General features: G+C 46.0%; 5 protein-coding genes, 2 long non-coding RNA genes, 1 other non-coding gene and 1 pseudogene across 21 annotated transcripts in view; 3 read left to right on the top strand and 6 right to left on the bottom strand.

The window, feature by feature from the left end:
- LOC136506012 (uncharacterized) overlaps positions 1-48 on the bottom strand; it is a 1,882-nt gene extending 1,834 nt beyond the window's left edge. For all 12 annotated transcript variants that reach the window (XR_010771375.1, XR_010771374.1, XR_010771384.1 and 9 more), the window contains exon 1: positions 1-48. This exon is cut by the window's left edge. This is a non-coding gene — a long non-coding RNA (uncharacterized lncRNA).
- A 52,459-nt stretch (positions 49-52,507) lies between these two features.
- Positions 52,508-54,044, bottom strand: LOC136505903 (uncharacterized). The gene is made up of 2 exons (XR_010771346.1): positions 52,960-54,044; positions 52,508-52,875 (listed from the first exon to the last, which is right to left on the bottom strand). It is a non-coding gene; the product is annotated as an uncharacterized lncRNA (long non-coding RNA).
- A 365-nt stretch (positions 54,045-54,409) lies between these two features.
- LOC136503543 (uncharacterized mitochondrial protein AtMg00810-like) lies at positions 54,410-54,751 on the bottom strand. The gene has a single exon (XM_066498586.1). It carries the CDS (start codon positions 54,749-54,751, stop codon positions 54,410-54,412), a length of 342 nt encoding a protein of 113 aa, XP_066354683.1.
- A 21,411-nt stretch (positions 54,752-76,162) lies between these two features.
- LOC136502527 (uncharacterized) lies at positions 76,163-90,625 on the bottom strand (annotated as a pseudogene).
- Positions 90,626-93,336: 2,711 nt separating this feature from the next.
- On the bottom strand, positions 93,337-98,379 carry LOC136502698 (pentatricopeptide repeat-containing protein GUN1, chloroplastic-like). 2 transcript variants are annotated; one of them, XM_066497938.1, is made up of 4 exons: positions 95,944-98,376; positions 95,285-95,498; positions 94,852-95,036; positions 93,337-94,582 (listed from the first exon to the last, which is right to left on the bottom strand). In XM_066497938.1, exons 1-4 carry the CDS (start codon positions 97,908-97,910, stop codon positions 94,321-94,323), a joined length of 2,628 nt encoding a protein of 875 aa, XP_066354035.1. In that variant the 5' UTR covers positions 97,911-98,376; the 3' UTR covers positions 93,337-94,320. The 2 variants fall into 2 exon arrangements, with proteins under 2 accessions (XP_066354035.1, XP_066354036.1); XM_066497939.1 differs by lacking the exon at positions 94,852-95,036 and having other exon boundaries at positions 94,384-94,582; positions 95,944-98,379.
- Positions 98,380-115,564: 17,185 nt separating this feature from the next.
- Positions 115,565-120,376, top strand: LOC136504370 (solute carrier family 40 member 2, chloroplastic-like). Of its 2 annotated transcripts, XM_066499283.1 has the most exons (14): positions 115,565-116,014; positions 116,634-116,841; positions 116,922-116,985; positions 117,237-117,361; positions 117,438-117,527; positions 117,635-117,814; positions 118,029-118,103; positions 118,275-118,376; positions 118,466-118,574; positions 118,648-118,794; positions 118,877-118,983; positions 119,059-119,172; positions 119,266-119,570; positions 119,788-120,376. In XM_066499283.1, exons 1-14 carry the CDS (start codon positions 115,866-115,868, stop codon positions 119,789-119,791), a joined length of 1,779 nt encoding a protein of 592 aa, XP_066355380.1. In that variant the 5' UTR covers positions 115,565-115,865; the 3' UTR covers positions 119,792-120,376. The 2 variants fall into 2 exon arrangements, with proteins under 2 accessions (XP_066355380.1, XP_066355381.1); XM_066499284.1 differs by lacking the exon at positions 117,438-117,527.
- Positions 120,377-123,197: 2,821 nt separating this feature from the next.
- Positions 123,198-124,244, top strand: LOC136506056 (putative invertase inhibitor). Its single transcript, XM_066501178.1, has one exon. The coding sequence runs from the start codon at positions 123,249-123,251 to the stop codon at positions 123,912-123,914; it is 666 nt and encodes a 221-aa protein (XP_066357275.1). The 5' UTR covers positions 123,198-123,248; the 3' UTR covers positions 123,915-124,244.
- Positions 124,245-125,754: 1,510 nt separating this feature from the next.
- LOC136504633 (uncharacterized) lies at positions 125,755-128,562 on the top strand. Its single transcript, XM_066499587.1, has 7 exons — positions 125,755-125,884; positions 126,014-126,525; positions 126,805-127,378; positions 127,483-127,583; positions 127,679-127,759; positions 127,856-127,983; positions 128,083-128,562. Exons 2-7 carry the CDS (start codon positions 126,025-126,027, stop codon positions 128,207-128,209), a joined length of 1,512 nt encoding a protein of 503 aa, XP_066355684.1. The 5' UTR covers positions 125,755-125,884; positions 126,014-126,024; the 3' UTR covers positions 128,210-128,562.
- Positions 128,563-128,776: 214 nt separating this feature from the next.
- On the bottom strand, positions 128,777-128,848 carry TRNAP-AGG (transfer RNA proline (anticodon AGG)). Its single transcript has one exon. It is a non-coding gene; the product is annotated as a tRNA-Pro (tRNA).
- Between the last annotated feature and the right edge of the window lie 15,331 nt (positions 128,849-144,179).

The raw sequence follows: 144,179 nt of genomic DNA, 5'->3' as shown, positions 1-144,179 counted from the left end.
TCTACGAGAAAAACTGACGACCAGGAAAACTCGTGGGAAGGGTGGAGTCGTGGGGGAGGCTAACGGGGTAGGCACACGAGTTAAAAAGACCATTACTGGACAGTCGGCCCATTAGCTACGGGATTACGGTTGCTCCTTCCGTTGCAATGGATGCGTTGGCAAATGGGGGTCGGTGTTGTAGTGATTCCTCGTACTAGTACTAGTTATTAGCTTATAAGGAATGAAGTGATGATGCATCAACATAGTCCCTCGAGCCTTCGACGGCACAAGGGTACCGGCCCCCTCATGCCGTGGCCCCCTCATCATCACGCCGCCATCCATGCCTCGTTGGAATCCTTCCACTCTCGTGGGAGTGATCCGCCCAGCGACGGGGAGGCTCACTCGGAGGGCGACGTTGCACTTCAATGCTACAGCCATGGCTGCACAAAGACAGATCTGGATCAAGAAGTTGTCGATGATGCTTTGTGCGAAAGCGCCGTGCCCTGGGGCTATTTATAGCCTAGGGTGAAGGACTGCAAACAGCGCCGACCCTCCGATCGGCAATCAAAAGTGCAGCGGATGGGAGCCCAGGGGCCGACTCGACGCCTCTTAATCCCCAGGCCGCACGCCGAGCGGTTGCATGAAGGCAGGCACGTGGGTTTAGATGGGGCATTGATAACCAGTCACACCCCGTCCCATCCGCTCATGTCACTTCCTGATGGGATGTGCCGCCCACTACGTGCGCACACCTCAGCGCAAGATTTGAGGTGACCCACCTCCCCTTATGTCCACCCGGCTTCATCGACAGCCCAGATCCGCACGCTCGAAGCATCACATCCCTTCCTCCATCATTCGCACCACGCAGCGTAGCGGTTTGCCCCTCACGGGGCATGGAACGGTGCAGGCGCCACACACCTTAACTCCACCAACTGGCACGGCGGCCGAAGCGCCATCAACTACCTACACAAGGTGTCAAAGGGAGGGGCGCGTGGAGAAATCGCCCCACCAACTGGCAAGGAGGCCCTATGATGGCCTCGGGGGCTGCGCTAGCCCCTTTGCTGGCGATCACGGGGCCCGACCAACGGGCACCTACTGATGCTCCTCTGACGCGTCCAAGGGTCGGAGCAGAGGGCACTGAGCAGTGGGCCCAACGAGGGCTCCCCAACAAGCTCGGTGCCCAAGCGAGCCCAACCGTCGCTGTGTGTGGCCCGAGCCAAGGAGGCCTGCTACTAGGCCATCCGAAGGGCATGGGACGCTGAGCAATCGATCGACACGGGGCCTGGGCCCAAACACCCCCAATTGCTCGACCCATGGTAGGACGAGGTAAGCAGGGCACACCACGCGGGCTCTGAGCCGGCATCCCCTGACGGGCTCACAGGGCCCTCGCTCAAACTCCCCTCGCGCAGCACTCTAATCTATCGACACTCGGCCCCAAAGCCAAGCACCCCAACAAAGAGCTTGAGTGCACCAAGAAGAGCATCCGACCCTCTTTAGTAGAGGCTACCGTTGTGACAATCGGCCCAGTCATAGAAGATCGTGGTCAGCCCCTCGTTGCCATCACAGACTCGACCCAAAAGGCCATGAAGGGCTCAGGGGCACCTAACGAAAGTCAAACATAGGGATATGTTAAGTCCCCAGGAGAGAGACTCCCGACCGGTAGACCCCCCGACCGATCCCTCTAGGATCGCTCACGGGCTATACCCATCGGGTACGCTTGCACATGCACGTACCCTCCGGTACGAGTTTGGCAGAGCCCGAGTACACCCATGGCCTCTGCTCAGGGCTCAGGAAGCTCGCCAAGGCCCCAGGCTCCTAACAGACGGCAACCCGAGCCTTACCCTAGCTCAATCCTAGCCCGAGCTAGCGCTTGGGCTAGCGATCGATGTCCCGAGCGTCAGCCAACCCACCGAGCATCTAGCGCCCTAGCAGGCTTGGGGGCTCCATGGCACCGGCCTGATCAACGGGCGCGAGGCGCTATCGACCACTCCCTCGACAAGGTCACCCAGATGGCGTGACACAACAGGACAAACCGTCTCACCGGCTCTAGGGGTGCTGGGGTCTCGGGACCGCTCGTCAACCCCTGAGCCAGAGCGCCTTCACCACCAAGGAAGCCTCAAGAAGGTTCACTCGATGGAGGCCGAACCGCAGTACATAGCCCCTAGCAGTCAAGCGTCAGGGCCTCAACGATGTTAGGTGGCGCCCGCGGCTCCCCTGACTCCACAACAACACCAAGGTCCATCCACGCCATAGTTGCACCCTCCTAGACTTCGGTACATGAAGATCATAGACCGTAGCCCCCAAACCGCCTTGTACCCACTTTCCTCAGGATATAAGGGGAAGGTCGGCACCCGTAGGAGCAATGTTTTCCTAAACGTTAAACGGTAAACAGTCGGTCACCTACCGTTTAGCCATTATTCGGGCAAAACATCCCATTAAATGGGCTAAACGGCCAATTAAACGGGGTAAACGGGTGATTAAATGGAAACGGCGCACCACTGTGTAGCGTTTACACGGTGTGTAAATGGGCTAAACGACCGTTTAGGCGAACAGTGCGTAGGAGGGGGGCTGAGCGATCCGAGTTCAGTTAAACACCGAGCAACCAAGAGGAAACAACAGAGTGTTCCTCCCCTGGCAACACAAGAGAGAGGAGCGATTCCCTTACTCGCTGGGGAAGAAACTGAAGGGACCGTGACGCGCTAAGAGGGGGGGTGAGTTAGGCAACTTAAAAATTCTAACTCTAAACTATGGCATCTTTTTCTAACCCTAGCAAAACCTATGCAATAGATAAACTATCTAGATGTGCAACTATGGTTTTGCTAGTGTGTTGGTAAAGTAATCAATGTAAATGTGGAAGCTAAAGAGCAAGGTAGAGATATGCAAACTCCCGTCGATGACTCCGGTATTTTTACCGAGGTATCGAGAAGTGCGCAAGCTTCCCCCTAGTCCTCGTTGGAGCCCCTCGCAAGAAATCCCTCGCAAGGGCCAAGCTCCCAGTCGGGTAACTCCGTGGATAGCCTCGGGTCTTCCCCACGCGCAAGTGGGTCTCCGACGTACCTTCCGGCAAGCCTCTCCCGGATGCTCCCCGCCGTCTTCACTATCAAGCTTCCGGCCAAAACGCCGTGGGCCTTGTTCCCTCCGGTACACGGTGGCGGCCACACCATAAACGCGGTTGGTGTGATCTCGCAAGACTTCAAGCCCCTCCGATGTACAACAATGGTGCTCGCAAGCACCGAGTGGTAAGAGGTATGCAAACCTCACTAAACACTAGGCCTAAACCTAGAGCAAGCGCATAAGTGGTGGTCTAATCAACCTAAGCACTTCGCAAAGCACCTACGCTAATCACCTGATGAATCACTAAGCACTATGCAAGTGGAGATCACTAAAATGGTGTATCAACACCCTTGCTATGTTTCCTCAGCTCCACTCCCCCCAAATGGCTGGTTGGGGGTTGTATTTATAAGCCCCACTGAGAAAGTAGCCGTTGGGGTTGAATTCCCACGAAACTGCTACTGACCGGACACTGAATCATCCTGACCGGACGCGTCCGGTCGTCCCGACCGTTGAGCCGGCAATATACCGATCGGACGCTGATCAGCGTCCGGTCGCCTACCACTGGAGGCGTCCGGTCGTAGATTTGCCGCTCTAGAACCTTACTGTACTCGATCGGACGCTGTTGTCCTGTGTGCGGTCGGTTGCCACCAGCGTCCAGTCCAGTGTCTGGTCGCCTATCTGCCGAGTCCTCTACCCAGCGTCCGGTCGCTTGTCCAGCGTCTGGTCACCTCAGTGAGCTCATTTCTTCACGATCTTGTGTACGGCTTGGTTCCAATCTTCGTGCTTGGACTTTGCTTGATATCTTGGGTCTTCTATTGTGCTTCTAAGGTCTTTCTTAAGGTGTTGATCATCGGATCACCACGTCGCCTTCGTCCAAGTCACGTCTTGCACCCTATTGAACTACAAAATAAACACTTGCAAATTCATTAGTCCAATTTGGTTGTGTTGGTCATCAAACACCAAAATCCAAAGTAAATGGGCCAAGTGTCCATTTTCCTTACAATCTCCCCTTTTTTGGCGATTGATGACAACACGACCAAGGCAAGCAAATGATAAGAATTTGGAGATTAAAAACTACCTACTTGCTAGGATGCAATGCAAAGGGCAAGGTTATATGATACTAATTGACAGATACCAATTAAAACTTTACTTAAAAACTTGTCTTGCCCTTGCAAATGTCCCCATGTGATATTATGGATTAAAGCCTAGCTTTCTAAAAAAAATTCTCCCATAATTTAGACTAATCCATAATTCACTTTCCTCCCTTTCTCGGACCATTACTACTTGTAACTAAATGCTTGTCTTTGGTCCTTCAAATTCTCCCCCTTTGGCATCAAACACCCAAAAAGGAATACATTAGTAGCACAAGTGAGGGTCAAACTTTGTGAACCAAATGAAGGATTTGATTAGCATGGAATAGGTCACAAAACTTGACTATCACATTATATAGACTAAGCTCCCCCTAAATTTATGCATACATATGATAAAAAGCAAAGCATATGCATAATTAGCAATTTATTGCATAAGAGAGGTTAATCTATATAATGCATGGAGAAAGCAAATAAATATCAAAGTGAGATCAACATGGTGATATCGGTTTAGAAATACCACATGTGAAAATCAATTTGATTTCTACCAATTGAAGTATAATGCTTTCCTCCGGGGACTCTATTTTTCTTGCAATGAGACTACTACACACAAGATAAGCTTGAAAAGGTGTTAGTCTCAAATCATCCAACTTGTAGATTAAGTTCCCCCTAAATTTGTGCACACAAGTGTTGAATACTTGTAAAATTTGTGCACATTGATTTAAGTATCAAAATACCACTAGAAAGATGATATTTGGGAGAGATTATCTACAATTTGGACTTTGGCACATATTAAATAAATAATTGTAAAACAAGCTATGTGCCGTGCTCCTAAACAATTTTAAACCATATATGTTTGCTCCAAGGGTTGATAATGAAACCGAGCAAGCCTACCATATGTTATACCTATTGAATGCATGACAAAAGATTTAAGCATGTAAATGCAAACATAGGCATGAAAGATAACTAGATGCTTTAAGAGTATATCAATTGAAAAATAATACCAATTGAAATAAATACTAATTGAAAGTAATGACATCTCGTTACCTAACATGGGAAGGGGAATTTGGGTCCATAGTATTCACTAACCTACTTGACAATGACTTTGTCCATCATGACGCACCTCATGAAATGCACCCAAACTTTGCCAAGTCTCCAAATTCCCCGAAGTCCGACGGACTTCTCACTTCCCTTTTGGGATCCAAACCTTCTTGGTGCTCTTCATGTTTGAAATGATTTCCTTTGGCACCCAAAAGCGTTTGACCCCATAGTTGGCTTGCTTGTTCTCCTTGATGGCCACCACCTTGTGTCCTGCGACCAATAGGGCATAGCTCGGTTACACTTTTTCCCTGTCTGTGTCGATTAAGGACCGGTCATTGCATATGACTCTAGGCAAGTCACAGACTATTGTCCTAAGCACATACTTGGGTATGGGCGCAGGGAAGGCTTGCTGCTCTCTTGTCATGGATCCGGCTCTTTTTGGACTGACTGATGGGAAGAGGAGGTGATGGAGGTCCTTGCACCGCACTGAGTCTAGGACTCAGAGGCGGGGGCTTGGAGTCCAAGTTTGGACAGGGACCTGGACACCCGGGACAGGAGAGTGGTGGGTTAGTCCTGCTTGTGCCTGGGGTACAAGCGGGGCGTGTGTCTTCGGGGCACCCAGCTGGGCACATTGATTCGCGAATCGCCGGGTTATCTGGTATGGCTTGTTTGTGGTTTAGCACCGTAGTAAGAACTGGAAGTGGAAAAGGAGAAGGAACAGTATCGATTGCTCAACTCTTGCTTGAAAGTAGCACAGGTGCTTATATAGATTGACTAGATGAAAACTTAATGCGGCTGATGATAATAATGTATCAATAAGGACTCACTATTAGTATTGCTTTTGCTAAAAGAGAACCAGCAACCATAAAGCCTATCATATTCCTTGGAGTCGGGAAAGTATTCCCACTGGTCAGATAAGTCTTGCGAGTAAATTGTGTACTCAGGGTTTATTTACCCCTGTTGCAGGTGATGCTTGAGGAGTTCCTTGTGTGGAGGATCCATCTGGTGGGCTCAGATGGAATCCTCGTTATCTTATCGCTAGATGTTATCTTTTAATATTCCGCCGTTTATCATTCCGCACTCTGTATTTGGTATTGTAATAATGTACCTTTTTAAGAAACTCTAATGTATGAGATGGACTTGTGTTGTAACTCGTTCTCATTATTGGATCCTTAGGAAAAATGTGGATCTTTCGGGTTCTCCCTCGGGCTGTGCCCGACGGACACCGCTCGTTGTAGTTGCTTTCGGGGTGCTTAGTGTCTGGTGGAAGACAAGCGCCTCTGTAAGTACGCTATTTCGGGCGGTTCTGCCATAGTTGGTACTGGAGCCAATAATGGTCATGAGTTCGTCACTCTTTTACAAAACTAAAAGTTTGACCAACAAAAGTTTTGCGAAAAGTAGGATGCGATTAAGTTAAGTTATATAAAGTATAAGCCCTAGCTATATGGTATATCTAGGATAGTGGCACTGGTTTTATCTAATCGGTTTTTTGCAGGTACACTGACTTACGTTGCGTAAGAAATTGCTTAGTATACGGAAAGTGAGTGTGCGATGTGCCGAAAACTTTACGAATGCCGCTATATTTTGGCTTGAGTGAACGTATAGGTCGAAGCATGCATCATATAATAGCATCTTACTTGAACTAGGAATCCCCCTTCACGTATAATGAAAGTAGTAGATTGGTGGGACTAACTAAATGAATGCTTTACTAAATGTGATGTCATCTCTTTAAACCCTAGATTCTGATCGGGAGGGTGTCCTAATGGATGGTTCGTCTCTCTTACAGATGAATCTGAGGTCCGGATGCGGGAACACCAGTTCGGGAGCGGCCAACAAGGGCCATGGTGACAGTGCTCGGGATGTTCCACCTTTGGTTCCTCATCCTTTCCCGCCGCCACCACCGCCTCCGCCGATGTCCCCCGCAGAGATCATGGTGGAGTTGTTGGCTGCTCGTCGGGAGTTAGCCGCTACTCGTCAGGAGACAGCTCGTGCCATGGAGATTATGGCACAGGCCGTCGTGGGTCTTGCCCGTGGAGGCCCCGGGGGCAACGGTGGGAATGGGGGTGGTGCTCGCCGTCTTGAGGGACAGTCCTCTTACCAGGACTTCCTCAAGACCCACCCGCCCACATTCACGCCGTCGGACGATCCTTTGGAGGCGGAGCACTGGCTTCGCACGCTGGAGCAGAAGTTTTGGCTGCTCGGAGTGGCCAACGAGCAGAAGGTGCACTTTGCGTCCCAGCAGCTTTTGGGGTCCGCAGGTGCCTGGTGGGAGACTTTCCAGGCCGCGAAGCTGCTGGATCATCCAGCAACGTGGTAGGAGTTCTCCACCGCCTTCCGCGAGTTCTTCATACCTGCTGGTGTTATCCACCAAAAGGTGACCGAGTTCATGGAGCTGTGCCAGGGGAGCAGGATGGTAATGGAGTATGTGACCCAGTTTAACCACTTGGCTCAGTATGCTGGTAGTCAGGTGGATACGGATGACAAGAAGAGGGACCGTTTCTGTCGTGGTCTCACTCCCGCCCTTCAGGAGAAACTGTACCTGGGGAACTATCAGACCTTTAGGGCTCTGATGAATGCCGCCATTGCTCTTGAGGGTTTTCAGCGGGCATCTCAGGCGGATTGGAAGCGGAAGCGGGTGGCAGCTGGATCCTCCAGCCACCCTCATACTCAAAAGGTGCAAGTTGTTAGGCAGGGGCCCTATCAACCATCTGGCGGGCCTCCGTTTTGGTCACCCCAGCAGACGTCGCAGACTTCTGCTACTCAGTACAAGGCACCTCCACAGCAGGTGCAGCCCTAGCAGACTCAGGGACAGCAGGTCCCACCTCATTAGGGATTCGGGAACAAGCCTGGTGCTTGTTTCAAGTGTGGCAAGGATGGCCACTATGCCAGGGAGTGTCCTCAGCAGCAGGCAACTCAGTATTCTCAGTCGTCTGCAAATTCTAGGCTTATTAAGAGGACTATCATCAAGAGGAAGGTGCCCAGCAGATCTGGTTAGGTGCACTTCACAGATGCTCAGCAGGTTGTGCAGTAGGAGATAGTTATGGCTAGTATGTTTACCATCGAATCCCATCCAGCTTTGGTGTTGTTTGATTCTGGTGCATCGTATTCCTTTATGAGCATAGGGTTTGTAGAGCGGCACAACTTATCACTATTGGCTATACCGTATGCCTATAAGATCCATACTGCGGGTTCTTAGATGTTCATCAATACCTGCACGGATACAGTAAGTTTGGTATTAGCCACCCACACTTACCGTCTACAGTTCATGATAATGCCTGGGCAAGGCATTGATGCTATTCTTGGAATGAACTGGTTGTGGGTGTATGGGGTAGTATTGGATATGAAGAGAAGAAGTGTAGAGTTATGGCTTCCTTCTTCTGAGGATAGGATGTCTCTCATCATACCCTCAGAACCAGTCTTACCTGTTGCTGCCCATGCTGAAGCCGTTCCTAATCTTACCTCCATTCCAGTAGTATGTGAGCTCCCAGATGTTTTCCCTGAAGATCTTCCTGGATTGCCACCAGACTGTGAGGTAGAATTCTCCATTGAGCTTGAGCCTGGTACTGCTCCTATTTCTAGATGTCCGTACCGCATGGCTCTGAGAGAACTAGCAGAAATGAAGAAGCAACTGGAAGAGTTGATGGACAAAGGTTTTATCTGCCCAAGTTCTTCACCATGGGGTTGCCCAGCTATTTTCGTGAAGAAGAAGGATGGTACTCTGCGGATGTGTGTGGATTACCACCTCCTCAATGCGGTAACAGTTAAGAACAAGTATCCTTTGCCCCACATAGATACTTTGTTTGATCAGTTAGCTGGTGCCATGGTGTTCTCGAAGAAAGATCTCCGATCGGGCTACCATCAGATCAAGATCAGGCCACAGGATATACCAAGGACAGCTTTCTCTACTAGGTATGGGTTGTATGAGTACCTAGTGATGTCTTTCGGTCTCACCAATGCCCTGGCCTTCTTCATGTACCTGATGAACTCAGTTTTCATGCCGGAGTTGGATAAGTTTGTGGTAGTTTTCATTGATGACATCTTGATCTATTCCAAGAATGATGAAGAGCATGCCCGTCACCTCTGGTTAGTACTGACTCGACTAAGGGAGCACCAGCTGTATGCTAAATTCAGCAAGTGCGAGTTTTGGTTAGATTGAGTGTAGTTTTGGGGGCATGTGTTGACACCTAAGGGCATTTCTGTAGATCCCAGCAAGGTGCAAGATGTATTAGATTGGAAGTCTCCCAGGTCTATGCACCAGATCCGTCAGTTCCTTGGGCTAGCTAGATACTATCAGTGTTTCATCCTGGACTTCTCCAAGATAGCCTATCCTATGACTAAGCTGCTCCAGAAAGAAGCTAAGTTTGATTGGAGTCTAGCTTGTGAAGAAGCTTTTTAGTCCCTGAAGACTTTTTTGACCACTGCTTCTGTGTTGGCCCAACCAGATATTGAAAGGCCCTTTGATGTTTACTGTGATGCCTCGAAGACGGGATTGGGATGTGTGCTTATGCAGGATGGGCATGTGATAGCTTATGCTTCGTGCTAACTGAAGAAGCACGAGGTGAACTACCCCACTCATGATTTAGAGCTAGCTGATGTAGTTCACTCTCTAAAGATTTGGAGGCATTATTTGTTGGGCAACAAAGTGCATATCTTCACTGACCACAAGAGCCTTAAGTATATTTTCACTCAGTCTAAGTTGAACATGAGGCAAAGGAGATGGTTAGAGTTGATCAAGGATTATGATTTGGAAGTCCACTATCATCCAGGAAAAGCCAATGTGGTGGTCGATGCTTTGAGTCGTAAGTCGCATCAGGTTGAGGAAATACCCTTGTCACTCCACCACACAGAGGTGCTAGCTCAGATTGCATTGACCTCAGAGTTGCTGGAGCAAATTATTCGGGAACAAAAGGAAGACCCTGAAGAGATTCCGCACATCAGGAAGTTGCTGGCTGAAGGGTGTGGACCTCATTTTAGCATTGATGAGTAGGGGGTCATGAGATACAAGGATAGACTGGTGGTTCCATCCAATGAAGAGCTGAAAAGAATGATTTTGCAAGAAGCCCATCATTCCAAGCTGTCTATCCACCCTGGTAGCAACAAGATGTACCATGATCTACGCCAATGGTACTAGTGGTCCTACATGAAGCAAGATATCACCCAGTTCGTTGCGGAGTGTGACATTTGCGGTAGAGTCAAGGCAGATTATATGCGTACTCCTGGATATCTGCAGGCTTTGCCCATTCCTGTTTGGAAATGGGAGGATATTTCCCTGGATTTCATTGTGGGTTTACCCCGCACCTCCACGGGCTTTGATTCTATTTGGGTCATTATGGACCGTCTCACCAAGTCTGCCCACTTCCTTCCGGTGGATACTAGGTACACTGCCAAGAAGTATGCGGAGTTATACTTTGATCGGATTGTGACCCTACATGGAGTTCCTCTCACCATCATCTTTGATAGAGGGTCAGTTTTTGTCTCTCATTTTTGGGAGAAACTCCAGGAATGTTTGGGTACTCGGCTTCTCAGAAGCTCGGCATACCACCCACAAACTGATGGTCAAACTGAAAGGGTGAACCAGGTGCTCGAGGATATGCTGCGGGCTTGCACCATCTCTTTTCCTGAGAAGTGGGATCATTGTTTGAAGCTGGCAGAATTTTCATATAATAACAGCTACCAAGAGAGTATCCGCATGGCACCATTTGAAGCTTTATATGGGCAAAAGTGTAGGACGCCACTAAACTGGGTTGAAGTAGGAGACCATGGGTACTTCAGACCAGATTTCATAAAGGAGGCTCGAGAGAAAGTAAATATAATTCGTGAGCACTTGAAGGCAGCTCAGAGTCGGCAGAAGGCTTACGCAGACAAGCAGAGAAGGCCTTTGGAATTTGGAGCTGGGGATTATGTGTATCTCAAGGTATCTCCTATGAGAGGGGTACATCGGTTTGGTGTCCATGGCAAGTTAGCCCCTCGGTATGTGGGTCCATACAAGGTGTTGCAGCAGTGTGGTCCCGTTGCTTATCGTCTCCAACTCCCTGAAATTCTCTCGGCAGTTCACAATGTATTTCACGTCTCGCAATTGAAAAGATGCCTACGAGTTCCTGAAGAATCTGTGGAAATAGAAGGACTTCCGCTCCAACCTGATCTGTCTTATGTGGAGCATCCTATAAAAATCTTGGATGTGAAGGAGAGAGTGACTAGGAACAGAGTGATAAAATTTTACAAGGTGCAATTGCAAAATCATTCAGAAGACGAAGCAACCTGAGAGCAAGAGAGCTACATATTAAAGAATTACCCCCATCTTCTCTCTCGGTCAGATAGTTAGTTATTGCGCCAAATGTACTCCCTACCTCTTTCTCACACTAGGCACATGAAATCTCGGGTCGAGATTTTGTTTAGGGGGTAGATTTGTAACACCCCGGTGTTACAATGTAATGTTTTGCTTAAACATTTTGTAAGCATCTGAATTATGTGCATAGGTGTATGACATAATGTATAACTCAATGTTCGGCACTTGAAACATTCATATGAAACATGAGTCAGTGGTTATGTTTCGTATAATACTGTGTAATCGCATTGTTCTGGAAACTAAAAGGGCTAAAGAATGTTTGGCTAATGATGATAACATAGGTGTAGTCGGACAAGGATAGCTGGCTAGTACCTTGAGTAGGCTGGGTTTGGAGTCCGACGCGGAATCGTTCGTTTCAACGTCGTTCGCGTAAGTTTTGGAAGTGGCCGACGATGCTACTTTTGGTGAGCTCTGTGGAACGATCGGCTTAAGCAGTAGGACGATATCTTGGCTCCGTTAGATAGCTTAATGTACCCTAGTGTGCATCGAATAGCTAGTTCGGCTTTTGGAGCGTCGTGTACAAGTTTTCTGCTTGCTTTAAAAAGCGTGTGTCACTGGAAATGACACTAGGCGCGGTCATCGTTGGCCCGGCACGCTGCTGGCATTGCCAGCGCTCTGCCGTGCCGGCCGCGTTCGCGCGCGCACCACGTCCACCGTCCCGCCGGCCACGCGCGCGGCTCTGGCATCGCGCGCCAAGGTCGCCTGCCACCGCGCTGTCCGCGACCCCAACCACTGCCGACCTCGGCCACGCTGCTGCCGCCGACCAAACTGCCGCGCCATGCCTTGCTCTACACTGTCTTGGCTGGGAGAGCGCCAGGTCATTCACTACATGTTGCCAGTGGCTAGGCCAGCTCTGCTCCGTTGACTCCTTGGCTATGTGCTCGAAGGACATCCGCCTGCCCCGCCATACCCTCCGCGTCGCATCGCTCTGTGTCGGTTGTCTGGCGCTGCCTGCAGCGATGGTGCCATACCGCGCCCGTCGCTTTGCTGCTGTGGCCGTGCAGGCAGCCGTCTGGGGGTACGTCCTGCCTATCCCGTTGTCCGTAGTGGTGATGTTGGCCTGAGCGTTGACGCCGCAGACAAGCCAAGCCATGACCTCCCCTGGCTCCGCTGTCTCCTTGGTCGCCAAGGCGATTCTCCTCAATTCGCCTTAACCATAGCAGTAGAGTCCAATTCGTCTTAGGCTCGGCTTCGTTAGGCATCTGGCTACGTTCTGTCCCCACCTTGCTATGTATGCCGTTGCACAGGGCCGTAATTTCATAATCCCGCGCCACCGGGTCCATAAGACCGTGCTGGCACTCTTCGACGGCAAGCCAGCCACGCAGTGCCTCTCGTAACGATTCAGTACACCAATAGCCTCGCTGTACCCTCCTGAGCACCCCGCGCACCATAGCCATAGCTTCGTAGCAGGCCAACCACCACCGCGGCGGTCGTGCCACCGTCGGGCACCACCGCACCGCCGTGAGAGCACGTGGCCAGCTCTGCTCAGACCACCTCTGACCGAACCGTCAACGCGAAGGCATCCGTGGGCACTCCCTGGTGCTCGCTGGCTCACGTGCTGGCTTTGCCTCCGTTGTTGCTTACGGGAACGCGCCCGCCTTTGCAGGTCAAGGGCCACCACCGGGGAGGGAGTTCGTGACTGCGCCTCTGCACGCCGTGTCGCCTCCAGTAGCTTCTACTTGTCGTCAAGGTACATCTAGGCTGTTGGCCGTCTGGGCCGTGCCTCCGCATGGGCCGCGCGGTGGCCTGCTGTCACGCGCGGGCGGAATGGCGTACTGGGCCGAGCCGCGCGTTGTGGGCTGACGAAGGAGAATTCGGTTTTCCTTATTTCCTGGGAATAGAAATGCTTATTTATTTTCTGTTATGAATCCAACTTCGATAAATCGTAGTAAATTGCATGGTTGTCCAAAAATAGTGAAACTAAGTTTGTTAGGTTCGCAAAAATGACATCTACCTGTTAGTATAGTTAGTTCACAATTAACTGTTATGATTATAGGCTCATAAATTCTAATTAGAAGACTTAGTATTATGTAGATTAATGTTTGTAGGAATTCTTGTGGCAAATCGGTAATAGTTTTAGTTTTAGAAATTTTATAGTATGTTCACTAGGGTATTATGTACTTGCTGTAAAATTGGTAGCCATAGAGCGAGTTGCTTAATAGCGTAGTTATTATCCTTGCTTTACTGTATGTATAGTAAATTGGCATTAGGAGTAGGAATATCCGTAGTCGCCGTAAGAATGTATGTCACGTTCAAACTTGTTAGTGGTGCTGGTACGTAGCTTAGACTTTAGTTGGTAGATCTCACTTAGTAGTTTAATAGATGTACTTTTGCATTTAGAGAGGCTGTTGCCATAGTGTTAATCATTGCATCATCATTTCATGTAGATCACGAACAGGTAGACTTCGTACCCTTCTGCGAGCCGGAGTACGACGAGGTGATCGAGGAGTACGAGGAGGAGCTCTTCGCACAGGAGGGAGCCTAGGAGCCTGTTGGTACTGACCTTGCTGACCCGGCACCTGCCCAAGGCAAGCCCCGGTGCATAACCCATATTTTTAAATGATCACTGAATATATTATATGATATGCATTTACGTTACAGGCATTTTATGGAAACTACAAGCATAAATATATCCACCATGAGTCCTACTAGTACAGGTCGAATAGCTGCTATGCTCAGGATGTCGATAGCGTGAGTAACCTGCCGTTACTCGCAAATAGGTGATTAAACTATGATATCATGATGAGATAATGGAAAGGAAAATGGTGACCGGGTAGGGATGTGGATTTGGTACTGGTGGGTGTGAGGGGTTGTGTCCTGCGGCCAATAGGGCATAGCTCGGTTACACTTTTTCTCTGTCTGTGTCGATTAAGGACCGGTCGTTGCATATGACTGTAGGCAAGTCACAGATTATTGTCTCGAGCACATACTTGGGTATGGGCGCAGTGAAGGCTTGCTGCTCTCTTGTCACAGATCCGGCTCTTTCCGGACCGACTGATGGGAAAAGGAGGTGGTGGAGGTCCTTGCACCGCACTAAGTCCGGGACTCAGAGGCGGGGGCTTGGAGTCCAAGTTTGGACGGGGACCTGGACACCCGGAACAGGAGAGTGGTGGGTTAGTCCTGCTTGTGCCTGGGGTACAAGCGGGGCGTGTGTCTTCGGGGCACCCAGCTGGGCACATTGATTCACGAATCGCCGGGTTATCCGGTATGGCTTGTTTGCGGTTTAGCACCGTAGTAAGAACTGGAAGAGAAAAAGGAGAAGGAACAGTATCGATTGCTCAACTCTTGCTTGAAAGTGGCACAGGTGCTTATATAGATTGACTACATGAAAACTTAATACGGCTGATGATAATAATGTATCAATAAGGACTTACTATTAGTATTGCTTTTGCTAAAAGAGAACCAGCAACCATAAAACCTAGCATATTCCTTGGAGTCGGGAAAGTATTCCCACTGGTCGGATAAGTCTTGCGAGTATATTGTGTACTCAGGGTTTATTTACCCCTGTTGTAGGTGATGCTTGAGGAGTTCCTTGTGTGGAGGATCCATCTGGTGGGCTCAGACGGAATCCTCGTTATCTTATCCCTAGATGTTATCTTTTAATATTCCGTTGTTTATCATTCCGCACTCTGTATTTGGTATTGTAATAATGTACCTTTTTAAGAAACTCTAATGTATGAGATGGACTTGTGTTGTAACTCGTTCTCATTATTGGATCCTTGGGAAAAATATGGATCTTTCGGGTTCTCCCTCGGGGTGTGCTCGACGGACACCGCTCGCTGTAGTTGCTTTCGGGGTGCTTAGTGTCTGGTGGAAGACAAGCGCCTCCGTAAGTACGCTATTTCGGACGGTTCTGCCACAGAGAGTAAGTTTACACATCTAGAAATTAGGACTTGCCAACTGAGTTACTTGATTCCACTCATAATGTCAATATTTTGAACCGTACACTACTGGAGGATCGAATTTTCCTATCGGAAGAAAACCGCCAGGTAAATAGCAAATACCAACAGAAAAAATAGAGAATTAATTTCTCTGTTGGCACATATAATTAGAGAAGTAAACTGGCAAATCTAGCCACAAACATATTTTAACATTATTACATATAATATATGCAAGATTATTTTAATATATGCAATACCACATTTTCATTGTTTTTTGGTCTTGCCAGATTATTCTAATATATGCAATACAACATTTTCACAGTTTTACTTATTTTTTTGTATTTTTTTGTCTTGCTAGATTATTCTAATATATGCAACACCACATTTTAATCCGCAGTGTCCGGTTTTGGCAAGTAAAACTTGGTTTTGTAACGGAACAATCAACACATTAGCATGCTGCATCCTCGCGGTCTAATGTGTTCCAGCGTCAGCATACTTTTCGACCACTTTGCTAGGGAAACCATGGCCGGTGCTCTGCTCTCGGCCGACCTCACGCTTACTTTTCTTCTTTTCGATAATACAAAAGTTACAAACCTTGCAAAAAGTAGTGCCGCAGAACAGGGCGCATATATAGCTCAGGCGCTCAGCAAAGAAAGGCAACAAGCCAAGAACCAATTCCAATGTTTCGTTTTGTGTCCGACAGAGTTAGGTAAAAAATCCTGACGGCAAGTTGACGACCGATTCTGTGAATGAAGCAAAAAAAAAAAAAGAGCCGATTTTACTAGTACATCGATTAAACTCACGCATGATCACAATCGATCACATTGTATACACCCACTGTTGTTAGAACAAACAATCTAACAGTACACATCATCATACCCTTGCCAGAAGAAAACTCAAGCCCGGATTGGATGTTATTGTTAACCATGCATTTGCATTGCCACGAATCAGAACCAAAAGGCGCCAGCAATCCGGAGCTCAGTCACTACTCCACTCTCACTACCCTGCCCTTTGCTGTCAGCACCCAGAAATTACAGTCACAATGGCCCTGGGGAGGAAAGGAACTAAAAAAAAGAAGAAGGTACCTCGTCTGTACAACAAACTGCTTATTTCGATGCTGGCACACCGCTCGCTTGCTCGCACGCTCCTCGATGCTGTTCTTTGCGTTCCGCTGCTGGATGGCGTAACGTCTCTGCAGCTCTCGGAGCCTCTCCAGAAGCTCTTGGAAAGACGGCCGTTGCTGCGGGTCGCTGCCCACAGCAAGGGAAATCATTAACAGGAATAGTTTTGTACTGAGGTTCATTAGTCAAAAAAGCTATCCTTTCCTACGTTGGTCCCTCGGCTGCCCTGCACAGGCAAGCAGTAAATTTATCAGCACACTCACTCACTATATATAGAGGCAGAAGAAGATATTAAGAATAGCTCACATACACAGCACAAGCCCAGCGTCGACCGAAAACTCTGCTTCTGGATGTGGCAAACTGAACTGCTCTTTTGCGTTGCCTTAGGTGTGATACATATTTAAGTGCTAGTACCTCTATCAGGTACATAATTGTTGGTGAGTGCACCAACTACCTACTTTTAAGATACACCAACTACCCCTAGTACTAGCAGTACAAAGCTTAGATCAGCCCACTACCCAGATATGACTGATGTAATAGCTACCAACTAATGTACTAGAGGTGCCCTATTGCTATACTGCTACAGCAGTAGAGACTGGACAGCCGAACTGACCAAATGACAACTCTACTGCCGCAAGAGAGAGATCAGCAGCAGATTATGTCTTACAATTCTTCCCCTAATACTGCTGCTAACCCGATGCCTTGACCTCATCCATGACAATCATCTTCCTCAGTTCCAAGAACTGCAGGCGCCCGAGTGACTCGATGAGGATGTCAGCGAGCTGTCTGCCGGTCTCGACGAACTCGATGACGATCTGCCCTCCATCGATGCAGTCCCGGAGGAAGTGGAACTGATGTCAATGTGCTTGCTTCGGTCGTGGAGGACAGGGTTCTTGGCGAGGGCGAGGGCGGGCTGGTTGTCCACCATTAGAGCTGGCGGGTGAGCTTCCTTGCCGCTCAACTCGCCCAGCAGCCGGCGCAGCCAGACAGCCTGGCACGCCACCGTGTCTGCTACAACGTACTCCATCTCGCACGTCGACAGCGCCACGATCTTTTGGTTCAGTGACCGCCAAGCAATGGGGCCGCTCCAAGGAAGACGAGCACGCCAGAGGTGCTCCATCGCCCGTCGATGTCGCCCGCCATGTCTGCGTCGCTAAAAACAGTGAGCTTCAGCTCACCTTCCTTTGCATTGGGGGTGCCTCACTGAAGACCGTGGGCCGCAGCCCACCCTTGCCGCCACTCTTGAGGAAGATGATCGCTTGATCGAGCGTCCCCTTGACATAGCGCATCAGCCTCTTCACCGCCGTCCAATAATCCTCGCTGGGTCCTCCATGAAACGACTGACATACCCGACCGCGGACATGATGTCCGGCCGAGTATGCATGAGGTAGCGCAACCCATCGACAATGCTCCAGTAGCGCATCGCGTCCACCTTCACCGCCATGCTATGCTTGGACAGCTTCAGCCGCTCCTCCATTGGAGTTGCACACGGCTTACACTTCGCCATGCCTCTGCGCTCCAACAGCTTCTCCGCATAGACGCACTGGCCCAGGGAGATGTGCTCCTTCCCCTGCCTCACCTCAGTGCCGAGGTAGTAGAAGAGCGCGCCGAGATCGCTCATTTTGAAACGAGCAGCCATCTCGCGCTTGAAGTCATCGATGTCCTCCGCCCGCGCTCCAGTGACGATCAAGTCATCCACATACACGCCGACGACAAGCTCCTTCTTCCCCCGTCGCCACGTGTACAGCGCATGCTCTATGGCGTAGCAAGTGAACCCAAGCTCGCACAAGCTAGCGTCGAGCTTGACGTTCCACGCCCGAGGGGCCTGCCGCAGCCCGTAGAGCGCCTTACACAACTTGAGCACCTTATGCTCAGCGCCCTTGACGGCGAAGCCCGGAGCTTGCTTGACGAAGACCGTCTCCGCGAGCTCGCCGTTGAGGAACGCAGACTTGACGTCAAGGTGGTGGACGCGCCAATCCTTCGGTGCTGCCATGGCCAACAGCAAGCGAATGGACTCCATTTGTGCACCGGAGCAAAGACTTCCTCAAAGTCGATGCCCTCACGCTACACAAAGCCGCAGGCGACGAGCCGAGCCTTGTACTTGACAATGGCACTGCACTCGTCCCGCTTCACCTTGTAGACCCACTTCAACCCGATCGGCCTGTAGCCCGCAGGTGGATCCACCAGGTCCCATGTCCCATTGTCCTCGATGGCCTTCATCTCTTCCAACATCGCCCGACGCCAATTGTCGTCATGTTCAGCCACTACAAACGTAAACGGCTCCTCTGCACTAACAAGGAGCAGCTCTGGGTCGTCGAAAAAATGATTGGCCAACCTAGGAGCTCCCCCTTCGCCAATGCTGTTGTCCACCCGCCTGAATCGTACCTCCTCGCCGCCGTGGAAAGCGTCCATGTACTCGTCGATGTCGGTGGGTGGAGAGGTGAACTCGATCGGTGCTCCATGGTCTCCCAATTCTACCGGAGTGACCAGCAGTGCTGCTAGACCGCTCGGCACCACTGCTGGAGTGGTTGGCATCGCTGCTAGACCACTCGGCACCACTGCTAGAGTGGTCAGATCCACTGCTGGAGCAGTCGGCACCACTCCTGGAGTGGACGGCTCCACTACTGGAGCGCTCGGCACTGCTGCTGAAGTGCTCGGCAACCCCTCTGGAGTGGTCGGCATTGCTGCTGGACCGCTCGGCACCACTCCTGGGGTGGTCGGTACCTCTTCTCCAGCATCTCCACCACCGTGGATGACTAAGTGTTTGACGACGAAGGTGTTGCTCAAGCTGCCAGCTTCCCCCGTGCCCAGACCCTCCTAGTCCCAAGCCGCCATCTCATCGAACACCACATCCCTAGAGATCACCACCTTACCTCTCTTGGGATCATAGAGCCGATACGCCTTCGTTCCCTCCTCGTAGCCTAGGAGCACCAACGGCGTGCTCCTGTCTTTCAGCTTGCCGAAGTGAGGCTTGGTGTTCTTCACATGGCCGACGCAGCCAAATGTCCTAAGGAAGGACACATTCGACTTGCGTCCATGCCAAGCCTCGAAAGGCGTCTTGCCCTTCAGGGCTTTGGTGGGCGTGCGGTTGAGGATGAACACCACCGTGGTCACCGCCTCTCCCCAAAACTTTGCCGGCATGCTTTTGGCCTTCATCATGGATCGAGCCATGCCAATCACCGTCTGGTTCCGCCGCTCCACCACGCCATTCTGCTGTGACGAGTACGGCGTGATGTGGTGTGGTGTCGCACCACACCCTGATCCGCGTAGTACGCAACATTTCCACCGAAGTAAATTCGTCGTCGCGATCAGTCCGCAGCATGCACAGCTTCTTACCGCTCTCTGCCTCCGCACGCGCCTTGAACTTCTTGAACACTTCCGCTACCTTGGTCTTGTAGGTCAGAAGCTGCAGCCACATGAACCGACTGTAGTCATCCACCAGCAAGATGAAGTACTTGCGCCCGCCATGCGTCGCCATCGTGATTGGCCCGCAGAGGTCACCATGGACCGGCTCGAGGTCCTCTACCGCATGGTACTTCGCCATCTTCAGGAACGGCAGCCTTCTTTGCTTCCCGACTCGGTAGCTTTCACACAGCTCGCCTGCGTGCTCGATATGAGACAGCCCAGTCACCATCTTCTCTAGTCGACCAAGAGCGTCGAACCTGAGATGGCCATACCAGGCATGCCACAGCCACGGCTCCTCCATGTGTCGTGCAGCCAAGCAGATGGGCTGCTCCACCTTCAACTCGAGCAGGTACAGCTAGTTTCAGGACCTCTTCACCTTGGCAAGAAGCCACTGCTCCCGGTCTCTGATCCTGAGGACGCCGTCCTTGATCAGTACCTCGCTGTCGCGCTCATCCAGCTAGGCAATGCTGATGATGCTTGAATGCAACTACGGGATGTAATATACATCCGTGAGCACGCGGTGCTCACCGTTCTGGCACCTAAAGACGATGGTGTGTAGGATCTCTGGTACACCTAGAGGGGAAGGTGAATAGGCTTGTAAAAAAATTCAACTTAAACCAAAATCAAATTCACCCGTGGCACTGTCGCTCTGTGAGCGTGGCACTGCCACACCTGCAAGAGAGATTAGTTCATAGTTCAAAATATACCCAACGAAATTTAGATAGGGTAAATTTCTTAGCTTCCTGCAGGGTGGTAGATCATAGATTGACAGCTGAAGGTGGTGGGAACACCACACACAAGTAGATCGGCCTCAATTCTCGAAATCACCTCAATAACAACAAGAACACAAGTGAAGCAACACAAGCATAAGATGACACAAAGATTTATCCCGTGGTTCAGCTCGCCACCAAGGCTTGCCTATGTCCATGTTGTTGAGGTATACCGCTAAGGCTTAGGGATTTACAACCCTACCTCGTTCTCAAGTCAAAAGAGCAAACTCTTGAGATAAGGGGTGATTTTTACTTGTTAGCAATCCAAATTAAATCAAGTACTTGGGTTCACTAGCTCATGAACAAATTCATATACTAACCACTAGATCAACTAATTATCCAAGCAATAGTGGTAGGCTATGAATTTAAACATTTCATTTGTTATGCATGATCCTATGAAGCATGTACTATATGCACTAACCGTATACTAGTAAGGGATGAAATGATTATGCACATTACAATGATACCTTTGCTATGTTGAAGTAGAGGATAGTCACATAGATTCCAATTCATTACTCTAATAGCAATGTGAAGTCCAATTATAAGCTTGGTGAAGACCAATTGATACCATTTTGAATTCCATTCTTCACCCATATGAAATGAATACCACTTATGATCAAGTGCGCTTTCTAGTTGTGGTTAACTTGCTTTATCTATTGAACAATGCTTGCATGAGAGAATTATTTGGAGTATCACTTAAAATATCATGACTAGCTCTCTTTTGGGTGTTGCTTGCTTTTCTTGATCAACCCTTTTGATTTCTTCAACTAAGCATCTTAAATATTCCTCGGATCACCACTTCCATGTTAGTCTTCTAAGTACCACATTTGGTTTACCTACACATAGGCGGCAAGCCCCTACACTAGGGAGAAGTGACCTCTCTCCAAGAACCATTCTTGACACTCACTTGAAATATCTTGATTGATTGATCCAAGTAATGGACTTAATCTTGATGAGTAACCTTGATTCCTTATTTAAGTCCGCTTCTTTCTACTTGTTTAAGTTCTTTTCTTTCTACCAAATGATCTCCAATCATCACTTGAACTTAAACTTTATCTTCATCTTAAGTTTGATGTTGATCTTCCAATTTGAGTACCAAATGTGTGCAAAGTACACTCCACAATCAAATGGTATTGCACTCTTTACTTGTCATGCTTCCAGATCATCTCAAAACCAAACTTAGGTGCCTCAATTACTTATGAACATGTTTCTAATTTGAGGACCTTTCAATCAAAGGGACTATAGATCAATCCAATATTTATCACTTTTCTGGCAGATTATGTACTCTTCAAAGAAAAATGCATATGTCCCAAAGTACAAATCCAAATGCCACGAAATTTAGTGGAGATGTGCTTAACTAAGTTATCTAGCAGTTGTAAAAATTTGACCTTCATTTGACATCTAGATTGCTACCAGATTTCAATTCTTCCATCACTGCTACATGCTGAAAACTGCTGCACTATAGCTGATTAGATTCACTCCAAAACCGAAGCATCTCTTATCCATATTTTATAAAATTTGTACAGCATCTTATACCATAAGTCTAGAGCATATACACTAATTTTTATGCCAATCTAATAAGTTTTGATCACTGAAACATGGCTAAGATCATAGCTAGTTCAATTTTTCAATATAGGATAGATTTCAATAACTTGAGCTAAACTTCATCAAATATGACTCAAACTTGAAATCAACTTGTTTGAATACTTTTACAAGATATAAATCCATTCAATCCACTTACTAAATGTCATCTTATGAATTTATCCAACACAAATCAATCCAAACTTGACTACTAATCAATTCATCTATTCAATCATACTATAGCAAGCAACATTGCATATTTATCCAATTCAATCAACTTATATGCACCCAAATGAAATGATCAACAAGAGATATACCTTGGTTAACTCATGATCATCCAACTAGCAAGCTTCAACTCAATTATTTGTAAGCCATCAAATATATTCAATGAATCACCAACAACTTGAATTATAGCACTTGTATAATGTAGCTTATTTTGGACTTCACTCAATTATCATGGCATTAAGTTTGGATGTGCACTAGGCTTCATAACTTGACTTAACATATGATGATCAATTGAATCAAGCCTCCAAGGCCGATGGTACCTACAAACAATCATCCACATTTTTATGGTACCCAAACAATTTTAGGTCCTCTTAAGTTAGGAGCAACATACTTAGGCAATGCCTTAGTATGAGTAGCGGGATGTTTTGCAATAGCAACCATAGAGGTACCATTACCATCCTTTCTAAGCATAGAATCATCATCAATTGAAATAGGCTTAGAAGTGTAACCTAGGGGACATAAATGTGCCATGTGTCCCCTTTCCCGGCATAAGTAGCACTTTCTCTTTACTTGGGCCTTTTCTTCCTTGCTCATGTTGTGCTTCTCATTGCCTTGCTTCTCCTTGTTTGCTTGAGCCTTCTTCTCAAACTTGGTAGGACACTTAGAAGTAAAGTGTCCCATATTTCCACACTTGAAGCACTTGATGTGAGCATAATTTTTCTTCTCATCTTCATTCTTGCTCATCATCTTGGCATCTTGAGTTTGCATTGAATGCCTTGCCTTTCCACCCCTTCTTGTTTTCTTCTTCTTTATCATCAAATCACCACCATCTTCATGGTTGATCTTGATTTGCTCTTGAGGTGTCTTATCTTGCTCAACTTGTGGCTTTGGTTGAGGCTCTTCTAGTTGCTTCACCAATTGCTTGGTTGGGCACATTGAGGTAAGGTGACCCCAAGTGCGGCACTTGAAGCACTTCACATGCTTGAGCCTCTCTTCTTCTTTTATCTTCTTGAGCTTCTCAATGTTAGGGCAACCATTTGCAAGGTGTCCTGCTTCATGGCACTGGTAGCACATGGTATGAGAGAGCTTTCTTTGTTGTAACTTCTTCATCTTTCTTTCTCTCTTTATTTTGTCCTTTGTCATCTTCTTCTTGAAGCTAAGGCCACACTTGTCACCATAGTTTCTTTGAGTCTTCAACATGTGCTCAAAGGTGACTTTTGAGTTGTAGCACCTCTCTAACTTGTTACTCAATTTCTTCACTTTATTTTTGAGCTCATTATTCTCCTTCAAAAGGTTAGTCTCACAAGACATAGAAGTAGGACAAGCATCTATTTGTGAAGAACATGGCATTTCTAATAAATCATCACAAGAGGTGGATACATGCTTCTTGCCTACATCACAGGGGTTAGCAACAATATGTGATTGATCAATTGACCCATGTGATGAGCTCTCACTAGTTTTAGTTTTTCCATTAGAAATCTCCATAGTGAGAAAAGTGTGGTCTTGTACCAAGTTATCATGAGCAACACTAAGTTCCTCATGAGCCAATTTTAGCTCCTCATGTGAACAAGTAGTAACATAAAGTAGATGCTTTTGTTGTTCACATGTGTTCTTTAGAAAAGTGTTTTCATTTTTCAATTTCTCGGTTTTAGCTTTCTCATTTTCTAAAGACATGGTCATGCTAGCAAGTCTACTCACAAGCTCATCATATGAATCAACATGATCAACCACACTATCATTTGATACCTCAGAGTCACCTTGTGACATAAAGCAATGTGGTGATGGGCTTGTAGTGGCATCACAATCATCATGAAAGCATGAGCCATCATCATCACCATCAAGTGTGCATGAAGTAGTATCATTATGTGCATCACTTGAGGCATCATCATCAATCTTGTCAAGTGATCTTGTGGTAGAAAGATCATCATCATCACTTGACCATGAGGTGGAGCAATCTTCCACAATCACCAAATTGTGGTCATGCTCGACACACTCATGTGCCTCCTTCTTGGGCTCATCATCATCATCATCATTGGAGACACTCCCATATATTAAGTTGAGGTACAACCAAATATCATGGGCGGTCTTCATATACATAATCTCCCCAAATATGTAATCTTCCATGGATTGATAGAAAATGTTAGTAGCTTGGCAATCGAGATGTAGGAATTTCTTTTGCGCTTTAGTTGCATTCTTTTCATCCAATGCATGAGAAAAGCCCACATCTATGATCCACCACATTTGGGGGAAATGAACTTAAAATTGCATGTCATCCAATTTTTCCACCGTGCAAAGTGTGTGCCAATAAAAGTGTATGGACACTCAACATCTAGCCCATAAGTCACCATCCTCTCGGGTCGGTGAAGACCACAAATGAGAGACCTTGCTCCGATACCACTTGTAAGGTCGAGATGGCGGACTAGAGGGGGGGTGAATAGTCCTTTCTAAAATTAATCGCGTCGGCTAACCAAAACTAGTGCGGAATTAGAACAATCGGTCTAGCCAAGACTACACCCCTCTATCTATATTCACTAGCACCTTGCAAAGATCCTAATTAAGCAACTAAGGTGCCGGGCTAACTAGAGCTCACCTCACCAATTCTAGAAGCAAGGTCACACAAACCTATGCCACTAGTACTTCAAGCAATGAGAGAGCTCCTACACATGCTAGTGAGCAAAAGCACAAAGCCACCTAAGCTCACTAGCAATTCTCAATAACAAGGCAACCAATGCTAAATTAGAGAGCGTAATTACTTAGCTACACAAACTAAGCAATGTTACTAACAAGGTTACACAAACCAAATTAACCACGCAAGGGAACTACTTCTATGCTACACAAGCAAGAAGGTAACTAGTTAGGTACACAAGCTAACTAATTACAAGAGCAACTACACAAGAACAATGTATATGAAATGTAAATACAAGCTTGTGAAACGAGGATGCAAACCAATGGGAAGAACAAAGTTGACACGGTGATTTTTCTCCCGAGGTTCATGTGCTTGCCAACACGCTAGTCCCCGTTGTGTCGACCGCTCACTTGGTGGTTCAGCGGCTAATTGGCATCACCCGCCAAGCCCACACATCGGGCACCGTAAGAACCTACCCCAAAAGTGAGGGTAGCTCAATGACATGCTTTACTAGAGTTGCTCTTTGCGGTTCCCGTGGGGCAAGCACAATGCCCCTCAGAAAGCTCTTCTCTGGAGCACCGCACAAGCTTCTTGCGGGCTTCGACGGAGACCACCACCAAGTCATCTAGGAGGTGGCAACCTCCAAGAGTAACAAGCACCACCGGCTTGCAACTCGATAACCTAGTGCCACTCGATGCAATCTCACGATACAATCGCACTAGAATCGCTCTCTCACACAATCGAATCATAACTATCAAGTATATGTGAGATGGAGGGCTCCCAAGCACTCTCAAGCATGGACACAAAAGTCCCCCGAGGTGCTCCACCCCAGCCATGGCCGAGACCACCTTCTATTTATAGCCCCACGGGATAAACTAGCTGTTACCCCTTCACTAGGCAAAACTCAGGATGACTGGACGCTCTGGTAGTATCGACCGGACGCACCCTGCCAGTGTCCGGTCAACGGATAGCTGCCACATCATCCATCGCTTTAAATACTGAGCACCCAATCTCAATGGTTAAGTTGCGACCGGACACAGCACAGTGTATGACTGGACAGAGGACCCCAACGTCCGGTCACTTCTAGTAAGGTTCCACTCGTGACCGGACGCATCCAGTCACCACCGACCGGACTCACCCATCGTTCAATCACTTAATGTCTCCTCTGTGCGCCGCCACACCAAGGCGACTGGATGCACCCAGCCAGCGTCCGATCACTTTCAACGCCAGCGTCCGGTCGAAGACAGACGCCTGCGCGTTCTCTGCTGCTACTGACCGGACGCAGGACCCCAACGTCCGGTCACTGCATGACCAGTGTTCGATGCACTCTATGAAACCCTATCTTTTATGTATAGGGCGCCGGTGGCACCATCGGACTGTCCGCACTCTATGGGCAGACAATCCGCTGGTGAAGTTTTGAACCCTTCTCGCCTCCGTTTCATCACCGAGTTGATCCACATCAACTCCAACTCCATCTCCTTTGTAAATGTGCCAACACAACCAAGTGTACACCACCATGTGTATGCGTGTTAGCATTTTCACAATCATTTTCCAAAGAATTAGCCACTAAACTTGCCACACCACTCAATCCTAGCGACGATGCAAAGTTAGATCACTCGAGTGGCACTAGATGACCGATATGCAAACAAGCTTGCCCCTCTTGATAGTACGGCCATCTAGCCTAAACCCGGCCATCAACTTCTCTACACACCTATGACCGGTGAAATGAAATACCCTAGGTTATACCTTTGTCTTGCGCATTCCATTCCATCTCCTCCAATGTCAATGCAACACATGCACCAACACGATCAACAATGATATGATCCACTTCATATCATCACATGATCATATTGGTTCATCGATCTTGACTTCACTTGCTTTTCACCGTTGCTTTCGTCAATCGGTGCCAAGTCTTGCTCAAACTTCACCACCACGCGGTCCTTCGCTCCAAAGCCTCCAACTTGCCCTTCACGCTTGCAAATGGTCCATCAAGCCAAGTCATGTCTTGATCTTCTCCACCTTGATCACATGACTCAATGTCATGTCTCATTTGCAATGAGCTCCTTCATCATCACATGTGTGAGCGTTGCAACATCTCCAAGCCATTTTCACCTTCATGGCACATGTTGCTCACACACATGTATCTGTGGACTAATCACCTGTGTATCTCACATAAACACAATTAGTCTACCTAGGTTGTCACTCAATTACCAAAACCACACAAGGACCTTTCACAAGCTCGGTGCCCAAGCGCGCCCAACCGTCGCTGTGTGTGGCCCGAGCCAAGGAGGCCTGCTACTAGGCCATCCGAAGGGCATGGGATGCCGAGCAATCGATCAACATGGGGCCTGGGCCCAGACACCCCAATTGCTCGACCCATGGTAGGACGAGGTAAGCAGGGCACGCCGCGCGAGCTCTGAGCCAGCACCCTCTGACGGGCTCGTAGGGCCCTCACTCAAACTCCCCTCACGCAGCACTCTAATCTACCGACACTCAGCCCTGAAGCCAAGCACCCCAACCAAGAGCTCGAGTGCCCCAAGAAGAGCATCCGGCCCTCTTTAGTAGAGGCTACCACCGCGACAATCGGCCCAGTCACAGAAGATCGTGCTTAGCCCCTCGTCGCTATCACGGACTTGACACGAAAGGCCACGAAGGGCTCAGGGGCTCCTGACAAAAGTCAAACATAGGGATATGTTAAGTCCCTGGGAGAGAGACTCCCGACCGGTAGACTCCCCGACCGATCCCTCTAGGATCGCTCATGGGCTATACCCATCGGGTACGCTTGCACGTGCATGTACCCTTTGGTACGAGTTAGGTAGAGCCCGGGCACGCCCATGGCCTCTGCTTAGGGCTCAGGAAGCTCGCCAAGGCCCCAGGCTCCCGACCGACGGCAACCTAAGCCTTACCCTAGCTCAATCCCAGCCCAAGCTAGCCCATGGGCTAGCGATCGACGTCCCGAGCGTCAGCCAAGCCACCGAGCATCCAGCGCCCTAGCAGGCTTGGGGGCTCCACGGCACCGTCCTGATCAACGGGCACGAGGCGCTATCGACCACTCCCTCGACAAGGTCACATAGATGGCGTGACACAACAGGACAAACCACCTCACCGCCTCTAGGGGTGCTGGGGTCCCAGGACCGTTCGTCAACCCCTAAGCCAGAGCGCCTTCACCACCAAGGAAACCTCGAGAAGGTTCACTCGATGGAGGCCGAACCGCGGTACATAACCCCTGGCAGTCAAGCATCAGGGCCCCAACGATGTCAGGTGGCGCCCGTGGCTCCCCTAACTACACAACAACACCAAGGTCCATCCATGCCGCAGTTGGACCCTCCTAGACTTCGGTGCACGAAGATCATAGACCGTAGCCCCCAAACTGCCTTGTACCCACCTTCCTCAGGATATAAGGGGAAGGTCGGCACCCGTAGGAGGGGGGCTGAGCGATCCGAGTTCAGTCGAACACCGAGCAACCGAGAGGAAACAACAGAGTGTTCCTCCCCTGGCAACACAGCAAGAGAGAGGAGAGATTCCCTTACTCGCTGTGGGAAGAAACCTCATCACCGACGAGCCAGAGGATAGCACCAAGCGATCCCCTACCAAATCTCTTTCTCCTTCATTGTAACCCCCCCGATTTGGGTGCTCTTGAATACGAAGAACTACTAATGCTGGACGTAGGGCCTCGATAGCCCGAACTAGGATACATCGATGTGTCTTCTCTCGTGTTCTTGAGTCCACCGGAGACCCACACTTCTGACATCTGTCAAACAATGAGGCTTGCCACGGTGACGAACCCGCGACACCCGACGAATCATATGGTGGTGTCTGTGTCTGTAGACTTTTTCCAACAGCTAGCATGGACTTCACAAACCCTATATATGTTCTTTCCGTAGCTCATTTGGAGCTGCTCTTTCACCCTAGACATCCAACATATATTGAGATGGTTTGTGAAATGTGAGAGCGCCATCCAAGCCTATATTGCTTCTTGTGAGAGTGTACCTTGAGTGCATCTGGTGTTCTTGGCTTGGCTTTCATTTAGGTGTTGGGTGAAGACTTGTTACTCTTGCTGTTTGTTGGCACCTAGCTTAGATAGCCCAACGGAAGACTAGATGACCTTCTCTATTGATTTTCTTGTGGGGGAGGTTCCTATTGGTGTTCACTATTTGAAGCCTGCCATTCCAGAGTGGAAAATGAGAATTCACCACCGAAGACTTGAGACTTCATGATTCAAGAGAGCAAAAACGAGTCTCCGTTTCTCTTCAGTGCTCCAACGTGAATTGGGAGAGCTATGGCAACTACTCGATACCATAGGGGAAAATTAAATATGGTTGTCTGTTTGTCTCTTTACTTCTTGCATTACTTTCTTGTCTTAGCGTAGTTCAATGGTGTGGCAACTAGGATTGCATGCTAGAGTGTGCTTAATCATAGGTTTACTTTCCGTATCTAAGGACCATTTCTCTTAGTGTGAATCTTGTTGATGATATGTTTAGTATGATGGTCGTAAGGACTTATTAGAGTGGTATTTTTAGTCTTGTGTGTCACTGTGTAAGTGGATGAAGTAGTTTTTGTATAGACTAAGATTATCGCGGTTTAATTTTTTACAGTCCAAGTAAGATGGCAAATCAAAATTGGAACTAGCTCAATTCGCAGAATCACAAGCCTTTGCACAATTCGCCTTTGCTCTAGATAAAACAAGTCAGAATCAATTAGCAAGGGGTCGACGATTACGGGAATTGCTTAAACAATCCCAATCAAACCCTCTCCCAGTCGGTACTCACGGTTGTTAATAATTTCTATAAAAAAGAAACTAGTTGAAGGTAAAAGGTTTGATTTTGAATAAATTAAAGCAGAAATGACAAACATAAACCCTGGTACATTCAGGGCCGCTGCTGGCTTTTATTCATTCATTCATGTATCCGTATCCATATCCATTCCTAAGTTGAACACGTACGTACGTCGTGCTGTAACACGCAACAGCTGCCAAGCAGCAGCCAAACGACGACGACGGCAGCAGCATGCATGGCCCCCCGGGCGTATATATAGGGGATAACAAGTTTGGTGTGTGATGCATCAAGGTCTCATGCGGCAGCAGCCGTCTGTGCAGCAGGTCGGGTCTTGTTCACACTCTCTTCTGTCAGCGCAGCACATGCAGTAGACCTGGTCGGCCGCGGTGAGTACTGTCGTAAATAAACAAACAAAATCAGCTAGCGTCGAAAACAAAAGAAAATGCATGGTGAAAAACACCCGACTACTTACTGATTTCCAATGTAGTAGATTCTTTCGTATATATGCATGCTATAAAAGATCAATGAATTACCGTTGGGGTGGAGGGCGGCCATGAAGAAGAGCATGGCCACGGCCCAGATGAAGAGCACAAGGATCGCCCTCCTCGTCTTGCTGGCACTGCCAGCCATGTCGGAGGTCGATCGAGCTACGAGAGACCGTTTGTGTGCTTGCTTTGCTGCTGGGATTCCCTGGTATCACTCTCGCTTGCATTTACATGTTTTTATAGGCAAGCAGCACGCAGCCGAGCATCATCAGTTTCGTACGTGCGGTGAAACTACAGGTCAAAACGGGCATATATATTTTTCCTCATCAGCTTGTTTCCACGACTCAACCGATGCCAGCCAGACGTCGTTACTGATGGGACAAATAAATCCCGATGGCGGCAGATAAAAACTTTCCTTGCTAGATCCCCCCAGGTATATATGGCAGACGAGACGGTAGTAAATGGATTTCACATTGGTTCGATCGCCCTGAGCTTCGACGTCATGTCGACTATATAGTCCGTGCGTGTCTTGACTGATCATATTTTGCTATCAACAGGTACATATTATAGCTATAAAAGGAGAAAATGTTTGGCACGGTGGAGCGGTGATCTCAGCCATGATGTTCGACATTTGCTATTTTGCTATCAAACAGGTACATAGCTATAAAAGGAGAAAATGTTTGGCACGATGGAGCGGTGATCTCAGCCATGATGGTCGACATTTGCTATACCAGAGCGAACTATTATAGGACATTAGAATTCACTAGCAAAAATGTCTGTGCGTTGTAACGGAACACATGGTTTAGCGTATGATTCTCATGCCAATAGTAAAAAACTATCTATTTTTTATTGAATTTATTGATAGGCTTAATCCAACCTTAAATAAATCAAATAAATTGTATGGCCCACCGTCCTTGGCTTGCGTATTTGTTCGGTGGAGACACACGGAGAAGAGGGACGAGTGGGTGGAGATAGCAGCCACAGTTTATACCAACTAAAATTCTATTTTATGTGGTTTTTTTATCTATATGCCATTTGGTGATTTTTATGTAACCCAACTGAACAAAAACTAATATGGAGCATCACCCTCGACTCTAAGAAGCCTGAAGAGAAGGCAATAGCCATTGGCATATTTAAAAGGCAGAAAATAAATTTTATCCAAGTACATGTCCTTCAAAGACATATCACTGGATAGCCACTGGAACTATAAATCGAAAGAGAAAGAGAGTAAGTTTACACATCTAGAAATTAGGACTTGCCAACTGAGTTACTTGATTCCACTCATAATGTCAATATTTTGAACCGTACAGTACTGGAGGCTCAAATTTTCCTATCGGTAGAAAACCGCCTGGTAAATAGCAAATACCAACAGAAAAATTAGAGAATTAATTTCTCTGTCGGTACATATAATTAGAGAAGTAAACCGGCAAATCTAGCCGCAAACATATTTTAACATTATTACATATAATATATGCAAGATTATTTTAATATATGCAATACCACATTTTCATTGTTTTTTTGGTCTTGCCAGATTATTCTAATATATGCAATACAACATTTTCACAGTTTTACTTTTCTTTTTTTGTATTTTTTTTGTCTTGCTAGATTATTCTAATATATGAAATACCACATTTTAATCTGCAGTGTCCGGTTTTGGCAAGTAAAACTTGGTTTTGTAACGGAACAATCAACACATTAGCATGCTGCATCCTCACGGTCTAATGTGCTCCAGCGTCAGCATACTTTTCGACCACTTTGCTAGGGAAGCCATGGCCGGTGCTTTGCTCTCGGCCTCACGCTTACTTTTCTTCTTTTCGATAATACAAAAGTTACAAACCTTGCAAAAAGTAGTGCTGCAGAACAGGGCGCATATATAGCTCAGGCGCTCAGCAAAGAAAGGCAACAAGCCAAGAACCAATTCCAATGTTTCGTTTTGTGTCCGACAGAGTTAGTTAAAAAATCCTGACGGCAAGTTGACGACCGATTCTGTGAATGAAGCAAAAATAAGAGAGCCGATTTTACTAGTACATCGATTAAACTCACGCATGAAGAAGGTACCTCGTCTGTACAACAAACTTCTTGCAGCCTTAGCTGTTCCGGCGAAGCAAAACCACACAGTACAGGAGGTTCAGGCCCTTCTCGGGCATCTGGCACACCGCTCGCTTGCTCGCACGCTCGCAAAATGCTTCAAAGCAAGCCCACCGTGCTCTGGGAGTTGCACTGCATTCTTCACTCCTCGATGCTGTTCTTTGCGTTCCGCTGCTGGATGGCGTAACGTCTCTGCAGCTCTCGGAGCCTCTCCAGAAGCTCTTGGAAAGACGGCCGTTGCTGCGGGTCGCTGCTCACAGCAAGGGAAATCATTAACAGGAATAGTTTTGTACTGAGGTTCATTAGTCTGAAAATCTATCCTTTCCTATATGTCCCTCGGCTGCTCTGCACAGGTAAGCAGTAAGCTTAACAGCACATTCACTCACTATGTATAGAGGTAGAAAAGGATATTGAGAACAGCTCACACACAGCAGAAGTCCAGCGTCGACCGAAAACTCGGTTTCTGGATGTGGCAAACTGAACTGCTCTTTTGCATTGCCTTAGGTGTGATATATATACAAGTGCTAGAACCTCTACCAGGTACATAATTGTTGGTGAGTGCACCAACTACTTACTTTTAAGGTACACCAACTACTCGTAGTACTAGCAGTGCAAAGCTTAGATCAGCCCACTATCAAGACATGACTGACGTAATAGCTACCAACTAATGTACTAGAGGTGCCCTATTGCCATACTGCTACAACAGTAGAGACTGGACAGCCGAGCTGACCAAGTGACAACTCTACTGCCGCAGGAAAGAGATGAGCAGCAGATTATGTCTTATAATTCTTTCCCAAATCCTGCTGCTAGCCCGATGCCTTGACCTCATCCATGCCAATCATCTTTCTCAGCTCCCAGAACTGCAAGCGCCCGAGTGACTCGGTGAGGATGTCAGCAAGCTGTCTGCCGGTCTCAACGAACTCGATGACGATCTGCCCTCCATCGATGTAGTCCCGGAGGAAGTGGAACTTGATGTCAATGTGCTTGCTCCAGTCGTGGAGGACAGGGTTCTTGGCGAGGGCGAGGGCGGGCTGGTTGTCCACCATTAGAGCTGGCGGGTGAGCTTCCTTGATGCTCAACTCGCCCAGCAGCCGGCGCAGCTAGATAGCCTGGCACGCCGCCATGTCTGCTGCGACGTACTCCGCCTCGCACGTCGACAGCACCACGATCTTTTGCTTCAGCGACTGCCAAGCAATGGGGCCGCTCCAAGGAAGACGAGCACGCCGGAGGTGCTCCGTCACCCGTCGATGTCGCCCGTCATGTCTGCATCGCTGAAAACAGTGAGCTTTAGCTCACCTTCCTTTGCCTTGGGGGTGCCTCACTGAAGACCGTGAGTCGCAGCCCACCCTTGCCGCCACTCTTGGGAAAGATGATCGCTTGATCGAGCGTCCCCTTGACATAGCGCAGCGGCCTCTTCACCGTCGTCCAGTGATCCTCGCTGGGTCCTCCATGAAACGACTGACATACCCGACCGCGAACGTAATGTCCGGCCGAGTATGCGTGAGGTAGCGCAACCCATCGACAATGCTCCGGTAGCGCGTCGCGTCCACCTTCGCCGCCATGCTATGCTTGGACAGCTTCAGCCGCTCCTCCATTGGAGTTGCACACGACTTACACTCCGCCATGCCTCTGCGCTCCAGCAGCTTCTCCGCATGGGCGCGCTAGCCCAGGGAGATGTGCTCCTTCCCCTGCCTCACCTCAATGCCGAGATAGTAGGAGAGCGCGCCGAGATTGCTCATTTTGAAACGAGCAGCCATCTCGCGCTTGAAGCCGTCGATGTCCTCCGCTCGCGCTCCAGTGATGATCAAGTCGTCCACATACATGCCGACGACAAGCTCCTTCTTCCCCCGTCGCCGCGTGTATAGCACGTGCTCTATGGCGCAACGAGTGAACCCAAGCTCGCCCAAGGTGGCGTCGAGCTTCACGTTCCACGCCCGAGGGGCCTGCCGCAGCCCGTAGAGCGCCTTGCGCAACTTGAGCACCTTATGCTCAGCGCCCTTGACGGCGAAGCCCGGAGCTTGCTTGACGAAGACCGTCTCCGCGAGCTCACCATTGAGGAACGCAGACTTGACGTCGAGGTGGTGGACACGCCAATCCTTCGGTGCTGCCATGGCCAACAGCAAGCGAACGGACTCCATTCGCGCCACTATAACACAACATACCTTTGCCGACACTTTTTATAGTGGACAAAGGGTACCTTTCCCGACAGATAACCTCTCGTGAAAGGTTTTGCCGACAGTTTAGAAATAATCGCGCTATAAGCCGTGGGCGAAAGTTTTGCCGACAGTTAAAGGAATCGCCGACACTTTTTGTGTTGCCAAATGGTGGACCTACGCCGACAGTTGAAACCTTTGCCGATAGTTAACCCTTTGCCGACAGTTAAGACCTACGCCGATAGTTTGAACCTTTCCCGACAGTTTGTGTGTTGGCGAAACCATTTTCAAGGTATTTTGTGAATCATGCCCTGTCCAACAACTAAACTATCGGCAAAACTATACTGCAGATATAGATATAATTACAATTTGAATAATTTGACAAATCCACTATTATTTATATAGAAGGAAAATCTCAATTCTTAGGAGCTAGATAGAGTTGATTCATTTTCGGAAAACAGTGTTCTCATCAGGTCTGCAAAACATGACATAGACGTTCTGAACTTGAGACGACTAACAAAAAAAGCCAGAGTAATATTTAATAGGCCACACATTTTCGCGGAGGACCATCCATGAGAATGCTCTAAGCTGCAGCGCCCTTGCCCTTCTTGCGTTGAAGCTTCTTCATGTAGAACTCAAGCTCTTTACCCTCAAGGATGTACCTGTTATACAAAAAAGAAAAGTGTATTGTAAGGAGCTGCCAGCAATATAAGATATAAGTGAAAATAAGGGGACAACTTCCATTCTACTTGAAGCCTAGAAGGATAAATTTGTGACAGCTTCCAACATATCTAAAATGTCTAGACTCACAGTGATTGTAACATAAAGAGTATAAATAGTGAGACGCTGTGTTGCAAGAAATAGTGAGACGTTGTGTTGCAAGAAATAATACCTCAGCAGATTCCTTCTTTGCAGCAGGAGCCTTTTTCTTCCTACAGATGTCAACTCCATAGTGAGGTACCACTACTTGAATGGGGCAGCATCAACTTGCACAATGGCACTCTTCACAAGGGTTTGAGTCCTCACAAGCTCATTGTTTGATGCATTGTAGACCACGAATCCAGGCAAAGAGCCCTCCACTTCACATTACCTCCACGAACACGAACCCTCCTCACTGTCTTGTTGCTTGACAACTTGGTGTTGGCCGGCTGGCGTCCAAGCTCATACCTTCAAGAGAAGAGTTCAACTACATTATAGCTGTATCCTACCAGAACAAACTAAGAATCATTTTCGTTAATCATTGTTAAGCCAACAATATTTGGAATCAACAGTTCATGCTGATTACTAAATAATTACAACAAAATATTATGTAATGATTCTTTTCTAGCACATACTGATAAAAAGGAAACTATTTATCTTAGCAAATAAAGTGCACATAGCATGATTCAGAGTTGTTGGCTTGTTGCACTCATATTCCAGCACTAATGAAAATTAACTAGCTAACAAATTTTGGTAGTGAGGCTTATAAAATTGGGAAGGTATAATACTAGAATAGGTGCACTACCTTCTCCCATTTGCTAATACCCTGAGTCCCTCACCAATATTCTCCCATTTTCAGAGAAGGAATTGGTATAGGACCAAACAAAAAGCACATGGCCCAAAACATGTGGAAAACTACAAATTATCACCCTAGAAGCACAACATCGCCATCCCTAAATTCTAAAATTGATATGTTCTTACTTAGCTGTTCCATTGAGCCATTGAGGCTTGTAGAAACGGGAACCAATGCAATGTCAAGAGGAAAGAAGCACATAGGGCCCCTTGGAGTGCGTATTCTATCAGCACCACAGCATTGATGCGAGATGACGAATCATATGGGTTGATATAGTCATACTCCAAATCTGACAGACAGATAAGCTGGTATAAAAGTAGAAAGGCAAAATCAGTTGAATAAATCAACGAGTGGATCAACTAACAAGAGCGGACAGTCATTTAATTGATATGACATCTCGACATTTTATAAAATGAAAACTGGAAAAGTTCCTTTGAACTCAATATTGCTTGCAGTGACCGATATAAGCAATGGCTGTTGTCAGCTGAGATATAAGCCATGACCCTATGTCATTGTACAAGCTGCTACAACCCAATAGCCTATACATTTCCACCATGTACCACACTTCAAATTTATACATTGTACTAGATGTGCCTTCATCCTTCATCTTCGACTTATAATTACTTTATTATTTACCTATTCCCATCTTGCCATTTCTATTTTTTCTCCAAGAATTTCAGATTTTCCATTTAGATGCTTGTAATCATGAATTCTTCAAATAACAGAAAACTTGCATGTTAGGAAGAGGAAAAGCCGCCGAGCAGGTGCACCAACTATCTTGCCTCTAACCTGCTATACACTATCCATTCTAAAACTCCATACATTATGCCCATGTAATTTTACTAATTTTGAGTTTTGACATGCATCTCAGAACTAAGAAGTTTCACAAGGTAAAATGATTCGATGACCAAAAGAATGGAATAGGTTTGCTATATAGTGATTCACATATTACTCATCAGTCATCAGGACTGCACAAGTTAAAACAGTTGCCAAGTAAGCACCATCTGGTGAAAAGGAAATGCCATTGATTGCACCTGGACAGATGTGCCACCTTGCAATTGGATTACCCTGCAGTGTAATTTTAAACCGCAGAATGAATCATAGCAGTCGCAACATTAGGACTTAATGATGTTAAAGAATTTCCAATTAAGGGCATGTTTGTGCAAGACAACCAAACATAACCTAACTCTCATAGGTATTTTGCAAATTTTGTCATAATGACAGCAAGTATGACCTGCTGGAATGGTTTCAGTACTATTTGGTAGTTGGTATTAACTGATATCATAGAAGTAAAGACCACTGATAGAAAGGTCAGGCCAAGGATACATAAGTTTATGCTTTAATGTCAACTACTAAGAGGCAAGAATGCAGCCAACACCAGCACACACTTGTAATTGCGTCAGGTACTTATGATAGATATTTTGGTACATGTCAGCTACGAAGAAAGGACAATAGAGTGTTGCAGGAAGTCCAGGCACTTGTCTTCATAATAAATTTCCAGAAAAAATATTTTACTAATACCCTGAAGTAAATTATGGAACATACACAGCTATCTCAATGCAATTTTTAGTAAAAGAGATATCATGTGGCTTGAGATACCTTACTCTACTTTGCATGTGAAATCAGCACCTGGCTTTGATCCTTCACAGTTGGAAATGTCCAATTAGTATTTCCATCCTTGGACTGAACGTAAAAAAGGAAATTTCTTAGCAAAGTAAACTTAACAAAGTTTGATTACTTCATACAAAGTTCCATGAGCATTAAGGGCTCACTTTGTCATACACGTACAAATTCCCATCAGCATGACTAACAACAAAGATTCCTTCACGCTATGGCTGCCTACTGCGTGAGACTGACACAGCCACTGCATCATCCTCAAGGTGCGACATGGGTGGACGAGTCACTCCACCGCTGGCCCCTCTCCACTCCACTGCCTCGCCACCGCCGGCACCACCAGAACACCGGATCCGCTAGCCCAGGCCCTGGAGCAGCCTAGGCCGGCCTCGTCGACGCCGCCATGCGAGGAGGAAAGGGGACAACAGAGGGAAAGAAGTGGAAGAGAAGCCCGCCGCTGTCACCACCACCTTGTGTCTGCCCAGGCCTCTGGCTGGCGCCGTCGCAGTCATGGCCAGGCGGCCTCGTCGAGCCCCACGTGGCTCGGGCGAGGCGACGCCCGCTGGCCAGCGTCATCCTGTGCCGCCACTCCACCAGACGAGAGGAGGGTCCCACCGCCGCCATCCTGGGTGGCCTGCTCCGCTGGCGGCACAGCGGGAAAGGGGAGGGAAGGGGAGGGGGCATGGCGGCTAGGGTTGGTGGCATGCCATTGGCAGTGGCGTGGGTTGACGGGCATGGGGGCGGCGGACGATTGGGGGCAATGAGCGTGGGGACTCTTTTTTTTGTGTGTATAGGCCGTGTCGGTCTGTGCCTGTGCGGGAACGACATTCACCCTGGTAGTCCTTCACCGACACTGGTACCGTGGTTTCGTTTAGGCAACACCAACACTTAAATAGTCTAGAAATTTTTGCCGGCGGTTTTTCAGCCACCAGAAAAACGCCGACAGATAACGTGTGGTCCTATAACCTTATTGCCGACACATAATTTGATGTTAAAAAGTTACACATTTTCCAACACATAATATGTAGTTGAAACCCACCTTTTGCCAACACATAACTATAGGCAAATGTGTGTAATGGTGTAGTGGCCACTGGAGCAAAGACTTCCTCAAAGTCGATGCCCTCACGCTACACAAAGCCGCAGGCGACGAGCCGAGCCTTGTACTTGACAATGGCGCCGCGCTTGTCCCGCTTCACCTTGTAGACCCACTTCAACCCGATTGGCCTACAGCCCACAGGTGGATCCACCAGGTCCCATGTCCCATTATCCTCGATGGCCTTCATCTCTTCCAACATCGCCCGACGCTAATTGTCGTCACGTTCAGCCACTAGAAATGTCAACGGCTCCTCTACACTAACAAGGAGCAGCTCTGGGTCATCAAAAAATGACTGGCCAACCCAGGAGCTCCCCCTTCGCCGACGCTGTTGTCCACTCGCCTGAATCGGACCTCCTCGCCGCCGTGGAAAGCGTCCACGTACTCGTCGATGTCGGTGGGTGGAGAGCTAAACTCGATCGGTGCTCCATGGCGTCCCTATTCTACCGGAGTGGTCAGCAGTGCTGCTGGATCGCTCGGCACCACTGCCGGAGTGGTCGGCATCGCTGCTGGACCACTCGGCACCACTACTAGAATGGTCAGATCCACTCCTGGAGTGGTCGGCTCCATTGCTGGAGCACTCGGCACTGCTGCTGAAGTGCTCGACAACCCCTCTAGAGTGGTCGGCATTGCTGCTGGACCGCTCGGCACCACTCATAGGGTGGTCGGCACCTCTTCTCCAGCATCTCCACCACCGTGGATGACTAAGTGTTCGACGACGAAGGTGTTGCTCAAGCTGCCAGCTTCCCCTGTGCCCGAACCCTCCTACTCCCAAGCTGCCATCTCATCGAACACCACATCCCTAGAGATCACCACCTTACCTCTCTTAGGATCATAGAGCCGATACGCCTTCGTGCCCTCCTCGTAGCCTAGGAGCACCATCGGCGTGCTCCTGTCTTTTAGCTTGCCGAAGTGAGGCTTGGTGTTCTTCACATGGCCGACGCGGCCAAATGTCCTGAGGAAGGACACATTCGACTTGCGTCCATGCCAGGCCTCGAAAGGCATCTTGCCCTTCAGGGCTTTGGTGGGCGCGCGATTAACGATGAACACCGCCGTGGTCACCGCCTCTCCCCAAAACTTTGTCAGCATGCTTTTGGCCTTCATAATGGATCGAGCCATGCCGATCACCGTCTAGTTCCACCGCTCCACCACACCATTCTGCTGTGGCGAGTACGGCGCGATGTGGTGTGGTGTCGCACCACACCCTGATCCGCGCAGTATGCAGCGTTTCCACCGAAGTAAAATTGTCATCGCGATTAGTCCGCAGCAAGCGCAGCTTCTTGCCGCTCTCCACCTCCGCGCGCGCCTTGAACTTCTTGACTGCTTCTGCTACCTCGGTCTTGCAGGTTAGAAGCTACAGCCACATGAACCGACTGCAGTCATCCACCAGCAAGACGCCCACCGTGCGTCGCCATTGTGATCAGCCCGCAGAGGTCACCATGGACCAGCTCGAGGGCCTCTACCGCGTGGTACTTCGCCATCTTCGGGAATGGCAGCCTTCTTTGCTTCCCGACTCAGCAGCTGTCACACAGCTAGCCTACATGCTCGATATGAGACAGCCCAGTCACCATCTTCTCTAGCCGACCAAGAGCGTCGACCCTGACATGGCCATACCGAGCATGCCACAGCCACGGCTCCTCCATGTGCCATGTAGCCAAGCAGATGGGCTGCTCCACCTTCAACTCGAGCAGGTACAGCCAGTTCTGGGACCTCTTCACCTTGGCAAGAAGCCACTGCTCCCGGTCCCTGATCCTAAGGATGCTGTCCTTGATCAGTACCTTGATGTCGCGCTCATCTAGCTAGCCAATGCTGATGATGCTTGAACACAGGTGCGGGACGTAATATACATCCGTCAGCATGCGATGCTCACCATTCTGGCACCTAAAGATGATGGTGTGTAGGATCTCTGGTATGCCTAGAGGGGAAGGTGAATAGGCCTATAAAAAATTCAACTTAAACCGAAATTAAATTCACCCACGGCACTGCTGCTCTGTGAGCGCGGCACTGTCACACCTGCAGGAGAGATTAGTTCACAGTTCAAAATCTACCCAATGAAATTTAGATATGGTAAATTTCTTAGCTTCCTGTAGGGTGGTAGATCATAGATTAATAGCTGAAGGTGGTGGGAACACCACACACAAGTAGATCGGCCTCAATCCTTGAAATCACCTCAATAACAACAAGAACACAAGTGAAGCAACACAAACATAAGATGACACAAGGATTTATCCCATGGTTCAGCTCGCCACCAAGGCTTTCCTATATCCACGTTGTTGAGGTATACCGCTAAGGCTTAGGGATTTACAACCCTACCTCGTTCTCAAGTCCAGAGAGCGAACTCTTGAGATAAGGGGTGATTTCACTTGTTAGCAATCCAAATTAAATCAAGTACTTGGGTTCACTAGCTCATGAATAAATTCATATACTAACCACTAGATCAACTAATCATTCAAGCAATAGTGGTAGGCTATGAATTTAAACATTTCATTTGTTATGCATGATCCTATGAAGCATGTACTATATGCACTAACCGCATACTAGTAAGGGATAAAATGATTATGCACATTACAATGATACCTTTGCTATGTTGGCGTAGAGGATAGTCACATAGATTCCAATTCATTACTCCAGTAGCAATGTGAAGTCCAATTATAAGCTTGGTGAAGACCAATAGATACCATTTTAAATTCTATTCTTCACCCATATGAAATGAATACCACTTATGATCAAGTGCACTCTCTTGTTGTGGTTAGCTTGCTTTATCTTTTGAACAATGCTTGCATGAGAGAATTATTTGGAGTATCACTTGAATTATCATGACTAGCTCTCTTTTGGGTGTTGCTTGCTTTTCTTGATCAACCATTTTGATTTCTTCAACTAAGCATCTTAAATATTCCTCGGATCACCACTTCCATGTTAGCCTTCTAAGTACCACATTTGGTTTACCTACACATAGGCAGCAAGCCCCTACACTAGGGAGAAGTGACCTCTCTCCAAGAACCATTCTTGACACTCACTTGAAATATCTTGATTGATTGATCTAAGTGATGGACTTAATCTTGATGAGTAACATTGATTCCTTCTTTAAGTCTGCTTCTTTCTGCTTGTTTAAGTTCTTTTCTTTCTACCAAATGATCTCCAATCATCACTTGAACTTAAACTTCATCTTCATCTTAAGTTTGATCTTGATCTTCCAATTTGAGTACTGAATGTGTGCAAAGTACACTCCACAATCAAATGGTATTGTACTCTTTGCTTGTCATGCTTCTAGATCATCTCAAAACCAAACTTAGACGCCTCAATTACTTATGAACATGTTTCAAATTTGAGGACCTTTCAATCAAAGAGACTCTAGATCAATCCAATATTTATCACTTTTCTGACAGATTCTGTACTCTTCAAAGAAAAATGCATATGTCCCAAAGTACAATTCCAAATGCCACAAAATTTAGTGGAGATGTGCTTAACTAAGTTATCTAGCAGTTGTAAAAATTTGAGCTTCATTTGACTTCTAGATTGCTACCAGATTTCAATTCTTCCATCACTGCTACATGCTAAAAACTGCTGCACTATGGCTGACAAGATTCACTCCGAAACCGAAGCATCTCTTATCCATCTTTTATGAAATTTGTACAGCATCTTATACCATAAGTCTAGAGCATGTACACTAATTTTTATGCCAAACCAATAAGTTTTGATCACTGAAACATGGCTAAGATCATAGCAAGCTCAATTTTTCAATATAGGATAGATTTCAATTACTTGAGCTAAACTTCATCAAATATGACTCAAACTTGAAACCAACTTGTTTGAATACTTTCACAAGATATAAATCCATTCAATCCACTTACTAAATGTCATCTTATGAATTTATCCAACACAAATCAATCCAAACTTGACTACTAATCAATTCATCCATTCAATCATCTTATAGCAAGCAACATTGCATATTTATCCAATTCAATCAACTCATATGCACCCAAATAGAATGATCAACAAGAGATATACCTTGTTTAACTCATGATCATCCAACTAGCAAGCTTCAACTCAATTATTTGCAAGCCATCAAATATATTCAATGAATCACCAACAACTTGAATTATAGCACTTGTATAATGTAGCATATTTTGGACTTCAATCAATTATCATGGCATTGGGTTTGGATATGCACTAGGCTTCATAACTTGACTCAACATATGATGATCAATATGAAATCAATTGAATCAAGCCTCCAAGGCTGATGGTACCTACAAACAATCATCCACTTTTTTATGGAACCCAAATAATTTTGGGTCCTCTCAAATTAGGAGCAACATACTTAGGCAATGCCTTAGTATGAGTAGCGGGATGTTTTGCAATAGCAACCATAGAGGTACCATAACCATCCTTCCTAAGCATAGAATCATCATCAATTGAAATAGGCTGAGGAGTGTAACCTATGGGACATGAATGTGCCATGTGTTCCCTTTCCCGGCATAAGTAGCACTTTCTCTTTACTTGAGCCTTTTTCTTCCTTGCTCATGTTGTGCTTCTTATTGCCTTGCTTCTCCTTGTTTGCTTTAGCCTTCTTCTCAAGCTTGGTAGGACACTTAGAAGCAAAGTGTCCCGTATTTCCACACTAGAAGCACTTGATGTGAGCATAATTTTTCTTCTCATCTTTATTCTTTCTCATCATCTTGGCATCTTGAGTTTGCATTGAATGCCTTGCCTTTCCACCCCTTCTTGTTTTCTTCTTCTTTATCATCAAATCACCACCATCTTCATGGTTGATCTTGATTTGCTCTTGGGGTGTCTTCTCTTGCTCAACTTGTGGCTTTGGTTGAGGCTCTTCTAGTTGCTTCACCAATTGCTTGGTTGGGCACATTGAGGTAAGGTGACCCCAAGTGCGGCACTTGAAGCACTTCACATGCTTGAGCCTCTCTTCTTCTTTTATCTTCTTGAGCTTCTCAATGTTAGGGCAATCATTTGCAAGGTGTCCTGCTTCATGGCACCAGTAGCACATGGTATGAGAGAGCTTTCTTTGTTGTAGCTTCTTCATCTTTCTTTCTCTCTTTATTTCATCATTTGTCATCTTCTTCTTGAAGCCAAGGCCACACTTATCACCATAGTTTCTTTGAGTCTTCAACATGTGCTCAAAGGTGACTTTTGAGTTGTAGCACCTCTCTAACTTGTTACTCAATTTCTTCACTTTATTTTTGAGCTCATTGTTCTCGTTCAAAAGGTTAGTCTCACAAGACATAGAAGTAGGACAAGCATCTATTTGTGAAGAACATGGCATTTCTAATAAATCATCACAAGAGGTGGATACATGCTTCTTGCCTACATCACAATGGTTAGCATTAATATGTGATTGATCAATTGACCCATGTGATGAGCTCTTGCTAGTTTTAGTTTTTCCATTAGAAATCTCCATAGTGAGAAAAGCATGGTCTTGTACCAAGTTATCATGAGCAACACTAAGTTCCTCATGAGCCAATTTTAGCTCCTCATGTGAACAAGTAGTAACATAAAGTAGATGCTTTTGTTGTTCACATGTGTTCTTTAGAAAAGAGTTTCATTTTTCAACTTCTCGGTTTTAGCTTTCTCATTTTCTAAAGACATGGTCATGCTAGCAAGTCTCCTCACAAGCTCATCATATGAATCAATATGATCAACCACACTATCATTTGATACCTTAGAGTCACCTTGTGACATAAAGCAATGTGGTGATGGGCTTGTAGTGGCATTACAATCATCATGAAAGCATGAGCCATCATCATCACCATCAAGTGTGCATGAAGTAGTATCATTATGTGCATCACTTGAGGCATCATCATCAATCTTGTCATGTGATCTTGTGGTAGAAAGATCATCATCATCACTTGACCATGAGGTGGAGCAATCTTCCACAATCACCAAATTGTGGTCATGCTTGACACACTCATGTGCCTCCTTCTTGGGCTCATCATCATCATCATCATCATTGGAGACACTCCCATATATTAAGTTGAGGTACAACCAAATATCATGGGCGGTCTTCATATACATAATCTCCCCAAATATGTTATCTTTCATAGATTGATAGAAAATGTTAGTAGCTTGGCAATCGAGATGTAGGAATTTCTTTTGCGCTTTAGTTGCATTCTTTTCATCCAACGCATGAGAAAAGCCCACATCTACGATCCACCACATTTGGGGGGAAATAAACTTAAAATTGCATGTCATCCAATTTTTCCACCGTGCAAAGTGTATGCCATCAAAAGTGTATGGACACTCAACATCTAGCCCATAAGTCGCCTTCCTCTCGGGTCGGTGAAGACCACAAATGAGAGACCTTGCTCCGATACCACTTGTAAGGTCGAGACGGCGGACTAAAGGGGGGTGAATAGTCCTTTCTAAAATTAATCGCGTCGGCTAACCGAAACTAGTGCGGAATTAGAACATTCGGTCTAGCCAAGACTACACCCATCTATCTATATTCACTAGCACCTTGCAAAGATCCTAATTAAGCAACTAAGGTGCCGGGCTAACTAGAGCTCACCTTACCAATTCTAAAAGCAAGGTCACACAAACCTATGCCACTAGTACTTCAAGCAATGAGAGAGCTCCTACACATGCTAGTAAGCAAAAGCACAAAGCCACCTAAGCTCACTAGCAATGCTCAATAACAAGGCAACCAATGTCAAATTAAAGAGTGCAATTACTTAGCAACACAAACTAAGCAATCTTACTAACAAGGTTACACAAACCAAATTAACCACGCAAGGGAGCTACTTCTATGCTACATAAGCAAGAAGGTAACTAGTAAGCCATACAAGCTAACTAATTACAAGAGCAACTACACAAGCACAACGTATATGAAATGTAAATACAAGCTTGTGAAACGAGGATGCAAACCAACGGGAAGAACAAAGTTGACATGGTGATTTTTCTCCCGAGGTTCATGTGCTTGCCAACACGCTAGTCCCCGTTGTATCGACAGCTCAATTGGTGGTTCAGCGGCTAATTGGCATCACCCGCCAAGCCCGAACGTCGGGCAACGTAAGAACCTACCCCAAAAGTGAGGGTGGCTCGATGACACACTTTACTAGAGTTGCTCTTCGTGGCTCCCGCAGGGCGAGCACAATGCCCCTCACAAAGCTCTTCTCTGAAGCACCGCATAAGCTTCTTGCGGGCTTCGACGGAGACCACCACCAAGCCATCTAGGAGGTGGCAACCTCCAAGAGTAATAAGCACCACCGGCTTGCAACTCGATGACCTAGTGCCACTCGATGCAATCTCACGATGCAATCGCACTAGAATCGCTCTCTCACACAATCGAATGATCACTATCAAGTATATGTGAGATGGAGGGCTCCCAAGCACTCTCAAGCATGGACACAAAAGTCCCCCGAGGTGCTCCACCCCAGCCATGGCCGAGACCACCTTCTATTTATAGCCCCACAGGCTAAACTAGCTGTTACTCCTTCACTGGGCAAAACTCAGGACGACCGGACGCTCCGGTCGTATCGATCGGACGCACCCTGCCAGCGTCTGGTCAACGGATAGCTGCCACATCATCCATCGCTTTAAATACTGAGCGCCCAATCTCAATGGTTAAGTTGCGACTGGACGTAGCACAGTGTATGACCGGACGCAGGACCCTAGCGTCCGATCACTTCTAGTAAGGTTCCACTCGTGACCGGACGCATCTAGTCACCACCGACTGGACTCGCCCAGCGTCCGATCACTTAATGCCTCCTCTGTGCGCTGCCACACCTGTGCGACCGGACACACCTAGCCAGCGTCCGGTCACTTTCAACGCCAGTGTCCGGTCAAAGATCGACACCTGCGCGTTCTCTGCTGCTACTAACCAGACGCAGGACCCCAGCGTCCAGTCACTACGTGACCAGCGTTTGGTGCACTCTGTGAAACCCTATCTTTTATGTACAGGGCGCCGGTGGCACCGACGGGCAGACAATCCGCCGGTGAAGTTTTGAACCCTTCTCGCCTCCATTTCATCGCAGAGTTGATCCACATCAACTCCAACTCCATCTCCTTTGTAAATGTGCCAACACCACCATGTGTACACCACCATGTGTATGCGTGTTAGCATTTTCACAATCATTTTCCAAAGAATTAGCCACTCAACTTGCCACACCACTCAATCCTAGCGACGATGCAAAGTTAGATCACTCGAGTGGCACTAGATGACCGATATGCGAACAAGTTTACCCCTCTTGATAGTACGGCCATCTAGCCTAAACCCGGCCATCAACTTCTCTACACACCTATGACCGGTGAAATAAAATGCCCTAGGTTACACCTTTGCCTTGCGCATTCCATTCCATCTCCTCCAATGTCGATGCAACACATGCACCAACACGATCAACAATGATATGATCCACTTCATATCATCGTGTGATCATATTGGTTCATCGATCTTGACTTCACTTGCTTTTCATCGTTGCTTTCATCAATCGGTGCCAAGTCTTGCTCAAACTTCACCGCCACGTGGTCCTTCGCTCCAATGCCTCCAACTTGCCCTTCACGCTTGCAAACAGTCCATCAAGCCAAGTCATGTCTTGATCTTCTCCACCTTGATCACATGACTCAATGTCATGTCTCATTTGCAATGAGCTCCTTCATCATCACATGTGTGAGCATTGCAACATCTCCAAGCCATTTTCACCTTCATGGCATATGTTGCTCACACACATGTACCTGTGGACTAATCACCTATGAATCTCACATAAACACAATTAGTCCACCTAGGTAGTCACTCAATTACCAAAACCACACAAGGACCTTTCACAAGCTCGGTGCCCAAGCGCGCCCAACCGTCGTTGTGTGTGGCCCGAGCCAAGGAGGCCTACTACTAGGCCATCCGAAGGGCATGGGATGCCGAGCAATCGATCAACACGGGGCCTAGGCCCAGACACCCCCAATTGCTCGACCCATGGTAGGATGAGGTAAGCAGGGCACGTCGCGCGAGCTCTGAGCCAGCCCCCCTGACGGGCTCGTAGGGCCCTCACTCAAACTCCCCTCATGTAGCACTCTGGTCTATCGACACTCAACCCCGAAGCCAAGCACCCCAACCAAGAGCTCGAGTGCGCCAAGAAGAGCATCCGACCCTCTTTAGTAGAGGCTACCGCCGCGATAATCGGCCCAGTCACAGAAGATCATGCTCAGCCCCTTGTCGCCATCACAGACTTCACCCAAAAGGTCACGAAGGGCTCAGGGGCTCCTAACAAAAGTCAAACATAGGGATATGTTAAGTCCCTAGGAGAGAGACTCCCGACTAGTAGATCCCCCGACCGATCCCTCTAGGATCGCTCACGGGCTATACCCATCGGGTATGCTTGCACGTGCACATACCCTTCGGTACGAGTTCGGTAGAGCCCGGGCACGCCCATGGCCTCTGCTCAGGGCTCAGGAAGCTCGCCAAGGCCCTAGGCTCCCGACCGACGGCAACCCGAGGCTTACCCTAGCTCAATCCCAGCCCGAGCTAACGCTTGGGCTAGCGATCGACGTCTCGAGCGTCAGCCAACCACCGAGCATCCAGCGCCCTAGCAGGCTTGGGGGCTCCACGTCACCGGCCTAATCAACGGGTGTGAGGCGCTATCAACCACTCCCTCGACAAGGTCACACAGATGGCGTGACACAACAGGACAAACCACCTCACCGCCTCTAGGGGTGCTGGGGTCCCAGGACCGCTCGTCAACCCCTGAGCCAGAGCGCCTTCACCACCAAGGAAGCCTCGAGAAGGTTCACTCGATGGAGGTCGAACAACAGTACATAGCCCCTGGCAGTCAAGCGTCAGGGCCCCAACGATGTCAGGTGGCGCTTGTGGCTCCCCTAACTCCACAACAACACCAAGGTCCATCCACGCCGCAGTTGCACCCTCCTAGACTTTGGTGCACGAAGATCATAGACCGTAGCCCCAAACCGCCTTGTACCCACCTTCCTTAGGATATAAGGGGAAGGTCGGTACCCGTAGGAGGGGGGCTGAGCGATCCGAGTTCAGTCGTACACCGAGCAACCGAGAGGAAACAACAGAGTGTTCCTCCCCTGGCAACACAGCAAGTGAGAGGAGAGATTCCCTTGCTCGCTGGGGGAAGAAACCTCATCACCGACGAGCCATAGGATAGCACCAAGCGATCCCCTACCAAATCTCTTTCTCCTTCATTGTAACCCCCCGATTTGGGTGCTCTTGAATACGAAGAACTACTCATGCTGGACATAGGGCCTCGATATCCCAAACTAGGATACATCGCTGTGTCTTCTCTCGTGTTCTTGAGTCCACCGGAGACCCACACTTCTGACATCTGTCAAACAATGATGCTTGCCACGGTGACGAACCCGCGACACCCGACGAATCATATGGTGGTGTCTGTGTCTGTAGGCTTTTTCCAACGGCTATCATGGACTTCACAAACCCTATATATGTTCTTTCTGTAGCTCATTTGGAGCTGCTCTTTCACCCTAGACATCCAGCATATATTGAGATGGTTTGTGAAATGTGAGAGCGCCATCCAAGCCTATATTGCTTCTCGTGAGAGCGTACCTTGAGTGCATCTGGTGTTCTTGGCTTGGCTTTCATTTAGGTGTTGGGTGAAGACTTGTTACTCTTGCTGTTTGTTGGCACCTAGCTTAGATAGCCCAGCGGAAGACTAGATGACCTTCTCTATAGATTTTCTTGTGGGGGAGGTTCCTATTGGTGTTCACTATTTGAAGCCAGCCATTCCAGAGTGGAAAATGAGAATTCACCACTGAAGACTTGAGACTTCATGATTCAAGAGAGCAAAAACGAGTCTTCGTTTCTCTTCACTGCTCCAACATGAATTGGGAGAGCTATGGCAACAACTCGATGCCATAGGGGAAAATTAAATATGGTTGTCTGTTTGTCTCTTTACTTCTTGCATTACTTTCTTGGCTTAGCTTAGTTCAATGGTGTGGCAACTAGGATTGCATGCTAGAGTGTGCTTAATGATAGGTTTACTTTCCGTATCTAAGGACCATTTCTCTTAGTGTGAATCTTGTTGATGATATGTTTAGTATGATGGTCGTAAGGACTTATTAGAGTGGTATTTTTAGTCTTGTGTGTCACTGTGTAAGTGGATGAAGTAGTTTTTGTATAGACTAAGATTATTGTGGTTTAATTTTTTACGGTCCAAGTAGCTGGAAAATCAAAATTGGAACTAGCTCAATTCGTAGAATCACAAGCCTTTGCACAGTTCGCCTCTGCTCTAGATAAAACAAGTTAGAATCAATTAGCAAGGGGTCGACGATTACGGGAATTGCTTAAACAATCCCAATCAAACCCTCTCCCGGTCGGTACTCACGGTTGTTAATAATTTCTATAAAAAAGAAACTAGTTGAAGGTAAAAGGTTTGATTTTGAATAAATGAAAGCAGAAATGACAAACATAAACCCTGATACATTCAGGGCCGCTGCTGGCTTTTATTCATTCATTCATGTATCCGTATCCGTATCCATATCCATTCCTAAGTTGAACACGTACGTACGTCGTGCTGTAACACGCAACAGCTGCCAAGCAGCAGCCAAACGACGACGACGGCAGCAGCATGCATGGCCCCCCGGGCGTATATATAGGGGATAACAAGTTTGGTGTGTGATGCATCAAGGTCTCATGCGGCAGCAACCGTCTGTGCAGCAGGTCGGGTCTTGTTCACACTCTCTTCTGTCAGCGCAGCACATGCAGTAGACCTGGTCGGCCGCGGTGAGTACTGTCGTAAATAAACAAACAAAATCAGCTAGCGTCGAAAACAAAAGAAAATGCATGGTGAAAAACACCCGACTACTTACTGTTTTCCAATGTAGTAAATTCTTTCGTATATATGCATGCTATAAAAGATCAATGAATTACCGTTGGGGTGGAGGGCGGCCATGAAGAAGAGCATGGCCACGGCCCAGATGAAGAGCACAAGGATCGCCCTCCTCGTCTTGCTGGCACTGCCAGCCATGTCGGAGGTCGATCGAGCTACGAGAGACCGTGTGTGTGCTTGCTTTGCTGCTGGGATTCCCTGGTATCACTCTCGCTTGCATTTACATGTTTTTATAGGCAGGCAGGACGCAGCCGAGCATCATCAGTTTCGTACGTGCGGTGAAACTACAGGTCAAAACGGGCATATATATTTTTCCTCATCAGCTTGTTTCCACGACTGAACCGATGCCAGCCAGACGTCGTTACTGATGGGCCAAATAAATCCCGATGGCGGCAGATAAAAACTTTCCTTGCTAGATCCCCCCAGGTAAATATGGCAGACGAGACGGTAGTAAATGGATTTCACATTGGTTCGATCGCCCTGAGCTTCGACGTCATGTCGACTATATAGTCCGTGCGTGTCTCGACTGATCATATTTTGCTATCAACAGGTACATATTATAGCTATAAAAGGAGAAAATGTTTGGCACGGTGGAGCGGTGATCTCAGCCATGATGTTCGACATTTGCTATTTTGCTATCAAACAGGTACATAGCTACAAAAGGAGAAAATGTTTGGCACGATGGAGCGGTGATCTCAGCCATGATGTTCGACATTTGCTATACCAGAGCGAACTATTATAGGACATTAGAATTCACTATCAAAAATGTCTGTGCGGTGTAACGGAACACATGGTTTAGTGTATGATTCTCATGCCAATAGTAATAAACTATCTATTTTTTATTGAATTTATTGATAGGCTTAATCCAACCTTAAATAAATCAAATAAATTGTATGGCCCACCATCCTTGGCTTGCGTATTTGTTAGCAGCCACAGTTTATACCAACTAAATTTCTATTTTATATGGTTTTTTTATATATATGCCATTTGGTGATTATTATGTAACCCAACTGAACAAAAACTAATATGGAGCATCACCCTCGACTCTAAGAAGCCTGAAGAGAAGGCAATAGCCATTGGCATATTTAAAAGGCAGAAAATAAATGTTATCCAAGTACATGTCCTTCAAAGACATATCACTGGATAGCCACTGGAACTATAAATCGAAAGAGAAAGAGAGTAAGTTTACACATCTAGAAATTAGGACTTGCCAACTGAGTTACTTGATTCCACTCATAATGTCAATATTCTGAACCGTACACTACCGGAGGCTCGAAAGTAGAAAACCGCCAGGTAAATAGCAAATACCAACAGAAAAATTAGAGAATTAATTTCTCTGTCGGTACATATAATTAGAGAAGTAAACTGGCAAATCTAGCAGCAAACATATTTTAACATTATTACATATAATATATGCAAGATTATTTTAATATATGCAATACCACATTTTCATGGTTTTTTTGGTCTTGCCAGATTATTCTAATATATGCAATACAACATTTTCACAGTTTTACTTTTTTTTTTGTATTTTTTTGCCTTGCTAGATTATTCTAATATATGCAATACCACATTTTAATCCGCAGTGTCCAGTTTTGGCAAGTAAAACTTGGTTTTGTAACGGAACAATCAACACATTAGCATGCTGCATCCTCGCGGTCTAATGTGTTCCAGCGTCAGCATACTTTTCGACCACTTTGCTAGGGAAGCCAGAAGCCATGGCCGGTGCTTTGCTCTCGGCCTCACGCTTACTTTTCTTCTTTTCGATAATACAAAAGTTACAAACCTTGCAAAAAGTAGTGCTGCAGAATAGGACATAGCTCAGGCGCTCAGCAAAGAAAGGCAACAAGCCAAGAACCAATTCCAATGTTTCGTTTTGTGTCCGACAGAGTTAGTTAAAAAATCCTGACGGCAAGTTGACGACCGATTCTGTGAATGAAGCAAAAAAAAGAGAGCCGATTTTACTAGTACATCGACTAAACTCACGCATGATCACAATCGATCACATTGTATACACCCACTGTTGTTAGAACAAACAATCTAACAGTACACATCATCATGCCCTTGCCAGAAGAAAACTCAAGCCCGGATTGGATGTTATTGTTAACCATGCATTTGCATTGCCACGAATCAGAACCAAAAGGCGCCAGCAATCCGGAGCTCAGTCATTACTCCACTCTCACTACCCTGCCCTTTGCTGCCAGCACCCAGAAATTACAGTCACAATTGCCCTGGGGAGGAAAGGAACTATTAAAAGAAAAAAGAAAAAAAAAAAAGGTACCTTGTCTGTGCAACAAACTTCTTCCAGCCTTTAGCTGTTCCGGCGAAGCAAAACCACACAGTACAGGAGGTTCAGGCCCTTCTCGGCATCTGGCACACCGCTCGCTTGCTCGCACGCTCGCAAAATGCTTCAAAGCAAGCCCACCGTGCTCTGGGAGTTGCATTGCATTCTTCACTCCTCGATGCTGTTCTTTGCGTTCCGCTGCTGGATGGCGTAATGTCTCTGCAGCTCTCGGAGCCTCTCCAGAAGCTCTTGGAAAGACGGCCGTTGCTGCGGATCGCTGCTCACAGCAAGGGAAATCATTAACAGGAATAGTTTTGTACTGAGGTTCATTAGTCAAAAAATCTATCCTTTCCTACGTTGGTCCCTCCGCTGCCCTGCACAGGTAAGCAGTAAGCTTACCAACACACTCAGTTACTATGGCTAAAGGTAGAAGAAGATATTGAGAACAACTCACACACACAGCACAAGCCTAGCGCTGGCCGAAAGCTCTGCTTCTGGATGTGGCAAACTAAACTGCTCTTTTGCATTGCCTTAGGTGTGATATATATACAAGAGCTAGTACCTCTACCAGGTACATAGTTGTTGATGAGTACACCAACTACCTACTTTTAATGTACACCAACTACTCCTAGTACTCGCAGTACAAAGCTTAGATCAGCCCACTACCCAGACATGACTGATGTAATAGCTACCAACTAATGTACTAGAGGTGCCCTATTGCCATACTGCTACAGCAGTAGAGACTGGACAGCTGAGCTGACCAAATGACAACTCTACTGCCGCAAGAGAGAGATCAGCAGCAGATTATGTCTTACAATTCTTCCCCTAATCCTGCTGCTAACCCGATGCCTTCCACCTCATCCATGCCAATCATCTTCCTCAGCTCCAAGAACCGCAGGCGCCCGAGTGACTCGGTGAGGATGTCAGCGAGCTGTCTGCCGGTCTCGACGAACTCGATGACGATCTGTCCTCCATCGATGCAGTCCCGGAGGAAGTGGAACTTGATGTCAATGTGCTTGCTCCGGTCGTGGAGGACAGGGTTCTTGGCGAGTGTGAGGGCGGGCTGGTTGTCCACCATTAGAGCTGGCGGGTGAGCTTCCTTGCCGCTCAACTCGCCCAGCAGCTAGCACAGCCAGACAGCCTGGCACGCCGCCGTGTCTGCTGCGACGTGCTCTGCCTCGCACATCGAAAGCGCCACGATCTTTTGCTTCAACGACTACCAAGCAATGGGGCCGCTCCTAGGAAGACGAGCACGCCAGAGGTGCTCCGTCGCCCGTCGATGTCGCCCGCCATGTCTGCGTCGCTGAAAACAGTGAGCTTCAGCTCACCTTCCTTTGCATTGGGGGTGCCTCACTGAAGACCGTGGGCCGCAGCCCACCCTTGCCGCCACTCTTGGGGAAGATGATCGTTTGATCGAGCGTCCCCTTGACATAGCGCAGCAGCCTCTTCACCGTCGTCCAGTGATCCTCTCTGGGTCCTCCATGAAACGACTGACATACCCGACCGCGGACATGATGTCTGGCCGAGTATGCGTGAGGTAGTGGAACCCACCGACAATGCTCCGGTAGCGCGTCGCGTCCACCTTCACCGCCATGCTATGCTTGGACAGCTTCAGCCGCTCCTCCATTGGAGTTGCACACGGCTTACACTCCGCCATGCCTCTGCGCTCCAGCAGCTTCTCCGCATAGGCGCACTGGCTCAGGGAGATGTGCTTCTTCCCCTGCCTCACCTCAATGCCGAGGTAGTAGGAGAGCGCGCCGAGATCGCTTATTTTCAAACGAGCAGCCATCTCGTGCTTGAAGCCGTCGATGTCCTCCGCCCGCGCTCCAGTGACGATCAAGTCGTCCACATACACGCCGACGACAAGCTCCTTCTTCCCCCGTCACCACGTGTACAGCGCTTGCTCTATGGCGCAGTGAGTGAACCCAAGCTCGCCCAAGGTGGCGTCGAGCTTGACGTTCCACGCCCGAGGGGCCTGCCGCAGCCCGTAGAGCGCCTTGCGCAGCTTGAGCACCTTTTGCTCAGCGCCCTTAACGGCGAAGCCCGGATCTTGCTTGACGAAGACCGTCTCCGCGAGCTCGTCGTTGAGGAACGCAGACTTGACGTCGAGGTGGTGGACGCACCAATCCTTCGGTGCTGCCATGGCCAACAGCAAGCGAACGGACTCCATTCGCGCCACCGGAGCAAAGCCTTCCTCAAAGTCTATGCCCTCACGCTACACGAAGCCGCGTGCGACGAGTCAAGCCTTGTACTTGACAATAGCGTCGCGCTCGTCCCACTTCACCTTGTAGACCCACTTCAACCCGATCGGCCTGCAGCCCACTGGTGGATCCATCAGCTCCCATGTCCCATTGTCCTCGATGGCCTTCATCTCTTCCAACATCGCCCAACGCCAATTGTCGTCAAGTTCAGCCACTACAAACGTCAATGGCTCCTCTGCACTAACAAGGAGCAGCTCTGGGTCGTCGAAAAAATGACTGGCCAACCCAAGAGCTCCCCCTTTGCCGACAATGTTGTCCACCTGCCTAAATCAAACCTCCTCGCCGCCGCCGAAAGCGTCCACCTACTCGTCGATGTCGGTGGGTGGAGAGGTGAACTCGATCGGTGGTCCATGGCCTCCCTATTCTGCCGGAGTGGTCAGCAGTGCTGCTGGACCGCTCGGCACCACTGCCGAAGTGATCGGCATCGCTGCTGGACCGCTCGGCACCACTGCCAGAGTAGTCAGATCCACTGCTGGAGCGGTCGGCACCACTCCTAGAGTGGTCGGCTCCACTGCTGGAGCGCTCGGCACTGCTGCTGAAGTGCTTGGCAACCCCTCTGGAGTGGTCGACGTTGCTACTGGACCGCTCGGCACCACTCCTAGGGTGGTCGGCACCTCTTCTCCAGCGTCTCCACCACCATGGATGACTAAGTGTTCGACGACGAAGGTGCTGCTCAAGCTGCCAGCTTCCCCCATGCCCGGACCCTCCTAGTCCCAGGCCGCCATCTCATTGAACACCACATCCCTAGAGATCACCACCTTACCTCTCTTGGGATCATAGAGTCGCCCTCCTCGTAGCCCAGGAGCACCATCGGCGTGCTCCTGTCTTTCAGCTTGCCGAAGTGAGGCTTGGTGTTCTTCACATGGCCGACACAGCCAAATGTCCTAAGGAAGGACACATTCAACTTGCGTCCATGCCAAGTCTCGAAAGGCGTCTTGCCCTTCAGGGCTTTGGTGGGCGCGCGGTTGAGGATGAACACCACCGTGGTCACTGCCTCTCCCCAAAACTTTGACGGCATGCTTTTGGCCATCATCATGGATCGAGCCACGTCGATCACCGTCTGGTTCCGCTGCTCCACCACGCCATTCTGTTGTGGCGAGTACGGCACGATGTGGTGTGGTGTCGCACCACACCCTGATCCGCGCAGTACACAGAGTTTCCACCGAAGTAAATTCATCGTCGCGATCAGTCCGCAGCATGCGCAGCTTCTTGCCGCTCTTCGCCTCCGCGTGCGCCTTGAACTTCTTGACCGCTTCCGCTACCTCAGTCTTATAGGTCAAAAGCTGCAGCCACATGAACCGACTGCAGTCATCCACCAGCAAGATGAAGTACTTACGCCCGCCGTGTGTCGCCATCATGATCGGCCCGCAGAGGTCACCATGGACCAGCTCAAGGGCCTCTACTGCATGGTACTTCGCCATCTTCAGGAACGGCGGCCTTCTTTGCTTCCCAACTCGGTAGCTGTCACACAACTCACCTGCGTGCTCGATATGAGACAGCCTAGACACCATCTTCTCTAGCCAACCAAGAGCATCGAACCTAAGATGGCTATACCGGGCATGCCACAGCCACGGCTCCTCCGTGTGCCGTGCAGCCAAGCAGATGGGCTGCTCCACCTTCAACTCGAGTTGGTACAGCCAGTTTCGGGACCTCTTCACCTTGGCAAGAAGCCGCTGCTCCCGGTCCTTGATCCTGAGGACGTCATCCTTGATCAGTACCTCGCTATCGCGCTCATCCAGCTGGCCAATGCTGATGATGCTTGAACGTAGCTACGGGATATAATATACATCCATCAGCACGCGGTGCTCACCGTTCTGGGTTCACTAGCTCATGAACAAATTCATATACTAACCACTAGATCAACTAATCATCCAAGCAATAGTGGTAGGCTATGAATTTAAATATTTCATTTGTTATGCATGATCCTATGAAGCATGTACTATATGCACTAATAGCATACTAGTAAGGGATGAAATGATTATGCATATTACAACGATACCTTTCCTATGTTGGAGTAGAGGATAGTCACATAGATTCCAATTCATTACTCCAATAGCAATGTGAAGTCCAATTATAAGTTTGGTGAAGACCAATAGACACCATTTTGAATTCCATTCTTCACCCATATGAAATGAATACCACTTATGATCAAGTGTGCTTTCTTGCTGTGGTTAGCTTGCTTTATCTTTTGAACAATGCTTGCATGAGAGAATTATTTGGAGTATCACTTGAAATATCATGACTAGCTCTCTTTTGGGTGTTGCTTACTTTTCTTGATCAACCCTTTTGATTTCTTCAACTAAGCATCTTAAATATTCCTCGGATCACCACTTCCATGTTAGTCTTCTAAGTACCACATTTGGTTTACCTACACATAGGCGGCAAGCCCCTACACTAGGGAGAAGTGACCTCTCTCCAAGAACCATTCTTGACACTCACTTGAAATATCTTGATTGATTGATCCAAGTGATGGACTTAATCTTGATGAGTAACATTGATTCCTTCTTTAAGTCCGCTTCTTTCTACTTGTTTAAGCTCTTTTTTTTCTACCAAATGATCTCCAATCATCACTTGAACTTAAACTTCATCTTCATCTTAAGTTTGATCTTGATCTTCCAATTTGAGTACTGAATGTGTGCAAAGTACACTCCACAATCAAATGGTATTGTACTCTTTGCTTGTCATGCTTCTAGATCATATCAAAACCAAACTTAGATGCCTCAATTACTTATGAACATGTTTTAAATTTGAGGACCTTTCAATCAAAGAGACTCTAGATCAATCCAACATTTATCACTTTTCTGACAGATTCTGTACTCTTCAAAGAAAAATGCATATGTCCCAAAGTACAATTCCAAATGCCACAAAATTTAGTGGAGATGTGCTTAACTAAGTTATCTAGCAGTTGTAAAAATTTGAGCTTCATTTGACTTCTAGATTGCTACCAGATTTCAATTCTTCCATCACTGCTACATGCTGAAAACTGCTGCACTATAGCTGACAAGATTCACTCCGAAACCGAAGCATCTCTTATCCATCTTTTATGAAATTTGTACAGCATCTTATACCATAAGTCTAGAGCATGTACACTAATTTTTATGCCAATCCAATAAGTTTCATCACTGAAACATGGCTATGATCATAGCTAGCTCAATTTTTCAATATAGGATAGATTTCAATTACTTGAGCTAAACTTCATCAAATATGACTCTAACTTGAAACCAACTTGTTTGAATACTTTCACAAGATATAAATCCATTCAATCCACTTACTAAATGTCATCTTATGAATTTATCCAACACAAATCAATCCAAACTTGACTACTAATCAATTCATCCATTCAATCATCTTATAGCAAGCAACATTGCATATTTATCCAATTCAATCAACTCATATGCACCCAAATGAAATGATCAACAAGAGATATACCTTGGTTAACTCATGATCATCCAACTAGCAAGCTTCAACTCAATTATTTGTAAGCCATCAAATATATTCAATGAATCACTAACAACTTGAATTATAGCACATGTATAATGTAGCATATTTTGGACTTCACTCAATTATCATGGCATTGGGTTTGCATATGCACTAGGCTTCATTACTTGACTCAACATATGATGATCAATATGAAATCAATTGAATCAATCCTCCAAGGCCGATGGTACCTATAAACAATCACCCACTTTTTTATGGTACCCAAACAATTTTGGGTCCTCTCAAGTTAGGAGCAACATACTTAGGCAATGCCTTAGTATGAGTAGCGGGATGTTTTGCAATAGCAACCATAGAGGTACCATTACCATCCTTCCTAAGCATAGAATCATCATCAATTGAAATAGGCTTAGGAGTGTAACCTAGGGGACATGAATGTGCCATGTGTCCCCTTTCCCACCATAAGTAGCACTATCTCTTTACTTGAGCCTTTTCTTCCTTGCTCATGTTGTGCTTCTCATTGCCTTGCTTCTCCTTGTTTGCTTGAGCCTTCTTCTCAAGCTTGGTAGGACACTTAGAAGCAAAGTGTCCCGTATTTCCACACTTGAAGCACTTGATGTGAGCATAATTTTTCTTCTCATCTTCATTTTTGCTCATCATCTTGGCATCTTGAGTTTGCATTGAATGCCTAGCCTTTCCACCCCTTCTTGTTTTCTTCTTCTTTATCATCGAATCACCACCATCTTCATGGTTGATCTTGATTTGCTCTTGGGGTGTCTTCTCTTGCTCAACTTGTGGCTTTGGTTGAGGACCTTCTAGTTGCTTCACCAATTGCTTGGTTGGGCACATTGAGGTAAGGTGACCCTAAGTGCGGCACTTGAAGCACTTCACATGCTTGAGCCTCTCTTCTTCTTTTATCTTCTTGAGCTTCTCAATGTTAGGGCAACCATTTGCAAGGTGTCCTGCTTCATGGCACCGGTAGCACATGGTATGAGAGAGCTTTCTTTGTTGTAGCTTCTTTATCTTTCTTTCTCTCTTTATTTCATCCTTTGTCATCTTCTTCTTGAAGCCAAGGCCACACTTGTCACCATAGTTTCTTTGAGTCTTCAACATGTGCTCAAAGGTGACTTTTGAGTTGTAGCACCTCTCTAACTTGTTACTCAATTTCTTTACTTTATTTTTGAGCTCATTGTTCTCCTTCAAAAGGTTAGTCTCACAAGACATAGAAGTAGGACAAGCATCTATTTGTGAAGAACATGGCATTTCTAATAAATCATCACAAGAGGTGGATACATGCTTCTTGCCTACATCACAGGGGTTAGCAACAATATGTGATTGATCAATTGACCCATGTGATGAGCTCTCACTAGTTTTAGTTTTTCCATTAGAAATCTCCATAGTGAGAAAAGTGTGGTCTTGTACCAAGTTATCATGAGCAACACTAAGTTCCTCATGAGCCAATTTTAGCTCCTCATGTGAACAAGTAGTAACATAAAGTAGATGCTTTTGTTGTTCACATGTGTTCTTTAGAAAAGAGTTTTCATTTTTCAATTTCTCGGTTTTAGCTTTCTCATTTTCTAAAGACATGGTCATGCTAGCAAGTCTACTCACAAGCTCATCATATGAATCAACATGATCAACCACACTATCATTTGATACCTTAGAGTCACCTTGTGACATAAAGCAATGTGGTGATGGGCTTGTAGTGGCATTACAATCATCATGAAAGCATGAGCCATCATCATCACCATCAAGTGTGCATGAAGTAGTATCATTATGTGCATCACTTGAGGCATCATCATCAATCTTGTCAAGTGATCTTGCGGTAGAAAGATCATCATCATCACTTGACCATGAGGTGGAGCAATCTTCCACAATCACCAAATTGTGGTCATGCTCGACACACTCATGTGCCTCCTTCTTGGGCTCATCATCATCATCATCATTGGAGACACTCCCATATATTAAGTTGAGGTACAACCAAATATCGGTGCCAAGTCTTGCTCAAACTTCACCGCCATGTGGTCCTTCGCTCCAAAGACTCCAACTTGCCCTTCACGCTTGCAAACGGTCCATCAAGCCAAGTCATGTCTTGATCTTCTCCACCTTGATCACATGACTCAATGTCATGTCTCATTTGCAATGAGCTCCTTCATCATCCATTGTGTGAGCATTGCAACATCTCCAAGCCATTTTCACCTTCATGGTATATGTTGCTCACACACATGTACCTATGGACTAATCACCTATGTATCTCACATAAACATAATTAGTCCACCTAGGTTGTCACTCAATTACCAAAACCACACAAGGACCTTTCACAAGCTCGGTGCCCAAGCACGCCCAACTGTCATTGTGTGTGGCCCGAGCAAAGGAGGCCTGCTACTAGACCATCCGAAGGGCATGGGATGCTGAGCAATCGATCGACATGGGGCCTAGGCCTAGACACCCCCAATTGCTCAACCCATGGTAGGACGAGGTAAGCAGGGCACGCCATGCAAGCTCTGAGCCAGCACCCCCTGACGGGATCACAAGGCCCTCGCTCAAACTCCCCTGACATAGCACTCTGATCTACCGACACTCAGCCCCGAAGCCAAGTACCCCAACCAAGAGCTCGAGTGCCCCAAGAAGAGCATCAGACCATCTTTAGTAGAGGCTACCGCCACAACAATCGGCCCAGTCACAGAAGATCGTGCTCAGCCCCTTGTCGCCATCATGGACTTGACCCGAATGGCCACGAAGGGCTCAGGGGCTCCTGACAAAAGTCAAACATAGGGATATGTTAAGTCCCCGGGAGAGAGACTCCCGATCGGTAGACCCCCTGAACGATCCCTCCAGGATCGCTCATGAGCTATACCCATCGGGTATGCTTGCATGTGCACGTACCCTTTGGTATGAGTTAGGCAAAGCCCAAGCACGCCCATGGCCTCTACTTAGGGCTCAGGAAGCTCGCCAAGGCCCTAGGCTCTTGACCGACAGCAACCCGAGGCTTACCCTAGCTCAATCCCAGCCTGAGCTAGCGCTTGGGCTAGCGATCGACGTCCCAAGCGTCAGCCAACCCACCGAGCATCCAGCGCCCTAGCAGGCTTGGGGGCTCCATGGCACCAGCCTGATCAACGGGCAAGTGGCACTATCGACCACTCCCTCGATAAGGTCACACAGATGGCATGACACAACAGGACAAACCACCTCACCGCCTCTAGGGGTGCTGGGGTCCTAGGACTACTCATCAACCCCTGAGCCAGAGCACCTTCACCATGAAGGAAGCCTCGAGAAGGTTCACTCGATGGAGGTTGAGCCACAGTACATAGCCCCTGGCAGTCAAGCGTTAGGGCCCCAACGATGTCAGGTAGCACCCGTGGCTCCCTTGACTCCACAACAACACCAAGGTCCATCCACGCCGCAGTTGCACCCTCCTAGACTTCGGTGCACGAAGATCATAGACCATAGCCCCCAAACCGCCTTGTACCCACCTTCCTCAGGATATAAGGGGAAGGTCGGCACCCGTAGGAGGGGGGCTGAGCGATCTGAGTTTAGTCGAACACCGAGCAACCAAGAGGAAACAATAGATTGTTCCTCCCCTGGCAACACAGCAAGAGAGATGAGAGATTCCCTTACTCACTGGGGAAGAAACCTCATCACCGACGAGCCATAGGATAGCACCAAGCGATCCCCTACCAAATCTTTTTCTCCTTCATTGTAACCCCCTGATTTGGGTGCTCTTGAATATGAAGAACTACTCATGCTGGACATAGGGCCTCGATAGCCTGAACTAGGATACATCATTGTGTCTTCTCTCGTGTTCTTGAGTCCACCGGAGACCTACACTTCTGACATCTGTCAAACAATGATGCTTGCCACGGTGACGAACCCGCGACACCCGACGAATCATATGGTGGTGTCTGTGTCTGTAGACTTTTTCCAATGGCTAGCATGGACTTCACAAACCCTATATATGTTCTTTCCATACACTACCCTAGATCTAGACATCACTGTCGGTTCAAAAACCCACTTCACTACCAGATTTTGAACCAACAGTGGCATACCGGTAGTGATGGGGAGTTGAACAACACTGTCGGTTTGTAGTGCCAACCGACAGTGACGGTTGCTTTAAGAGTGTCGGTTCTTGGCTCAAGCTAGCAGTGTTGAGCAAGCCTACACTATCGGTTCATGGATCAAAGCGGCAGTGTTGTAGTAAATATCAATGTCGGTTCATGGATCAAACCGGCAGTGTTTTTGTAACTATCTGTGTCGATTCATGGTTCAAGCCGGCAGTGTTGAGCAAGACAACACTGTCGGTTTGCTTCTAACCGGCAGTGATGATTACGACAACACTGACGGTTTGTTGCTAACCGGCAGTGATGGCCCGTTCGTATTTTATTGTTTTATAATTTATTTTAATTTATATTTTTTCGTGGAATCAGGTTTCGCTTTATATACGCTACATAGACGACAGGTCCATCAATATTAAACATTATAAATGTTACGATTACAATTCAAATGTTCTTATCCACATCTCGATCCCTCAAAATAAAAAAGAAATATTCTTGGACTTCACACATGCTTCTCGGACTTCTTACAATAATCTGGCGAGCCGCTCTGGGCCATACTGGTCCTTGTACTTCACGGATTCTGCAATGAAAAATACTCCATCTTTTTCCAATACCTCGACAAAGATGAATTTTGCCAGCTCCGATTCTAGTGCGACGATCTCCATGTCTAGCAACCTTTCATGCTTATATTTCTTGCGCTTTCATTCAAAAAAGATGATATCCAAAGAGGAACAGTAAATTATTTTGTTGAATTATTAACAGACATAAATGAAATAGGGATTATACATACCAACTTATTGGCTTCTTCCGATTTCCCGCTGATGTAGCGAAGCATTGCCCACATTACATAAAACCCGCATTCATTGTTTCCCGCCGGCTGTGATAGGTACTTCCCCTCCATTTCGACAACCTTGAATGGGACCGGCGTCCCACCGATATGTCTTCTTCGGACACTGAGCAACATTAAAAGGAGAAACATTAGAAAGCGGTATGTGTGATTAGAAAATAATAGTTATTAGGATCGCTTACTAATTCAGCACTGCCACCAATTCATCGAGATGATGAAATGGTTTTTTCTTCGAGTCCCACACCTCGAGCAGATTTTTAGCAAGATTAACACAAATGAAGATGAAATAGTTGCTGCAATCACAGAATCCTAATTATTGAATAATCTTAATGAAAAAAGAAGCATAAAATTAAAAGCTGAAAACACATACTCGCAGTTGTAGGCTAGAAGTATATGGGTTTTCTTCTTCATCGTGAATTCATCGAAAAGAGCAATCAATCTCTATTTTAGGTCTTCCACGCCACATCCATAGAGGCCTAGACATGTCCTCTCATTGACTAGCATGGACCATAGTAGGCCGGTTACCCATGGTTTGCAAGGTAGGCCGGATGACTATAGTAGGCCCTCAAAGCTTCAGCTTCTGTGTTGTATTTTTTGTGCAAATTACTAGGGTAGCGATTGACTTGAGCATAGCAATCTTCCCAGGTTCGATAAATCCCAGGCATGTGACCAACATGCACTACATACCATACCATGGTTGCCTATACATTTAAGTAAATTAGGCATGTGGCAAGTGGTAATGGTAACTCACTGAACAAGAGTTATTATTCAAGTTATATGGCCAAACTAAATCTATTTAATGTTCTTTATCCTTGACATGATAAAAAAAAAACCTCAATAATTGGACTGTCTATTATTCGGAGATCAATGTGGTTTAGTAATCATACTTGCTCCTGCTGCTGAGCCAATTTTAAAAGTTATTTTTAACTTTTTTTCTGGAACAAACATCTATAGATGCCTTTTTTAAGCATGCTATACATTCCATCAAAATCAATTGACACTCTACCTATAGCGATTATACATGTACACATTTGACAAGAATCCATCAATTGACACTCTACCTATAGCTAAACCAAGGAGTAACAGCATGTAACTCAATCGAATAGGAATCGGCTGCTATTGGGAAGACAACAACCGTGGGGCATTTCATCGAACACTTAGCGGGCAGTGAGCCACACACTCACCGTGGGGATGGGAAAGCAGTTGTCCGCGCGCGCTCCTGAAGGCCTCAGCGGTGCTCCGGTGTCTGGCAGTGGACAGCGTGGGGAGTGCTCCGGCGTGGGGCGGTGCACAGGCATCGGCGACGAAGAAGAGGAGCGCGGGGCTGGGAACGGTGGCGTGGGGGTGGTGGACGGTTGCTCCGGCATGGGGCGGTGCACAGGCATCAGCGTCGAAGAAGAGGAGCGCGGGGCTAGGAACGGCGATGCGGGGGGGCGGTGGACGGGTGCTCCTGCTTGGGACGGTGCACGAACGTCGGCGTCGAAGAAGAGGAGTGTGGGGTTGAAATTTTTCAACCCATGGCGGGCTTTTATACCAGACCTCATCACTGCCGGTTCTAGTTAGAAACCGATAGTGATGGGGGTATATCACTGCCGGTTGTAAGTAGAAACCGATAGTGATGGGGGTACATCACTGTCGGGCCATTCTTTAAACCGGCAGTGATTGCCGTGTATCGGTTACAGCATAAGTAACTTATCTTTTCCAGACTTTTCGAATACCTCCTACTGGCTCAATGATTAAGACCCTCTTTTATCTCATTCAGCACATAGAAAAATATAATTAATAAAAAAATAAGTTACTTATGCTGAGATATTCGACCTCCACAAAATTCTTATCCCTAGGGCACATTAGAGCCTGTGTAAAAGTTTGGCACCACTTCGGATCTTTTCGTGGGTAGACTCAGTTCAACCTATAATTAAACTGTCTCATCGCACAGAAATTCAATTAAACCTTCGAAAGTAGCAAACCATCTCCGGAAAATCCTAAACTTGATGTTTCGTTCACACATGGCACGTGCAATCCTAAGAAAAAGTTTGAGACCAATACGACACCGGAATACCTATAACCACAGAAACCTTGATAACCTATGTGTATAGTCATGGTTCGATGAAAAGGCACATGTATCTCTGTGAAACATGTATACTCTGCCTATGTTGAAATGGCTTGAAATTTTTTTGGCAAGCATGTACACCCAAATTAAGACCCCACACAGGATCTTAGGTTTTTCTGGTCATTTTTTTATTTATTATATTTTTCTCTGTGCCAAATGAGACAAAAGAGGATGAATTTCATCTTGGACCCAATAGATTTTTTCATCCACCTCCACAAAATTCTTATCCCTAGGGCACATTAGAGCCTGTGTAAAAGTTTGGCACCATTCCAGATTTTTTTCGTAGGTAGACTCAGTTCAACCTATAATTAAACAGTCTTGTCGCACAGAAATTCAATTAAACCTCAGAAAGTAGCAAACCATCTCCGGAAAATCCCAAACTTGATGTTTCCTTCACACATGGCATGTGCAAGCCTGAGAATAATTTTGAGACCAATACAACACCGGAATGTATATTTCTAATTGCCCAACAAATGTTACACGAATTACATGCATGACAATAATTAAACACACAAAGCCGTACATATTAAAATTAGAACCCAATTAAACTATGACCTTGAAAACCTAGCTAAATAAACATTAATTACTATCGAAATCACTGTCGGGATCGATCGGGCCACGCACACTAACATACCTCTGTAGCCATATATGGTAATTGATGTCACGGATTATATATCCGCTTGTATCAATGAAGTCCAATGCCCGTATGAGTGCACTCTCTCGTGCCTCACAATACCGAAAGAATGATCGGCCATAGATGTAACCTACTGAACGACCACTGCCCCTGTTAGTAATCCTTATGCAGTACTGGCGTCCTTCTATAGTGAGCTAGCCGAGGTTTCCATTGCAGAAGTCCCAATCATACCCGAGTTGCTCCGTAGTTTGGTCTAGAACGGCCCACAAGCCACATGCAGCATAGGTAAGGTCCTGTAGCGCAATCTGCATGCGGAGAAAAAAATAGAGAATGTTATTACAATAATAAACAACAAATAGCCACGACTCAGGTATAAATGACCATTTTACCACATCCATATGGTTGTAGCTTACAAACCATTCGCCTGCTTGCGGGACGAGGATATCACCAGCATTCAAAACAAGTGCCTTGAAGTGCAAGAAATCAGGCACATCATAACAAATACGTCGAAGTGCCTCTAAATAGATGTGCACGGCACTTAATTGGGCGCTTATCACGTTCGGGCTCTGTATTCCTGTCCCGTGGATATGGTTCCGATGATTTGAACCCCTCACATGGATGAAAAAACTGAGTTCACACGTCCATAGCTGACCACTTGCATTAGATATCGTGTTCTCGACGATGTCCGAGATAAAGAACCAGCTAAGTGCTATTCGCAGTCAATCTATTGGGGATATAGTCTGCGACATATATGCATGCAACAATGATATTAAACTAATAACACTTATTTATTAGCATCAAAAAACAAAAGATGTTGGAAAATATTTCATACAATAGCTGGAACAGGGAACCGTGGAATGGCCACATTAGGAGCGAATGGCTCATCGCCAGGGTGGAAACCTGGTTCTTGTGGTGGGGGAGGTCCGTTGTTCATACCACCTGATCGATAAAATGCAAAAAAAAATATGAACAAAAAATATATGCACAAAAAAAATCTTCCAAGTAAAATGTGGCAACATAATTAAATATAGATCGAATGCAAGGAATAAGAATATATATAAATGTAGAATGCAAAGAAACATGAATATAAATATAGATAAAATGAATATAGATACAATATTGGAGAAGACAACATATCAATACCATTGAAAAATACAGGAGCCATGACCAAATCACGTAGAGAGAGAGTGGATGTCTTGAGAAGTGAGAGTGAAACATGAGAAATGAGACTGAGAGAGTTCGTGGGTGGGTGAGATCAATGTATGTGGCCGGCAGTTTGTTTTATATAGGGGGGCATGGACATCACTGCTGATTTTTAAATAGAACCGACAGTGAAGGTGGTAATCACTGTCGGTTTCTAAATAGAACCGACAGTGAAGGTGCATATATGTAAAGTATATATTTATTTAGATACTACAGTGGGAAAATTTTAACAAGAACGATATATTTATTTAGACAGTAATAAAATACATCAAAAAATTACAAAAAAAATGTGTACCTCAGTAGCATTCTTCTAGTAACTCATGTGTGCACCATTTTGGTGGACTACAATGCATAACGATATCTGTGGTTTGCTGAGAGGAAAACATTGTATCATGGCTGATAAGGCCTGGCTGAAACCAACATGCATGGAGAGGCTAGCTCCTGGCCGAGGGCCATTTTATAGGGGCTAGCAGTCGTGGTACATTTTTATTTCTGAACTAAAGTTGTCGGGGTAGGTGGAAGCAGTGTTCCAACTGTTGTGGTCATAGGAGCATTGTTGGCATGTGAGTAGCATTTACACATCACTATCGGTTTTAGTTTAAAAACCGACAGTGAATTGGGCCTTCTGTGTCGGTTTGAGCAACTGACTGTGATAGAAGCTATCACTGCCGGTTTTAAAACCAAAACCGGCAGTGAAGGGCCCTGTCGCCGTCTTTTAGTAAAAAAATATAAAAAAACATTGTCGGTTTGGAGCCTGCCATCGCATCCTTTTTATAAAAAATATATAAAAGTTTGGCCCGCCTGAGATTCGAGCGCAGGTCACGAGGTCAAGAGTGCGCGGCCTTAACCGCTGAGTTAGGATAGAGAGTTCGGTTAGAGTGATTTTTTTTATCCCATCATAATGCACTACTAAATAATAAATGCAAAATCAAAAAAGTTTGGCCTGCCTGGGATTCTAGCTCGGGTCTCAGAGTATAGAGTGCGCGGCCTTAACCGCTGAGCTAGGATAGGGAGTTTGGTTAGTTTGCTTTTCTTTATATATTTATTAATAGAATTAATGCAGTTAGTTTATATTCTAAAATAACACAAAATTTTGTGTCTTGATTATTTAATTCTATGATAATTAATTAATGGTCTGTAATTATCAAATAATAGTGTTTGTGAACATCATCTTAATATTTGATTACATAGTCAATAATTAAATTGTAGAGATGCGAACAAAATATAAATTAAATATTCAGTGCAAATTACTGATACAACGTCTGCATAATGATTACATAGTTAACAATAATCTAACTATCTTTAGGTGCATCAACAATGAGGGCCTTATTGTGATCAATTCGTACGTAAGCAGGTTCGTCACCCTCTTGAAGGATAGGTAGGGGTACGTTCGCCCTGAATGGATGCATTTCCTGATAGCCCCTGTAGTCTTCTTCGTCCGTCACTCCATCGACACCGACAATCTTCCTTTTCCCTTCTAGGACTACTTTTAGCCTTTTTTGTCTTGTTGTCACTTGCATAGAAGACTTGCATAACATCTCTTGCAAGGACGAAGGGGTCGTCTCTGTATGCGGTCTTAGTGAGATCAACGGTAGTGAACCCTTCGCTGTCAGTATTGATTTCCTCGAGCCGGACCCACTGGCAGTGAAAAAGAGCTACCTTCAACGGACCGTATGCTAGCTCCCATATCTCCTCTATGAAACCGTAGTATGCCGCCTGCACGTTGCCGTTCTTGTTGTGAGCATCAAAACGAACACCGTAATTTTGGTATGTGCTCTTTCCATCTTGCTTTTTTGTGTAAAATGTGAATCCATTGATCTCATACCCTTGGTACTTAAGATATGTACTCAAAGACCCCTTGGCTAAGGCATCCAGTTGATTATCCAACTTTATTCCAAGCAAGCGACGTCGCAACCAGCTGATAAATTCCTCCTTATGTTTTTTATCTAGCCAAGCCTGTGACCTGCTCGAATACAGAGTTTGCAGCGATTGTCTATGCTCGTCAATATATGGCATCACACCCTCAGCTTGCTGAAGAACAGCGAACTGTGCCTATCTGAAAGAAACAGGGTCATTTACTGTAACAGATTTCTCCCCGATCGTTCATTTGTCATGTAGTCTTCTCTCATGATGAGATTCTGGAACTTCGACCCTTTTGATGTCCAGATAATATGTGCAGAACTCAATGGCCACCTCTGTTGACCATCCTTCAACCATGCCCCCTTCTGGCCTGAATCTGTTCCTAACATACCTCCTAAAAACTTTCATCACTCTTTCGAAAGGAAACATCTGATGCAGGTACATTGGGCCAAGGGCTCTAATTTGGTTAACTAGATGAATGAGCAGATGCAATGAGATATCAAAGTAAGTCGGCGGGAAATGCATCTCAAGCCTAACGACATCAATGACCTTTTTGAGATCGCGTTGAAGAACGAGCAAAGCTTTATGATTGGGTGTGGACCTTTGGGGGAGGATACCACGCAGGGCAATAGGGAGCAGCTGAGTCATAATGACATGATAGTCATGGGCCTTCATAGGGCCATAGTTGAACTTGAGTTCTCTCATGTTCACTGGCCTCTTCGGGTTTGCACAGTAGCCCATCGGGACTTTGAGTTCATTGAAGAAAGAAATAAGCACACGCTTTTCTTCCTTCTTCAATGTCCATGACGCAACCAGAAGTTCGAACTGGCCATTCTCTAGCTCCACGGGATGCAGCTCCTTCCTGATTCCCAAGTGTTGTATGGCCAGGCGTGTGGCTAGTAAATCCTTTGATGTCCCCCCGGTGTCCATCAAGGTGTTAAGAGTGTTAGCACACACGTTTTTAGTGAGGTGCATGAGATCAAGACAGTGGCGTACACTCAGAAATGGCCAGTAAGGTAGTTTCTAGAAAACCGATTTTTTCTTCCAAATGCTCCCATTAGGTGCTGCTACTGCATTGTCCCCCTTCCCAAGGACAACCTATAGTTTGTTGAGTTCTCGAAGTATCGCAGGCCCGTCTCGATATTTTGGAGCTAAGCGTTTCTCAATAGCACCGTTGAAATCTTTTATGTTCCTGTGGTAAGGGTGATCCTTAGGTAGGAACCTACGGTGTCCCATATAAACTATCTTTGAGTTATTTAGCAGATTTACCGCATCGGTGTCGTCCAAGCACTCGATACATTTAGTATAGCCTTTTGTCTTCTCTCCGGACAACGAACCTCAACCTGGCAGGTCGGTGATTGTAGCGATAAGTACTCCCTTGATCGTGACATGTTCCTTTTTGTACTCGTCCTAAACATCTGGCACACCCTTTTTAAACATCTCTACTAGTTCATCGATCACTGGTTCTAGAAACACATCGATGTAATTCCCAAGCTGTCTTGGCCCTTGGATCAGTAGTGGCATCTGGATGTACGACCGCTTCATACAGACCCAAGGTGGAAGGTTGTATATACAGAGCGTCACTGGCCAGGTGCTATGATTGCTTCTAACTTAGTCAAAAGGATTCATCCCATCTGTGCTCAAAGCAAACCAAAGGTGTCTTACCTCTCCACCGATGTCCTTATAGAACATAGTATTGACAGTCCTCCAGTCATGCCCATCGGTGGGGTGCCTCATCATTGTATCTTTCTTACGCTCTTCGCCATGCCAGCGCAACAACTTGGCTGACTTTGCACATGCAAACAACCTATGCACCTGGGGAGCTATAGGGAAATACCAAACGACCTTTACGGGACCTCCTCTGGTCTTGGTGCCCTCATCTGATGGCCCTTCCTTGTACCGTGGAGCTTCACACTTGGGCACTTGTCCAAGTCTTTGTATTTTTCTCCACGGTACAATATGCAATCATTGGAACATGCATGGATTTTTTCAACCTCGAGGCCGATGAGGCAGATCATTTGCTTGGCCAAGTATGTATTTTCTGGCAACTCATTTTTTCTAGGAGTATTTTCCTTATTATACCTAACAACTGATCGAAGCCTTTATCGCTCAATCCGTTTGTCGATTTGAACTCTAACAGCATGATGTCGGCTTCCAGTTTGCTCAATGGACAATTCCTATACAATGGTGTTTTGCCATCTTATCTTATTTTCTCTATCTTTCTCAGCTGTCTTTCACTAAGACATCAGTCTCTACATTACGTAGCAGCTGAGAAATGCCATCGTTATCATCGGTGTCGTCAGCTAGCATGTTCCTAAACACATTATTAACTGTGGCCATAGGTTCCGTGTTGACATCGGGTTCCTCGTCAGCATCGTGGATGGCTACGTCAGGCATGTCCACATCATCATCGTTTTCCTGCAGAACATTCACACCAACCTCGTCATGCATAGTCCATATTGTATAGTTTGGCATGAACCCCCTAGTAATCAAGTGCGATCGTATAGACTCAATTTGACGAAAGTTCCTATGATTCTTACAATCTTTGCATGGGCAGAAGACAAGGTTCCCATTCCCAGCATGGGCTCTAGCATCGGTGATAAACTGGCTGACGCCATGCACGTACCGCTTGTCCGTTCAGGACAGATGCATCCACTCTCGATCCATCTCTGCACAAAAAAAATACTGAGACAGTAATTACAAAAAATTAATAAGAAATCGAGCTTCATGAACAACAATTGTAGCTTGAAAGTACCATTTTTGGAAAACATTATTGTACACTAATTATTGGAAAATTGAAATTAGTAGCCCCGGCCCTTTAAATTGAAAATCGTAGTAAAAAAACAATTATTGCACAATATTGAAGAACAACTATTCTACTCTACTTCTAAGAACTAATTATAGCATCACATACTAACAATGATGTTCTTGACCACCATGGAATAATTAGCTAGGAATTTAAATGTGTTCATAGACATCAACCTTTTGGATGATGGATTCACCACAATTTGAGCCTGGCACAAATGTCCAATTGGAAAAGTGCTCTCTAGAATGGAGAAAGAACTAGAATGAGAATCAAGCAATGTAGCCATCAAAACGAAGCTAATTAAGCAACAAAATCAAAGGAGTCGATGTTTGTTACTAACCTTAAAGCAAAAAGATCAAGCCATTCTTCAAAATCCAAGCACTAGCTTCATGGTGAAGAGCAGCCACAACAATGGAGGGAATGGTCCAAACGCGTGCCTCTGTTCTTGGGATGGAAGAAAGGAGGAAGGAGAGGACGACTGTAGCCTTTTGTGTTGTGGGCTTATCTCCGTCGGTTCTTGGCTAGAACCGACAGTGATAGAACCCAATCATTGTTAGCTCTTGGCTTAAACCGGCAGTGATGAGTACCTGCCAAAACAATGTCGGTTCAAGCCACAAACCGGCAGTGATGTGGTCTTTCACTGCCAGTTTTAGCCCAGCCCCAATCAATTTTTTTATTTTCAAGCTCATAACCGGCAGTGAAGGTACATCACTGCCGGTTCTCACAAATCCGGCAGTGATGATGCCGGTAATGATGTGCAAATCTGGCGTAGTGGTAGCTCATTTGGAGCTGCTCTTTCACCCTAGACATCCAGCATATATTGAGATGGTTTGTGAAATGTGAGAGCGCCATCCAAGCCTATATTGCTTCTTGTGAGAGTGTACCTTGAGTGCATCTGGTGTTCTTGGCTTGGCTTTCATTTAGGTGTTGGGTGAAGACTTGTTACTCTTGCTGTTTGTTGGCACCTAGCTTAGATAGCCCAGCGGAAGACTAGATGACCTTCTCTATAGATTTTCTTGTGGGGGAGGTTCCTATTGGTGTTCACTATTTGAAGCCAGCCATTCCAGAGTGGAAAATGAGAATTCACCACTGAAGACTTGAGACTTCATGATTCAAGAGAGCAAAAACGAGTCTTCGTTTCTCTTCAGTGCTCCAACGTGAATTGGGAGAGCTATGGCAACAACTCGATGCCATAGGGGAAAATTAAATATGGTTGTCTGTTTGTCTCTTTACTTCTTGCATTACTTTCTTGGCTTAGCTTAGTTCAATGGTGTGGCAACTAGGATTGCATGCTAGAGTGTGCTTAATGATAGGTTTACTTTCCGTATCTAAGGACCATTTCTCTTAGTGTGAATCTTGTTGATGATATGTTTAGTATGATGGTCGTAAGGACTTATTAGAGTGGTATTTTTAGTCTTGTGTGTCACTGTGTAAGTGGATGAAGTAGTTTTTGTATAGACTAAGATTATTGTGGTTTAATTTTTTACGGTCCAAGTAGCTGGAAAATCAAAATTGGAACTAGCTCAATTCGTAGAATCACAAGCCTTTGCACAGTTCGCCTCTGCTCTAGATAAAACAAGTTAGAATCAATTAGCAAGGGGTCGACGATTACGGGAATTGCTTAAACAATCCCAATCAAACCCTCTCCCGGTCGGTACTCACGGTTGTTAATAATTTCTATAAAAAAGAAACTAGTTGAAGGTAAAAGGTTTGATTTTGAATAAATGAAAGCAGAAATGACAAACATAAACCCTGATACATTCAGGGCCGCTGCTGGCTTTTATTCATTCATTCATGTATCCGTATCCGTATCCATATCCATTCCTAAGTTGAACACGTACGTACGTCGTGCTGTAACACGCAACAGCTGCCAAGCAGCAGCCAAACGACGACGACGGCAGCAGCATGCATGGCCCCCCGGGCGTATATATAGGGGATAACAAGTTTGGTGTGTGATGCATCAAGGTCTCATGCGGCAGCAACCGTCTGTGCAGCAGGTCGGGTCTTGTTCACACTCTCTTCTGTCAGCGCAGCACATGCAGTAGACCTGGTCGGCCGCGGTGAGTACTGTCGTAAATAAACAAACAAAATCAGCTAGCGTCGAAAACAAAAGAAAATGCATGGTGAAAAACACCCGACTACTTACTGTTTTCCAATGTAGTAAATTCTTTCGTATATATGCATGCTATAAAAGATCAATGAATTACCGTTGGGGTGGAGGGCGGCCATGAAGAAGAGCATGGCCACGGCCCAGATGAAGAGCACAAGGATCGCCCTCCTCGTCTTGCTGGCACTGCCAGCCATGTCGGAGGTCGATCGAGCTACGAGAGACCGTGTGTGTGCTTGCTTTGCTGCTGGGATTCCCTGGTATCACTCTCGCTTGCATTTACATGTTTTTATAGGCAGGCAGGACGCAGCCGAGCATCATCAGTTTCGTACGTGCGGTGAAACTACAGGTCAAAACGGGCATATATATTTTTCCTCATCAGCTTGTTTCCACGACTGAACCGATGCCAGCCAGACGTCGTTACTGATGGGCCAAATAAATCCCGATGGCGGCAGATAAAAACTTTCCTTGCTAGATCCCCCCAGGTAAATATGGCAGACGAGACGGTAGTAAATGGATTTCACATTGGTTCGATCGCCCTGAGCTTCGACGTCATGTCGACTATATAGTCCGTGCGTGTCTCGACTGATCATATTTTGCTATCAACAGGTACATATTATAGCTATAAAAGGAGAAAATGTTTGGCACGGTGGAGCGGTGATCTCAGCCATGATGTTCGACATTTGCTATTTTGCTATCAAACAGGTACATAGCTACAAAAGGAGAAAATGTTTGGCACGATGGAGCGGTGATCTCAGCCATGATGTTCGACATTTGCTATACCAGAGCGAACTATTATAGGACATTAGAATTCACTATCAAAAATGTCTGTGCGGTGTAACGGAACACATGGTTTAGTGTATGATTCTCATGCCAATAGTAATAAACTATCTATTTTTTATTGAATTTATTGATAGGCTTAATCCAACCTTAAATAAATCAAATAAATTGTATGGCCCACCATCCTTGGCTTGCGTATTTGTTAGCAGCCACAGTTTATACCAACTAAATTTCTATTTTATATGGTTTTTTTATATATATGCCATTTGGTGATTATTATGTAACCCAACTGAACAAAAACTAATATGGAGCATCACCCTCGACTCTAAGAAGCCTGAAGAGAAGGCAATAGCCATTGGCATATTTAAAAGGCAGAAAATAAATGTTATCCAAGTACATGTCCTTCAAAGACATATCACTGGATAGCCACTGGAACTATAAATCGAAAGAGAAAGAGAGTAAGTTTACACATCTAGAAATTAGGACTTGCCAACTGAGTTACTTGATTCCACTCATAATGTCAATATTCTGAACCGTACACTACCGGAGGCTCGAAAGTAGAAAACCGCCAGGTAAATAGCAAATACCAACAGAAAAATTAGAGAATTAATTTCTCTGTCGGTACATATAATTAGAGAAGTAAACTGGCAAATCTAGCAGCAAACATATTTTAACATTATTACATATAATATATGCAAGATTATTTTAATATATGCAATACCACATTTTCATGGTTTTTTTGGTCTTGCCAGATTATTCTAATATATGCAATACAACATTTTCACAGTTTTACTTTTTTTTTTGTATTTTTTTGCCTTGCTAGATTATTCTAATATATGCAATACCACATTTTAATCCGCAGTGTCCAGTTTTGGCAAGTAAAACTTGGTTTTGTAACGGAACAATCAACACATTAGCATGCTGCATCCTCGCGGTCTAATGTGTTCCAGCGTCAGCATACTTTTCGACCACTTTGCTAGGGAAGCCAGAAGCCATGGCCGGTGCTTTGCTCTCGGCCTCACGCTTACTTTTCTTCTTTTCGATAATACAAAAGTTACAAACCTTGCAAAAAGTAGTGCTGCAGAATAGGACATAGCTCAGGCGCTCAGCAAAGAAAGGCAACAAGCCAAGAACCAATTCCAATGTTTCGTTTTGTGTCCGACAGAGTTAGTTAAAAAATCCTGACGGCAAGTTGACGACCGATTCTGTGAATGAAGCAAAAAAAAGAGAGCCGATTTTACTAGTACATCGACTAAACTCACGCATGATCACAATCGATCACATTGTATACACCCACTGTTGTTAGAACAAACAATCTAACAGTACACATCATCATGCCCTTGCCAGAAGAAAACTCAAGCCCGGATTGGATGTTATTGTTAACCATGCATTTGCATTGCCACGAATCAGAACCAAAAGGCGCCAGCAATCCGGAGCTCAGTCATTACTCCACTCTCACTACCCTGCCCTTTGCTGCCAGCACCCAGAAATTACAGTCACAATTGCCCTGGGGAGGAAAGGAACTATTAAAAGAAAAAAGAAAAAAAAAAAAGGTACCTTGTCTGTGCAACAAACTTCTTCCAGCCTTTAGCTGTTCCGGCGAAGCAAAACCACACAGTACAGGAGGTTCAGGCCCTTCTCGGCATCTGGCACACCGCTCGCTTGCTCGCACGCTCGCAAAATGCTTCAAAGCAAGCCCACCGTGCTCTGGGAGTTGCATTGCATTCTTCACTCCTCGATGCTGTTCTTTGCGTTCCGCTGCTGGATGGCGTAATGTCTCTGCAGCTCTCGGAGCCTCTCCAGAAGCTCTTGGAAAGACGGCCGTTGCTGCGGATCGCTGCTCACAGCAAGGGAAATCATTAACAGGAATAGTTTTGTACTGAGGTTCATTAGTCAAAAAATCTATCCTTTCCTACGTTGGTCCCTCCGCTGCCCTGCACAGGTAAGCAGTAAGCTTACCAACACACTCAGTTACTATGGCTAAAGGTAGAAGAAGATATTGAGAACAACTCACACACACAGCACAAGCCTAGCGCTGGCCGAAAGCTCTGCTTCTGGATGTGGCAAACTAAACTGCTCTTTTGCATTGCCTTAGGTGTGATATATATACAAGAGCTAGTACCTCTACCAGGTACATAGTTGTTGATGAGTACACCAACTACCTACTTTTAATGTACACCAACTACTCCTAGTACTCGCAGTACAAAGCTTAGATCAGCCCACTACCCAGACATGACTGATGTAATAGCTACCAACTAATGTACTAGAGGTGCCCTATTGCCATACTGCTACAGCAGTAGAGACTGGACAGCTGAGCTGACCAAATGACAACTCTACTGCCGCAAGAGAGAGATCAGCAGCAGATTATGTCTTACAATTCTTCCCCTAATCCTGCTGCTAACCCGATGCCTTCCACCTCATCCATGCCAATCATCTTCCTCAGCTCCAAGAACCGCAGGCGCCCGAGTGACTCGGTGAGGATGTCAGCGAGCTGTCTGCCGGTCTCGACGAACTCGATGACGATCTGTCCTCCATCGATGCAGTCCCGGAGGAAGTGGAACTTGATGTCAATGTGCTTGCTCCGGTCGTGGAGGACAGGGTTCTTGGCGAGTGTGAGGGCGGGCTGGTTGTCCACCATTAGAGCTGGCGGGTGAGCTTCCTTGCCGCTCAACTCGCCCAGCAGCTAGCACAGCCAGACAGCCTGGCACGCCGCCGTGTCTGCTGCGACGTGCTCTGCCTCGCACGTCGAAAGCGCCACGATCTTTTGCTTCAACGACTGCCAAGCAATGGGGCCGCTCCAAGGAAGACGAGCACGCCAGAGGTGCTCCGTCGCCCGTCGATGTCGCCCGCCATGTCTGCGTCGCTGAAAACAGTGAGCTTCAGCTCACCTTCCTTTGCATTGGGGGTGCCTCACTGAAGACCGTGGGCCGCAGCCCACCCTTGCCGCCACTCTTGGGGAAGATGATCGTTTGATCGAGCGTCCCCTTGACATAGCGCAGCAGCCTCTTCACCGTCGTCCAGTGATCCTCGCTGGGTCCTCCATGAAATGACTGACATACTCGACCGCGGACGTGATGTCCAGCCGAGTATGCGTGAGGTAGCGCAACCCACCGACAATGCTCCAGTAGCGCGTCGCGTCCACCTTCACCGCCATGCTGTGCTTGGACAGCTTCAGCCGCTCCTCCATTGGAGTTGCACACGGCTTACACTCCGCCAAGCCTCTGCGCTCCAGCAGCTTCTCCGCATAGGCGCACTGGCTCAGGGAGATGTGCTTCTTCCCCTGCCTCACCTCAATGCCGAGGTAGTAGGAGAGCGCGCCGAGATCGCTTATTTTGAAACGAGCAGCCATCTCGTGCTTGAAGCCGTCGATGTCCTCCGCTCGCGCTCCAGTGACGATCAAGTCGTCCACATACACGCCGACGACAAGCTCCTTCTTCCCCCGTCGCCACGTGTACAGCGCGTGCTCTATGGCGCAGTGAGTGAACCCAAGCTCGCCCAAGGTGGCGTCGAGCTTGACGTTCCACGCCCAAGGGGCCTGCCGCAGCCCGTAGAGCACCTTGCGCAGCTTGAGCACCTTATGCTCAGCGCCCTTAACGGCGAAGCCCGGATCTTGCTTGACGAAGACCGTCTCCGCGAGCTCATCGTTGAGGAACGCAGACTTGACGTCGAGGTGGTGGACGCACCAATCCTTCGGTGCTGCCATGGCCAACAGCAAGCGAACGGACTCCATTCGCGCCACCGGAGCAAAGCCTTCCTCAAAGTCTATGCCCTCACGCTACACGAAGCCGCGTGCGACGAGTCAAGCCTTGTACTTGACAATGGCGCCGCGCTCGTCCCGCTTCACCTTGTAGACCCACTTCAACCCGATCAGCCTGCAGCCCACACGTGGATCCATCAGCTCCCATGTCCCATTGTCCTCGATGGCCTTCATCTCTTCCAACATCGCCCAACACCAATTGTCAAGTTCAGCCACTACAAACGTCAATGGCTCCTCTGCACTAACAAGGAGCAGCTCTGGGTCGTCGAAAAAACGACTGGCCAACCCAGGAGCTCCCCCTTCGCCGACAATGTTGTCCACTTGCCTGAATCAAACCTCCTCGCCGCCGCGGAAAGCGTCCACCTACTCGTCGATGTCGGTGGGTGGAGAGGTGAACTCGATCGGTGGTCCATGGCCTCCCTATTCTGCCGAAGTGGTCAGCGAGTGGTCAGCAGTGCTGCTTGACCGCTCGGCACCACTGCCGAAGTGATCGGCATCGCTGCTAGACCGCTCAGCACCACTGCCAGAGTAGTCAGATCCACTGCTGGAGCGGTCAGCACCACTCCTAGAGTGGTCGGCTCTACTGCTGGAGCGCTCGGCACTGCTGCTGAAGTGCTCGGCACCCCCTCTGGAGTGGTCAGCATTGTTGCTGGACCGCTCGGCACCACTCCTGGGGTGGTCGGCACCTCTTCTCCAGCGTCTCCACCACCGTGGATGACTAAGTGTTCGACGACGAAGGTGCTGCTCAAGCTGCCAGCTTCCCCCGTGCCCAGACCCTCCTAGTCCCAGGCCGCTATCTCATCGAACACCACATCCCTAGAGATCACCACCTTACCTCTCTTGCGATCATAGAGACGATACGCCTTCGTGTCCTCCTCGTAGCCCAGGAGCACCATCGGCGTGCTCCTGTCTTCCAGCTTGCCGAGGTGAGACTTGGTGTTCTTCACATGACCGACGCAGCCAAATGTCTTGAGGAAGGACACATTTGACTTGCGTCTATGCCAAGCCTCGAACGGCGTCTTGCCCTTCAGGGCCTTGGTGGGCGCGCGGTTGAGGATGAACACCGCCGTGGTCACCGCCTCTCCCCAGAACTTTGCCGGCATGCTTTTGGCCTTCATCATGGATCGAGCCATGCCGACCACCGTCTGGTTCCGCCACTCCACCACGCCATTCTGCTGTGGCGAGTACGGCGCGGTGTGGTGTGGTGTCGCACCACACCCTGATCCGCGCAGTACGCAGCATTTCCACCGAAGTGAATTCGCCGCCACGATCAGTCCGCAGCATGCGCAACTTCTTGCCGCTCTCCGTCTCCACGCGCGCCTTGAACTTCTTGACCGCTTCCACTACCTCGATCTTGCTGGTCAGAAGCTGCAGCCACATGAACCGGCTGCAGTCATCCACCACCAAGATGAAGTACTTGCGTCCGCCGTGCGTCGCCAGCGTGATCGGCCCGCAGAGGTCACCATGGACCAGCTCGAGGGCCTCTGCCGCGTGGTACTTCGCCATCTTCGGGAACGGCAGCCTTCTTTGCTTTTCGACGAGGCAGCTGTCACACAACTCGCCTACGTGCTAGATATGAGATAGCCCAGTCACCATCTTCTCCAGCCGACCAAAAGCGTCGAAGCTGAGATGGCCATACCGGGCATGCCACAGCCACGGCTCCTCCGTGTGCCGTGCAGCCAAGCAGATGGGCTGCTCCACCTTCAAGTCGAGCAGATACAACCGGTTCCGGGACCTCTTCACCTTGGCAACAAGCCGCTGCTCCCGGTCCCTGATCCTGAGGACGCCGTCCTTGATCAGTACCTCACTATCGCGCTCATCCAGCTAGCCAATGCTGATGATGCTTGAACGCAACTGCGGGATGTAATATACATCTGTCAGCACGCGGTGCTCGTCGTTCTGGCACCTAAAGATGATGGTGTGTAGGATCTCTGGTACACCTAGAAGGGGAGGTGAATAGGCCTGTAAAAAATTCAACTTAAATCGAAATTAAATTCACCCGCGGCACTGCCGCTCTATGAGCGTGGCACTGCCACACCTGTAGGAGAGATTAGTTCACAGTTCAAAATCTACCCAACGAAATTTAGATATGATAAATTTCTTAACTTCCTGCAGGGTGGTAGATCACAGATTGACAGTTGAAGGCGGTGGGAACACCACACACAAGTAGATCGGCCTCAATTCTTGAAATCACCTCAATAACAAGAACACAAGTGAAACAACACAAGCACAAGATGACACAAGGATTTATCCCGCGGTTCAGCTCGCCACCAAGGCTTGCCTATGTCCACGTTGTTGAGGTATACCACTAAGGCTTAGGGATTTGCAACCCTACCTCGTTCTTAAATCAAGAGAGTAAACTCTTGAGATGAGGGTGATTTTATTTGCTCCAAGAGGTGGTTACAAACCTCCCGGGGCTACCACATAAGTTGGCAAGCTCACCAGGCGACGCTCTAGCCGGCTAGGAGCCGAGCTCCAAGAGTAACAAACACAACCGTCGGCCAAAACGTAAACCAAGTGCTCTTTAGAGTTTGAAATCAATGGAGATGCTCTCTTATCAAGTTTTGGACTCTTATCCCTCAAGGATTGATGGGAAAATCAATGGATTTGCTTGGGGGCTTGAGGTCAACAATGGAGTGAGAGAGAGAGAGCTCCTGCTCTGTTTTGAGTGTGCCGAAGTGAGGAAGAAGGGAGCAGGTTGGTTTCTTACCGTTGGGAAAGAAAGGGAAAGGTATATATACCCCCCAGGCCCCAACGGTCACTTAAATCGCAGATAGCCGTTGAGAAAAAAAGGAAAGGTATATATATACCCCAACGGACACTGCACTCAAGAGGTCGGGCGAGACGAGGCCGCGACCAAAGGGTCGAGCAAACCGGAGCCCGCGACCTTAGGGTCGGGCGAGACAGAGCCTGCGATCTTAGGGTCGGGCGAGACGGAGCCCGCGCCCAAGGGGTCGGGTGAGTCGAGGCTCGCACCCAAGGGGTCGGGCAAGTCAGAGCTCGCACCATGCAAGACAGCAAGGGTAAAAGTGAAGTGTAGACTATCTTGGCTGTGAATCTAAGGATGCTTATGGTTGTTTGAGCACTTGGTAGCACAGATTAGCTTAAGCATTGTGCCCCCCTTTATACTACGGCTTTTCCTATACTCAAATTCAATATATAAAAGAATTTAAACCTCCTTTAAGTTTGAAGCCATCTATATTTGTAGTTGGGGACTCCTCCGTTTCGTGTAGCATCCTCGAATATAAATTACATGCTTGCCATCTCGATAAATCTCATTAGTTCTCTAATTGCGAGGTCATTATCACCAAAACCCATAATTAAGGCTTCATTGCACTTTCATGGTGCCGCGCCCTCGGATCGCCACCCTTGAACCGTCACCGAACTTCATCGTGTCGGTCATGTTGCCGTCGAGCTCAAAAGGCTTCCTTGGAGCCCGTCATGTTGTTGCTGGCGCCGGAGTCTAGGTACCACCGCTGCTCCTGCTCGCCGCCCACACGTCCGATGTGGACTTGGGCGCGCGGTTCGTCGAGGTTAACAGCCTTCAGAGCCTTGTCGTGCCCTTCCACCGCCATCTCCTCTCCCTTCTCCTTAACCTCAACGTCGTGTAGTGCAAAGAACATCGCCATCAGGATAGTGGTCTCATCATCCTCATCAGCCTGCGCTAAATGACCCTCAGCCTTCTTCTCTTGCTTGCGATTTGGGCACTCATTTGCCCAATGGCCCGTCTTACAGCAGCGCCAGCAGGCGTTGGGGTCGACCTTCTTCTCCGAAGAAGCCTTGCCGCGGCGCTTGCCATCGCCACCGCGGCTGGAGGAGGCTTCCCCGGACTTCTTCTCCTTCATCCGGACAGCCCAATCCTCCTCTGTCAGCAGCAACTTGCCGATGTCCGTCGTTGTTGTGGCATGCTCCATGCGCTCATCCACTGCCCGCAGACGGCCTGTCACATCCTCGATGGTGAGTGTGAACAAGTCGAACATCGTCTCTATGGAGAGTGATCTGGATGTACTTCACTGGCACGGAGTAGAGGTACTTGAAGACCGCCTCTTCTTCGTCGATGGTGACGCCGTGGCTCCTTGGCTAGCTGATGAGCGACTACAGGCGGAGGGAGAAGTCCTCCACCGATTCACCATCCTTGAACTTGAGGTTGGTGTACTCCTGCTTCAGCAGCTAGGCCGTCGCCTTCTTTGCGCGGTCGGAGCCGACGCGCATCGCTGCAATGGCCTCCCACGCCTCCTTACCAGAGTTCTTCGGCCCCAATGGCTCCCTGTACTCCGCTGGCACATCAGCAAGGATAGCCTCCAACGCTGACATGTCGTCTTCTTCGTTAGCGGTGCCCTTGTCAATGGCATTCTAGAGCCGTCGGGCTCTGAGCTTGACCTTCATGGTCACCGCCCACTCACCATAGTTGGTGCAAGTCAGCGTCGGCCAACTGGTGCCGCTGACCTCCCGCACCGTGCGCATGACGACCTCCTGTCGTGGCTAGGCAGCCATAGCAGCGCCGCTGCTGTCGCCCATCTCCGAACCGTCCGTTATCGCCAGCGGTTAGTCTGGCGACGGTGCTTGTACGTCTCTAATACCACTTGTTGGTACCTCGGCTGCCCTGCACAAGTAAGCAGTAAGCTTACCAGCACACTCACTCACTATGGCTAGAGGTAGAAGAAGATATTGAGAACAGCTCACACACACAGCACAAGCCCAGCGCTGACCGAAAGCTCTGCTTCTGGATGTGGCAAACTGAACTGCTCTTTTACATTGCCTTAGGTGTGATATATATACAAGTGCTAGCACCTCTACTAGGTACATAGTTGTTGGTGAGTACACCAACTACCTACTCCTAAGGTACACCAACTACTCCTAGTACTAGCAGTACAAAGCTTAGATCAGCCCACTACCAAGACACGACTGATGTAATAGCTACCAACTAATGTACTAGAGGTGGCTTATTGCCATACTGCTACAGCAGTTGAGACTGAACAGCCAAGCTGACCAAATGACAACTCTGCGGCAGCAAGAGAGAGATCAGCAGCAGATTATGTCTTACATCCTAAAAGCAGTACAAACAGAAGGGATAAACAGTAAGTACCTTTCCCAACAGCTCAGGATAATTGATTTCCATTGAGGATCTACTTCACTTGGGATATCCAACCTTTGGTTCATAAAACCTACTGCACCAATGACCTACATAGACACACACCCTTGACAATTAATATACAGGGATTGTCAAAACTATGAAGATAAGTATTATCTTAAAAGAATTACTGGGTAAAAGTGTGCTCCGCAAAACCCTGAAATTTGAGTAGTTATAATTTTCAAGTAACCAGTTATACTAGCAGTCGCAATCTAAAAGAAAAAAAAAACTAGAAGCAGTCAGCAAGCCCATCATCTCAGTAGACAACGCGAAATGAGAAAATAACTCCATTATCATTGCTTGCTTCAAATTTCATTACTTTGTTATTACTCTTAATTATTTTATCCTTGTTTAGAATTTGCTGCAACATATAATGCCCATAAGCTCACAGTTGTAAGCAAATGTATGGTCAAACTCAATGATTAATAACTAAGTAACTAACACAAAACATACAACAAAAATGTACCTGCATCAAGTTCAGATTTTCCCAGGGTATCTTCTGAGTAACAAGTTCCCACAGGATAACCCCATAACTATACACATCAGACCTACATTAGCACCATAAAGAAAATATTAGTACATATAAAGAGGTGATAAGAGGAACTTCCTTCGACTAAAATTGTCCACAGCTTACTTCTCATCAGAAGGTTCATTGCGCAACACCTCTGGCGCCATCCATTGTGGCTGGATAGGAAAGCCACATCGAATAAGTTAAACAGAAAATAACGCAGGGCAAAGCTTTAAACCAATCATATTTGATACATCTCAAATTAAGCTTGCTTGAACTTACTGTTCCTTTTCCCGTTTTTGTTGTCAAGAAAGTTTCACGCTTGAGACGTGAAAGACCAAAGTCTGCCACCTGATTGAGTCAGAAGAAATGAGAAGAGGCAAGCAGGGAAATATAAAATATTTGGAAAACAAATAAATTCCAATGTTACCTTCACAGTCCAGTTCTTGTCGACCAACAGATTAGATGATTTTAAATCTCGATGAATGATAGGTGGGCTGGAATGGTGAAGATAATTCATGCCCCTTGCCTGTATAAATACAAAGCAATGACTAAGGGATTGCAGTATACATAGACCCAATGAAGAAAATTTTGCTAGAGAATTGGCAGTTCCTTGTTCAAATATGAAGCACGAACTGGCTGGCCCCAAACTATTCACTGAATCATGTGAATAATGGAGTCATAATACCTGGAAAAAAATGCACTTACAATATCTAAAGCCATGTGAACACGTCGTCTCACATCCAACTTGGTAGCGCTCTTTTGAAGTAAGCGAAACAAGCTTCCACTGCATTTGAAAAGACAGGATGAAAAATAGGGAAATGAACCATAAAAGAAAGGTGTTTTGGGTTCTTGACGGTGTTTTGAACATGCAACCAAACCAACCCAAGCAAAAGGATCTCATAGATCAGCTGTCATACATCACCATTCACCATTCACCCATGAAGAATACTCCCTCAGATTCAAAATATATGACAGCTGGGGCACCAGCATAGTCTACAAGGTGACACTTGGACTAGTAATTTCTATGAAAATATGATCTCCAATAAAAGGGCGTACCCAGTGCAGAGAGCTCCCGCTCTGTGCGGGGTCTGGGGAAGGGTGTCAGTGGCAAGCCTTACCCTCGCCTGTGCAATGCGAGGAGACTGCGACTCGAACCCGGTCCAATAAACATAATTAAATATTATGAAAGTAATTTTCGTGATAAATCTAGCAACATCTTACATAGTCAATCTACGTAATGCTTTACATATCCATGGTCAATCTCAAAAAAGTTTGATCTGAAGGAATCATAAACAGCATATATTTTGTAGTTTGAACCAGGGAAAGTATCGCCTAGGTTAGACATTATGGTTTTCTATTTCTATACATGCATCCAGATTCCCTAATTAAGGTTGGGCAAAATCCTTTGATTCTAAAGAAGCATTTTACTACATAATCCTACTTAAATATAGATTTTGCAGGATACACCACTTCCAACCGCAAAATGTATGCATATCAATGACTTCTCAACTTAAACCAAGCCTAGAATTTCTGAATTTAAATTTCTGTTTCCTTATGCAACTACTGTTGTTGTAGTAGAACCATTCAACCAGATGCAAACAAACTTTTTGGCTCAACTCATGTAGATGAGCAACAGTGAGGAAATGCCACAGAATAAGAAACACTTGCAGACATGTATGCTCGTAAAAAAGTAGGGACATACCGGGGGAGAAACTCTGTTACAATACAAAGGCGTTGTGGAGATGTAACCGCACCCATGAAGAGCAGTATGTTAGGATGGCGCAGTTTCTTCATAAGGGATACCTTCACATATGAATGGTACCAGTGTAATTTAAGTACACCTTTGATATAAAAGTCACAAAATCTGAAGTTAACACAGGCTTCACTACCACTTTCCAGAATCAACTCTAAAGAAACTATATGAAGAACTGTGAGCATGTTATTTTTTATGTCTATCTACATCAATATATTTGGTGACAATGAAAATGGTAGGTTCGGCAGGAATCCTGAAACTGAAACGCAATTTGTATTTCATTTGTTTCAAGTTTCTCTGTATTTTGGTTCATAACTTAATAATTACTCTGTAGCTCCAGGATTAACTGCATATCCACTTGTTATAAGCTGTACAGAAGTTGTAGCTCGGGATGGATATACCTCTTGTCGAAAGGTCAGTATCACTTCTTCTGAATATTCTTGCTTGGAGAAAACTTTAACAGCCACATCCTGCCAGAACATGCCACATAAGATGATGAAGCTAAAACCAAAAATAAACAAAGATTAGTAATTAATGCAACAGTCAAGCAACAGAACATACCGAACCATACCACAAAGCATGATATACTGTCCCACAAGAGCCTGCACATGTAAAAGTTAAACAGAGGACAATTAAAACACATTCAATATAACAGAAAGCAGTACACAGTACACCTCAGTGTGCTTTTAGTAGGATGTCTGTCAATCTTGCACATAAGACCCTTTTTTTTAATATGAACCTCAAGTGAAATTATTCCTATTGTATCACCATAAGAAAGATCGTGCTAAGGCTTATTTGGCAAAGTTAAATTCATGGCTTATTAAAAAGAAACGCTGAAGATTATATGTATATAAAGTTTCAGGAGCACACTGGTTGTCAAAGTTCTCCAGAGGTTCAGACCGTAAGTGTTTGAAGCATGACGAACATACAAACTAGTAGCAGAATCAAAGTTTGAAATTTCAGCCTCATATTATTGCCCCCCCCCCCCCCCCCCCCCCAAAAAAAAAAAAAAACCACCCAAAAAAAAGGATTTAGGACTAGGTTGTCATCATGAGGACATGGTTTCCACTTCTAATAAATTTAGAAAGAGATCTAGGCCAAACATGGGCAAAGTGGGTATATTCACATCTCCAACTGTAGTGCCTGTCTAGCCTTTTTCTTTAGAAATAGAGAATATGCAAACAAATTTAGAGATAAAGTAGACACTCGGAAATGTAGGGATGTAGACAAGAGCACAATCCAAATGCTGCCAAAGAACAATTAATAAACGGCGCAAAAGAAAAATGAAGCTGCTTTTATTTGAGGCTAAACAAATATGAAACCATGAATAAAAACTTCCATATGATCAACCAACCATTCACAAAAGGAGAAGCAATTACCTTGACCTATTTGTTCTCCAATGTCGAGGTCTTCCCACAGGATCTCATAATCCAGACAATCCGCTTCATGATCTACTTTGTAGAGAGCAATGCTATTAGTGCTTCCATGTGCTGCTTGCACTGCTTGTGCTGTTATTGTTGAAAGAGGAACAGGAACCTGATGCCTCATTTTTGTTAGGTTGGTTGTGTTCAGTGCCTTGGGCATCTGGAGCTATGCTAGCATCAGAAACCTTCTGATGATTCATACTGTTCTCTTGGTCACCATGCAACCACGGCAATATCACATGATTTCTTTCATCAGGTCCCTCATTTTCGCGCCCTTTCCAAGGCCATGATATCCCTTTCTTGTTCAGTAGTGCCTCTGCCTTTGAACTCAAAATCTTGTGCAGACCTACTTTTCCTTCTGATTCATCGCTGTTTGGGTTCGTTGATTTCCCAGGGGAGTTCTCTTCTGTAGCAAAGGGACCATGTGGTGCATCGCCTCTTGGTGTATTTGTTCCACTAGATGTTGGCTCTTCCTTAGCACCACGATCTGAGCAATGACTCTCACCACTGCCACCTTCTCGTTCTATGCCATTCTCGTCTGTCCTGACCCGAGAACGAACTTTATTTGTGACCTTGGTAGCCTGTGTTATTATTCTAAAAATCAAAAAGGAATATGCTAGCAACAAATAAGAATATATACTAAAAAGAGACCATATTTGATTACTACACAAGTTATGCCAAAGATATCATTCTAGAATTTAGCAAAACAATCATGGTACATCTAGAAATGACCATGCACCCACATTTAAAGTCCATAAAAGTTATAGTTGTTTTGAAAATGATGTTAAATTATAGCACGCCTGGTAAATGCTATTTGAACTACAAATGGACCATTGAAACAAAAGTTATATCAATTCGCAGGACAGCATGATATAAGAACAATATTTGTATAAGCTATGTATTTGGGAAATGAAGTAGTCGTACATCTACAACTTTTGCTTCATGTAATGAAAAAACATCTTACCAAATTCGTTATCTTGGAAGCTAAAGTGCTTTGCAGGGGTAGCTGAGGATCAAAAGGACTTTTGTTCAACAAATTGATTCTGCGACTAGTGTTGCTGCAACTCCCATCACAAGATGTCCTAGATGATTCTGACTGGGGCCTTGCAGAGGTTGGAGGCTTACAAAATATTTGCTCCAAGTGGCGGGAATCACTTGAAACACAAATGATACCCACCAAGCTGCCATCCTCATCGTAGAAAGGTGTGTTGGTGGCAAGAGCTGAAAATCTATCTCCTTGACTGTTCTTAACTGGAAACTTCCCAGTCCAACTTTCACCCATAGAAATACGTTGGAAGATGTCATTTACAGCATTGTGGTCATGGGAATCAACCAGAAGCATTAGGGCATCCTGACCAAGGGCTTCCGATGCAGGATAGCCAAACAGATTCTCCGCAGACTGATTCCTACATAATAAGTACATGACAAAATATGGTGAAAAAGGAAGCACAAACAAAAACAAAATGGGATCAAGAACACTTGTGAAGAACCTATTGTGCTTATGTAGCAAAAAGCATACACACTTATCAAACCAAAATGTTTATCCGATTAAAGGGCAAAGAAGTAGCATTTCAAGATTTAAAAATAACAAATGGACTGTTATGACGCAAAATGCATATTCTGTCAATACTTACATAAGAAATGCAACTCAAAACGAATTTTGATCTTGTAGGGAGCTCCTGGTGCATTTTGTGACTCAATGTTGGCCCTCAAGCAACCAACAACTACAGAGGAAGTGCCTTATCATGTTATTGTAGTTATACCAATATGTTCAATCATGTAGAAGTAGAACTTCAGGGTACAAGCTCATCACCAGAACCAGCTAAAGTCTAGGCATCCCATCCAGCATTTCATTACTGTGACTTCGCACAGAAAATTAACGACACATCCTTACAGATTTAGAGTTCTATAGAATGCCAACAGTGTAACAGATTGTCATTTGCACTATCCCACTGCAACCCCCTATCACATGTTTGTTATTGATAGATCAAAATGACACACAAGAATTGCTCAACAGTCTAGGATTGCTACTGCAAAAGCTTCAGATACATTTCATTTTGGTCACAACTCGTATATGCGGTCACTTACTCCATTGCAGGCACTAAAATCAACATATCTGACCAGCATGACCACTACTGCATTTCCTCGAATGTTTGTCAAGCTCGCAAGTTGCAGGCAAGCAAATCAAAAAACGGTAAAGCAGCAGAAATCTAACCAGTATATGATCCTCCCGTCGAGGTCAAGAATGTGGACGGACTGCCCCAGTGACTGCAGCACCCTGGAGTACTGCCTCTCCGGCAGCCTAGCGCTGGTGCTAGCGTCTCCAGCGCCCGTGGCGCGGCCCTCCCGCTGCAGCGGCGATGAGTGCGGGAAAGACGCCGACCCACGGGCCCACGCACGCTGCCCGCCCTCAAACCCCCCGGACAGCCGCCTACCTGGCGCCCCCGCCTTCCCCTTGGCCAGCGGTGGCGGCGGCACCGGCACGCCGCGCCGCGGCGAGACGGATTGCGAGCGCCGCCGCTCCCCGGCGCCGGGTATTAGCTTGGACATCTCCTGCTTGAGCTGCGCCTGCCCAACCTCCAGCTCCCGGATCTTCTTGAGGAGTTCCTCCCCGCTGGAGTCCATCCCCGCCGCGGCAGAGGCCGGCTTCCTCAAAGCCACCGAGGCCGCCTCGACTTCAAACCACCGGGATCACCGACTTCCACGAGCGCCCTAGAGCTGACGCCGCCACGTCCCCTCTCGCCTTCTCAGGGACGGACCCTACGAGCTCGAAAGGCCGCTCCTTTCTCCGCTCCAGAGGCAGATTCGACGCAAACGGAGCAAAAACTTCGAGCCTTCCGGTTCTCTGAGATCTCCAGCAGCGATTTCCCGGACAGAAACCGGCTGAAAATACGATCTTTTCTGGGGAGCAGTTCTTGGCCTGTGCGTGGAAGAGGAGCAAATTGCTGTGGAATCTGTCTCTCTCACAAGTCACACACACGCATCCAGATGGAGATTGAATAAAATAATACCAGTAATAATGACCCGTTGGGTGATCTGCCACTGAAATGTTTAGAGAAAAAAACATTATTCTAGCTAAAAAAAATAAAACAAGACAAACTTTGTACCAGTCAAACGAGACCAATGGATCGAATAAACGAATAAACGATAGGGAGAGAAAAACTATATACTTCCTCCGTCTAAAAAAAATACCATTCAAAATTAAACAATTCAAACTTTAATTAAAATTATATAAAAAAGTACTAAAACTTATAAAACAAAATAAATATCATTAGATTATTTATAAAATATATTTTTTAAAAAATATTTAAAAATATAAATATTAATATTATTTTTTATAAATTTAATCTAATTTGAACTAATTTAACATGCACGTTTTTTTATGATTACGTTCTATTCTGGACAGAGGAAGTATACTATATAGGATATGGCAGGAAATGGTGACTTCCTTAGGTGTTCTCGAGTGTTCCCCTCTTTGTGATTGGTGAGCTTGGCAATAAAAAAGGTGCCGGGGCTGCTTGCTGGCTTCCTAGTGGCATTTTAAGCATCTGGTCTTAGTTTTTGCTTGATATTTTGGAGCCTTCCCAAAATATTTTGTGCCTATTTTCTGTTTCTGAAATTTTCAGTTTCTTTTCTCTATTTTGCTTGCGTGTTGTGTTGATCCACACAGGGGCTGTCCCTGTCCCTATCCATCTACCTTGCTGCCAGTGCCAACCTGTGTTGTCATCCTGATGAGGAAAAAAAAATATTGGCAACTGGGAAATTGGTTGATGTGTTACACATCACAAGGCTTTCTATTATCATCACCTCCGTGCCTCGACTCACCTGGTGCTGGGTTGCTCTTGGCTTTTAACTGTCCAGATCTATGACTATGTGTTGCCAGTTCTGTTTTGGTGCTCATTTATATTTATATGATCTGCTTTTGTTGCTGTATGTACGGTCCTTTTGTGGGTGCCTATTGATTAGCACTCAACTGTCCAGAATTGCACGCTTGCATGCCACAATTTTGGTCAAGTTTTTTCACTTGTGATTGTTATTAGTGACCCTTTTCATGTGTTGTATATATACTTTGGACCAAAACATCTAGCCATGCCCATATCTAACTCGATTAATACACAAGCAAGATGTAAAAGAAAAAGGAGATGTGGCAAAGTTCTGACTAGCTACCTCTTTTCCCACTCCATGTGCCCTTGCTTGAATTTTAATGCTTAATCGGTTAAACTACACTACACCATAAAAGTACGGAGAGAAAAGGAACATGAAAAAAGAAGAAAAGAGAAATGTAGTATTATTAATAACCCTGTGCCTTTCGCCAAGCAAACTTCCTGCCATGTTCCTATTTATGCCTTAAATTCGAACTAAGTTTGTAGATCATGAATATAATTTTAGTCAATTGAATTTTCTCAGAAATGTCAACCGGTTAAACAACTTTTTTTGTTGGTGTTGAGCATTGAGAAATAATATTGTAACCTTACAGACCACTTTTAGCAAACTATGGGTGTGCTTGGTTGCAAGCAGAGCACGCCACCGCCACTGCCTAAGGTGCGACGCTATTTTTGGCCGCCACACTCAAAATGAACTACGAAAAGTTGTGGCTGCCGTAATTATTTCACCAACTAAACGCGTAACTTTTTATGTGGCGTCGCTTAAGCTTCGGTGTGGCATCCTTTAGCGAGGAAGCAAACACGCCCTATATGCATTTTATATCATCGGTTTGCACCGCTAAAATAACCTGAAATTCCATAGGTAATCATGAATGGATTTTACTCATACGTCATATAGATTATAGAGTAGTACTGACATTTCTGTTGACAAAATTGCGCCTACTCTGTCCTGGCTAAAATAGTCAAGCGTCACGTCCAGGTACAATGAACTGTTCTCAAAGCCATTTTCTCAATCCAGATAAGCATCCAGCAGTAACAGTTTAGACAAAAAGAACAACATTTCCCGGGAATAGTCAATCCTTGGACCAATCTCTTTCAGCTGTCAAGTTTGGTTTGGCATGGTTTTCAATATTCGCCCCGTTTGTTTGGGCTTGTTTGGCTGATAAGTCATGACTGAAAGTACTATTGGCTAATTTGGTGTGAGGAAAAAAATACTGTTCGTTGATTGAAAAAGTATGACTTATAAGCCAAACAAACCCAAACAAACAGGACGATTGTCCTCCTCGCACAACCTGCATATTCTTGGTAGTGTTTTGCTCCCGGACGCACAACCTGCATATTCTCTCCAAAAACATTGGATCACAAGTAATCATTCGCTTTGCATCCATGTGAAGCAAACACTTTCTTGGTAGTGTTTTGCTCCCGGACGCAATTCTTTCTCGTGCAGCGCATCCCATCATCCATGAAAACCTTTGCGGTTCAACTGTCTGGATCTGGATACTGTGTTTCAGCACTTAAACTTGTCATATTCTCGTAAAGAGATATCAAGTGAAAAGAAAAAGATGTTTTTCAACTAGTTTGAACGACTGGCTGCACTATTTGGAACTTGGTTAACTGATTTTTTTTTTCATGTTCGTAGAATAAAATCATGATAGTTTTCATTGAATTTTCATTTCCATCAAAAGTGTTCTACAAAAAATTTTATACTTGTCACAATCTGCATACATATATGTGAAAAAATAGTAACACTCAAGTTTTGAATAACAAAATAAATAAATGAATTGTATTTGTAAACATATAATTAAGTAGCACACAGATAGACAGGCTACGATCACCCCTTACTCAATTAATCAAATACATACATCAGCTTTTTCTTTAGAAAGATACATAAACAAACTAGCAAAAAGGACATTTGCAGATCGCAATTGCATGCCCAACCAATTGGGCACCTTTTTCTCTGGCCTGGATTGTCACACAGAAAATGGTATTCTTTTTGTATTTCTTTGACCCTGCCCTCGAGCATGATGTCATTTCAATGACTTAATAATATCCAAACCGGTGAAGGAAAAGACAATTTTCAGAACTCCAGCTCCAATTTGACCCATTTGCATGGCTCACAAATACCCCATGTAAAGTATCCATCTCCAAGTCCAATTATGAAGGATGAAACATCAGATATAGGCCACAGCTGCAAATCTGATTCAGCAGAAAACACATTGCACTGCTCTTCACCACTCTTTTCCAGCTTTTACAGCCTCTTGAGCTGTTGCCACACAGAAAGGGCCACAAACCACAAGCTGCTCATGGATGAGAAGATGCTCTTTGCATCTCCAGCAAAGCTGGCATCTCTCAAAGCAGCAAAGCCATCACGAGCCAAAGGGAGAAAGCGATGGATGTGTCACCATCCATGGGCAAGTGTAGCTTTCATCAAACAAACCGAAAGAGAGATACAAGGCCTTAAGGGCATCACTGACCAAAGGCGTGACAAATCGCCATCCCAAGGTAAGGAGCTTTTCTTTGCAATTAAGGAAGAGAAGCACGGGTCCGAGGTCGGCAGTCATGGAGCTCCTATTGTGAAGAAATTGCACTTTTATCTTGATGAAAGGAGTTGTAAGGCAGGCTGACAATTTTACAACATTACATTCATGGCTAAAACGGCCTAAAACACTGGGATTTAATAGAGCGACCTATTCCCTGAGCCTATGATACACTACGATCTTCTGAACAAAGGTGAATATAAAAACTAGAGTAAAGCTTGTGACAGAACCAACCCTACCAGGGACAACGAGATGAAATCTAGGGGCTACAACTGCAACGCCTGTAACCTGGGTACCAGATTGGATGGGTTTGCATGTTGCACTCGCTCATTGCGGAGGAGGAGGATGTTAATGGTGCCAGACTCTCTCAACCAGGCAGCCACCAAAGCACTGGGTGACACAAACCTTCCGATATTGAAGCGCTCGACCAGAAATGGCGCTCCAATTGAAAGGAGCAATGCTTCAATGACACGACGGAGAGTGCTTGAACCAGCTATCTTGCTGTGCTTTCCCCAACCTGTCAGAATGCTGCAGAGACAAAAAAAAACATGGTGTCAGTTCAGGCAAAGCCAAGAGATTCTATCCTACAGTCAGTGGCGAAGCTAGAGCAAATTGAAGGGTGATGCACTTGCCTTGTGGGTGCATATAATTCTATTAGGGAGGGTGCATATATGGTGAAATTTAAGCCAAAACTACTGTTTTTTTCAAATTTTGGGTGGTGCATTTGCACCCCGTACATATAGTGTACCTTCGCCCCAGCCTACAGTTCCAGATTTGCACAATGAAGGATCAAGTACCTTAAAAATTCAGGCATAGCTCGACCTTCAAAGACAATAGACCGCACATTCAGGAGCCATGCATGTACCATTGCTTGAGCTGCACCACATGACATAAGGTGCAGGTCCAAGCAGAAATCACCCCATGTGTTCTCCCAAACACGACGGCTTACCCCTTCAAGCACAACTTGCTGAGCTCCTTGCCTCTGAAAATGGCCAGGAACAGAAATCTAATTACTTATTTGGAAAAAGTTTAGGTAACTAATGCAACAAAAAGGGTGGAAGACTGAAAGGTGACAAATCATTGAAGTTTAAAAAAAATGAAATAGAATAGTCTTCTTTCTAAAATATAATTTATCAGTGCAAAATAGGATTATCACAAAAAAATAGTGAACTCATAATCCTAATAAACAATAACTACACTTGAATCCGAGTATATACTGAGTAAACCTACCTGGCCAAAATGCCATAGCACATCAGTAAGAGCATTATAAAAGGCAGAAGATGTTGGAGAATCCATGCGACCCAGCTGATTAAAGAGGGACCGTGCTTGAGACCAAGCTTCTCGATGGCCCATCAAAAGCCCATATGCAACCCCATAGACAGAGTTATCAAACAAGCGAAGCTGTTCCAGTAAAAGGGCTGCATCTTCAAAACTATTACAGCGACTTCAAGAACAAGAACAAGAACGAAGCAAATAGTTAGAACCCACACAGAACTTAAAGAGGCACACTTACATAAATGTGATTTCTAGATAAATTTGCAGTGTCGTCTTTCACTTCTGTGCTATTTGTTTTGAATAACACTAGGACACATTGAACATGGCTTTTTTCTAGTATAAAAAAAGATAGGTTGTAGAATATAGAGTAATCTTGTGTATTCATGAAATACATGAAAGCTGAAGGTTAACCAGTGTAAACATAAATCCCATATTGAAGTTATCTAGTTCAAGTTGTTAAAAACAGTTTAATGTCCAGGTTAACACAGTGGCAATTCTTGAATTTCCGACTGATACAGTGCATGAAAGTGTATTTTTTTAGAGACACTGGCTCAGTACAAAGAATTAGAACAACATTAGCATTTGAGGGCTCCAATGAAACGATACAGATGTACCTGCAAGCATTCAGGATCGCAGAAAATGTTACAACATTTGGCCGTACACCCTGCTGGACCATCTTCTGAAACAATTCCAGAATGAAAAATAATTCCTGTGACCTCCTCATCCTAACATCAGTGGCAGAGCGCCCTCCTCTTGCCACTGGATTAGTGGCCCTTACAATCTGACCGCCATAAACCCCAACAATTCCCATGTGCCCAATATCAGGATCCTCCTCAGTAAGAATCTTAGACTTGCCAAATGCATCAATAATTGTGTTGTAGGTTACAACATTTGGCTTGATACCCATCTTCATCATCTCATCAAGCAAAGACAAAGCACACTCAACCAAACCATTCTTGGCCAATGTATCAATAAAAGAGCTGAAAAGAACAACGTCTGCTTTTAGACCAGACTCCTTAAAATCCAAATAGACATTAAATGCATCTCCATGCATTCCTGCCTTTGAATAGATATCTATCAAAGTTGAGTATGTCAGCACACTAGGAGCTACACCTTGTGCCCGCATATCTTGAACAAGGAAAGCAACCATGTCCAAGCGTCCTTGCTTTCCGTAGCCATTAATCAAGGAATTGTAAGTAACAGTGTCCTTCTCAATACCCAAATTCTCCATCTCTTCACACACAGTAGCGATTTCATCATACTTCCCTGTCTTCACATATATGGCCAGTAAGGTGTTGTAGCAAACTCGGTCCAGTTGAATTCCCAAAGACTTCATCTTTTCACGCAACTTGAGTGCCTCATCATACTTCTCCAGTTTGGAGAATCCATCCATAAGCGTGCTATATGTAACAACATTAGGCTTGATGTTGTTTGCTTCCATATCCAATACAACTTGCATAGCCAGCTCCATGTTGCCACACTTGCAAATAGCATCGACAAATGTGTTGTAAGTGTAAATGTCACGCCCACTACCAAGATGGATCATTTCATCAAAGACAGTGCGAGCATCTTCCAAATGCCCAGCCCGACTACATGCAGCAAGAAGTGAATTAAACGTTTTACGGTCTGGACAGAGCCCATCCTGCAGCATCTGACGAAAATACCCGAGTGTGAACCTAAGGTCAACACCCCCCTTTCCACATGCATCAATCACTGCATTGTATGATACCGTCGTAGGCCGCAAGCCTGCACCTTTCATCGACTCAAGCACCCCCATGGCTTCAGTTGCAAGCCCGCTCCTGGCATAAGCTGAGATGAGCGCAGAGTGCGCAAACACCGTGTTGCCATAGCCCCCTGCAATGCCACTATCAAAAGCCCTCCTGGCGAGGTCTGGCCGGCCCATCTTGCCAAGTGCACCAATGGCGGCAGTCAGAAGTTTTCCCTTGTCAACAGCACCACCCCCAACTAAGGGTAGTGCAGCATAGAACACCTCGAACGCACGGAGTGCGGATTTATCCCTGTCGCCGAGGTCCCGGAGAACCTGGCAGTAGTCCTCAGGACCAAGTAACTCGCCCCGGAAGGACGTGAGGGCCGAACCAAGCCCTCGCCTATCTTCAGGCGCGACGCGGAGCAGCTTCTCAACACAGCGACCCGCGGCGGCCGAGGACACGCGCCCGCGGTCCTGCGCGCCCCCGCCGCCGCCGCCGCCGCCGCGGGTGCGCTTGGAGATGGTCCTGGTGGTGCGCGCGCGGCGGAACTCCGGGCCGAGCGCGGCCGCCGCCGCCGCGGCGCGCTGGGGCTGCTGCGCCCACGGCGCGCCAGGGCCGACGAAGATGGGGCCGTGGGCGGGCGGGCACGCCGCGGAGGAGGAGGCGGCCGGGGAAGCCGCCGCGAGGAGGTGCGGCGGGCACAGCGCCGCGGCCGCGGCCGACGCCGAGGCCGGCGGCGCGGCGGACGCGTGCAGGCGCGCGGTGGCCGTGGCCGTGACCGCCGCCGCCGCCGCCGCCGCCGAGTGGTGGTGGTGGTGCGCCGCGTGGTGCGACGCGGCGTGCGCCTGCGACGGCGTGAAGTGCGTCGGCATCCCGGCGGCAGCCGCAGCAGCCTCCCACCAGAGCACGCAACCACGCGAGAATCACCTCCTCCCAAACGCCGCGCCCTTCTCCCCGAACTCGATCAAAAATCCTTAATCCTCCCACGGAATTCTTCCTCCACGAGACACCACCTGCACAACCCCTAATCCCCGCCCACCAAATCCTAACCCAGCCGGATCAGCCTAGAGATACACCGGAATCGAGTCTCCGGGTCCTCGCGCGGCGACACGATATACTAGCCAGACAGAGCACCAGAAAGAAAGGCGGGATTTTGAGGACTAAACCAGGGTCATTTTGCTGCGGTGCGGCAGCAGGGGCGATGATGAGGGGGCCATCATGCCCGCTGGCGATCGATTTGACGATAAGATGAGGGGATTTGGCGCCGGATTTCGCGAGGCGGGGATTGGGTGGCTGCGAAGAACACACGCGTGGCGTGGGTAGGGAAGCGAAGCGAGGAAGGAAAGAGATAAGACGCCAAGAAAAAAAAAAGTGAACAAAAAATTGGACTTTTGCGTGGGCCCCGCAGTCACCTCGCAGGATTTCCTCCGCGGGCTACCGCGTTTGGTACAGATTTTTTCTTGAGCTGAGCTACTGACATGTCGGGCCCATAGTTCTACGGCCCACCTGCAGTCGTGGAGGTTGCTGTCCGCCGCGTGGTTCGAGGAAGCGCTCTGCTTCGGCGACGCAGGCGAAACGTGAACATGACATGTGGGGCCGGAGGGCAGCGCAGCTGAGCTGGCGCGTTTCGTGGCAGAGGACTGGGTGGCCGCCGAGGCGGCTGCTGAGCTGGCGAACCGCTACGGGCAGTCGTTGATTGCCTGCACTTTTCTTTCCTCCGTTTAGGGCGGTTTGGTCTTGTTTGGGCAAATTCCGTATGAACTGGTACAAACTCCGTCGTGGAATTTGTTCATATTTCTTGGCTGGGTTATTTAATTGCAAATGGTGTGGTGTTTGGATACTGCATCTCCAAAGGTTGACGCCAAATTTATTGCTCCAAAAAGAGAAGAAAGAGTTAGTGAACGTGAAGAATGCAAATGATTGGGTGTAATTTTCGAAACCTTCTAGGTGTAATTTTCAAAGAGTACCTCTTTGCTTCTACGGCATTGACAAGGTTAAGAAGTCTATGAGACAGCCTAGCAGGATTATAAGGTGGAAACATGATAATTTGATGCTAGATCAGTCTTTAAAGATATCAGAATTTTTGTTGTGTTTGATTTGGTCTTCTATGAGATGTTTGCAACTAAAGCAATAAACATTATTTCTTTTTGTAAACCATTGATACATATGTTCAACTTTTTTTTAGATAAAGATTTAGATAACTAATCTTCTAATCATGAATCTATATGTGTACATTATTTCTTTCCTACTTGCACAAATGCAGTGTAAAACGCAGTGAGTCATATAGGCTTGCTTTTTCTTTTTCTTTTTATGTAAGGTCTATCATATTTCAGTTTGTCTAAAGACAAAGTCAACACCTTCATACTGCATAATGGAAACAGTTAGCCATAATCCTTGGCTGCATGCACTTCTTCATAGGTGCAGATGTTGGAACGCTTTTTTTCCTTTATCCAAAAAAATTAGCCATAATCCTAGAGTACTTTCACTCCTTTTAAAAGGTAAAGATAAAAAACTTATCCTCCAGTTTTTTTTTCCTAGAGAATCATCCAAGGTATATAGTTCAAGTTTGCTTGGTTTTATTTTAATATGATAATATGAGTTACTATATTTTTGTAAACCTGTTTAAATATAAACAACCATAAAGGGTATGATCATCCTGCACCAATTTTGTTTTTTAAATTTTCATACACTATTAGTATGACGAGTTTATATCATGGTTGTTTTATATTGCGACAGACCTGATAAGAATACTAGATAAGAGGCCTTTTGTTCTGTTTTGTTGAAAGCAAAAAAAAATTTTTGCTCAGTCACTAGCTCTTACAAGGTTAATGTAAAAGAAAAAGACCTAAACTGCTCTCACATAACATGATAAATAATTATTTACTCCCTTCGTCCACAAATATAGGGATTTTAAGGACAAAACTAACAAGGGGGGGGGGGGGGATTTGTTCATTCCCTTCGTTAAAGCAATTATGGCAGCTCCTAATTGGATACTTACATTGGTGTCTAACAATTGAATAAAAAAAATCTTACATGTTGTGGACGAAGTGGTTTTATCTTCAACTTATAAATGAAGAAAATTTTCCTGCACTAAACTAAACAAATGTCCAAAACCGAATTAGTGTGTTGAGCGCATGTCCAGCAAGAAAATAAGTTTCACTTTGTTTTATGAATTGAATTCAAATAATTTTGAAAACCCTCTAAGATTATGGGATGCATTGCCCCCCACAATGCATCTTTATGGGTACTCACATAAAAACCATAGGACAGATAAATGTGATATTATCTACAACTTCATTTTTACCCCACGTTTTATATCGTTTAATCCTTCTGAGACAATTTTTGTTTTTCTATATATTGGACAAAAATATTGCAATAGCTGTCTCACAAGGTGGCTTGGAGGCTACTAGTAGTTAGCTACACGAGTATGTCTCATCTGGGCCCCAACTGATGATCGCAACTCACATTGCTTTAATAAATTTATCACTACATCTGTTTTAAAATAAATCAACTTTTAAATTATCTTAAGTCAAACTATTTTAGGTTTTGTCAAATTTATAGAAAAAATACCAATATTCATGACATTAAATTAGTATCACTAGATACATCACAAAATATGTTTTCATAATATATCTATTTCATAACATAGGTAATGTTACTTTTTTTCAATAAAATTGGTCAAAGTTAAGATGGTATGAATTTAGATGATTCTAAGAATTAATTTATTTTGGAAAGGAGGTATTAGGAATTATATGATTTGCACCTGTCACATTGGCAACCGATAGTATTCTCCATGTCCGACAAAAACACATCTAGGATTTCACAAATTTGGGAGAAATGTATAGATCGTTCATCGTTGCGCCTAGCCGACAGTGTAGAAAAAAATGTATGTTACAGTTGGTACTGTGTGTGTCACAGTGCAGAACCGTGTATGCTACGGTGGCCGAACCGCGGAGAAGCCAAGGATTTATTCGTGGTTGAGAAAGTATATATGTAATATTTCCCATTTTTTCAAAGAGTTTCGTAGGTTCTAAACACTCGTGCCAAAACTGTCATGTGTTGGAACTTAGGCCTCGTTTAGTTGGCGAATTTTTTTTAGAAATTGTACTATAATACTTTCGTTGTTATTTGACAATTAGTGTCTAATCATAGTTTAATTAGGCTTAAAAGATTCGTCTCGTGAATTTCATCTAAACTGTATAATTAGTTTTATTTTTTATTTATATTTAATGCTTCATGCATGCGTCCAAAGATTTAATGTGACGAAAAATCTTAAAAAATTTTGAAAACTAAACAGGCACTTAGCGAACTTGGAAGCGACTCCACACGTTGTCAACAGACAAATACGGAGTATGCAACGTGGATCGAGTAAACTGTAAACCACTCGCCTCTTGGTGCAGGTGACAGGTTCAGAAAGGCACACGTTTGAGCTGCCTGCACCTGACGAAACTATACTCGGTCACATCCATGCAGAGAAAAATAATGGGACGTTTTTTCGGTGCGGGACGAAGAAGAAAAAAAACCGCGTGGCTGCTCGGTTTGGGCTGCCATTCACCGGTTCGCTTAATTTATAAGTCGTATTTTTTTAAGCTAATGAATAGTATTTTTTTCTCATATTAAATCAGTTAACAGCACTATCAGCACTGGCTTATCAGTCAAACCTATCCGCTGCCACTCAATCCTCACCGGAGTTAGTTTTCCACGTTTTTGGCACCCTCAATCATGAAGTTAAAGATAAGAATAAAGAATCGAATATCTATCAAACAGGTCCATAGTCTTAACGCTAATTAAATATAACACCCTAAAATTTGCAATAATTTTGAAATTAGAGAAATTGATTTATTATGTATTTTTGTGGGCATTTGAATTTAGAAAAATAATATTTTTTATCAAAATAAAATCAAATATAGGTCAACAACCATGTATGTGCATTTATGCTACTGCATATTATTTTGTATTGCTTGGTTTAAAGTCGGATTTCAAATTAATTTGATTTTGCATTTTGAAATTGCTTTGGAAAAATTAGAAAAGGGAAAATGAATTTCTCTTCCTCCTTTCCCGCTTTCAGCCCAGTCGGTCTGCCTCTCTTTTCCCGCCCGCGGCCCGTTCCCGTCCTGCGTGGCCTGCTTCATGTGCGGCCTTGCTTCCCCGCGCTGGCCCATCTCCCGTGCCCCGCACCTCCCGCACGGCCTAGCAGCGCGCGCCGCGCCGCGTGTTTCTCCTCCCTCTCGCTCACTGCGCTGGCCCACCTGTCAGGCGCTCCTTCTTCCTTTGGATCGAGTCCGAGCCCGACTCTACCGCGCCGCCGTCCATTGCCATGTCGCCCAAGCCGTCCCCGCCTCATAAAAACTGGATGCCCTGTGCCCGTGCCTCCCAATCCAAGCTCCAGCGCCGCAGCCATCCTCGCCGAGACGCCTTGTCGCTGCCTAGCCCTAGCCACCGCCATTGTTGTCCACCTCACAGAGCGCCGCGCTGCCTTCGTCGCTTCCCGCTTGTTTCTTTTGGTTCTAGTGAGTTCCCCACCCTCTCCTCTCTCTCCTAGACCTCTCTGTACGGAAAACCGTGCACCGTAGGCTCTTAACCATCATCTCCGGTGAGCTTCTCACTGTTCCGACCATGATGCTGCCACGCCTGTCCTGTCCGGCCGGCCGCCGTCGCCCCTCACCCACCTGGTTCAATCTCAGCCGCCCACATCTAATCCGATGGCCCATATCAGGATACCCCTTTGCTGGCGTTTTTGTAAAAAAACCCCTTATAATTATTTGAGTCTTAACCCGTGGTCCATAGCGTCTTTCTAGATTTCGTTTTCTTCTTTTGAAGGCGTACTTTGGTTCGATTAGATCTAAAATACGTTTTCAGCAATTTATAATTTTGCCACTAGATTTGTTTTAGCCATAAAATCTCCGTTTTAACTCCGATTTGATCCGTTCAAGTTACGTTAGGTTCGTAATTCCATAATCTACATGTTTATACTTCTGTTAAGTAAGTTTTTAACTTTTAAAATTCGAGATTAGATTTAATCTATTATTTTACTATAGAAAATCTTGTTTAATTCATAACTTCTTTATTTTAGCTCCGATTTTTGTGATCTCCGCGTCTATGTGTTCGTAGTGAGACGTAGATTCGTTTTCCAAACTTTTCATCTTGATTTTATATTGTTGGTGTACTGTTCTAATCTATAGCTTTTGTTTGCTATGCATGATTGCTTCTGGATGCTTATATGTTGTTGTGATTATCGAGTATAGACGGTGAGCAATTCGTAGAAGATCAAGGGTATTACTTTGAAGTGCCGGATCAGCAGGAGTACTTTGCTCAAGGCAAGTATAGCTTAGGATCATCCTTGTTTCCTATTTACTTCAATACATTAAATTCATGCTGCATGTGACGCTTTGATAGGGATTCCCTAGAATTAAACTTATACCTTGTCACCTACGGGATATGTATTTGGGTAACTTAGCTAGTGCTCAATTAAACCATGATCTTATAACTTGACTAATGGTATATACAATAAACATTAAATATGATTTTTTTAGCAACTTAGGAATATGGGGCTGAAGTGTTTAGCGACTTTCTAAATACTCCAGATTCCTCTCCCTAAGGACTTATCTGTAAGTGATCATCCGGGACTTACAATACTGCTGTGAGGGCTACATGGCTCTGGCTTTAGCTCAGTATGAGGACCTTTTCTAGCTTGTTAGTGGTTACCTTTATTGGCGTAAGAATGGCTTAACGAATCAGGTATAGTGCGGCCTCTGTCCCCATGTGTATAGGCTGCGCGTCATTGTGCCATCGGGAAGGGGGGCTCTATATCTATTTGCCGAGTGAATTTAATGGCCCTAACTTGTTAGACAAACCTTTGAAAGGCTTCATGGTGACCCTGCCTGCTCATCTTGAATGTGTTTTGGGGGTAATTAAATCGGGCATATGGGTATCACGACTCACAGTAAAAGTGTAGAACCTCTTCAGAGTGTAAAACTGGTATATCAGCCGTGCTCACAATCACGAGTGGCCTTAGAACATTTATGGAATAGATGATCACTAAGAATTATCTGTTTATGCTATTCATTATTCATGTTTACATTGATCATGTGTTTTGCATTGGGAATTAAAACAACTTGTTGCTACTCTTGAACTAAAATTGTGACAACTAAAAGCTAAACGTTGTTAAACCTGTGTCAAGCCTTTTGAGCCTTATGAACCCCATGTTACACTTGTTGAGTATGACATGTACTTACGCTTGTTTATTTTTATTATTTGGATAAAAATCCTGGATAGATAACAGATGGCTATGGTAATGACAATTTCCCTAAGGATTACTAGACTTGTGGTCAATCAGTTGATGTCCCTATGATATGGAGCTTCCGCGAGAGATCTTTTCTTTATTCTTCCACTACATTTATGTGAAGACTCTATCTTATTCGTGATGTAATAAACACTTGTGATGATACTATTCATAATTTGTTGGCTTTTGTGTATGACTGATCTCTGGGCACATATAAGATTTTGCATCTCATTTTATCCTTAAAACTGGGTGTGACAGATTGGTATCAAAGCTATGTTGACTGTAGGACGCAAGCCTAGTTAGCAATGGTCGTTTTAGCTTCTTTTGCTTCACTCATTTCATGCTTTCCATCTCACCCTTGCTATTTGCTAAAGTTTTATGCTTCTTTTGCCTTACTCTATTATAAAAATTATTGCTTCTAATCTAACTAAATCTAATTCTATAGATGCCTCGTGCCAGTAAGACTGCCCGCATCAGCACCGAAGGTTACTACCCACCTCGTGGTTTGTCCATGGAGCCTAAGGAGGAGGAACCCTAGGAACAAGAATTTGATTCGCCAACACCTGTACCTATGCCTGTGCTAGTCTAGGAGGAACCCGAAGAAGTCGAGATCGTCTTACTATCCAATGAGGAGGAGGAGGAAGACATCGTTGAAGAGGATGAGCCAATTTTGCCCTTAGGATGGACGACAAAGGTCTGGTATAAGCCAGGGTGTGAATCCTCCATTTCGCACCACCGACTGATGGGGATTCTTTAGACCTACTACGGAGATTGGGGCGCAGTTGTGGAGTATGTCTGCAATGAACATATGCACCCTCTAGAAGACACCTATTGGAATACCAGGGTGTGCATATCCATTAAGGATGAACAGAAGGGCACATACCAGTTGGACTCAAACTATGCACATCATGCTCACTGTGCCACCGTGGAGGATAGCATAGAAGATACAGCCGCTACAGCGTGCATGGGTCTCTATGGTCGTCGATTCGAGGATATGAAGGATGACCAATATCGATTCCTCCCTCGCTAGCACCCTAAATTGGAGTGGGCAATGATAGACTCTCAGGGCATGGACCCAACTACCCAAGTGATGGTACACTTTGGCTATGAGTCCGTAGCAAAGATTCACTGATTAGAGGATCAGTTGAAGGCACAGTAGAAAACTATTAAGAGACACCAATAGGTGATAGATAAGCAAAGGGTGTACCTTAACCTGCCAAAGATGTACGAGGAGCTTCCCCATAAACCTCTCCCATAGATGTTGGAGTCCCTTTTATGTAATAAAACGAGAGTAGAATGAGTCAAGTTGAGTCTAGTCGAGTCTATTAGTGCGGTGTGAATATTGGTGTGCCTAGTTGATTTGTTATTATGTTTATGTGTGAGTTAGATTTTTGTAATGAGTGCTAGAACTTTGTGGACATGTTCGCAAGTTCCATAGTTAAGAATATTAAAGTTTAAGTCAATAAATAAATAGTTGGATTTGGTATATCTTGTTCTCTCGGAATCTATTTTTTGGAGCAGTCTGCACTTATCTCAATGTCAATTAAAATCTACTTGACCAAAATTTTGAAATTTTTATGGAAATAACTAGACTTAAGTATATTTCCAATGCCTCTAGAATCACCCCTATATCTAATCTGATTTGTGAGATATCGCTGTTTCAAGATAAAAGTTTCTGCGCAGTCTGTAATCTGGAATAGTTTCGGTTGTATTCTATATTCAAGTAATCTAACGACATAATCTAGGAATGTGGTCTGAATAAAAGTTGTATATAATTTCTTAAGCTTTCCAACCGTATAAATTACATCTCTTTTGGATATCTGGAACTCGAGATATGACTGTTTTACTGAACTACTGATGTTGGAACTCGTCCAGAAATTTTTTAGAATGTATTCTAACTTGGAAATCTCTAAATTTTGAATATTTGTGTTGGATGTTAGATGTCTGGAAGAGAAAGAGGTCGAGGTCATGGAGGTGTTCCCCCACATCCACCACCACCACCACCATCGACAATTGAGTAACTTCTGGCAGTATAGACACAGCTTATGCAAGCGTTGGTGCAGAATCAGCAGAACCATCTAGTTGGTGGAGCACCACGTGATAAGCATGGTGAATTCTTGAAGGGCCATCCCCTAGTGTTCTCTCATACCACTAATCCACTAAAAGCAGATGATTGGCTTCGTGTAGTGGAAAAATACCTCAACATAGCGCAGTGCGATGATCAATAGAAGGTGTTGTACGCTTCAGGATAGCTCTAGGGAGAAGCTCAAGACTGGTGGGATTCATTTGAGTATGGACATCCCGCCAATGCTCCTCCTGTCACTTGGCAGGAGTTTAGAGAGAATTTTAGATCTTACCACATACCATAGGGATTGATAGAGCTCAAGCAGGAGGAGTTCAAAGCTTTGAAGCAAGGATCCATGTTTGTAGCTGAGTACCATAACAAGTTTGCTCAGTTGTCACGTTACTCTCTGAATGAGGTGGCTAATGATGCCAATAAGCAACGCCGCTTTCTCAAGGGTCTGTATGATGGTCTACAGCTCTAGCTTATGTCCAATACATACCCCAATTTTTAGACGATGGTGAATTGCGCCATTATTATTGACAACAAGCGCAAGGAGATGGAGGCCAAGAAGAGGAGGCTTCAGGGATAGGCTTCTAGGAGCAATACTCGTCCATGCACCAGTCCTCAGCAAGGCCTCTAGCAGAGGTTCCAGGGACCACCCAATCAGTGGAATCGTGGTCGGTACCCTCAGCGCAACCCTAACCAACAACAGAATGGAAATCATCATCCCCAGCAGCAGAGTGGCCAACAGACACCACGACAAGGAGTGCCTCACAACACTCCCATGAAGACTAGTGCCCCTAGCACTCCCAGCAAGTGTTTTCATTGTGGTAAAGACGGTCACCTATCTTATAACTGCCCGGAGAAGCCCAGCCAGCAAACCCCCTAAAGGCATAATAGTTATCAGAAGCCAGCACCCAACACAGGAAAGGTGAACCATGTGTCTACCAAGATGGTGCTTGTAGAACCAGAAATCATGCTCGGTATGTTCGATGCTAACTCAACCCCTGCCACTGTTCTTTTTTATTCTGGAGCTTCGCATTCATTCATATCACAAGCAATTGTTAGAAACCATAGCATACCATTATGTGTCATGCAAAATCCTCTATTAGTAAACTCATCGGGAGGTAGTATGCAAGCTTCTTATCGTTGCCTTCCAACTAGTCTATCCTTAAGGGAGGTAGAGTTTAAAGTGAGCCCCATTGTGTTGAGAACATCTGATATTGATGTGATTCTGGATATGGATTAGATGATGCAACAACAAGCAGTGATTCAATGTAAGGAGAAGGTAGTTGTTGTGACCGCACCGAATGGGGAAAGAATCAGTGTTGATGTTGTAGTGCAGAAGCAGCCGACAGCCATAATGAACCAGCTTGATGATAACATCAACAAGGAGGACCACATGGTAGATGAGTTTCCAGATGTGTTCCCTGATGACTTGCCAGGTATGCCACCTGACCATGATATTGAGTTTATTATTGAATTATTACCTGGAACTACACCTATAGCTAAGCATCCATATAGAATGGGGGTTAATGAATTAGAGGAACTTAAGAAACAAATAAAGGAGTTACAGGAGAAAGGTTTTATTCATCCTAGTTCGTCACCTTGGAGAGCACTAGTTATATTTGTTGACAAGAAGGATGGTACTCAGAGGATGTGTGTTGATTATCGATCACTTAATGAGGTTACTATCAAGAACAAGTACCTGCTACCTAGAATTGATGACTTGTTTGATCAGTTGAGAGGTGCTTGTGTTTTCTCTAAGATTGATCTTTGTTCTGGCTATCATTAGTTGAAGATTCGTGCAACTAACATACCTAAGATAGCTTTTACTATGAGGTATGGTTTGTACGAGTACACCGTTATGTTCTTTGGTTTGACCAATGCACATGCATACTTTATGTACTTGATGAATAAGGTGTTCATGGAGTTTTTAGATAAGTTTGTGGTGGTATTTATCGATGATATATTGGTATTCTCCAAAATAGAAGAAGAGCATGCTGAACATCTGAGGTTGGTCCTACAAAAGCTCAGAGAACACAAGCTGTATGCTAAGCGAAGCAAGTGTAAATTCTGGTTGAAGGAAGTTTCTTTCCTAGGTCATGTTGTCTCTAATGGTGGAATCATAGTAGATCCAAGCAAGGTGAAAGATGTATTGAATTGGAAACCACTAACCGATGTGGGAGAGATTCAAAGTTTCTTGGGATTGGCTAGATACTATAGAAGGTTTCTCTAAACTTGCCAAGCCTATGACAGCTTTGTTGGAGAAAAATGCTAAGTTTGTGTGGTCCAAGGAGTGCCAGGCTAACTTTGAAGAACTGAAGAAGAGATTGACTATAGCCCCAGTATTGGTTTTGCTAGATCTGAGCAAGAGCTTTTTGATCTATTGTGATGCATCTTGTTAAGGTCTTGGATGTGTGCTTATGCAAGAAGGCAGAGTAGTGGCTTATGCATCCCGACAGTTGAGAAAGCATGAGTTAAATTATCCTACTCATGACTTGGAGTTAGCAGCAGTGGTTCATGCTTTGAAGATTTGGAGGCGCTGTCTTATTGGACACAAGAGTGACATCTATACTGATCACAAGAGTCTAAAATACATTTTCACTCAGACGGATCTAAATATGAGACAACGTCAATGGTTGGAGTTGATCAAAGATTACGATCTAGAGGTACACTATCATCCTAGAAAGGTGAATGTTGTTGCTGATGCTCTTAGCAGGAAGAGTTATGGTAATGAGGGTCAAGTGGCTCCGATGTCAAGTGAGTTGTGTGCGGAGTTTGAGCGACTGAATTTGGGCTTTGTCACTAATTTGGTGGAGTTGGTGTTGGAGCCTAAATTGGAGCAAGAAATATGTAAGGGCCAGTTATAGGATGCGAAGTTGAGAGAGATAGCGAAAAAACATAGTGATTGGTAAGGCACTAGGTTTCCGTATGGATGATAATAGAACTCTTTGGTTTGGGAAAATACTATGTGTGCCTGAGGATAAGGCTATACGAGAGGCAATTCTTCATGAGGCACATGAGTCTGCTTACTCTATTTATCCTAGGAGTACCAATATGTATTTGGATTTGAAAGAGAAGTATTAGTGGTACGGACTAAAGAGAGATGTTGCTGAATATGTTGCTTTATGTGATATGTGTCAGAGAGTCAAAGCTGAACATCAAAGACTTGTAGGATTGCTACAACCAATGAAGATACTTGAGTGGAAGTGGGAAGAAGTTGGTATGGATTTCATTGTGGGGTTACCACATACTCAGAGAGGTTACGATTCAAGATGGGTGATAGTGGATCGGTTAAATAAAGTTACTCATTTCTTACCGGTCAAAACTACCTATACTGGTCCCCAATTGGCTGCATTATATATGGAGAGGATAGTGTGTCTATATGGAGTTCCTAAGAAAATTATGTCTGATCGAGGTACTTAATTTACATCTAATTTTTGGCAGCAAGTACATAGTTTGTTGGGAACAAAGTTGAATTTTAGTACAGCATATCATCCTTAGATAGATGGGCAAACTGAGAGGATTAATCAGATATTAGAGGACATGTTGAGAGCTTGTGCATTGCAGTACGGTACAAGTTGGGACAAGAGTTTGCCTTATACAGAGTTCTCATATAACAACAGTTATCAAAAGAGTCTCAATATGGCACCTTTCGAAGCTTTGTATGGATGAAAGTGTAGAACCCTGTTGTTTTGGAATCAAACAGGAGAAACTCAAGTGTTTGGACCAGATGTTTTAAGAGACGCATAAGAACAAGTAAGGATGATCAGAGATAATTTGAGAGTGGCTTAGTCTCGATAGAAGAGTTATGCTGACACTAGGAGAAGAGAATTGGTTTTCGAAGTAGGGGATTATGTTTACTTGAAGGTGTCACCTATGAAAAGTGTGAGAAGATTTAACATGAAAGGAAAGTTAGCACCAAGATATATTGGGCCTTTCAAGATTTTAGAGAGACATGGTGAAGTAGCTTATTAGTTTGAATTGGTTGAGAGTTTGTCAAGTGTACATGATGTGTCCCATGTGTCTCAACTAAAGAAGTGTTTGCGTGTACCCGAGGAGCAGATACCATTGGAGGAACTTACAGTTAAGAAAGATCTCACTTATGAGGAGTTTTTGGTAAGAATTTTGGAGACGGCAGAAAGAGTTATAAGGAGCCGAGTTATAAAGATGTGTAAGGTTTAGTGAAATCGGTATACAGAAGATGTGGCCACTTGGGAAAGAGAAGATGATCTAAGGAAAACATACCCACAATTATTTGAGTAAGCATCGTCTGAATCTTGAGGACAAGATTTATTTTAAGGGGGTAGAATTATAACACCCTAAAATTTACAATAATTTTGAAATAGGACAAATTGTTTTATTATGCATTTTTGTGGGCATTTGAATTTAGGAAAATAATATTTTTTATCAAAATAAAATCAAATATAGGTCAACAACTATGTATGTGCATTCATGCTGCCGTATATTATTTTGTATTGCTTGGTTTGAAGTCGGATTTCAAATTGATTTGAATTTGCATTTTGAAATTGCTTTGGAAAAATTAGAAAAGGGAAAATAAATTTCTCTTCCTCCTTTCCCTGCTTTTAGCCTAGTCGGCCTGCCTCTCTTTTCCCGCTCATGGCCCGCTTCCCGCGCGGCCTTGCTTCCCCACGCTGGCCCATCTCCCGCGTCTCGCTCCTCCTGCACGGCCTAGCAGCGCACGCCTCGGCCCAGTTAGACGCCCCGCGTGTTTCTCCTCCCTCTTGCTAACCGCGCTAGCCCACCCATCAAGCGCTCCTTCTTCCTTCGGATCGAGTCCGAGCTGGACTCTACCGTGCAGCTGTTTCTGGCTTCGCTACGCCGTCGTCCGTTGCCGTGTCGCCCAAGATGTCCCCGCCTCATAAAAACCGGATGCCCCGTGCCCGTGCCTCCCAATCCAAGCTCCAGCGCCGCAGCCATCCTCGCCGAGATGCCGCGTTGCTGCCTAGCCCTAGCCACCGCCATTGTTGTCTGCCTCGTCGAGCGCCGCGCTGCCTTCGTCGCTTTCTGCTTGTTTCTTTTGGTTTTGGTGAGTTTCCCACCCTCTCCTCTCTCTCCTGGACCTCTTCATTCAGAAAACCGTGCACCGTAGGCTCTTAACCGTCATCTCTGGCGAGCTTCTCTCTGTTCTGGCCATGGCACCACCGCGCCCGTCCTGTTTGGCCGGCCATCGTCGCCTCTCACCTGGTTCAATCTCAGCCGCCCACATCTAATCCGACGGCCCATATCGAAGGATACCCCTTCGCTAGTGGTTTTGAAAAACCCCCTTATAATTATTTGAGTCTTAACCCGTGGTCCATAGCGTCTTTTCTAGATTTTGTTTTCTTCTTTTGAAGGCGTACTTTGGTTCGGTTAGATCTAAAATACGTTTTCAACAATTTACAGTTTTGCCACTAGATTTGTTTTAGCCATAAAATCTCTGTTTTAACTCTGATTTGATCTGTTCAAGTTGCGTTAGATTCGTAATTCTATAATCTACATGTTTATACTACAGTTAAGTAAGTTTTCAACTTTTAAAATTTGAGGTTAGATTTAATCTATTATTTTACTATATAAAATCTTGTTTAATTCATAACTTTTTTGTTTTAGCTCCAATTTTTGTGATCTTCGCATCTGTGTGTTCGTAGTGAGACGTAGATTGGTTTTCCAAACTTTTCATCTTGATTTTATGCTGTTGGTGTACTGTTCTAATTTATAGCTTTTGTTTGCTATGCATGATTGCTTTCGGATGCTTGTATGTTGCTGTGATTATCGAGTATAGACGGTGAGCAATTCGTGGGAGATCAAGAGTATTACTTTAATATGCCGAATCAACAGGAGTACTTTGCTTAAGGCAAGTATAACATGTGATCATCCTTGTTTCTTATTTACTTCAATACATTAAATTCATGCAGCATGTGACGTCTTGATAGGGATTCCCTAGAATTGAACTTATACCTTATCACCTACGGGATATGCATTTGGGTACCTTAACTAGTGCTCAATTAAACCATGATCTTGTAACTTGACTAATGGTATATGCAATAAATATTAAAATATGATTTTTTAGCAACTTGAGAACAGGGGGCTAGAGTGTTTAGCTACTTTCTAAATGCTTCAGATTCCTCTCTCTAAGGACTTATCTGTAAGTGATTATCCGGGACTTATAGTATAGCTGTGAGGGCTATATGGCTCTGGCTTTACCTCAGTACGAGAATATTTTCTAGCTTGTTAGTGGTTATCTTTATTGGCGTAAGAATGGCTTGACGAATCGGGTATAGTGCGGTCTATGTCCCCATGTGTATAGGCTGCGCGTCATTGTGCCATTGGGAAGGGGGCTCTACATCTGTTTGCTGAGTGAATCTAATGGTTCTAACTTGTTAGACGAACCTTTGAAAGACTTTACAGTGACCCCTGTCTGCTCACCTTGGAAGTGTTTTGGGAGTAATTAATCCGGACATATGGGTATCACGACTCACAGTGAAAGTGTACAACCTCTGCAGAGTGTAAAACTGGTATATCAGCCGTGCTCACGGTCATGAGCGGTCTTGGAACATTTTACGGAATAGATGATCACTAAGAATTATCTGTTTATGCTATTCATTATTAATGTTTACATTGATCATGTGTTTTGCATTGGAAATTGAAACAAGTTGTTACTACTCTTGAACTAAAATTGTGACAACTAAAAGCTGAACGCTGTTAAACCTGTGTCAAGCCTTTTGAGCCTCATGAACCCCATGTTACACTTGTTGAGTACGACATGCACTTACGCTTTTTTATTTTCATTATTTAGATAAAAATCCCGGATGTATAACAGATGGCTATGGTAATGATAATTTTTCTAAGGATTACTAGACTTGTGGTCAACTAGTTGACGTCCCTATGATATGGAGCTTCCGCGAGAGATCTTTTCTTTATTCTTCCGCTATATTCATGCGAAGACTCTGTCTTATTCATGATGTAATAAACATTTGTGATGATACCATTCATAATTTATTGGCTTATATGTGTGACTGATCTGTGGACGCACATAAGATTTTGTATCATATTTTATCCTTAAAATTAAGTGTGACATTAAATCAAAAACGATCCATGCCATAATATGCCACACCTAGCCAGCTCCGTCTAAGCAACCCTGGATAGAGGCAGACTCAGAAGAGTCCTATCTTTATCGATGCGTGCACAATTTAGTTTTCATTCTTTGTGAGCTGCATCAATTAATAGTAGAGAGGTAGTAGTCAAATATAATATGTAAAGTATTGGCGACAAGATCCGCGCCTCTAGAAATTGTTTTTTACAAAATGCAAAATGATAATAAAAATAGCAAAAGAAAAAACAGAAGAAGCCCTAGGAAACCCATGTGTCTGCTCATCACACAGGTCATGGGTTTTTTTCACATGCCGTGGAGATCAAACTTAAGATCTGAAGCCCTTTACGAGGCCAAATTATATAACCACCATGCAACAAGTCAATTGTGATTGAGTATAGGATGTTATCCTATAGTAATAATATTATGAATCATGTACGGACTATTTTGGCCTCTAAACGACGTCAAATGGAAAAAAAAGTTCGAACTACAATGTTTTAATCTAGTCGAGCACTACAGCTTTAGTTTAGGGTGTCTCTCTATCAAGGTCGTTTGAAAAACTAAGAAAATTAAATTTTAAAATTTGAGAGCTTAAATCAAACTTTTGAGACCCTAAATGATGTAAATTAAAAAAAGTTTGAACGGTAACATTTTCTATCTAGTTGAGCGAGCACTTTAATTTTGTTCTATGGTGTGTCTCCACCCAAGGTCTTTTGAAAAATTCAAAAATGGAATTTTAAAATTTTAGAACTTAAATCAAACCGTTGAGACCTACAATGACTTAAAATGAAAAAAACCTACAAAATTTTAGATCTAGTAGAGAACTATAATTTTGATTTAGGGTGTCTCTCCATCCGAGGTTGTTTAAAAAATTCAAAAAAACCTTAAAATTTGGAACTTCAATAAAACTTTTGAGATCCTAGACGATTTCAAATAAAAAACCTTAAACGATAAAGTTGTGAGTCTCTTCGATCTTTGCAACTTTAATATAAAATTTGTTTTCATTAAACTTGATTTGAAAAAGTTATGAGTTTTTTATGCTACATCAATTTTCAGAGGCAGGCCATATATTCTCGACCATCTCCACAAGTTGTATTTCTACATGCGGCTAATGTTCTCAACCGCCTTTAAAAACGATTTTAAGAGGCAAGTTGTCTCTAGAACCATTTTTAGAAACAGTTCTTGATAAAGCTGTATTTTAGAAAAAAGCACCTTTGAAAATCATTTCTATAGCAGCATGAATCGTGTTGACTAAATAAGTAAACTCTAGCTAATGAAGAGTTTTGATATGATGTGAAGATTTGTCATTTCTTTATACTAGCTTCTGGCAAAATTCAACATGACTTGTGGTGTCAATACCGATTTTCGGTACAACTCGATGCGACGATGTACATATATCAACACTGAGCACAACTCAACAAACATATTCCTGTCATTGCCCTCAGATTCATTAAAACATATAAATTGTAGCATTAAACAGGAGCTTTGAATTTATTTGATTTAATTTAATTAAATAGACTAATAAAACCTAGTTATATCAATAATAACATCCTCGTCATACTTCCTCTGTCTCAAAACAAGTGTCACTATCGTATCCGCGTCGGTTAAATTTTTCTAAGTTTGACTAGATTTATAGTAAATATTAGCAACATTTGTATCTCCAAATAAATTTGTTTTGAAAATAGGTTGAACGATCTATCTAATGATATTAATTATGTAGTATAAATACTAATATTTTCTTTGTATATATTTGGTCAAAGTTAAAAATATTTGACTTGACTCAAAGCGAGAACGACGCTTATTATAGGAAAGAGAGTAATGTATGGAAATTTTTTAGACCCATAGTATGCATATTCTTTTAAAAATATTGTGGCCTGACATTATGTGCATTCGGACTTCTCTCGAGGATAAAAGCAAGGGTGATTTTGACTGGACGAGATTCCCAACGGAATTTCAAGGCATCTGTGTCCTGTGGGTTTTTTTATGGCCAAAAAAAACCTGAGGCCATGTAATGCATCGCAACTCAAACCGCGACTATAAATTCCACGGAGATTCCCGGGCAGTTGCAGTGCTCCAGAACGGAACATCTCTCGCTCTACTGATTCTGGGATTTTCATCTAACATCACAACGCTAGAAAAATCATCAGACGGCTGATAGGGCCCCTCCTATCTCTCCTCCATCTTCCCCTCCACTGTCCACTCCCCTGGATTGGAGTTGGGCAGCTTGGCGCGCCCCCTCGCTCGCTCCTCTCCTCTGGTTCTCCGCCCTCTCGCCCCCGCGCCTCCGCCTCATCATCAGATAAGGCTGCAGTCCTGCAGGCACATGCTTCCGGAACCTTGTGCCGAGCCTGAACTCCCCGGCGGCGCCTGGTCCTGTGCAAGGCTGCATGAGTAGTCGCGCCGCCGCCGCAGCAGCAGCCTCCGCTCTCCTCGCCTCGCCACAGGCGTCCCTCGTCCGTCGCCGCCGCCGCCTCTCCGGCGCGTGGACGCTGCGCCTGAGGCCCACTGCCTCGTCCCTCGGCGTCGCGGCGCTCAGGTGAGTGTGTGTCTATCTGCTTGCTGCTGCTGCCGGCCCGCGCTGGCTCTCGCCGCAAAACGCGGCGGCTCCTTTTGGGTGCTTTAGTGCGCGAGGAGAAAGGTTCCTTCTTTCGAATATTGGAGCTCGCGAGGTGGACGAGGGGTGGTTTCCTAGCTTATAGGGGATTTGAACTGGGGACGATTCATGTGCAAGATTGGTGGTTGAGATTGGGGAAGGTTGCTTAACACTGGTCGGTTAGGTTCTTCCCATTGGGATGCTTGATGTGGGAATCAGGAGTTGAAATGTGTCATGAAGTGTGTTTCTTATGGTTAATTTTTGCTGTGGATGCTGGGCTTCTGGCTCCTTTATAGCTTTTGCTACTTTCGGTTATGGAAATGAAAGCTAAATTATGTTGCCTTGCATGTGTGTATAAATTTTTCCTATTGGTATAGATGTGTTCAACATTGAATCCGGTGGGGACAAGGGAGGTTAATTGACTAGAAACACTGTAATAGCATTCGGGGTCCAGCTGATTGAGCTCATGATGCTGTCTTCTTGTATTAGATTTTGCTCTTGAAATTTCCATCGATTTAAGATTCTGTAGACCACTAACATGTTGCATGTGTGTGTTTGCCAGGCTACAAAATTTTGTCCCGGAGTGTTACATTACAAACATTGAGGTTGATGTTAGTACTGTAAATAAAGAAGAAACTTTCGATGATCACCCATCATTGCCATCAGTATGCTCCATTCCAGTTGTTAATCTTCGAGGAGATGTTCTAGATTCTAGTCCTTTTCCGCTGCATGATAGGGCTTCCTGTCCTTCTGATTTTGAAGAGTTGCCGGTATGGATCTTCTTCCCTTACTGATGTTCTTTGTCGAATGGTTTCTTTTTTCCTTTTGTAATTTTTTGTTTATAATACAGGTCTTGTCTGAAGGAGAGCAACATACTTTGGCATCCACTCCTGCTCATCCTGCTGGACTATACGGTATGTTTTTTTTTTCAGGATCACCTCGATTGTAGCACCTGCGTTACTGCTTACTGCATAAGTTATTCAAATATGCTGCAAATTTCTTGGAAGAACAAAGATCCATGTTATGGGTAGTTGATTAAAAAATTCAAGGCCTTGCAGAAGGAGCAATAGCTGTACTGTACCCCTATGGATTCATTTTTTTTACCTTAAGATCTTCCTGTCATGGAACTTAAATAACCTTTAAACATCATACAACATTGATGCAGCTCTATATGCTAGTTACTTATTTGGTAACTTGGTGGAACAACTGTGGAATTTTGCTTGGCCTGCTGCACTGGCAATTCTTCATCCAAACCTATTGCCTGTGGCTATTGTTGGTTTCTTCACGAAGGTACTTACCACTGTAATTAATTTAATTTGAGATAAACCTTCTATATCAGTAGTCTAATTAAATCGATGATCTCCAGCTTTCTGTGTTTGTTGGGGCTCCAATAGTTGGCAAACTTATGGATCATTTCCCTCGAATACCCATGTACACAGCATTGAATGCTGTGCAGGTGCATGTCCTTTATCTTCTCTAGTCTCTTATGTTTGGCAAAAAAAAAAGGACAAGTTGCCATGTTCTTTAATTGATGCTAGTTCTTTGTGCAATCTGATCTTGCAGGTAGCCACTCAGTTGATATCAGCTGCAACTGTCATCTATGCTCTAAGAAACCTGAGCCATGGTTCTACAACAGCTGTGGTTCTGAGACCTTGGTTCATTGCACTAGTGGCAGCTGGAGCTATCGAAAGGCTTGCAGGATTGGCGCTAGGAGTGTCCATGGAGCGCGACTGGGTTGTGTTGGTAGGGTTGCTAATCCCCATTACTATTGTAGACTGTTGCTTTGTCTGACTCAAATACTTGATATCACCTTCCTACAAGATAAATTTGTGAGATGGAACTAAGAACCTACATCAGTGCAAATGGAAAAGTTTGTTATCTTATAGAGATTTCAGAATAACTTGCTTGTTGTTGTCTTTGATCAACTTGTTCCCTTAAAATTCTTTTCTCTGTGAAGTTAGCAGGAACAAACAGGCCTGTTGCATTAGCTCAAGCTAATGCTGTGCTCAACCGACTTGATCTAGTTTGTGAGGTGCGATTTTTCTCTCTTAGACTTGCATATAATCATCTTATTTCATTGATACTTCAGCACACAACAAAGCTGATCATTGATCAATCTTATTTTCTATTTGTTGGATGCAAATAGCTGAACACAATATCCTGTTTTGAGTGGACATAATAACCTTTCTTGGGATGATTGCAGACAGTTGGTGCTTCGGTTTTTGGCCTTCTTCTGTCCAGATACCATCCTGTGACCTGTTTGAAGATTGCTTGTGGTCTAATGATATGCAGTTTCCCTGTTCTGGTAAACCACATTTATCGTCACTCCTAAAACTTGAATAGGGTAGCCAGACGTAGCGTCCTCACAGTGCTATTTGGTATTTTCAATTTCAGGTCATGTTGGGTCAACTAATCAATAGAGTTTCATGCCATGCACTTGATTCCTCTAGAACCACCACTGATGAATCTATTTGTACTGATCTTTTAGATGTACGCAGGATAGGTGAGGAACTTTGATATGATTAGCTTGTTAATTTTACTTTGGTGTATGGTCTAACAGTCTGTTTAACCTTCAGTTCAAAATAGCTTGAGTGCTATCAAACATGGTTGGAATGAGTATAAGCAGCAAACAGTTCTACCTGCAAGTGCAGCTACCGTGTTCCTAAATTTCAATGTTGCACTTGCTCCAGGTGCCATAATGACTGCATTATTGATGCATCGCGGTAGGTTTCACTTCTCTGGTTCAAATCTGTACAACTACCTTAAAAGGCTCTCTACAAGACTATATCTATCAATTTTGAACAGGTATCAGTCCATCCCTTGTTGGTGCTTTCAGTGGATTGTGCTCTATCATGGGCCTTGTTGCAACATTCATCTCCTCAAGCCTGGTGAAAAGAGTTGGAGTTCTAAAGGTGTGACATCTACCTTGTTGGTTTTGTTTCAGTAATTTCTTTTGCAGTTCATGCAAACGGCTAATGTTATAACAGGCGGGGGCTGCTGGATTGATATTTCAAGCTTCACTCTTGTCAATTGCGCTCACGGTGTATTGGGCTGGTTCAATTTCACAAAGGACACCTCTACTTATATTCCTAGCATCCATTGTAAGACTGAAATCTTCACTCCATATTTCCTCTTTCAATAGAACTTAGTTGAATGCTACTGAGTAATCCTATCTATTCTGTGTTAATCTGCAGGCATTGTCTCGGTTGGGGCACATGTCTTATGATGTTGTGGGGACTCAAATCGTCCAGACAGGTGTTCCTGCTTCAAAAGCAAATCTAATTGGAGGAATGGAGGTTTCAATTGCAAGCCTTGCAGAGTTAGTCATGCTTGCTATGGCTATAATTGCGAACGATGTCTCCCATTTTGGCTTCTTGGCGATCCTGTCTGTGTCATCAGTTGCTGGGGCAGCATGGATGTTCTGTCGGTGGTTAACAAATCCAACAGATGAGCAGAGGGAACTATTCATGTTTGATCCCCTTTATCAAGTTCAGGCAATGTAAGTATTGATTTTTGTATCTATGCTTTTACTTTATTAAGAAATCCGGGATCAAAAGTATTTGAACTTTAGTTGACAAGGGATTCTTATTCTCTGGCAAGATATTTGCATCCCTGATTTTCAGTTTAGCTATTATCTAAAACAGAAACTACTACTATTAATGTCCAAACATAAAATATTAATCAGTCCTAATAAGATGTTACATCAAATCTTGCAGGTAGTAGATGAGGCAGGATATTCCCCAACACAGCCAGGAAAACTGTAGGCACGGAGGCGCCTACTTGGCTGGTGGTGCTTGTCGGATCTGCAATACCCTTATGATGATATTAAGATATGTGTGACATTTAGGTTCAATACAAGATACACTTAGGATAGAAGCATTTACTCAATACAAGATACACTTAGGATAGAAGCATTTGCTCCTCTTTGTCTCAGCCATGCGCACAATTCAATTTGTATACTCATTCATCTCCCCACCTGTATAGCACATATTTGATCTGTTTAATCGTTGCTTTGTTATAGCTGATGTAGACCAACATTAACAGCCAACAGTAGCACGAAGTCAATAACATCTAACCTCCTCAGCTCCTCTGTTCGGCGGGACTTATTGCTGCTGCAACTGATTTGTTGCAAGAGAAAAACACTATTTCATGGCTGAAAAAGTAGGGCTGGTTCTTGCTTATAAGCTCAAGCGAACAGAGCCATGCCAAATGTGTAACTGTATCTTTAGTGGATGCACTGTCTTCTTTCTCCTGTCATCTTGGTTCCTTGTTATTTGGTTAATGTAAAGTCCGATCTTTGTGTAACCGAATTAATTGCTGTCACAGTGGTGCTGTGGTGTAGTTGGTTATCACGTTAGTCTTACACACTAAAGGTCTCCAGTTCGAACCTGTTGAGCACCAATTAATTCTGTTTTTTATTACCTCATCTTAGAAGCTACTTCTGCAATGCATTTCCACTGTAGTTTTCTCATTTCTGATGAAGTGATGAGGAATGAACCTATTGCCATTTCGAAAATTTCACTCATTTCCTGTTTGCATAAAAATACAAGCTCTGTTTTGGTGGAGTTGGCCTCTGTATTGTGATGATACCTGCAATGCATTTCCACTGTAGTTTTCTCATTTCTGATGAAGTGATGAGGCATGAACCTATTGCCATTTCGAAAATTTCACTCATTTCTTGTTTGCAAAAAATGCAAGCTCTGCTTTGGTGGAGTTGGCCTCTGTATTGTGATGATACAGGAACCTAAGTCTTTCAGGGGTTTGTAGCTGAATTGTTTGTCTCATCGGCAATGAGGTGTCAGATAGTTACGATAGATCATGTCCTGTTGTAGAAACAGTCATTTAAGTTCTCACCATACTTTTACTTTGAAGTTCTTTTTAATTACAATGCAAATACAAGTAGAAAAACAAAGCATCTCATGTAAAAACTCTGGTTGTGGACACTATTCACTCCAGCAGCCTAGTTCTTGACATTATTTTTTATGTTTGTTTCAGTAACCTATATGTCCCATTTGAAGAAATGAAGTTTTAATTAATTAGCTCCTTGACAAACGGCATGTCATAGTATTAATTATCTCAAACATTTTATCTTTTTTTTAGATAAAGGAAGCTTTATTTTAAAAACTGAAGTTAGAGCTATTAAAACCATCACAAACATCTTTGTATATGTTGCAGAAACTTATACAATGTAGGTCATGTGGAGCTATCAAAACCACACATTGTGCGGCATAATCGATTCCATGTGTGCATTCAAGCAAAACCTGGAATCAAAATGGTATGCAGTTTCTTAAGCGAGATCTATTTTGATCACTACAACAAATATAAAGATGTGCGGTAAACTACATAGTTAACTGATTATATTTCCTTGGTATGGAAGACACAACTCTTCAACAAATTTGTCGAAATCCAGAAAAGGATAAGATGTCTACTGAAGTTAGCACAATCCAAGGTGAAGGAATCTAAGGCTTTTCTGAGCCTTGAGTGTACATTCTGACTAACACTAAAACCGAATAAGCAAATTCTTTTCTTTTCTTTTTTGTGAAACGCAGTTAAATAAGGAACTATTCAGTTAGATGCCCTGTCCATCACCACAAATATGGTTATAATTGAATCCAAGTTTAGATACCCAGCCACCACAAATATTCTCTGTATTGCATGTCCGGCTTTTTCATACTGAATTATGAGAGTAAACGTGAGTCCTACAAAGTTTGGCCCAATCAATATTGTCAATTATTGTAAAACCAAATGAGTATTTGTAAGGTGAGGTCTTAGAAAGAATTTATAAGGCATATTACATAGTCTTATAATATATTCTCAATTATTATAAAACCAAATCTTCGATATTTGAAATATGAATATAGCGGTATAATGAGTGTCAACGATATTGTCAACTCCCCCATGGTATCATCACATATCTAGTCCCCTAGATATAGGGTGCACCGCGTCAATAATTTAGAGTTCTGCATCTATATAAGGTATCTTCACCATCATGCTATACATATTATCATCTTAGTGTGTTGGGAAGTGTGGAAGGAAAGAAATGCAAGAATTTTCGAGCATAATGGCGCAACAAATCAACAAGTACTAAACAAGATTAGAGATGAAGCAAGGCTTTGGAAAAGCGGCAGGAGCAAAACATTTGGCAACTCTTCTACCTTTTTCTTGATCCTTTTCTGGGTATATTTTATTTTGGGGCGTGGCAGGCTAAAGCGCCTTAGCCATCTTTGGCTTTCTCCTTTTTAATATAACAGTCAGCTCTCCTGCCGGTTCGTTTAAAAAAAAAATGTCAGTCCATCGGAAATCCTATTATAATAGGACTAAGAAGCGAATCCTAACACAAAAGATCAAACTTGACTATATACCCCGGGCTATATAAGGAAAGTAGGGTGGCTAGCTAGACAGGATATTTTCCATAGAACCTCATCAAGCATCATCTCACCTACTCATGTTGGCACAAGCAATACAATTCATATACACTAGATGTAAGGCACCCGTGGTCTGAACTAGTTATTCGGCCCCATCAAGCAATTGTGTTGTTAATGTGCATACTCTACTACCATAATAGCAATTTATTGGAGCATGAACATCCAGATTAGATTAAAAAACGATTATTTGGGTGCACCCCAATCCACGTGGTTTGGAAGAATTTGGAGTGAAAAATTATCCAACCAAGAACCAACAACCCTAATAAATAAAAATAAAATGTACTCTCATCCTTTTTGTTATAAACACCCGGCCAATTCAATGCGTCAAACTTTTCACTTTGTGTGACGAGCGAGGACTACAACGTATACTGCAAAGATGAAACTGCTTTCTTTGATTATTTCTAGTGTCCTATGAAGCCCGCATTAAAAACTTTTTCACTGTATTTGCCCCCTCCATTGTAATTATTTTGTATCTCAGAAATTCAAACTCAGAAACAGATAGCAGCTAATCATCATTTGCTATTTTTTGCCCCTCCTATTTTCTCACCGGTAGCCTTCACTGGCTACCGTTCCTGCCACTTTTCCCGGGAAAATGCAGCCAGCCAATCCCCTCCTTTCCCTCACATTCAAATAAATCATTAACTAAATAAACAGAACTAATATAAACCCATTATTAATTGACCACGTCTCCTTCTATTTACACCAGACCGTAATCAAACTGTAACCTCCATTTCTCCCCCCTCTCCTCCGCCATGACGACGCCGCCGACGCTCGTCGCCTGCCTCCTACTCAGCCTCCTCCTCGCCGCCGCGGTGGCGCCAGTACCGGCGGGCGCCGTCTGCGTTCCGCGCGGGGGTCACACCAAGCCTGGGCCGCCGGCCAAGGCGAAGCCCAAGCCGAAGCCAACGCCCGCGCCGGCGCCGCCGACGCCGATCGCGCCGGGCGCCGACATCGTGCGGAGCCTGTGCCTGAAGACGGACTACCCGGACCTGTGCATGTCGTCCATCGCGAAGCAGCCGCAGCCGCAGCTGCCGGGGGGCAAGCGGCTGGACGGCGCCGGCGTGCTGCGGCTGGCCATGTCCGCCGTGCGCGCCAAGGCCGCGGAGGCCAAGGCCGCGGCGGCCGCGCTCGCCAGCGACCCCAAGACGCAGCCGCTGGCGCGCAACCCGCTGCTCGACTGCGTCGAGTCGTTCGACGACATCGCCTACAGCCTCGACCAGGCCCAGAAGGCGCTCGCCGCCGGCGACCGCGGCACCACGGGCACCATGCTCGACACCGTGCGCACCGACGTCGACACCTGCGACCAGGGGTTCGAGGAGCGCGAGGAGCTCACGCCGGTCATGGCCAAGCACGACGCCGAGCTCGCCAAGCTCTCCAGCAACTGCCTCGCCATCGCCACCGCGGCCGGCCTGCGCTAGATCGACTGGCCGGCCATATATCGTTCGGTCATCATCCATAGCTGTGCATGTGCTAGCTCCTAGGCAACAGCAACAACATATACCGCCACCTTATAATTAACTCTCCACACATCAGAGAAGCTTCACTCATGCAACAAACTTGTGTATCCATGGATATCCAGGAAGAAGATGTAGTTAGTGTGCAAGCGTTCCGGTTGTAATGTTGCAGTACCTTCTTTCTTGATTTCGTTTTCTTTTTTTTCCCCTCCTCTTCATTCCTTCTACCATCACGAAGAACTGATTGTTCACTGACGGCAACATGGATGGAAAACTTGATCATGTTTAGAACAACTGCTTTAAGAGTGGTTCTGTAAAACTTAGATCTAAACTCCTAGTTTAAGAGACTCTCCAAAAATAATAGTTCTCCAAATAGGAATCATTCCACAAGAGAGCCTGCATGCATGGACACATGCAACTCGATCTAGAGGAGTGAAAAACATTTTTGTTGACATCATCGTTGTCCTAAATATTTTTAGAACTTAAGAAGTTGTAGTTAACAAATTGAGCATCTAAATGAAATTCTAATTACAATGAAACCTTCAAAACAAAATCTCACTTGAGTATATTTAGACAATATATTTCGTTAATGAACATTTTTTTATCATGGAGATAGAACATTTTCTTTGTATTAGGCAAGGCAAATATTCTAGCATCAAGAAACAATGTTCCGTCTTCAGAAGAAAAATGTTCTAAATTCAGAATAATAATACTCCAAATTTTAGAAAATAAAATTCTACATTCAAGTGAATTAGTCGTGTCTAGTTGTAAAACAAAAAAGAGAACATCTAATAGATACCATAAAAACAATTGAAATAATCCATTGACCATCACACATGAATACTTCATGAACAAGCTAAAATATAACATAGATATTTCATGTGTCTCGTGTGAACAGTTCACATTATGTTTGTGGAACATCATATTGATAGTAAATTTTAGCAACCCAAAAATACACTACAGAATATCTCATAGGTACTATACAATCATTGCAAAATACAACATATATGAAACATGAATACTTTGAAAAAATTAGAATACATCATAGAACATCTCAAAATACTATGATAACAATAAATAATACATCATGGAACACCAAATGTAACGTGAGCATCTTATTATATTCTAGAAGAAATAGTTCAAGTGAATATCACTCTAAGATGGTAGAGAAATATATAGAAACAAGCAAATAACATAACATAACAAAACATTAATAGAAAACAATAAAAGATAGAACAAAGCAGAAGCGGGAACAAAAATAAAAGACATGGAATAGAAGAAAAATAGAAAGAACATTACATGGATACTATTTGACAATCTAAAATATTCGGCATGGGATCTCCATCCCCCACGCGCTTAAATGCCAGCCCAAAAATCACGAACAAATGTTCTTGATATGTGCTCTGTAACCCACACAAATGTAGTAGATACATAACAAATGCAGACAAACAATGGCCATGTTTGCTTGTCTTATGAGCCGCACTATTTCCGCGAATAAACAGTGTTTTTTTCTCACAACAAATCAGCGAACGGTGCTTTCAGCTATGGCTTTTCAGCAAAGCGAACATGACCAATATTCTAAATGAACTCTTCTAACTGATTAACTTTTTTGAATAGCTTATTGAAATTTTATTTTCTCCATAGTTATCTCTCCTTTCCTTACATGTTAGCTTCTTAACTGTTTATTTATATTTGAAAAAAAAATCTTATGTGTTAAGAAAGTGCAATGGCTGTTTCTGAAATTTCTATAAGCACATGTATTAAAGTAAAAAATGCACTGAAAATTACATTCTGCCCCCTCCGTCACCCACTTCGCCGTACGAATCCAAACGACCCTCTTCTCGGGCCTCCTCCACCGGCGGCGGCGGCGGCAGAGAGGTCACGTAGCCCTCGTCGGAGCGTCTCGGATCCTTCCGTGACCCTACCCGTCTCAGGTTCGTCTCTTTCCAATTCCGGGTTCCTAAATCCTAATCTACAGTTTACACGCTCTGCAGTATTTTCCTTTGACGAATTTGGTGGCCAACGAACTCACGGTGTCTCTCCCCCTTTCCCCTCGCGTCCAGATTCCGGTCAGATGGAAGGCGGCGAGGGCTCCGGATTCGACGCGGCACACATGAAGAGGCGGCGGAGCAGCGCGGCGAGGCGGCCGAGGCCGGAGGGCGGCGGCCCTGCCGCGGAGCAGCGGGGCAACGCCTCCCCTCCGTCACCGTCGGCGTTGTCCAGGAGCGGGCCGAGGAGGCTGCTGTTGACTTCGGACGAGAACGCCACCGGCCCCGACGGGGGCAACGGTAGGCGTGAGTTCCTCCTGAACGCTCCGTCGCCGGAGCGCGCGACCAAGGGCAGCATCCGGCTGCGTTCCGAGGCCGCGGCCGGTGGCTCCAGGAAGAGCGAGGGTAGCAGCAGCCATGGTGCGCATGCCCCTGAGGGGAACCGCGGTTCGTCGCCGGCTGGTGAGAAGCTGGGGAAGGTGAAGCTCAAGATTCGTAACGTGTTACCGAAACCGAACCCTGATACACCGCCAGCGAAGCCTCCACGGCCTGTAGATTCGCGGCACCAGCAAAAGCATGGCCATCTGGTGAGTGCTTTGAATTATGTTTTCATCTTGTATTGTGCTTGCATTTGCACCAAATCGCCACATAATTTAGTTCTGGGAGAAGACTAGCCACCTTTTGAAATAAAAAAAGAAAACTAGCTGATTTTGCTAACACAAAGACAAACTTGCAGATATTTGTTTCAACATTCTAGGCATGTAGCAAGAATATGTCTCGTTTGCAAATAGCCAAATATCTTATTTTGTTATTTCAAGATGCTATACACAATTGGCAACTGATTTGAAAGGGTGAACTGCTTGTAGACCGAAGGCGCAAAAGATTCTGACAGGTCAACCTCTTCACGAGACAAGAAAGCCCGAAAGGAGAGGTCAATTGAAGAAACAATGGCGCAGGAGCAAGCAGGGAAAGTTCAGAGAGAACCTTCTTCAGATCCTGTCCGGAAGAGTAGGAGGCTTGCTAAGAAGTCTGTGGACAATGAATTTGATGAGGACTATGATACAAGCAATCTTGGAACTCCTGAAGATTGGGATGGTACTCGTGAGCCTAAGAGCAAAGGAAATAGCTCTAAGAAGAGCACCTCAAAGAAAGGGAAAAATAGGAGCAAGGTGTATGGGGCTGATAATGATTTTGTTACTTCCCGATCTGGCAAGAAAAGATCTAGAGAATCAGCTGATGACGATAATACTGAAGAAGAACCAACCTCAGACAGTGAACCTGACGTCGAAGACACCGAACAAAAAACAGCGATTGAATCACCTGTCAATGTTAGAAATGAACCTCTCACAACACGCCGCCGTGCCCTTCAATCATGGATGGATGGCAGCAGCAGCAGTACTGTTGAGTTCCCTGATGGTCTGCCTCCAGCCCCTTCGAGAAGTACATACTATCCTTTGCCGTCGTTTTGTGCAGTTCAATTTGGTTAAAGCATCAAACTTTGTTCTTCTGCTAAACGCATTTGAAACATATTTCTGTTGGACCAGGCAAGAAGGACAAGCTTTCTGAAGAGGAAATGCTTGCAAAGAAGGCTGAAGCTGCTCAGCGACGCAGGATGCAGGTGGAAAAAGCCACTAAAGAAAGTGAGGTAGGAGAGAAATCTTTTCTCACCTTTTCAATCAATATTTGACATGTTTCGGTTTCCAGGAGTCATCAACTATGTTTGATCTTTCATCTCTGCAGGCGGAAGCTATAAGGAAAATATTGGGCATAGACTCTGACAAGAAGAAAGAAGAGAGGAAGCAAAAGGAGCGAGAAGAGAAGGTTTGATGATCATTTGGTCTTGCTCTGTTGTGCCTATTGGTGTTCTATTAATACTAGCGGTCACACCTTGCTGAGCAAATCATTTTCTTAATACAGGAGCGAGCTACCAGAGCACAAAACATCGCAGCAAACTCGGTCCGCTGGGTCATGGGGTCCACCGGAACCGTTATTTCGTTTCCACATGCAGTAGGCCTCCCCAGCATCTTCGACTCCAAGCCTCACAGGTTATCCTCACATCCTTAATCCTTTGCATGTTTGTCCCCCGAAATTGTGCTAAAGCCATGACTTTACGGCACCTCATCTACATTTGCGGCAACGAGCAGCTACCCTCCTCCACGGGAGAAATGCGCTGGGCCATCGTGCACCAACGATTACAAGTACAGGCACTCCAAGCTGAACCTCCCCCTCTGCAGCCTCAAATGCTACAAGGCCGTCCAAGGAAATGCTTGATAGGACTCCGGAAACATGATGGTGTGAGTTTGTGTTGTTGCCACTGGCATCTATGGCTGGAAATAAGGCATGATGAGTCACCATGATGATGTGCATTTGCACTTGAGTTCTAAAGGATGCAATAAGCGTCTGCCCGCAAATCTATAGAAATGGATATATACACGTAGATTTGTGGGTAGAGATGTAGAATATCTTTTACTAAACCTGTGATTAGAGATACCGGATGTTAGTGTTATCCCACAATGCGTGTTCTGTTTTTAGTAATTTGAGAAATAAGGATGGTTTGTTGTAGATGCTGGACGTACGTTCATATTATATAATAAAGAGCAGAATAAGTTTTTGTAAGTTCTTTGTTCAGCCGTTCATAGAGCTCAAGGTTGGAAAGGGAAACCATGAAATACCTATTGCAGCTATGAGGAAATAAAAAAATAAAATATATATTGTATATATAGTATGGAGCAATTCTCGTTTTCAGCCGTTCATAGAGCTCGATGTTGGAAGGGAAACCATGAAATGCCTATTGCAGCTAATGAGGATTTTTTTTTAAAAATAAAAATACAAATATACGGGGCATTCCGAGAATTGAACTCGGGACCTCTCGCACCCTAAGCGAGAATCATACCACTAGACCAAATGCCCTTTGATGCTAGTACTGTTTATCAATATAATTTATACATTACAATTTATCGCTGGAATTAACCTCAACTGCACTTGCACCAAGACAAGTGTCACTAGTCGAGCAAAAGAAAGACCCACGCTGTTCCGGTTGCGGGTGCCTTCATTGGAGTTGGTTTGAGGTTAACATAGGGGGCGTGACATGTCAGATAATCAGGTATTTTTATGGTCAATTTAATTCAAAAATAAAATATCAGTAGGTTCGTGACAATATATATGTGCATATGTATATCACTGACAAATGCTACAGTATGTAAGTATGACATACTGATCGATACAGTAAGTACGCAAAATACGGTAATCACAGAGTTAATAGTGTACCCAGCGGAGGGTCCCATGCCGAGGGCATCGGAGGCTCCATTCGCACCAGACATAATGCGTTGCTCGAAGTCATGGACCACAGTCGATGCAGGAAGGTGTTCGCAGTGCAATCCCACGAATGGTCACCAGGAAGAAGACACCTTGCTGTTCCGCGAGCGATCACCAGGAAGAAGTTGTCTTGAACGAGCAGTCGCGGAATCGCTCTCCAAAAACCTAATCGCCGCACACCCCATGCAAGGTTCGCAGGCGGACGAGGGTTCCTGAGGCACATGCTCTCCCGTTGCTCCGTGCTCGCAGAGGTACGGGACGGGGAAAGCCAAAGGACGGCTGAGATGTGGTCTCTCGAAAGCGAAGGGAAGAATTGACGATAGGGAGGGAGAAAGCCAGCGGAGGAACTCAGGAGATGGAGACACGAAGAGACGGTAACTGGCGCAATCAACTCGCCTCCACCATAAAAGAGAGAAACTCCCGTAATTACGTGGATTAAGTGACAAAACCTGGCCACGCCCGCCCGTCCGCTCGCTCGCCGCCTGCCTGCCATGCCCACGCCCACGCCCACGGCCTCGGCCCGACCCGGCCTGCACCCATGGCCCGGTCGGTGGCGGCGCGCACGCGCACGTGTGGCACTCCTGTGTCCTTTTCTCAGCTTCTCAATTAAGATGGATATTTTTCAACCAAATAAGCTGAGCCAACATTCAGTCAAAATCCCGTACGGTATTAAACCATACAACGCTTAATGTTACGGACCATAGAGTTTTATTTGATTTATTAAATATTATATGGGCCAAGCCCATAATATATCCAACAATCTCCACCAAACTCTAGGGTTTATAACAAAATAGTCTCAGAACCACATTTCTTTTATATACCAGTGTTTCGATGGAGACTATTAAGTTGAACATCCATCTAGAACAATAGTTTCACTCAGTCACAACTGAACAATGGACTAAGCCTTGAACTGACAATTTTGTGTGAGGTGAATACCACTAAAGTCCTTAGCTGATACTAGGCTGCAAAAGGCATCTCCTCTATTTGAAGCATATAAGTCATACTCCAGTGTCTTTCATGAGTATTTAGAGATCACCCAAATCTCATAGATTGTGATCAGCAGTCTGACTCATATAGATGTGTTCCTCAAAAGATGTTCTGAAGGACAACATCTTTGCTTTAGCAAGTCACTTGGAACATATTAAGATAAAAAACAACCTGCCTTACAGAAAGAAAAGATACGCATCATAAATGAGTTTTACTAAGGATCTTTCCTCACAATTTACTACTAGCTTGTTTTACCATCCTACTTCACGGGATCTTTGATCACATAGAATAGGTTATCACTATAATAAATTTCATATGGGTCTCAAACCCATCTCTCTCGATGCACTTTCTATCACATTGCGTGACAAACCCTTAGTGAATTGATCTGCCAGATTGTTAGACATGTGAACATAGTCCAATGCTATTACTCCAAAGTTTCTCAATTTTCTGACAGATTTTAGTCGTCTCTTAACATGCCTTGCGGACTTCATGTTATCCTTAGAACTGTTAACCTTCGTAATCACAATATGGTTATCGCAGTTCATAGAAATAGCCGGTATGGGTTTTTCAACAACCGGTAAATCCATAAGGAGATCACGAAGCCACTCGGCCTCAGAGCCAGCGATGTCTAATGCTGTGAGTTCTGCTTCTATTGTTGACTTCGTTAAGATAGTCTACTTGCAAGACTTCCAGGATACAACACCACCTCCAAGCGAAAACATATATCCACTTGTGGCATAAAGCTCATAAGCATCAGAGATCCAGTTGGCATCACAATAGCCTTCCAGCACCTTTAGGTGTCCGGTATAACGAATACCATAGCTCATAGTGCCTTTTAGATAGCGCATCACTCTCTCAATAGCACGCCAGTGATCATCTCTCGGGTTTGACACAAACCGGCTCAACTTGCACACAACAAATGAGATGTCAGGCCTTGTTGCACTGCAAGATACATGAGCGAACCAATGATCTGGAAATATCTCAATTGATCCCTTGCTATTCTCTAAATTTTTCCTCAATAGCATACTCGGGTCATAAGGTGTAGGAGCAGGTTCATAGTCACTAAACCCAAAGCGACTCAGCATGTTTTCTATATAGTGGGATTGTAACAGAGTTATCCCACCATCACCTTCTCTCAGAAGCTTGATATTAAGGATAATGTCGGTGCAGAAAGTGACCAACTAGTAAATATTTATAGTTTTGCTGTATGTTGTGATCGGAGGTGGCCTAGCGCTCAATGACACAGGATTTATACTTGTTTGGGCAACGTGCCCTACGTCCAGTCGAGGTCGGTCGGTGACTTTATTCCTGAGCCCAGGCGCTCGAAGTCTGTAGTGGGGGTACAAACGAGAAGGAGAAAGAAGGGGGTGTACAAGAGGTTTGGTTGGCTCCGACCGGAAGGGTTGCGGTCAGAACTTGGTGGTCCTGCGGTTGTAAGGTGTTGATGTCGATCTAGTGAGTCTGAGCTTGAAGAAGTCGACCTCCCCCAGTTGGAGGGAGCGCATCCCCTTTTATAGATGAAGGGGATGGCTTTACAGATGAGAGGGAGAGAGTATGGATATTTCTAAGCCTTGCTGCCTATGGTGATGAAAACTGGATAATGGTTGATGCCCCTAATACTGTCGATGTCATTGTAGGATGTCAGATGTGCACAGGGGGTCGAGCTATCTTCTTCAGGAAGGATGGGTGCCGGTACCTACAAATACTTCTTGATGCCTGGTGGCATGTGAGGAGCCGCGCTATGTTCACCCGGTATGGCAAATCCTGGAGCCCATACTACGATCGATGTCTAGAGACACGCGGGGGGCTTATCATATGGGAGTTTTTAGCGGCCCCTATAATACTTTGTGTCAGGGTGGCTGCAGAGCACTGTTTTGTGCAGGGTATGGTCCCTGGTACAGTGGTTTTGACTTGTGTGCCATGCCTTGCCTTTCTCCACACGTCTTCTGGTTCCTTCCGAACGGGGAGCCCCCGATCGGATGGCTCTAGTCGGCTCTCAGTGCGCCGGTCGGAGAAGAGCGGTGAGCAGGGTTCCCATGAGCCCTGGTCGCAGGGTTAGAATAGGAAGTAGCGTTTTAGGCCTTCCGATTGGAGAAACCGCTTGGAGACGGCTGGTGCCTGAAGCGAGCGCTCCGGTCGGAGAGGTGGGCTGAAGAAGTTGACGAGCGGGCGCTTGTTCTTAAGGGTAGACCTTCCGATCGACTACCGGACTATCCTTCTGGCTCGCTGTGTTTTAGTTTTTTGGGCCGACCCATGAAATATAGGTTGTTTTCCTAGGCCGAGCCCGGCCATGAAAGCCGGTCCTCGAGGGACCCCGGGTTTATGAACTCGACAGGAGCCCCCGAGCCCCCGGGCGATTTGAGCCGAATCGTCCGGGGGATTTTTTATCTTGCTAGCGGGTGCGCGCGAGCGCACCCACGGGTGTAGCCCCCAAGCCCCTGGGTGGTTTGGGCAGAACCGGCTAGGGGGTTCTTTGTGTTTTGTGTTGTGTTTGTGGGTGCGCGTGTTTTGAGTTTTAAGACGTAATTTTAACCATGGCGTCGTTGTGCAGCCGAGGTGTTTTTAAGCGCGGGGATTGGATTGAGACAGAACTTACTGACCCCGGTGTTGGTGCGCGCCGGGGATCGGGCGAGGAAGTTTAGTTTGAGATAAGCCCAGGCGTTGGTGCGCACTGTGAATGGAGATAGCTTAGTTTTGGATACAACAGAGTTTGATCTTTGGCGTCGGTGCACGCCATGGGATTGGGTAAGGTGGAGTCATGAGTAGACCCAGGCGTCGGTGCTCACCGTGGATCGAGAGAGTTAGTTTTAGTTAGTGAAGCCGTTACGCGAGTTCAGAGTCGTGATCCCAAGAGCCGTAGCCGGATGTCGCCGATCCAGTCGATGTGAGTTCAGAGTCATGGTCCCAAGAGACATAGCAGGATGTCACCGATCCAGTCGACGTGAGTTCAGAGTCACGGTCCCAAGAGCCATAGCTGGATGTCGCCTATCCCGTCGATGCGAGTTCGGAGTCGCGGTCCCAAGAGCCGTAGCCGGATGTCGCCTATCCCATCGATGCGAGTTCGGAGTCGCGGTCCCAAGAGCCGTAGCTGGATGTCACCGATCCAGTCGATGCAAGTTCGAAGTCGTGGTCCCAAGAGCCATAGCCAGATGTCGCCTATCCCGTCGATGCGAGTTCGGAGTCGCGGTCCCAAGAGCCGTAGCCGGATGTCGCCGATCTAGTCGGCGCGAGCGTGGGATCGAGTAAGGTGGAGTCATGAGTAGACCCAGGCGTCAATGCTCACCGTGGATCGAGAGAGTTAGTTTTAGTTAGTGAAGCCGTTACGCGAGTTCAAAGTTGCGGTCCCAAGAGCCATAGCCGGATGTCGCCGATCCAATCGATGTGAGTTCAGAGTCACGGTCCTAAGAGACATAGCAGGATGTCGCCGATCCAGTTGACGTGAGTTCGGAGTCACGGTCCCAAGAGCCGTAGCCGGATGTCGCCTATCCTGTCAATGCGAGTTCGGAGTCACGGTCCCAAGAGCCGTAGCCGGATGTCGCTGATCCAGTCGATGCAAGTTCAGAGTCGTGGTCCCAAGAGCCATAGCCGGATGTCGCCTATCCCGTCGATGCGAGTTCGGAGTCGCGGTCCCAAGAGCCATAGCCGGATGTCACCGATCTAATCGACGCGAGTTTGGAGTCGCAGTTCCTTGGCATTTGAGCCCCCGAGCCCTGTCGGGCCTTCGTGGGGGTTGGTGTGAGTCGTTTTGCGCTACCCCATCTGATTCCTCACAACCGGAGGGGCCAAGTTTCGTCGCCTGTCCCGATCGCTCGGGCTCGAAGACTAGCTCGATGAGCTCGCTAACGGGTGTGATCGAGCGAAATCTGGGTCTGTCGTTCATGACGGCATTCCACTACTCCTTTACCTATAGCCCGGTAGATGCCTAGGTCATTCCGTAGATCGACCCAGGTGGCCTAATGGCCTCCCCTCGATGGAGATTCTGTGGGCTTGGCGAGAGGTTTAGGATCGAACGAGAAGGTTGAGATGACCTGGTTTGCCAGACCGGGCGAAGGCCGCACGGTGCTCATCTATGGTTTTCTCCCCTAGCTCTGTTTGGTTGCTCATGTTGAATGAGGCAAACCGCCACTTCGTGGTGCAACACAGAGTGTTCTGGTGTATTTCACTGCACGTGCGATGCTTAGTTCCCGAGCCCCCGGGCGGTTCATGCCCTAACCGTCCGGGGGGTTTAGGCGTATGAGATGAATGCACGTATGGATGTATGAATGATTTGTAATGAAATAGAGGGGGTTTTGGTAATGTTTACCTTGATGATTGGAGTGATGGGGCTCGGAGAGCTTTAGTCGGAAAAGTCCGACTGGGACTCTGATGACCTAAGTGACGGGGTTCGAAGAGCTTCAGTCAGAAATGTCCGACCGGGTCCCGTGCTCATCGTCCGTGATGGAGTCGACGTGGCCTACATGGGGTGCCCCTTCGCTTCCTTACCTGTCAGTCGGTGTCTATCCTTACCTGTCGTTCTGGTTCCTTTAGGTCTAGCCTAGGGAAGTGGGGAGCCGCCCACATGCGGTGGCGCTTTGGTTCCTATGCCCATCGTGTGGTAGTGGTTGATCGTGCGGTAGTGGTGGGCCACGGCCAGGCCACGTCCCATCCGATCACTAGCCGTTCCATCAAGTAGGGCACATCTTATCTGCATTAAATGAAAGAGAGAGAAAATTTTGCCCCGTCGTTCCGGCTTCCTCGATCGGTGCGTCCCTCCGTAACCGCTGCTCCCTTTTCCTTAAGTAGGAGAGGGGAGAGGGTTTTCGTTCCGCTCTCTTGCCTGTTCTTTGTCTGCCGCCGCCTTCTATCCTCCTCTTTGTTGTGAGCATTCCTGAGAGCTGCAGAGGTTTCTAGGAAAGAAGTGGAGAGATCAAGGGAGAAGAGAGGTACTCACAAAATGTTGGACTGGAGGTCATCCACCGTGAGGGCGTCGGTGCTGGAGGCGTTCGTCGTGAAGGGGTTCCTACTGCCGCAGGAGGTGGCACGCTGGAGGGTCCTCGGGAAGGAGTTCCCACAACCTCGTCCTGAAGAGGTGGTGTCTTTCCTTACCTTTCACGAGCGTGGGTTAGGATACCCCGCGCACTGGTTCCTGTGCGGGCTCCTCAACGAGTGGGGTCTGGAACTGTAGCACCTCAATCCGACAGGGGTGCTGCACATTGCTGGCTTCATCACCGTCTGCGAGGCTTTCCTCAGGATGGAGCCGCACATGGACCTCTTCTGGCTCTTCTTCTCCGAGAGAGCCATGGCAGACTAGAGTTCGGCCGAGATCACTCTGGTCGGAGGCTTTGCCCTATAGTGGAAGCCACATGTGGGAGGATCATATCCCATGTACTCCCCATGTGACTCCAACCGGGGATGGCATGGGGAGTGGTTCTACATTAGGAATCCATCGGGGGTGCCGTTTCTGACGTTTACCGGTGGGAGGCCGGTGAAGCAGAAGAGTTGGTCATGGGGCTATGCCCACATGGAGAGGCACAAGGTGGAGGCCATCGAGGAGGAGCTTTGGAAGCTCATAAGGGATGGCCTCGATGGGGTGCGGGTGTTCCACACCCTTTACCGCTGCTGGGTCATGCCATTGGCGGAGAGGATGCACCCGATGTGGAAGTACGATGGCTAGTCAGACCTAGACCGCGCGTCGCCGGAGGAGCTATCGGACGACGAGATCTGGAGTCACGTCGGTCGGGTGCTGCAGCTGAGGCCTAAAGAGACGGTGGTGGGAAAACCCATACTGTTTAATGCCTCGATCGTGCCCTCGCTGGTATGCTCCCTCACTTTGCTCGTGCTTTTTCCTCTGCCCCTCTTCTTTTTTGATTTCGATTCAATTATTCCATAGGGGCTTGGGAGGTACAAGTCCTGGCCACACCTTCCCAAGGGGCCACGCGGCCCGGGCCCGATAGGCCACCCAGATGGAGGCGGCAGACGCCCGTAAGAAGAAGAAAACCAAGGAGGTTTATCAGAAAGAAGAGAAGAAGAAGGAGGTCGCCCGACGCATGAGAGCCAGGGAACGTGCGAGCGACATCGAGTCGAAACTCACGTCGGATGATCCTACGGATCTGGATGACATGGTCTTCTCCGACAAGGAGGGGAGTCGGGAGGTCGTCGTGACCTCGGCGGTGCGTCGCGACCCTGCGACAACGTCTGCTGGTGAGGAGCAGGAGGTCGCGCGGTGCGTGGAGGTTCCTGTGTTGAGGAAGTGTGCGGCTAGCGCAGACGTCATTGGTGAGCGAGTGGTGAAGCAAACGCGGTCACCGCGCCCCTCGATGGCGTTGCCAGCTCCGACGTCGCCTATGGCGGACGCGGCTGGATGAGCCGGGTGGTCCAAGGGGTGGCCCGGCGACTGTGCGGTGATAGGACCGGTGCCAACGCCGAACTTGTGGCCGAAGGAGGCCTCGCCTGCAGTGGGTGCGACCGAATAGTCCAGGCGGTCTGAGGGGTGGACTGGCGCTTGGTCGATGAGCGACTCGCAGTCGGGGGACTCCCTGCCCGCTGCTCCAGTCGGGGAGCCCCGAGCTAGAGGTCGTAGCAACCCGTAGGCCGGGCAGGAGCAGGTTGGGATGACTCCGACCCTATCTGAAGTGAGGGGGCGCGGGTCACCGTCTAGGAGCGGTCCTCGTCCTGTGGGTCCGGCATCGGAGCCTATCTTTAGAGTAGTGTTGCTCGCCACTCGGTATGTTTCTTTTTGTTGCTTCTTCTACTTTTGGTGGTCGAGTCTTTTTCGAGTGTGGCTTACCCACGATTTTTGTCAGCGGCCGGGGGATGCCAGGGTTGAGCATCGCCCCGGCCTCCGTCCAGGAGGTTTGGAGGCCCACTCTGTAGTGCGTTGCGGCGAGCAAGGGGGGCAGCAAGGTGGCGGCGGCAAAGCCTTCCCTCCCAGGGGTGGTGTCCCCTGGGGCGGCTGCTGGTAATGTGATAGCGGCAGCGACGTTGTTGGCGGCGATCCTGATGCCGGTGGCGGAGGTAACCCTTGCGGCCCCTCCTTCGCTGGTCACGGTGGAGGAGACAAGGGGGGCGAGCTCCCCACCATGCTAGGTGGAGGGCTGCACGCCCCATTCCTGCCGTCGGAGCCAAAGTCGTAGGAGGGAAGTGTGGCCGGAATGGAGTTGGGACGCCGGCGGCGTCTCATGTGAACATGGTGGTGGAGATCGCATCTGACGACAAGGCGGATACCGTGGCGGATCCGCCGGTGTCGTCGTGGGAGCTGGCGGTGGTCCGGTTGGAGGCTGGGCCCTCCAGCGGTTCATCGGAGGGTGACCCTGAGTGGCCCTTCCTCGAGGACCCGTTGAAGGCGAGGTTCATTCTCCATGATTCCCAGGAGCACCAGCTCTGGGACATTTTTGGGGGGCAAGGGCATGCCGTGGTGTCCGAGCTCATCGAGTTGTCCGCGAAGCTAGAGAGCGCCCAAAAGCAGGCTCAATTTGCCCGGCAGCTGATTGAGGTCGACCTGCAGCTCACCGCGGAGGTGAGTTTCTGGTACTTCTCCTTGCCCTTTGAATCTTTCGTCGGTTGTTTTTATAGTGCCTGTTTTCCATAGGAAATAAGGAAGGTGTCGTCCCATAAGACCTACTTCCTCTGGGTGGAACACGCCCGGATGTCCGAGCTTGAGCGCCAGGTGGAGTCCGCTTGCCGTGAGTCCCAGGTCTGAGCGGCCGAGGTGGCTGCGGCGCGAGCGGAGGAGCAGCGTGCGGCAGAGCGGGTGACTGCTGCCGAGCCAGGGCTCGAGGCGGCAAAGGTCCGCCAGGCGGAGATTGAGGCAGGGCTGCGGACGTCCCTGGCGAACATCGAGGCGGCACTCCAAGAGGCCTTGGCAGCCCTTGAGCTAGAGATAGCTACCCTGGAGTCGGCACAGAAGGCCCTGGAGGCAGAGCAGAGGGCCCGGTTGGAGGCGGATCGGGAGGTGCTCACGCTCTGGGACCAGGTGATGGGGATGGAGGACGCGAGTGCCCGGCTGCACGAGTAGGCGGCTCGGCAGGCAAAGGATCTCTCCACCCTTAAGGCCTCTCATGTCGGTGCGTACCTTTTTGTTTTCTCATGGTGATGATTTCTTTTCCCCTCAGCCTATTTCTGAGCTTGTCGCCCTTCTCGTAGAGCTAGGAGAAAAGGTGAAGGCGCTGGAGCGAGACCTAGAGACGACCAAGGCAAACTTCAGCCGAAATGTCAAGGAGCTGGCCAAGTCCCATGAAGAGTGACATGCTCTTGAGGGGGAGCTTGGTCAGATTCGCAACGCTGCCTAGCTCGTCATCTCAGAAGTCTTCGGGTCGGCGCCAAGTACCAGCGCGCCCGCGGTTCAGTTGGCAGAGGTCCCGGATGCGGTCAAGGACCTCGTCAGGAGTGGGCTGTTGTATGGAGCATCGGGGGTGCTGACCTCGGTGGCGATGTACCATCTAAACCTGTACTTCGCCACTATCTACGGCGGGTATGCTAAAGGCTTGAGCATGGAGGACATCTAGTCAATCAGGGTGAGCCTGCTGCCGCACGCGCGGTCGGTGTCCGAGCAAGTCTCCGCCGAGTGGGTGATGGATGTTCCTCGTCAAGACATGGCCCGAAGCATGCGTGGAGAGGATGCCTCCGAGCCTATAGATAGCGCGGAGCCTGGTTCAGGGGGGGAACGTCGCCTCGGCCCTGATCGAGCCAAACATCGTGCTGCCTGGGAGCGAGCAGCCTACGCCTTCGTCGGTTGAGCCGTCAGTAGATGCCGCTGGGTCGGTTTAATACCTTTTTAAATATAAGTAGTTAGTAAATATACGAAGTTTAAGTTTGTGTGGGGGGGGAACCCCTGTGTAAAACGTTCGTGTGTGTTTTAATGACTGCAATCGGTTTTTGTTTTTGTGATGGAGTTGCTCCGTTTGGGGAAGCTTGTTCCCTTTCGTTCCTTAGTTCTCCCTTAGCATAATTTTGTTTTAAATTTCTTTCTCTCTTGTACCTGCCCATTTGTTCCATGGGCTGCAACTTTACGAGCCCGGGGCATGGCCCGCGAGGCTCGGCCGGTCGTAGCCATAGGAAAAGGCGGGATGCGATCAGTCGGAATGTTCTAAAGCAAAGTTACGTAAGGTAAAACAAAGGAATGAACTACCCTTTAGTTCAGGTAGGAAGGAGTTTCTTCATACAAAAGCAAAAGAGTACTTAAGGTAAAAACAAAAACAAAGGGGTAGTAGAGCCCCCTAGTGGAGCCCCCGAGCGCCCCGAGTCGAAAAGTGTTCGGGTCGGGGTGCTCTTATAGGAGCGTTCGCTAAGTAAATGTAAGACTGAAACTTAGGAAAAGAAGAAAAGACATAGTTGTTCCAAGGTCGTCGGAGAGAGCGTCGTCGTCATTGTCCTTCCGTCGGTAGGCTTTCGGTCGGATCACTTCAGTCGTCTGGATCCTTGTCCGTTGTGCCCCCTTCTTTGATCGCTGCCTCCTCGCCTTCTTCTTCCTTTGGCCTATCGGCCTACCTCAGTAGGCGCTTGAGGAGCTGGCAGTCCTTGTAGAGATGGTTGACGAGATAGTTGTGGTTGGTGCACGGGCTCTCCATGAGATCGTGGAAGTGGCCTGGAGGGTCTTGCTAGGGCTATGTGCCCGCGTGATCGGCCATGGCGACCGACGCGAAGTTAGCCGGTTGGTGGCGATCCTTTTTGTTCTTCTTTCCCCTCTGTGGAGGGGCCCTCATCTTGATCCTGGCGCTTGGCCTTACCTTTATCGTGGCCCCTGTTGAAGCGCGGCAGAAAAGGCGCTTACTGGGGGTGTTGGACAAAGGTCCGTGGTTCCAGGCTGTTAGGGCTGGGACTCCGGTCGACGCTGCGTGCGTCTTGGTTCGGCCCAAGCCACGCGTAGATAGGCAGTTGGCATGGGGTGGTCATCAAGTCAAGACGAGGAGCGGTTGTGGCTTCTCGTGCCTCAATCGGTGGTTGTGGCGATGACAGTGTGTAGTGCCCCATCTGCTGCGTCCTGTTCCATGGATGGGGAGCGAGGTCGTGAGTCGGTGTCGCGATACGGAGCACTCCGCTTGTTGAACGGCGGCAGTCTCCACCAGTGCCCAGAGGTTCTAATGGATCGCCTGTTTGCAGGGGTCGTTCGGCTCGGACAGGCTACGTAGGAGCATTGCCGTGGCGGCAATGTTCTGACTGGCCCGAGCAAACTATGGGGGGTCGGTCCCTCAAACCGGGGCATTGCGCTGGGGCTGACGGGCGCGACCCCGAGCGCCGCTCACCGGTCTATGCGCACAGGGCACAGTGTAGTGCGCCGAGCGCATTGGTGTAGTTGGTGGCTGATGTGGCCACTGTTGTCGTAGGTCCTCCCCATGCTCACATGTGAGCTCTGCGGTCTCCGCATGACGGCCCGGTGGGGCGTGGGTCCGAAAGGACTCCGTTACCCCTAGTGGCTATTCTGGGGCATCCGCCACAGCGTACTCCTAGGACCAACGGTGACTAGGCGCCACGTCGCCGATGCTGGAGCCGTCGCTCCCGACGTCATCGTCCATGATGTTGAGGAAACAGGTGGGAGCATAGCTTGCCATCCCCATGAACTCGGATGTGAGAGGGTGCGACGCCAGCACCTTTTGGAGTCCCCGGGCGTATGCGTCCGCGGAAGACGCGAGGCCATAGGGAAACCAGCCATATTGTAGCTGTGACGGGGACAACGGTAACCCACCGAGTATTTGGTGGAAGATAGAGCATAGTAAGTAAATAACAACATGTATATTACTCACAGCGGGGTTTGAGCAGAGAGTTTGCTTGGAATGAAGAGTAGATGCCGCGCCGTCGAAGTCACGCGTCCCGGAGTCGATGGAGGGTGTCCCTCCAACGGGTGCTGGGTCGTGAGCCTCCTCATGGAGTTGGAGTACGCCGAGCCGGTCAGCGACGAAGTCTAGGCTCCCGAAGTGGAAGGCCTGGGATGGCTTGAAGACAGGTGGAACCCGCATCCCGGCGGGCGAGAGTGCGGGGAACTCCAGCGAGCCGAAACAAATTGTATCGCCCGAGCCCACCACGGCGGGGGTGGTAGAAAAATGGGCCATCCGATGACCAAAAGAGTGTTGAACGTACAAAGTCTTCCCCACGGACGGCGCCAACTGTTGGTGCAGAAACTGACCAACTAGTAAATATTTGTAGTTTTGCTATACATTGTGATCGGAGGTGGCCTAGCGCTCAATGACACAGGATTTATACTGGTTCGGGCAACGTGCCCTACATCCAGTCGAGGTCGGTCAGTGACTTTATTCCTGAGCCCAGGCGCTCGAAGTCTATAGTGGGGGTACAAATGAGAAAGAGAAAGAAGGGGGTGTGCAAGAGGTTCGGTTGGCTTCGACCGGAAGGGTTGTGGTCGGAACTTGGTGGTCCTGCAGTTGTAAGGTGTTGATGTTGATCTAGTGAGTCTGAGCTTGAAGAAGTCAACCTCCCCCCGTTGGAGGGAGCATATCCCCTTTTATAGATGAAGGGGATGGCTTTACAGGTGAGAGGGAGAGAGTATGGATATTTCTAAGCCTTGCTACCTACGGTGATGAAAACTGGATAATGGTTGACGCCCCCCAATACTATCGATGTCGTTGTAGGATGTTAGATGTGCACGGGGGGTCGAGCTGTCTTCTTCAGGAAGGATGGACGCTGGTACCTACAAATACTTCTTGATGCCTGGTGGCATGTGAGGAGCCGCGCTATGTTCACCTGGTATGGCAAATCCTAGAGCCCATACTGCGATCGATGTCTAGAGACACGCGGGGGGCTTACCATATGGGAGTTTTTAGCAGCCCCTACAATGCTTTGTGTCAGGGTGGCTACAGAGCACTATTTTGTGTAGGGTATGGTCCCTGGTACAGTGGTTTTGACTTGTGTGTCATGCCTTGCCTTTCTCCGCACGTCTTCTTGTTCCTTCCGAACGGGGAGCCCCCGGTCGGATGGCTCTAGTCGGCTCTTAGTGCGCCGGTCGGAGAAGAGCGGTGAGCAGGGTTCCCACGAGCCCTGGTCGCGGGGTCAGAATATGAAGTAGCGTTTTAGGCCTTTCGATTGGAGAAACCGCTTGGAGACGGCTGGTGCCTGAAGTGAGCGCTCCGGTCGGAGAGGTGGGCTGAAGAAGTTGACGAGCGGGCGCTTGTTCTTAAGGGTAGACCTTCCGGTCGACAACCGGACTACCCTTCCGGCCCGCTGTATTTTAGTTTTTTGGGCCGGCCCATGAAATATAGGTTGTTTTCCTAGGCCGAGCCCGGCCGTGAAAGCCGGTCCTCGAGGGACCCCGGGTTTATGAACCCGACAGATAACATCAGCCTCTCCCAAATCTTTCATTTCAAAATTATTAGATAAAAATTCCTTCACCTCCTCAATCACTTTGAGGCTAGATCCAAAGATCAGCATGCCATCAACATATAAGCACAAAATAACTCCTTCACCCCCACCATACCGATAGTACACACATTTGTCAGCTTCATTCACAACAAAGCTACTAGATGTTAGAGTTCTGCTGAACTTCTCATGCCACTGCTTAGGAGCTTGTTTTAGGCTATATAATGACTTTAATAATTTACACACCTTGCCTTCTTGACCATTTGCTACAAACCCATCCAGCTGATCCATATAGATCTCCTCTAACTCTCCATTTAGGAAAGTTGTCTTAACGTCCATTTGATGAATGATAAGACTATAAGAGGCTGCCAGGGAAAGCAAAACTCGAATTGTAGTCGATCGGGCAACCGGTGAATAAGTATCAAAGAAATCCTTACCTTTATTTTGAGTATAACCCTTAGCCATAAGTCTTGCCTTGTACCTCTTGATAGTACCATCAGGCCTAAGCTTTTTCTTGAACACCCATTTGCACCCTATAGGCTTGCACCCATAAGGACGATCAACTATTTCTCAAGTTCCATTAGACATAATAGAATCCATCTCACTCTATACTGCTTCCTTCCATAAGTCAGCATCAAGAGAGGAATATGCCTCTTCAATGGTCGTTGGTGTGTCATCCACAAGGTACACAATATAGTCATCACCAAAAGACTTTATAGTCCTCTGTCTCTTACTTTTTCTAGTGACTATAGTATCATTTTCCTCAGGATTTTACATATAGGGTTCCTCAATTTTTTCTACCAGAGTAAAATTTTTATGCTCATGGGGAATTATAAATTCATGACCAGTCGTGCTAGGTGCATTTTTCATGGGAAATTCATTCTCAAAAAATGTAGTGTCTCTAGATTCCATGATTGTATCAACAGCCATCTCAGGAACACTAGAATTTATAATTAAAAATCTATAACCTGCGCCGTGAATAGCATAACCAAGAAAAACACAATCAACAGTCTTTGGTCCAAGCTTTCGCTTTTTTTATTGGCACATTCACCTTTGCCAGACAACCCTAAGTTCGCAGGTAAGAGAGATTTAATCTCTTCTTCTCCCATTCCTCGAATGGTGTAATTTCTTTGTTCTTTGTGGTCACCCTATTCAGGACATGACACGCTGTCAATATAGCCTCACCCCACCATTCCTTAGATAGTCCCGTAGTCTCTAACATGGCATTAACCAAATCAGTTAGAGTACAGTTCTTTCTCTCTGCAGTTCCATTGGACTGTGGTGAGTATGGTGGCGTCCTCTCATGAATAATTTCATGCACTGCGCAAAACTCAGAAAATTCATTTGAGAAATATTCTCCCCCGCAATCGGACCGCAAATGTTTGATTTTCTTCTTGAGTTGATTTTCTACCTCAGCTTTATAGACTTTAAAATAATGCAATGCTTCATCTTTAGTTTTTAATAAATACATGTAGCAAAATCTAGTACAATCATCTATAAATGTCATGAAGTATCGTTTACCGCCTTTAGTCAATTCGCCATTCATTTCGCATAAATTAGAATGAACGAGTTCTAATGGTGCCAAGTTCCTCGCCTCGGCAGCCTTGTGAGGCTTGCGCGGTTGCTTCGATTGCACACACACCTGGCACTTAGAATC

This window comes from Miscanthus floridulus, chromosome 14, assembly GCF_019320115.1.
Source record: "Miscanthus floridulus cultivar M001 chromosome 14, ASM1932011v1, whole genome shotgun sequence".
Classification (NCBI taxonomy): Eukaryota; Viridiplantae; Streptophyta; class Magnoliopsida; order Poales; family Poaceae; genus Miscanthus; species Miscanthus floridulus.
This window is presented reverse-complemented; position numbering and strand designations above follow the sequence as displayed.

What these genes read in the sequence shown, in the direction of transcription:
- LOC136506056 (XM_066501178.1), top strand. Translation starts at nt 123,249, where the DNA reads ATGACGACGCCGCCGACGCTCGTCGCCTGCCTCCTACTCAGCCTCCTC.
- LOC136503543 (XM_066498586.1), bottom strand. Translation starts at nt 54,751, where the DNA reads ATGGCTGCTCGTTTGAAAATAAGCGATCTCGGCGCGCTCTCCTACTAC.
- LOC136502698 (XM_066497938.1), bottom strand. Translation starts at nt 97,910, where the DNA reads ATGCCGACGCACTTCACGCCGTCGCAGGCGCACGCCGCGTCGCACCAC. An exon ending in TGCTATGGCATTTTGGCCAG is followed by an intron (nt 95,037 to 95,284) that starts GTAGGTTTACTC and finishes GGCCATTTTCAG; the next exon opens with AGGCAAGGAGCTCAGCAAGT. An exon ending in GCTATGCCTGAATTTTTAAG is followed by an intron (nt 94,583 to 94,851) that starts GTACTTGATCCT and finishes TTGTCTCTGCAG; the next exon opens with CATTCTGACAGGTTGGGGAA.
- LOC136504370 (XM_066499283.1), top strand. Translation starts at nt 115,866, where the DNA reads ATGAGTAGTCGCGCCGCCGCCGCAGCAGCAGCCTCCGCTCTCCTCGCC. An exon ending in CTCGGCGTCGCGGCGCTCAG is followed by an intron (nt 116,015 to 116,633) that starts GTGAGTGTGTGT and finishes TGTGTTTGCCAG; the next exon opens with GCTACAAAATTTTGTCCCGG. An exon ending in TTTAGATGTACGCAGGATAG is followed by an intron (nt 118,575 to 118,647) that starts GTGAGGAACTTT and finishes TTTAACCTTCAG; the next exon opens with TTCAAAATAGCTTGAGTGCT.
- LOC136504633 (XM_066499587.1), top strand. Translation starts at nt 126,025, where the DNA reads ATGGAAGGCGGCGAGGGCTCCGGATTCGACGCGGCACACATGAAGAGG. An exon ending in AGCAAAAGCATGGCCATCTG is followed by an intron (nt 126,526 to 126,804) that starts GTGAGTGCTTTG and finishes AACTGCTTGTAG; the next exon opens with ACCGAAGGCGCAAAAGATTC. An exon ending in AAGCCACTAAAGAAAGTGAG is followed by an intron (nt 127,584 to 127,678) that starts GTAGGAGAGAAA and finishes TCATCTCTGCAG; the next exon opens with GCGGAAGCTATAAGGAAAAT.